Source organism: Pinus tabuliformis, chromosome 2_2 (assembly GCF_031772625.1).
Source record: "Pinus tabuliformis cultivar Carrire ecotype Pingquan chromosome 2_2, CPIR1, whole genome shotgun sequence".
NCBI classification, from domain to species: domain Eukaryota; kingdom Viridiplantae; phylum Streptophyta; class Pinopsida; order Pinales; family Pinaceae; genus Pinus; species Pinus tabuliformis.
Genome location: NC_142300.1, coordinates 966,931,581 through 967,075,759, shown reverse-complemented (window position 1 = coordinate 967,075,759; position 144,179 = coordinate 966,931,581). Strand labels below are relative to the sequence as shown.

At 37.9% G+C, this 144,179-nt stretch overlaps 1 protein-coding gene across 1 annotated transcript; it reads right to left on the bottom strand.

The window, feature by feature from the left end:
- Window positions 1-51,613: 51,613 nt before the first annotated feature.
- Window positions 51,614-126,504, bottom strand: LOC149196449 (cytochrome P450 CYP72A616-like). Its single transcript, XM_089405563.1, has 4 exons — window positions 125,945-126,504; window positions 120,943-121,230; window positions 53,059-53,309; window positions 51,614-52,530 (listed from the first exon to the last, which is right to left on the bottom strand). Exons 1-4 carry the CDS (start codon window positions 126,101-126,103, stop codon window positions 51,738-51,740), a joined length of 1,491 nt encoding a protein of 496 aa, XP_089261689.1. The 5' UTR covers window positions 126,104-126,504; the 3' UTR covers window positions 51,614-51,737.
- Between the last annotated feature and the right edge of the window lie 17,675 nt (window positions 126,505-144,179).

The window sequence follows — 144,179 nt, the reverse complement described above, 5'->3', positions numbered from 1 at the left end:
GAGGATCAGTGTGATGTTTCTATAGTGAAGCATTACTATAGCACATTCCTCGCTAAGAGGGAGTGTTTATTTTTGGTAGCATCGGATGTGCTCTAGCCATGAAAATTGGTAGAGAGGCTAAGGCACATGAGATCTTCAAGACCCAGAAATCGTTTGGGGAAATTCCACCCAGATGGAGAGATATTAAAATAATTAATATTTTTAGTGAGGCCTTAAGTCTAAATTAGGAATATTAAAATATTAATGTGTATTAATATAATATGGGTGAGAAAGTTCTAAATAACGAGGATCAGGCCAGATATAATATTAGTTGTTGATTGGGGACTTAATCTCGGTTGTTGAATCGTCAACGGGAAAAGTATAAGAGGAGGCTTGAGGGTCAGTTGGAGATACAACAAGTTGATCAAGAATTTGATTTCCTGGGGCAGGGTTTGTTGGGAAATCGAGTTAGTGATCTATTGCAGCAAGGGGCAGTTTGGCTGAAGGCCAAGAATACATATCAGAGAGGCAGCGTAGAGCCTAGGAAGGCTGACGCAGAGGCAGCCAAGACTAACGCAGATGTTGAGGAGGCCAACACAGAAGATGTAGAGGACCAAGAGGCTAACGCAGAGGTAGCAGAGGTATCATAGAGGCTAGCAGAGTTGACGCAAGATTGAGGAGGCAGCGCTGAGGAATTTTCGTTGAGCAGACTGGGAGCTGAGAGGCAGATGCATAGTTGTAGAGGGTGACGTAGTCCCTGGAGTGTGACGTAGTTCCAGAGAGAAGCTTGGAGCAACTTTCGATGTCCAGCTAAGGAACTGTATAAGTTGCTGTGGGATCAATCATCTGGTTGTTGATCAGCCGGAATATCTGTCTCTGAAGAGAGGTAGTTCTGCCAAGGAAAATATATCAAGGGTGAGACATTTCTAGTGCCCTAGTTGTATTCAGAAAACTGCATAATAATAAAACCCTCATGTTTGTTGCATCGGTTTTCCCGCATTGCATTTTTCCGAGGACGGTTGTCCAAAAATAATGATGTACCTTGTGTGATTGTCTCAGTTATTTCAGTTTTTGACCTGTATATGTGTGAAGGTTGCATTTGTGTTTATTTCGGTATTTATATTAATAAATAACTTGTTAATGGAATGAACAAGTAGGAGATAATAAACCAGATAATGCAGTAGGGATTTCTAATGTGTTAGACTTAGAAATTTTCACATAAACCAACTACTTCTGTATACAAATAAATTTACAAACTATCTTATCAAAGACATGGAAATACTTCCCTCCACATGTCTTTTCGACTTTCAATAAAATTCGTTTGCTCCTTATGATCTCGTGATATGTTTGCATTTTCCTTTATTGTGTTCTTGATATTTCAAAGATATATGTTATCTTTAAGGTCATGTCATTTGTATATGAGTTTAGAAATGTTGACAAAGTGTTACTTTCAATTAGGCTATTATAATTGCTTGGTTATATGTCCGATTTCATGATAGATGAGAACTACGGTATCTAATAGCATTTGGATGCATTAGAGGAGGCGTCCACCAGGATCCATGTAACCCCGGAAGGTATTCCCTGATAGTTGCAATAAGGGACTGCAATGGAACTCGCTATGATTTTACTCCCGGGGTCATGTGGCCATACAGGGACCTGCATCCTCGTACATTGCATATGATATATGTATTCGTTGGAATGGTTTTGTGACATGAATGGGTCAACAACAAAATAATAGATTCCACGTGGTAATGGTTCGACTATGAATTGGATTCCCACATGGGGACCACATAGGTGTTGTGTGGCAGGCTAGAATGACATGGCATTGTTTAATAAGCCAAGGCTTTAATCAACCATATCATTTGATTCAGAAACCCGATTGAGGAAAAAATTATATCGTTGGAAAGGTTTTGATGAGACGTGCACAGTGACGCTATCCATTTCTAAGTTTGAGGAAATTTAAAAGGTCAAAATTGTAGACCCCATTTCCATAACTATACCTTGGAGATTAGGTCAACATAGTAACTGCCCTCTTTCTACCCTTGTAGGAAAATGGGTGGTAAGAGGTTGTGTTACACTTCAATTTTCCATTTAAGATGTTAAAAAGACACAAGACTTCATGATTTAAACTACATGTTTTCCATTGTAAAGTACGTACATTTTTCAACTATCATAATGATTTTCTTACTTGGCACCTCCATCTTAATATGGTATTTATCTCATCAAATTGTTTCCTCTCATGTGCCTTAATAATTAATTAAAAAAGAGATTGTATAACCATTAGAACTACAAAGTTGATATTTAGTGAAAATATAGAAATGAACTAGGAATTTATAGATACATTTATCTTAATGTATGTCAACATAATATCTCTACATGTACTCACATTTTTTAGTGTTAACCAAACACAATTCTTATACTACAACCATCCAATAGTTTCCATCATGGAATGTTTGTTAGACTCAGTCAACTTTTAAATCTTCAATAATATAGATTTATTATTTCTTTCCAACTTCCCAACGAAACACTGGAAAAGATTCAACAAAATTTGATATTGAACTATTTTTCTTAGTAGTGATAGAGACTTTTTCTTCATATAACCTTTACAATGAGTAGCTTGTTGCTTGAAGCTAGTGAGGATGAACCAAATGACATTTATGTCACAACATAATCCATCACGATTGATTGGTTCCTAAATTGGGAGCAATAACATGGGCTATAGATTCATCTAAGATATTATACCATAACACTCCTAATTACTTATTTACCCACCAAATATGATTTTTCTCAACAAGAAAATCCATTTAGAATATCTGACTAAGTACAAGTCTACAATCTTTTTGAACTTTCAAGTGCAAGCATTTTTATAGTATACCTATGGGGATACTAAGGGAAGTACCCAAGGGAATAATTCCAACCCTTTTTTGGTCGAAGAATGTGATTTTTTCTTAGGGATATATTGTTCTTTGCTTTATATAATTGCATTTCATTATTTACACAATGAATTCACCCCACAACATCATAACATTATTTAGCAACATGTGTAATTATATAGAAAGGAAAATATCATCATCAATGTAGTGGAACATAAAGGAACAATAGAAGAAAATCATTCACACATAGAGACACCAGGATTGGTCAGAGACCAGGGAAAAACCCCACAAGGGGGAAAGCCCTTTCAATTTCTTCTTCTTATTAGATTTTCATTGAATGTCTCAATAAAGAGAGAGTATAATGATCCATGTCTTCAACCACAAAACTATCCAACAAAATCAACTAAATAACATCCAAGAGATGAACCCAACAATGATAATAATCAAAACCCTGATTGAGAAGCTTGTGGTCAACTGTCATCATCTGTCGGAATCTGTGGTCAATTGCAGTCAATTGTCAAAACCAAACCTTAGGTTCCAACTGCATGGAGAGAGAGATGTGCATGCGGCTAAAATCCTTCCTTTTCTGCAGTTGCAACTAAAAATATATTGTATCATTACTATGACTGAGAACAAAGAACCAAAATCACACGTGTGAGCTTCATACCCTGCAATTTCAGACCTATACGAACCAAACTCCACGAACCACTTCAAACTTGTGTGAGCCAAACCAAAGAAAGAAGAATGATGATTATCTCCACATGAGGGTCACTTGACTTGTATTTATAGCCGTCCATGGGTTTCCAATTTCCTTTTGGGTTGACCTATCCTTTTTGTGCACATGTGGGTTTCTATATTAAAATATTTTTTTTCCTAAACCAAATTAAATTCTTCTAAGAGCTATGAGGAGTCTTTCTCGATGAGGAAGATTTTCCAAAGGAGAGAATTTATGCCTGAGCTACCAAAAATTAACACTCCTTCTCAGCTAGGGAGAAATTACCGACTACAACATATCTCTCATCACAAATATCTCGTCATCATTAAATGTAGTCTTTGCTCATCTCTTATCGTCCCTGCTCATCTTTGTGCATTCCTTCTCATCTCTTCTCATCTTTTCCCTGCTCATATGTTGAGCAATCTTGAATCTAAAAGAAGAATAATTTGACATCGAGGGGGAGCCCAATCTACCACCCTCTATCCATCGGGGAGCCACTTCTACCACCCGAATCACTGCTAGTGGGAAGTCAACGTTGCTATGTTGGAATCTCTGCCAATGGTGAGCCAATGCTATGGCTCGGGAAACTCTGCCAGTGGGGAGCCAATGCTACCACCCAGGAAGCTATGTCAGTGGGGAGCCAATGCTACCACCCAAGAAACCATAGACAATAGAAGGGATTCCACTTACCTTATGAGGTAAGGGTCATTCCTATCCCACTTCTTGATAGTAATAGGAGGGATACCACTTACCATAAATGGTAAGGATCATGCCTATCCTATTATATGTTGATTTTCCCAACATGACCCTCAAAATTTAGTGGTATAACACCTGCATCTCTAGCTTGGGTGGGATGCCACTTACTATAAATGGTAAGGATCATGCATAACATAAGCAACCAACACCCATTGGCTAGATGGGTGGGAAAGACATGCCAATTGGGGTATGATCTACATAGACCAAGATAGGGGACCAACATCTTCCACACTATGGGTGACATATAGGGGTGATATTGTAATGCCTCACCCAACATTTACCCAATTTCACATGCTCGCTAGGGTAAACATGAGACCAGTGTCACTGTGACATGACCCAAACTCCACGTTCCAGTTATGGAAGTGGGGCCGACAAACCAATAACTTTACTGACATCCCTTAGAGACCACAAACCACTCATAAAGTTAAAATCCACCCTAGGTGGTCAATCCCTGAGCTAAAATCATTTTTCACTGACCTAACACCACAACCGCATGCACAACAAGGCAAGAGTGTGGTTATAGCTAGCCTCCAACCACACACATATGCTTGCATAAGATTGCTTCCATGCATTTATGACCTAAATTCCACTATTATGTGCCAATGGTATTGATATCTGAACCACTTTTCCAGGATAGCCTCCATACCACAGCCCAGAACTTCCTGAAACTTTCTAGAATCATATTTAAGATGACAACAATGCTAAACATCCAAGCTTTAACCAAAACTTGAACTAGACTACCTAGAACACACTAGACATTTCATTAAACATATGGTAAACATGTGAGTTATAGGTCATGAATGCATACCTAACCTTAAATCTCTGAACTTCATTTGAAAATCGCCGAGAAGGTCTAATGCCCACTCAAGTAGCTGCAACAACACTTGTTAGCCCATGCATTCATCGACCATTCAAATGCTTTTCAAATCATGAAAAAGCACCATAGTTAGAGCACATCATAGAAACGTGCTTATAACCAGCATATAACCATAATATTAACCATGATAAAAAAACCATCCAATCAACATAATAACAAGTACAAGTTATCATAAATCACAATAGGAAAATAACTCTTATTAACATATGTGCAATCCAACCAAGTCAGGGATTTCCACGTACCACCCGACCATAGATTGAGCTAAACCAAATCCTTCTTTCAACCAGTCACCCGCGTGGCATACTACAAGCATGAATGTGGGATCTCATGGGATAAACAAAGACGTAATTAACCAGGGATTCCAAAGTTTAAACCACTTCCAGCCTCAAACTACCGTGATCTCACCTAAACTGGTCCTAGGATCACAAAACCAAACCAAGCTTGGATGCCTCATAATTTCTTCACTAGACCTTGAGGAATTTTCCTGTATCCACCAACTAGTCAACTGCTTCCCAGAGAAAACCATCTCCACCCCCAACCCTTGGTATTTTTACTGAGGCCACCCCACTTGGTTCCAAAACCTTCCGGCAATCCAAAGCTCAACCAAGAATAAATCCCATAACATCATGTTTATCCAGGAAATGCAAAGCGAAGGTTGAAACCACTGCCAAACTAGGAAAAACTCATACCAATGATATCAAATGAACCAAATAAACAAATGTATGAACCATGCGTTCACACCTCAGCTAGGAAATCACACATGAAACATGTTAACTATAAAATCCTCATGTTGAAGTTGTTGATCCAACCTTCTCCTTGCTTTCTCTTTCTTGTCCTTTTCTTTCCTTTTCTTTCCTTTTCTTACCTTTTCTTGCTTTATTTCTTCCTCCTCTTGGAGCTCTCTCTCTCTCCAACATTATTCGCAAGCCAAAACTAACAAAAGCTATGAACTAGTTCTCTGAATCATTTTTATTATTGATATCTCCTTTTCTTCATTTTCCTTATAATTTCCCTTGCATGGAAATTTGTTTCTCTTCACCTTCCTGTTCTCCTATTTTCATTTATTTTCATAATTAAATGCCAATTATTACCACTTTGTCTTTGCCAATTTCCATAGCCATAAATAAACCAAAAGTGATGCTCGCTATAGTGCTTTCCCCATCTTGGAATACATGTCCCATTACCTTGGTCTTATTTTGCCTTTATTATCCTTTATTACATGAAATTTAACATGGGGTTGTTACAAACCCCTCCCCCCTTAGGGAAACACCGTCCTCGGTGTTCTATGACACCTATGATCAACAAACCACTAAAAAAAACATACTGCCTATGGAGCTTTATAACATAGCTCGATACAATATTTACAACGACATATTGTTAAAATCAAAACAAAGATACCGCTTATTGGAGATTTGTAAAATAGCTCATTGTAGTATACACAACCATACACACATACATATACCAAAAACTCATTTGCTTGAACCAACAAATAATAAAGAATACAAAGTCTGCATCTGATCATCCATCTCCCATGTAGCTTCATTGGGCCCAAAGTTCTTCCACTACACTTTAACTTGCTCGATTTCTCTGTTACGTACCATGAGCTATTTACTTTGCAATATGCATTGAGGTTCTAGTTGGAATTATCCCTCTTGTTCCACCTACAATATAGACCAATCAATCACATGATCAACATCTTACACATATCTCTTAAGCAGTGAAATATGGAAAACATCATGGACTTTCACTATCGGTGAAAGCGCAAGTCGGTAGGCCATTGGTCCAATCCTTTCAAGGATCTCAAAAGACTCGCAATACCGAGGTGCCAACTTGGCATGTGATCCATCCTTAAGGAACTCCTCTTGGCCTTGATGCCAAGTACACATGCTTCCCAACATAAAAGTCATTGAATGTCCTATGTCAATCTCCATAACTCTTATTTATGTCTTGTTCTACCTTCAAATTTCTCTTAATAAACTACATTTCATGTTCCATCTCCGCCAACATGTCCAGTCCAATCAACACCCTATTCACTAGATCACTCCAGCTGATAGGAGTATTACAACTCTGCCCATAGAAAGCCTCAAATGGACTCATCTTCAAGGATTCTTGATACCCATTATTATAAGAAAACTCTACTAGTGGAAGATACTCCTCCTACTTCCTATGTTGATGCATCACATACATCCTTAACATATCCTCAAGAATCATGTTGATCCTCTTTGTCTATCTATCTATCTACAAATTAAGTTGTACTAAAATCCAACTTTGTCCCCAAGCTTGCAAACAACTCCTTCCAAAACATGAAAGTGAAATTGGCATCTCTATCTGATATTATCTTCTTAGGAATACCATGCAATCTCACAATCTCCCGGATGTAGATATAAGCTACTCATTAGCTTAATTAGTAGACTTAACTGCCATGAAGTGAGCTACCTTACTTAACATATCAACCACAACCATGATGGAATCATGCTTATTCGATGTCCTCGACAAACATGTAATGAATTCCATGGAAATGACATCCCATTTCCATTCTGAAATCAGAATAGGTTGCAATAAACCAACTGGATGCTTACACTCGGCTTTCACCTGCTGACAGTCCAAGCATCTCACAAAAAAATCAGCCACCTATTTCTTCAAGTTCGACCAATGATAGAACTTTTTAACTATTGTCAATTTCTTATGATATCCCAGGTGACCTGAATATGGATTGACATGAAACTCCCTCAAGGTAAGACTCTTGAGCTCACTATTATCCAACAAATAAATCATGTTCCTGAATCTAACCAAGCTATCTTCCATGAGGTGATATTCCTCATCCCTATAACCTTCACCCCGTTACTATAACTTGTGCTTCAATTACTAGTACATGTCATCATACTTCCATGCATGTATGATCTGCTCATGTAAATATGTCCCATAAGAACTCACTATTGCAATATGATTCACCCACACTCTCCTACTAAGATCATCTGCAACCTTGTTCTCCTTTCCCTTAATGTACATGATCTCGATGTCAAACTCATTGAGGGTAGCCAACCATCTAGCTTGTCAGGGATTCATATTAGGTTGGTAAAACAAGTATCTCAACCCATTGTGACCACTTATTAGAATAAACCTCCTACCAAGAAGATAACTGCCAAGTCAAGATCACGAGAATACATACTCGTTTTGCGCGTGCTCATTCAACTTCCTTGACTCATAGCATACCACATGTCCTTCCTACATCGTGACTCCACAAAGTCCTCTTTTGCAAGCATCTGTACATACCACGAACTCCTTATCAGGATCTGCAATCTTAAACATTGGAGCATTTGTAAGCAAATCCCTCAACTGCTCAAAAATAGCTGCACACTCCTCAGTCCATTCAAACTTCTTCGCTCTTCGCTGAAAGGATGTAATAGGATAGCAAATATGTGAGAAGTTCCTAATGAACCTCCTATAATAACCTACTAATTCCATGAATGATCTGACATTCTCCACATTCGTAGGAGTTGGCCATTCCAAGAAAGTTTTAATCTCTTCCGGGTCCACAATTATGCCATCCTAGGAAACAACATGTCCCAAGTAATGAACTTCAGTCTGAGATAAACTGCACTTGCTAAGCTTGGCATACAATTGACGCTCTATCAACAATATGAATACTGCATGTTCTCCCTCATTCTTAGAATATATCAATATGTCATCAATGAATACTATCACAAACTTGTCCAAATAAGGATGCAACACATTGTTCATCAAACACATGAAAGTGGTTGGAGCATTAATAAGACCAAATGTAACCACCACAAAATCATAATGTCCATACCTAGTACAAAACGTGGTCTTGTAGATATCTTCTTCTTTGATGTGCACTTGATGATATATTTATCTCAAGTCAATATTTGAGAACATTTTTTCTCCCTTCAACTGATCAAACAATTCATCAATCCATGGCAAAGGAAACATGTTCTTGATACTCACCTTGTTCAACTACCTGTAATCAATGCACAATCTGAGAGTACCATCCTTCTTCTTCACAAAAAATACTAGTGCACCCCAAGGTGAAACACTTGGCCTTATGTATCCCTTATCAACCATTTCCTTAAGTTTCAACTTCATTTCCACCAACTCTAGATTGCTCATCTTGTAAGGTTCCTTTGATGTTGGTGCTACTCCTGGTACCAACTCAATAGATAAATTCACTTCCCTATGAGGTGGTAACTCTAAATATCTATTGTAAACACATCCTAAGACTACTGCAACACATGGTACCTCTTCAAGACTTCATCATCCTCAACATCCTTCCCCTTGTCACTAGAGATGTGCACTGCAAACAACACACACCCTTTCCTGCAACTATGCTTTACCTGCATAGTTGTAACCATTCTCATTGTTGCATGCTTCTTCTTTCCCTACATTATTCTCTTCTCTCCATCATCATCCAAACACTCAATATCTTTCTCATAGCATTCTACCTTGGTCCTGTGAGTAAATAACTAATCCATACCCAAAATCATGCTATATGAACCCAAAGGAAGCACATTTAGATGTGTTGATGTAGACATACCATTCAACTCAAATGCACGAATTCTCACCCATTGATGAACTCTTTTCTTGGTCCTTATATTCAATTGCACCAACCAATACTTTGCATGCACTTCTTTATTCAATCCACACTTATTCACCAAGTTAGGACTAACATAACTATAATTAGATCTATGATCAATCAAAATGGAAACAACTCAATTTCAAAGCTTACCTTCCATCTCAATAATGGATGCCTGATGATTTTCCTACATGTTATCAAGTGTTGCATAAATCTGAGGAATGCTCTGACCAACATTCCCAATTGTCTGTTCCTCCTAGGCACTATAGATCTAAGGTTTTCCACCCTGGTACAATGGAAAATCCTTCTTACGATTAACCTTGCCACATACATTTATTTTGTTGCTCGTTAGGATGAGATCCATTTCCCTTGTCATTTGCACTTAACTTCTTATAATGAGTCACATTTTCTTTCTCACCTATATCTCGAGGTCTTTCCCGCTCATGAGCCAATCTTCTTTTATTGTTCTCATTCCCTTTCCAATCACACTTAGGCTCAAACTTACACTTTAACTGCTCATAACAATGCTCCATCTTCCCAATGACTTCCTCCAATGACTGAGGCTCATCATAATATATTTGATCCTTGAATTCTAATGGAAGTCCACTAATGAACCTTTGAACCTTCGTATTCTCATCATTGAGGTAAGTAACATACCTAAAGAACTCAAGAAATTTGGTTGTGTACTCTTCATCTATCATGGAATCCATCTTCAACTCATAGAAATCCGTATCCTTTCCATCATAATATCTCTCGGACAAGTACTTCTTCCTAAAGAGTCTTTTGAACTCATGCCAACTCAACTCCTTTACCTTGATGTTTATGACATGCTTCACATCTTCCCATCATATATATGTTTTTCCCTTGAGACTAAAAATAGCTATCTTGGCTTTTATGTTCTCTGTATAATAATGTAACTCGAAGAAATTCTTCATCCCAAGTAGCCATGCTTCTGCATCTTTTAGTTTCTTCACCTCTCCATCAAAGGTAGGATGCTTTACTTTCTTGAACTCATCTGGAAATTATTGCTTCTTACTCCTCCTATAAGGATGATGGCGATGGTGACCATGCTATCTCTTTGAACCATAACTAGAATAGAACCCATAACCACTACCTCTCCTTTCAGTTCATCCATCTACCACCTATGACCCTGTCATCCTTGTCCAACATGTGCCTTGATTGAGACTTGATACCATATACCTCATTAATCCTTTCCTCCTATCCATAAATGATCCTTGGTTTTCCCTATCTTTGCAGATATGATAAGCTCTAAAGGATAACTACATGATCTCGACTTCCTTTTCCTTAGCTCTAGCAAGTCTTTCTTGTGACTGAATTATCTTGTTATTATCTTCCTTCAAGCTTCTCAGTGTATCTTTTATGTCGGGAGAGTACTCATCTCTTTGTTGCTCAGTTTATCTATAAGGAGAGTCATGTGAGCTGTAATCCACCATTTTTCTTGTCGTCTATGATCTTGTTCTTCCTCCAAGCATACCATGTTAGATAAACCAATTATAAACATGATCAAACATACCTTAATGAAGTTCAAGGGAGTTATCTCGTCTGCATAAATTAGTCCATATTAGCATGATACACACACACACACACACATATATATATATAATGACACCAACTGATCAACCTATCGGCATCACGCATGATAACTCAAATTGTAACACCGACTATTTAAATAACACTCATAGCAACTATAATGCATGCATACGATTGACATACATGCATAACAATCACATCTAGCCCATCCAATCCAAGTGTTTGAACCTAGAAGCTTTGATACCAATCTGTAACGCCTCACCCCACATTTACACAATTTCAAAAGCTCACGAGGGTAAACATGAGACGAGTGTCACTATGGCATGACCTGACCTCTAAGTTCCAGTCATGGAAGTGGGGCCGACAAACCAACAACTTTACTAACATCCCTCAAAGACCACAAAACACTCAGAAGGTTGCAATCCACCCCAGGTGGTAAATCCCTGAGCTGAAACCATTTTTCACTGACCTAACACCCCAAACACATGAAAACCAAGGTAATAGTGGTTCTAGGCTCCAACCATACACATAGGCTTGATTCCATGTAGTTATGACCTAAATTCCCCTGTTTTGTGCCATCGGTTCCAAGACCTAAGCCACTTTTCTAGGCTAGCCTCGAGACAACTACCCAGAATTTCCTATAACTTTCCAAAATAGTATTTAACATGACAACAATGCTAAAAATTCAATATTGAAACCATAACTTGACCTAGACTTCCTGGAACACACTATACATTTCATCAAACATATGGTAAACATGTGAGTTATATGTTATGAATGCATATCTGATCTTAAATCTCTGAACTTCATCTGAAAATCACCGAGAAGGTCTAATTCCATCTCAAGTAGTTGCAACAACACTTTTTATCCCATGCATTCATCAACCATTAAATTGATTTTGAAATCATGAACAAGAGCACATCATAGAACCATGCTTATAACTGGAATATTAACCATGATAAAATAGCCATCAAATCAACATAATAACAAGTACAAGTGCTCATAAATCACAATAGGAAAATAACTCTTATTAACATATGAAAAATTCAACCAAGGAAGGGAATTCCATGTACCACCTGAACATAGATTGAGATGAACCAAATCCTTATTTCAACCAATCACCCTTGTGCAATATTGCAAGCATGAATGTGGGATCTCATGGGATAAACCAAGACATAATCAACCAGGGACCCCATAGGTTAAACCACCTCCAACCTCAAACTATCGTGATCTCAACTAAACCATTCTTGAGACCAAAACCAAACCAATCTTGGATGCCTCGGAATTTCTTCACCATACCTTGAGGAATTTTCTTGTCTCCACCCACTTGTCGAGGGCTTCCCAGAGAAAACCATCTCCACCCCCAACCCTTGGGAATTTTACTAAGACCACCTCACCCAGTTCCAAAACCTTCTGGCAATCCAAATCTCAACCAAGAATAAATCCCATCACAATATGGTTATCCATGAAATGGCAAGGCAAAGTTGAAAGCATTGTCAAACTAGGAAAAACCCATGCCAGTGACAACAAATAAACCAAATAAACAAATGCATGAACCATGCATTCACACCTCATCTAAGAAATCACACATGCAACATGTTACCTGTAAAATCCTCTTGTTGAAGTTGTTGATCCAACCTTATCTTTGCTTTCCCTTGCTTGTCATTTTCCTTCCTTTGCTTTGATTTTCTTGTCTTTTCTTTCTTGCTTTCTTCCTCCTCTTGGATCTCTCTCTTTGTCTCTCTCTCTAACACTATTCTTAAGCCAAAACTGACAAAAGTTGTGAACTAGTTCTCTGAAGCCTTTTCATTATCGATGTCTCATTTTCTTCATTTTCCTTCTAATTTCCCATGCATGCAAATTCATGTCCCTTCACCTTCCTTTTCTCCTATTTCCATTTATTTTCATAATTAAATGCCAATTATTGCCTCTTTTCCTTTGCCAATTTCCATACCCATAAATAAACCAAAAGTGATGCCCACTATAGTGATTGCCAAACATTCAACCTCGACTACGTGTCTCGTGACCTTGGCCTTATTTTTCCTTTATTATCATTTATTACATTAAATTTAACCGAGGTTGTTACAAATACCCTATTGTACAAAGATCCCTCAACCCCGAGAGCCCTACATCTCAATTATTCACCCTAGGAGCTCGGATCGTGGGAAGAGATGGTTCAGTGTCCTCGATCAGCCCACACGTTTACTTCGTAGGATCACATCCATCGATCCATGTTGGTCTCTGTAGATCGGAAACATATCTATGATACCAACTTAACCAACTCATTGAAGAGTTCATTACATTGCCTCATGCATTACCAAGAGAAGCAGTCCCATGTCTTCCTATTCATCCAGGATATCAATTCAAATATTATGTTGGGAAAAATATATGTCACAAAGGATATTTTGTTCATCCTTCCTCTCATGGAGGCAGCAACCACAAGCGTAAGCTTGTCTCATACAACAACACCATCTCAATCTATGAAGATATATTTTTCCCAACTATATACAAGATTCTCTACCAATTGAATCCCACTCTTTTTATCACAATATATCATGGTCATATCCAAAATATTCTCAAACAACTCTCCAAAGAGCTTCCTCAACCAAACTTCCCCCATAGCTAGTCATGCTAGTAACCATGTACTCAATCTTGACCATGCTTATAGACTTATATTTCTTGCTCATAAAAAATATATCATTTTAAATCCCAAGCTAAAGAAGCACTCAAATGTGATTTTTTTTCCAAACCAATCATCAATCCATGCAGAATCATATCTCCAACAGTATATCTCACAATTTCATCTTTAACTCAAAGGCCAACTCCCTCTTATGCTTAATCATCAGAGGCTCGCTACCATTAAAGAATAGATCATCAACATATAAAATCAAAATCAAAGGTATACCGTGGACCAACTTAGAGGTTTGGATAATCTTCACCAGGTAACTTGTCAATGTGAACATGCCAAGCTTGGCGAGCTTGCTTCAAACCATACAATGCTTTATACTCATAGAAATCTCCATCATATGCTCCATATAGGTAGGTCTCTCATACTCCTAGTTTGCTTCTAGTCTCGAAAATAATATTTTAGATTTTGTATCCCACAAACTCAACCACACCCATATGCATTATTTTAGGTTGTTTGGAAGCTTATAACTGCACCCTCAAGCCTTTCTCCTAGTAGTTGTGGCTTGGACTAGGAGAAACCTTCTCTGCACAAATCATAACTTGACAAAACTTCTTCAACAACATCAAATGGTTATTCGTGTCTAGAAACCTTGCTTTAACAATCAAGAGTCATATTACAAATAATAATAGATGTTGAGATCTTATGGAGAGTTTCTCCCTCTAAATGGGAAGCCACTTCAGTCAAAATCATTAAAACTTCAATCTGTCTATCATAATATTGTCATGCATTGACAAAATTGTTAAATCACAAACTATATCAAGTTCTCATACATATATCATAACAAGTCAACGTCAGTTACTTCATCATCACATATGAACATGTTAACAAACATTCATCAAGGGTTTATGTCCTTTAAGTGTATCTGTAGAAATTTTGAATAATTTAACACATATTCAACAGAGATTATCCTGATCATGTACTATTGCGGAATACATACACAATACATAAGCTCCTCTACGTTGATCATCAATATAGCAGCATCAATAACAATAAAACATCAAGAGCATTCACACATTAACACAGTATGTAACCCGGGGAAAGCATCTCGCTAAAAACCCAAATTATTTGTATATTAATGATTGAGAACATGTAACATTACAAAGTACAATGCTTATCACAAGCAATCCAGTACCAACTCCACCTGTTACACACAATACAGCTCAGATCTGATCTCCAAATCTATTCCACTGCTTACCTGCCTCCACTGCTCAATACCTGCTCAAGAACTGATGAGAATGGCTTACCAAACTCGTATTTCACCTCAAAATAATCACTCACACTTTTTTGGACGTGAGCAAAGGCTACAATACTGGGCAAATACGTGAGAAAACTCATTGGCATACTCAATCCCTTGATTGTGCAAGATCTGGTGCACAACTATAGTCACAACTGATAGCAATCTGATTCTCTACCACCTGTCCCTGTTGAAATGAACATGCACTGACATGCAACTGAGTTAACTGATGTATTCATTAGTTGCATCATGAGTTAATAATTAGTTTAACAACTCATCATTAGTCTATTTGCAGTTAGACTAATTACAACTAGTTTAACTAAGTCAAACTGAACACAACTCCATCAACTCCACAATCAACTCCACCAAACTCAACTGATTGAGTTCTAACTGAAGTCATGCATGCAACAACTCAACTGACTCATAAGAAAAGTGTACTTCCTTCTGACAGTTGCATGTTCCACCTCTGTAGCTCAAACTAAAGTGCTCCAAGAGAATAAGATCAAGTTTATAGTCCAAATATTATTATGAGATAATAATATTTGACTTTTCTATTTTTGACAGCCAATCTAAAAATAGACTTTGATCACTCACACTTTGATCAAAAATAGAAGTCCATCTATTTTTCCCAACTTGACCAATCATCCATAAACAACAACCTTCAATCCATATACATGATCCATATGTCTAAAAATAGACATAGTCTAAAAATAGACTTGCGCCAAAAATAGCCTGCGGGCCCACTTAGTGAAGGCACTCTTTTCACTAAGCTCCATCATCTTGTTGCAATCTCAACAGTATCTTCATACTTCAAGGGTCACAACCACAACATAAAGTCAGGGCATCCAATTTTACTACTTGTCATATTTTCTAAGCTTAACAAAACCTTACAAAGATCAACAAGAGTATCAATCTTATTGCCACATTTTCATCATGCTTATCACAAGTATTAACAATAGTATCAAGTTTTCATATATCAAATCCATGTATATATCCTGCTTTGGGAATTTCATAATGTCTAAAATGTAAAATACTTGCCAAACATCAATATATCACATATGCCAATAATCAAACTTACTTTAATATGTATACATGAAGGTGATATTCTTTTCATACCTCAGGGCTTACATTTCCATCCAATATTGCAACTTACATATAGATCCAATATATTTTACTTACAGATGCATCGGAATTACATATAATAGAGTTAATTAACCATGGAACTTAAAAGCATGTAAACAATGCAGAAATAATCATAAGAACACAAAAACCATGACACAATGATTTGATTACGGAGTTCATCCAATTTGGACTACATCTCCGGGCCCTGCTCAATAGTGGGGAGGCCTTCATTCAATTAGTGGCATAAAAGAGATAAAAGTACAAGCAACAAGAAATTACAACCCTTATTCCTCCAAGCTGAAAGTTGGGCAGAGAATAGAGAGCCTGGCTTCAGAAACAGACAGTACCATTGAACTCCTGGCGAAAACAATGCGAAAACTCCTATCCAAACTCCTAATTTGGATAATCAGGCCTTCTCAACCTTTCGGAACCTCCCTTCTTCTCAAGGCGAGGTCCAGCCTACTGCCAGGGTTAGGGTCTGATGTGTTCAATAGATTGTGAGTATTTTTCCAGTCCTCTCTCCCTTGCTCCAACACAAACATTCATATATATAGCATGGTGGAAACTCCTCAAAACCTGGGTAGTTTTAACTTAATAACCCAAGTTAGCAGGAAGAATCGGGCCAGAAGAATACATGGAAATAACCTTACCATAATAGTGAAGCCCCGTTCCAACAAGGAAAACCCATTTCAACTGTGCATAAGGCTCGATGACATGTTTATCGGTGTTTCCAACTTATCGACGGATAGTCCAAATCCAAGACACGGGCACTCTGCAATAACCATGGACCTGATAGGAGGGTTAACCATATAACATAATATTTTGCATTTGACAATCCCATCGAAATCGCAATCGGTGAGGAACCATCGACATACTGTCCTAGCTCACACTTCAGCGCTCTACGATGTTTGCGGACCCGTCGGGTTTATTAAGCACAAAACATAAAATATTGCATACAACCGTCTATCGGGAAATCGCAATCGGCGCTTACTATCGGGGCCTTTTGTAACACCATCCCCATTTGTGCGACTAAGATATGTGATAAATCACATCACAATCGGGTCTTCGCTGGGAGACGATTCTTTACTATTCATTCTTCCTCTGGCCTTCGCTATGCGATATCGCAATCGCAACCGACAACGCCAAGGGCTGATTCTCCTTAATCCGCTTCTCATTTTAGCCGATATGTGATATATGGGATCCAATGGCAGGCTGCCACTTGGCCCTTCCCCATTCGCTGGGATCTTTTCCATGTCATCTCCTCCTGCCACCTGGACAAGTCAAACTCGAACTTTGACTTGCTCTAACTTCTTCATCTGGACACGGATTTGAGTGGCGTTTACACTGTTGGAATCAAGATGACGAACACTTCAATCTGATGCTAAGTTTATCAAGATTCTATCATTTTTATTTTTTATCCTATTACCATGCCACTGGTACTTTTCTAAAGATCCACCTGGATCAATCCTCCAAGATCCTCCTGGATCAATCCTCCCCATTAAGAGCTTTTGGTCCAGCAAAAGACTTTTCAGTCAATTGGCAAGTGAGGAAAATTCTCCCTCACTTTTTCCTTCTCCATCCATTCAGCTTTGCTTGGATGCATTCCTTTGAAGCTAACACGAATATACCCCACATCTCCCTGTTTTCAAGTTCTGGTTTTCCAATCGAGTATGATATCTTCGGGAAACTTATCTAGATACTCTGGCGCAAAATCATCCACTGTAGGAATTTGTGCAACCTCCCTGATATCCATAATCAATGGAGGTTCATAAAGCTTCAGGTTTTCAACATTTACTACAAAGTACCTTTGCATATAAGCAGGAAAGCCAAGATGAAAAACATTGTTTCCAATATTTGCCAATATGATGAAGGGACCATATCGGATGGGTCTCAACTTCTTCCCTTCTCCCTTCATCCTATCCTTGATTATGTGGAGCCACACCTTGTACCCAACTTGAAACTAATGGTCAACTCGATGCTTATCATGTTGAGCTTTATACCAATCTTGACTCTTCTCCAACTGCTCCTATACTGCCTGATGAATCACCTGTATCCGTTGAATGAAATTTCGTGCTTTGTCCCTATCATCTCATCCATTGCTATCCTCCTCTTTCCCAAAGACCATGTCCAAGGGATCTCTAGGTAGATAGCCAAAACATGTCTCAAATAGTGAGATCTATGTAGATGAATGTGTTGCTCGATTGTATGCATGTTGCACATAAGGAAGTTGTTCATCCCACAACTTGGGATGTTTCCCACAATAGCCTCGCAACAAGTGTACCACGGTGCGGTTGAAAACCTCTGTCTACCCATCAGTCTGTGGATGAAATGTCATACTTCTTTTTAGCTTAGTGTCCATCATTCTCCACAAGTTGGTCCAAAACTCCCCAAGAAAGCGAGAGTCTCAATCTAACACAATAGATGTGGGCAACCCAAAATGGACCCAAACATGCTGAAAGAAAAGATAAGCAGTCTGCTCAGTAGTGACCTGCTTTTTACAAGGCATTAAAATACACATTTTACTAAACCTATCCACAATGACATACAAATAGTCATGACCTTTCCTAGACATAGGAAAACCTCCTACAAAGTCCATGGACACACTTTCCCATGGTCAACTCAGAATAGGGAGTGGTGTGTAGAGCCCAAGTTTTCTATTAGAGGGATTTGAAACAAAACACAACACACAACCCTTTACAAAGTGAGTCATAGTGTTTTCATATGAGGCCAAAAACAAAACCTCTGCAAATGACATAAATTTTTCTCAATTCCAAAATGACCAGACACCATAGAGGTATGCACCTCTTTGATTACATGAATCCTTTCATCACTAGGCATACACAATTTTCCAAGGTGGTACAATAGATTTCCCTGCAAGTAATAATTGTCCACCTGCAATCCACTAGTAAGTTTTGCATAGATTTCTTTAAAAGCACTATCGTTAGCATATTTTTCAACATAACGTTCTAACGATAAAGAAACATTTTTCAAAACTAAAGATGCAGAAATAGGAAGGCGAGAAAGAATATATGCTACTTTGTTGTTGGAGCCCTTCTTGTATCTTATCACCAAATGAAACTTTTGGAGGAATCCCATCTATCTGAAGTGACAGGCTTGCTGAAGCTTGGTCTATGACTAAAGATACTGCAAGGGCTGATGATCCGTATGGATGATGGTCTCCTTGTCGATCAGATAATGTTTCCACTTCTTTACACTCTGGACCAAGGCATAAAACTCCCTGTCATACATGGGATAATTCACAACATCCCGGAAGAAAGTCTCTGAATGGTAACATACAATATTTCTTTTTTGCATCAATATAGTGCCCGTGGCATATCCGCTGGCATCTGTTTCAATTTCAAAAGGTTGTTGAAGGTCTTGTAAGGCTATCACTGGTGTTGTGTTGATCTTCTCTTTCAGTGTGTCAAAGGATTTTTGTTGTTTTCCTCCCCACTTAAAGGCTTGCTTCACACTAGTTAAGGCGTGCAACGAGGCTGCAATAACGAAGAAGTTTGCAATGAACCTTCTCAAATATTGTACCGCGCCTAGAAAACTTCAACCTCTGAAACATTTGTGGGCTCAGGCCAATTCATAATCGTCTCCACTTTAGAGGGATGTATCTTCAATTGTCCATTGCCGACAATGTGGCCTAAATAAATGAGAGAAGTCTTCCCAAAATCACACTTTGACAGTTTCAAATACAACTTTTCACTTTTCAAAACATCAAGCACTTTATTTATATGACACACATGTTCATCCCATGTCCTACTGTACACAAGAATATCATCCAATTATACAAGAACAAAATGATCAAGAAAAGGCCTAAATAATTCATTCATTACCCTCATAAACATGGTTGGATCATTGCAGAGTTTGAATGGCATCATCGTCCATTCGAATAGCCCCAGTTTGGTTTTGAATGCAATCTTCCAAACATCCTTCTCTGCAATTCTAACCTAGTGATAACCACTACACAAATCCAGCTTTGTAAAATAAACAACATTTTTCAATTGATCTAACAATTCATCAATGCGAGGGAGAGGGTATCGATTATTCACCGTGATCTTTTTCAGCGCCTTGTAATCTACGTGCATTCTCCATGTGTCGTCTTTCTTGGGCACCAACACGATCGGTGAGCCACAAGGAGAAGAAATCGGTTTGATGACTCCCTGATTTAACAGTTCCTGCACCTGTTTCTTGATCTCCTCCATCTCAATAGAAGTCATCCTGTACATGCCAACATTCGGTAAAGGAGCATCCTATTGTAAATGGATCTCAAGTTGTATTTCCCGTTTAGGGTGCAATCCTCTTGATTCCTAAAACAATCCATCATAATCAGAAACAATTTCAAATAATTATTTCTTATGATCAGGATTACAACCTTTGAAAGCGTCGGCCATCTCGGCCTTTTTTGCTCTCACTATCATGAGCATGCACCCTTTGCTAGAATTAACTAGTCATTTAATTTGTCATGTTCTTACAAGACTAGCATTAACTTTGTATGATGAGCTCTGACTATATACTCTACCCCATCCTTTTTGAGGTGGTATTTATTTTCATGCCGAAAGAAAATGACCTTTCTGTCATATAGATATGGGCTTCCCAAGATGATTCCATAGATGTCCAAAGGCACTACATCTAACTCTACCTCATCAACTAATTTAGAAGCAATAACAAATTTGGCCCTACACTGCTTGGTGACCTGCAATTTGGCTTTATCGCTTACCTAACCAAACAGGTATGGTCTCGGATGAGGCTTAGTTTCACAGCCTAAATTTTTCCCTAAGGAATCTGAGATTAATTTTTCTTGGGAACCTGAATCAAACAGAGTTTCCACCTTTGTATGTTTTATGACAACTCTAATGTGGAATAACTCAATTCTCTTTTGCTCATTACTTACAGGCTCATTCAAATAACTAGTACTTGCAACCGAATCAGAACTATCATTAATAGAAAGAGTACCTATTGTGCCCACGGCTGTGATCAATGTCTCATCGTCGAAATATGATCCAAGGTCCTGCATTGTTGCCACTGTCTTCTGCTTCCCCTTTCCACCAAATCTCTTCGGTCTCAACTCCGAATGCAGCTTCCAGCAGTGGTCCTCGTCATGACCATCTTTCTTGCAATGAGTGCAAGACGGTGTTGCTTTGTCCCCTTTCTTGGCTGCAACAATCTTCTTATCCTTCCCTTTTCCTTTCTTCTGGAATTTTCCATGCTGAGGTTTGAATGGTGCCTTTTTGGCTTGATCATCTCGATCATTCTTTCCTTGACTTTCAAGATGAATAGCCTTTACGTTGGCCGCATCAATTGTAGTAGGATCGAACAGTAATAATGAGTGTCTGATGTAACTATGTAGTGCACCTATATACTTAGTTACAGTCTTAGGCACATCTAATGAGATGCCCAGATTCAGTGCTTGTTTCTGAAATTCTTCAATGAAGCTTTGCACATTTTGGCCCTTACCTTGCCTTAGATATTTCCAGTCCATAAGTTCCCTTTGCTTATAACCCAGAGGGTAGAATTGGTCTTTCAATGCAGAAATAAAACTAGACCAAGAGGACAGAAGGTTACTTGACTTTGTGTTGCCTTTCTATAACTTTCTCTCCCACCAAACGAGAGCAGTGCCACTCAGCCGAAGAGATGCTAACTGGACTTTCGCCTCATCTTCTTCGATCTGTTGGATTCGGCAGTAAACCTCTATCTGTATGATCTAATTATTGATTTTTTCTGCACTACACTCTCCATTGTACATGGGCAGGTCAAACTTTACGTCTAACTTGAAGAACGGTTTCTTAGAGGTATGCTTGGAATTTCACTGAGAGTGATGAGAACTATCACTGGAAGAAGGAGAGGGAGGAGGATCTTCTCCACCACCTTCCTGATTTTCTGATCCATGATCATTGGCGTCCTTCTTCTCATGCCCAAGTGCCTTCTCATACTCTGCGAACAACTTGTCCACTTTTCCTTCCATATTGTAGAATAGCTTTCGAAAATTCTGTTCCTCTTCCCAACGAGCTTCTTCATTGTCCATGTTTTTTCCTCATTGTGCACATCCTGCTTCAAGATTAAAGGACTTAAGCATTCCTTCTCCTTTTCACAGCTTGTTCCGGGTAAGCATAAACTCATGCAATTCGAATCTACAAAGATCTGCTCTTATACCAAACTTGATCCAATATCTTTTACTTATATATGCATTGGAATTACATACAACAGAGTTAATTAACCATGGAACTAAAAAGCGCATAAACAATATGGAAATAATTAGAAGAACAAAAAAACCATGACACAATGATTTGATTACGGAGTTCGTCCAATTTGGACTACGTCTCCAAGCCTTGCTCAATAGTGGGGAGGCCTTCATTCAATTAGTGGCATAAAAGAGATAAAAGTACAAGAAACAAGAAATTACAACCCTTATTCCTCTAAGTTGAAAGATGGGTAGAGAATGGAGAGCTAGCTTCAAAAATAGACAGTACCACTAAACTCTTGGCAAAAACAGTGCAAAAACGCTTATCCAAACTCTCAATTTGGATAATCGGCCTTTTGCAACCTCTCAGAATCTCCCTGCTGCTCAAGGCGAGGTCCGTCATGCTGCCAAGGTCAGGGTCTGTTGTCTGCAATAGACTTTGAGTATTCGGCTAGTCCTCTCTCCCTTTCTCCGACACAAACAATCATATATATAGCATGGTGGCAACCCCTCAAAACCCAAGTAGTTTTAACTTAAGAACCCAGGTTAGTAGGCGGAATTGGGCCAGAAGGATACACGACAACTATCTTACCATAATAGTGAAGCCCCATTCCAACAAGGCAAACCCATTTCAACTGTGCATAAGGCTCGGCGACATGTTTATCAGCGTTTCCAACTTATCGACGGATGGTCCAAATCCAAGACACAAGCACTCTGTGATAATCATGGACTCGACAAGAGTGTTAACCATAGAACATAATATTTTTCATCTGTAAATCCCATAAAAATCACAATCGATGTGGAACCATCGGCATATTGTCCTAGCTCATACTTCAATGCTCTATGATGTCTGCGGACCTGTTGAGTTTATTAAGCATAGAACATAAAATATTGCATCTGGAAGTCTATCGAAAAATCAAAATAGGCGCTTATAGTCGAGGCCTTTTATAACACCATCCTCATTTCTGCGATTTTGATATGCGATAAATCGCATCGCAACCGAGTCTTCGCTAGGGGGCGATCCATTACTATTAATTCCTCCTCCAGCCTGTCGTATGTGATATCGCAATCACAACTGGCAATGCCAGGGGCTGATTCTCCTTTTCACCGATATGTGATATGTGGGACCCAATGGCAGGCTTCCACTTGGCGCTTCTCCATTCGTTGGGATCTTTGCCATGTCATCTCCTCCTGCCACCTGGACAAGTCAAACTCGAACTTTGAATTGCTCTAACTTCTTCATCTAGACTCAGATTTGAGTGTCGTTTGCACCGTTGGAATCAAGATGATGGGCACTTCGATCTGATGCTAAGTTTATCTAGATTCTGTCATTTTGAGTTTTGATCCTTTTACCAATACGCTGGTACTTTTCTGAAGATCCACCTAGATCAATCCTCCAGGATCCTCCTGGATCCTCTTGGATCAATCCTCCCAGATCCTCCTGGATCACATACCTTGCAATATTCATATATCTGTGCAACTTGTAACACTTATTTGTCTTTGGTAGTTGTAACACTTGCATATTGTAATTTTTGGATGCTACTTTGGAAACTTTCAAAAGCATTGCTTAGGTACTTCTTTCCTTTTCCAACACCAACTCTTCTCTTCCTGCACTAGCTCTCTTTTCTTGTACGTAAGATGATCCTCAAGAAGGATCTTCTTTTAATCTCTCATCTAGAGGTTAGAAGTATACATATACTCAAATATCCATGCAGGAAGCATAATGAATAATCAAAACAATAAGTCAAAACAAGAATAGTGTCACAAAGAAATAACATAAATCTAAAAGGTACTTATCTTTAATGATAGGTTATCATCTTCCTCTTGAACTAACCTTTCCTTCAATATTTTCATTTACTTCGTCAACAATTAGGCCTAATTGAGAGTATCCCATCTAGGGTTATACTGAACCTATCACAAGTGTTAGGACAACTTCTCATTGATCATGTTAGGGTTTCAAAACTACACAACTCAAGTCTTTATATTATCCCATGGTTTCTTTCAAACCCTAACCTCATGATATCCATCAAACCCTATTAACTAAATCGCCTAGAGTTTCCTTCAAACCCTAGCATTATTTTAGATCTCCTCCATCTTCTCTAGATTCCATCAGAGGTGTCTTATTAGGGGTGATCTCAATGAATTTTCTTCAGCCCAACTCTGATTCCATCTTAATTTTTCTTAAAGCTATATTTTTTTTTTCTTTAGATAATTTCTTTCATTATTTACCCATTGAATTCACCCCATGTCATCATAACATTATTTAGCAACATATGAAATTATATAGAAATAGCAATATCACCATCACTACAATGAAACATAAAGGAACAATAGAATAAAATCATTCACACATAGAGACACCAGGATTGGTCGAAGACCAGGGCAAAACCCCACAAGGGGGAAAACCCTTTCAAATTCTTCTTCTTATCAGATTGTCACTAAATTTTTATGAAAAGAGAGAGTACAATGATCCATATATTCAACCATAAAACTATACAGCAAAATCAAATAAATAAAATCCAAGAGATGAGCCCAACAATGCTAATAATCAAAACCATAATTTAGAAGCTTGTGGTGAGCTATCATCATCTGTCGAAATCTGTGGTCAATTGTCAAAATCAAACCCTAGGTTCTAACCGCATGGAGAAGGAGATGTGCGTGCAACTGAAATCCTCCAACCACACTTATAAGCTTGCGTGCCTCCGGTTGCAACTGAAAATATCATGTAGCATCCTTGTGACTGATAATCAAAAACCCTAATCACACGTGTGAGCTTCAGACCCTGCAATTTCGGACCTATACAAACCAATCTCTGCGAACCACTTCAGACTTGTCCGATCCAAACCAAAGAAAGAAGAATGATGATGATATCCACATGAGGCTCACTTGACCTATATTTATAGCCATTTGTGGGTGTCCAATTTCCTTTTGGGTCAACCTTTTCTTTTTGTGCACATGTGGCTTTCATATTAAAATATATTTGTCCTTAACCAAATTAAATTCTTCCAAGGGCTAGGATGGGCCTTTCTTGATGAGGTAGATTGTCCAAAGGAGGGAATTTATCCCTAAGCTGCCAAAAAATAACAAAGAAAGTGTTATGGTACTAACTATTAAGTACCTTAGATTTGAATATAATAAGAATATGATAAGAATTCTCCACACTTTATCAAAATCAAAACCCTCAAGGTAGGAAAACACCTTACAATTGATCATTTTATGGAAGTAATTCATTCCCATTCACTTTACTCTTCGAGGGGGAAACCTATAATGAACTAAGCTCTAATAAGTATACTCTTTTGTAGCACTCATAAGGATTTTTCCATCCATATTTTTAATTAGCAAGAAAACTCTAATCATAACAAACTTCTAGGCTACCTAGTGGACCTTCTTCAATGAGGCTTTGTTAGGTCCCTATAATACTAGTGTAACCCCTTATTGTTATTAGTACAACCCCCTTATTATACTGTTGTACCCATGTAGTCCCCATATTGTTATTATTGTGCCCCATAGAAGCCCACTATTGTTATTATTGTGTCCTTACATTATTATTGTTATGTCGGCTCTGATTATATTATGACCCCTTAGACTCCTATATATAGCAAGGAGGTTTTGTCATTTGTATCATCCAAGAATTGTTCATTTATGTAATGTAAGGGAGGTTGCCCCCTCCAAGAGGCTGAATTCTAAGGCGTTGATCTATCTTTTCTATCTTTTCTGAGTTGGTTTCATAACATTTGGTATCAGAGCTTTGGATTCTAGGGTTTCGTTGCTCCAAATAGGTCATCGTGGCATTTTTGCTATAACTTCTTTTTTGCGATGTTTCAGACATGAAAACAAAAACCCATTTTATAAGAAATCGCGTTGAACCTTGGGTTCTAATTTTAGAGCTTGTCTCCCTATATTTTCGGAGATATGATCTGAGGAAGTTAGGAATTTTGCAAGCTCCATAATTTAAGCTAAAACAGGTCATCATGGTATTTGTGCTATAACTCTTTCACTACAAAGTTTCAGAAGCTAAAACAAAAACCCATTTGAGAAGAGATCGATCTGAACCTCGGCTCCGAATTTCAGATCCTGTCTTGCTATAGTTGCGGATATATAGTCTGAGGAAATAAGGGTTTTTGCAAACCCGCGAATTACGTTCCAAACAGGTCACCTTGGGAAAATCGTCATAACTATCTCTTTGGGCATCAGATTGCAATTTTGTAAGAAGTTACAAAAAGAGGACAGATTTTAGTTTCATGTGTATATTTTTAAGACTTGAAGGTCAAAACAGTGACACGTGGAACTTCATACAAGTTCGCTCTTCTAAAAAGGTATATAATCAGGTTATCTTGGGAGATTGTGCATAACTCTTTCTTGGAGAATCTAAATTCGATCAAACTGGTGGCATTGGAAAGAGGACACAGAGGGCTACTGCAAGTCGCAATTTCAGAACTGGAAGAACCGAAATTACAGAGTTATAGTCATTTCAAGATCGAGCTCCTAAAATAAAGAAAAGGCGATATGAGGAAGTTTGATGGCAAGGATCCGGTAAATTGGATACTTCAGATGGAGCAATATTTTGATCTACATGGTGTACCACTGTTACAAAAGGTATGTATTGCATCTTCATATTTAGAACCGGATCAATTTTTATGGTATAAATGGCTTTGTTCTCGTAAACAACTTTTTACATGGTCAATTCTCACGAAGGAAATGATAGCACATTATGAGGATACAAAGAGCAACACCTTCTTTAGAGCAACACCACAACAATTGGAAAGAATAAAAGGGCTTTGTGACATAGTGGAAAGTAAAATTATGGCAACAAGCAAGTCTACCCCTCACAACTATAAAGATGGAAGTGTTGTTTCTCCTAGCCTTCCACCCTACAAGGGTTACACCACAACAATTGGAAGAAAAAAGAGAAAAAGGGCTTTGTTACAATTGTGATAGCAAATGCACTAAAGGTCATAAGTGTGCTGAGAAGAAATTATTTTACATAGAGTATGAAGAGGAGGAAGAAAAGGATCAAGAAACATCAAAATAAGAGGATATACGCCAGGAACAAACCCCATAGAAAGAAGAAATGAATCCGACCATATCTCGTAAAGCATTGACAACAATTACCACTCCTCAAGCTCTCAGGATAGAAGGACATATCAAGAAGAAAAAGGTTCAAGAAGTGAAAGATCATATCGAGAAAGTAGAAATGAATCCAACCATATCTTGTAATGCATTGACTGGAATCACCACTCCTCAAACTATCAATATAGAAGGACATATCCAGAAGAAAAATGTTCAAGAAGTGAAATATCACATCAAGCATCAAGAAATGAATTCGACCATATCTTGTAAAGCATTGGAAGAAATTATCACTCCTCAAACTCTTAAGATAGAAGGACATATCAAAAAGAAAAAGGTTCAAGCAGTGAAAGATCACATCGAGCATCAACAACAAGTTCTCCAACTTTTAAAGGATAATGCCACTTTGGTGCAGAATCGAATGAAACAACAGGTAGATCAACATCGCAGTGAAAAAAAAATTGATGTAGGTGATTGGGTATTTTTACGGCTACATCTCAAGCAAGTTATTTATGAGAAGGAAATGTTGGCAATACTACATGCACTTAAGAAATGGCGACCTTACCCAATGGGAAGACACTTCAAGGTAAAAATGGATCATGATAGTCTTAAATACTTTTTAGAACAAATATTATCTTTAGAAGAACAGAAAAAATGGGTCACAAATATGTTGGGTTATGACTTTGACATCATCTACAGAAAAGGGAAGAAAATTTTTGTTGCAGATGCACTCTCAAGAAAGAATGAGGATGTGGAAGCATTGTTTTATGCTATTTCTATTATCCAACCAGATTGGATAAATGAAGCAAGGGATGAATGGAAGAAAGACAAAGACGTGTGGCCACTCATTCAAAAGTTGCAGACTATCCCAATTCAAACAATATTGCCAGAACTTGAAGAGGAAGGAAAAATCATATTAGAACCTGGAGCAGTCATAGAAACAAGAACCCGACAGCGAGGAAATCGATCAATTTCAAAGTATCTCGTCAAGTGGAAGAACTTACCAGCTGAATATTCCACATGGGAGGACAAGGATTTTATATAGAAGCATCAAGAACTACTGAAGCGTTGAGGACAAGACTTTTTGAAGGAGAGGGGCATGTTAGGCCCCTATACTACTAGTGTAACCCCTTATTGTTATTAGTACAACCCCCTTATTATATTGTTGTACCCATGTAGTCCCCATATTGTTATTATTGTGCCCTTACATTATTAGTGTTATGTCGGCTCTGATTATATTATGACCCCTTAGACTCCTATATATAGAAAGGAGGTCTTGTCATTTGTATCATCCAAGAATTGTTCATTTATGTAATGTAAAGGAGGTTGCCCCCTTGAAGAGGCCTAATTCTAAGGCGTTGATCTATCTTTTCTATCTTTTGTGAGATGGTTTCATAACAGGCTTCAATATATTTATTCAACAATGGCTACCACAATGGGTTGTATTTAATGATATAGTAGACCTAGTCCACTTTACATTGATTGGCCTCCATTGGCTACTACAATGGGTTGTATTTAGTAATATAGTATACCTAGTCCCCCTTACACTGATTGACCTCCATTATGATTACTCTATTATGGCCCCTTGTCCCTACCATTACATCCCTAGGGAGGATCACAACACTTGTAAAGCCTTCATTGAGGGGAGAAAATAAATTACAATGGCGCTAATCCAAATTTTGTGCACTTCAACAAAGATCCAAACTTATTTATTTTTCTATATACTTGTGTGGAGAAATGTTTCTATGGATAGAGAGAAGAAGAGAAAAGACATTAGAAAAAAAGAAACTCTTCTTGGTTATCTTCTAATTTGATGACCTTATTGCTTAATTTCGTCTAACGTTTCACATAATAATAATAATAATAATAATAAAAGAGAATCTGCCAAAGATATCGCTATTTCCCCCCACATATCTCCATTATTTCCCCTTTTATCATTTCATTAATCTATTTTCCATTTTCATGACTAAGTATTTTTTTATGCAGAATTAACTTGCCTCCTATTCTCCCTTTTTACTTAGTCATCTTTATTCATTTTCTAAGTTATGAAAATTTCCCCATTTCATATCCCTCCACACACTCCTTTCTCTGCACATCCATACTTAACCATTCTCAAGGATGTGCGAAAGGTCTTTCATACCAAATCCTCTGCACAACCCTAAATTTCACACACCATTACCTCTTCACAAACCTTTTTTCTGCACACCTCTCGTATTCATGTTTTATTACTTAGTTATTTTACCTTCACTCATTTTCTCCACACACCTTTTATTATTTAGTCAATTTTACTCTTATTTATTTTTACTTTTCACACTTGTATTATTTTTCAGTTTGTTGCACCTCATTTTCACACTATTCATATTTCTCATATCACTTCTATCCTAAGTACCTTTGGCATATCTCTTTATGGAACATGGCAATGATTAGACACATATGACTAGGAAATGACCTAACACGATGACTAGGCAATGGGATGGCAATTAAAAACTACACCATGTTTGAGTTACACAGGGTCTCATGACTCTTTCTACTTCACACACAAGTAATATGAGTTGCCCATTTCTTTATTAATTATTTATTTATATTCTCTGATAACACACGTGGGATCAGTAGGATGGAGTTATAAATAAAGATAAATGGGAAAATATTTATGTGGATCAAATGAACGATTGTTGAGTCATTTCGTTCAGATGAACGATGGTTGAGTCATGAACTTCCAAAGGTCATAATTTGAGTTCCAGATGTCTATTTTCAACAAGCAAGAGCTCATTGGATATAAAAAAGAATGAGTAATTTGATGAGAGTGGTATTCAAGGTCGAAATTATAGTTATAATCTTGGAAAATTGAAAGAAAATTCGAGACCAATTTCGAGCCTCTCAACAAATTATTTTTAAAAATTTTATCAAAAGGGAACTCTGGGATATATGTAGCGGGACCAAGCTTTGAGAATGAATTCCTCACTGCATATTACGAAAAACGGATATTTATTTAGTTTAAATAAAAGGGAAAAACCTAACCATAAAGAAATTATGAAGACAAAGGGAAGACTATAAAGAAGATGCCAAGCACATTGAGGCAAGTAGACAAGAGGATGAGAGGCGAAGAGGCTCTAATATTTTGGCTCCTGAGTTTTATTGCAGAAGTTATTTTACTACTAGTGTTTTGTTGAAGGAAATATTTTCTTTTCAAAGAGTTTTGTGAATCAACCGACATGACTTTTCCTTTCATCTTTTCTTCTCATATTTCTTTCCAATAAGTTATTCTATGTATGTTGAGCAATTGGATTAATCTAGGACTAATTGTTTTTTCTTCATTCTTTTGAAAACTTTCATAACAAGGCAATAAGATCCATAGCTTGTAAAATTTTAATACACATTAATTAAAATTTATCTAATAGTCTCAAACAGTGTTAAACTTGTCGCATTGGGATTTTATTGAAAGAACTATTTGAATTTTATCTTTCACTTGTGAATTTATATGGTGATGGATTTTTGTGTACACTATATTTTTGAAATTTTATGGGTGTTCTATATTTTGTTCTTAGTTATTCCATTTCTTTCTTCTTGGTGATTGGTCATCCAACATTATGAATTATCTTCTATATCTATAAAGTCGATTCTTGACTACAATTTCTTCTCATTCTTCCAAGGTAAATTTCATATTTTGGTCCACAAGAGTCCAGTTCCAGTCCCTTAGGGACAAAGTTTGTACTATTAATTTAACTCTCACAGAGAGTTATTTCTGGGAGGACATGCCATTTTTGGTTCTGAAACTTTAATTTCCGAACAAGCAATTTGAATCTCATATTTTCTCATCGATTCTCTTAAGATTTTAGATTGCATGAAACTATTTTAGAGTTCTATGAAAATATGGAACATCACTTTATGTTTTGTCTATTGTTTTGTTTCATAAATATCTCCTCATAAATGTGTGAATGAATGCGTACCTTGAAATGGATCATTTAATTAACATTTATCTATGTTCTTTGATGACTTATCCATCTTCACTCTACTTTCATCTTGTAAAGTCATAGTTGATCTTGGATTTACATTATTATAAAAGGAGGGGAAAATATTTGTTGAAAGTAGATCCAATAGATGAAAATTCTTCACATTCATGTTGATATATATGTGTGTGTGTGTGCGCTTATAAATAAAATATGCTACAGGAGAACCTTGTTGGAAGAAATTTTAGGGTTTTCTATTTAGCACTCAACCATTGCATTCATAAAAAAATATTATGATAATCTTCTATACATTGAAAGAGGAGTATCACCTCTATAAAAACAAGTAGATAATTTCTTGTTCCCCATAATATTTTCTCTCAATGTTGGTCTCTTTTCCCTTGAGAAGGAAAATAATCAACATTTTTTGCGACTTTGTTGGGGATTGATTTATTTTCAAGAGATCCAACTTTCTTGAGAAACTGGAAGTTGTTTGGTTCAAGTTCTAATAGCTGAAGATGAAGCAAGTTCTTCTATCAAATAGCCTACAATATTTTGTACTTAGAATCTTGGACAAAAGCTAGTTATTGCAATTCAAGACTCTCAAGCATGGTTGGAGTAATAAGATGATTTGGTTATGCACAAGGCTACGTTAGAAGTCTACTTATACTTGGGAATATCCCTTCTCTTCATGTAAGTCCAAGTAGGAGATTTTGTTTTCTTTTGTTCTTTCAATAAATTTTTCTTGTTAAGAAATTTTTGGATGGAGATAGTGGTTTTGGATGACTCCATAGCGCAATGGAGTAGGAAACTAGTTAGGTTTTGGATTCTCAACAACCCACATGGGGTACTCATTATCCACAGTTGGAGCCAAATATTGACCCAAATTTTATGCACTTCAACAGAGCCACAGACTTAGTTATTTTTCTATATACTTGTGTGGAGAAATGTTTCTCCTCTGAATAGAGAGAAGAAAACAAACGACATTAGTAAGAAAGAAGCTACTCTTGTTTATCTTCTCATTTGGTGGCCCTCTTTCTAAGCTTCATCCAACATTTTGTAGAATAAAGAAAGGAAGATCATATGCCAAAGATATCACTATTTCCCCCCACATATCTCCATTATTTCCCATTATGTCATTTCATTTATTTGTTTTCCATTTTCATGATTAAGTATTTTTTTAATGTAGAATCATCTTACCTCCTCTTCTCCATTTTTACTTAGTCATTTTTAGTCTATATACTTGTGTGGAGAAATGTTTCTCCTTTTAATAAAGAGAATAAAATAAAAGGCATTAGTAAGAAATAAATTGTTCTTGTTTATCTTCTCATTTGATGACCCTCTTTTCAACCTCATCCAACATTTTGTAGAATCAAAAAAGGAATATCACATGCCAAAGATATCACTATCTCCCCCACATATCTCCATTATTTCCTATCTTGTCATTTCATTTATCTATTTTCCATTTTCATGACTAAGTATTATTTTATGAAAAATTACCTTACCTCCTCTTCTCCCTTTTTACTTAATCATTTTTAGTCATTTCCCAAGTTGTGTGGAAGTAGTCCCCCATTTCATATCTGTCTACACACTCCTTTCTCTGCACCTTTATACTTAAATATTCTTAAGGATGTGCGTAAGGTCTTGCATACCACATTGTCTACACAACCCTAACTTCCCCACATTGATTACCTCCACAAAACCCTAACTTCAACACAAACCTTTTCTCCACACACCTCTCATATTCATATTTTATTACTTGGTTATTTTACCTTCACTCCTTTTCTCCACAAACCTTTTATTATTTAGTCAAGCAATATTTCTCATATCACTTCTATCCTAATTACCTTTGGCATATATTTTTATGAAAAATGGCAGCGAGATGGACATATCATAGGGTGACACTTGGAAGACAATGATTGAACAAACATGAGTAGGAAATTACTCAACATGATTACTAGGCAATGAGATGGCAATCAAAACTATATCATGCATGTAGTTACACAAGGTCACGTGACTCTTTCTACTTCACTCAAAAATAATATGAGCCCATTTCTTTATAAATTATTTTTGATATTCTCCCATAGTGCACGTAGGATGATTAGGAAAGAGTTATTAAAAAAAAAACAAATATCTATTTGGATAAGATCAATTATTGCTAGTGCATTTCGTCCAAATCAACATTAAAGGTTGAGTTATGAAATTTCGAAAGTCTTAACTTGAGTTCCGAGCATTCGCTTTCAACAACAAAGAGCTCATTGGAAAGGTAAAAGAATGAAGAACACGATGGGAGTCGTCTTCAAGGAAAAAATTTAGATATAATCTTGGAAATTAAAAGAATAATAGTAGAGACAAACTTTTAGCTTCTCAACAAATTATATTTAAAAATAATTTATAAAAAGGGAACTCCGTGATTTCTAAAGTGGGATCTAGCTTTGATAATGAATTCCTAACTATATATTACTAAAAATGAATCTTTATTTAGTTGAAACGAAAGGGAAAAACTTAATTGTAAAATAGTTACAGAGAAAAATGGAAGACTATAAAGAAGATTCCAAGCATATTGAAGCAAATATAGAAGAGGACGAGAGGCAAAGAGGTTGTGACATTTTGGCTCTTAAATTTTATTGCAAAAGTTTTTATATGATGGGTTTTTACTGAAGGAAATTTTTGGCATTCAAAATGTTTTGTGAATTAGTCCAATTGAATTTTCCTTTCATATTTTCTCCTCATATCACTTTTCAATAGGTTATTTTAGGTATGTTGAACAATTAGATTAATCTATGACTGATTGTGTTTTCTTCGTTGTTTTACAAACTTTCATAACAGGGGAATACGATCCATAGGTTGTAAAAAGTGAATGCAATTTAAATAGTTTATATAATAGTCCTAGGCATTGTTAAACTTGTCATATTGGAATCTTATTGAAAGAATGATTTGAATTCTATCTTGCACTTATGAATTTATATGGTGATGGATTCTTGTGTACACTGTCCTTCTGCAATTTTGTGGGTGTTCCTTATTTATTTATTTTTTCTAAGCAATTCCCTTTCTTCTAGGTTATTGATAATCCAACTTTATGAATTATCTAGTATACTTGTAAATCCAATACTTGATTGCAATTTCTTCTCAAACTTACAAGATAAATTTTATCATTTGTTCCACGGGATTCCAGTTCTAGTCCCTTAGGGACGAAGTCTATACTATTATTTTGAATCTCGCAAAGAACTATTTCCGGGGGCACATGCCATTTGTGGTTCTGAAACTTTAATTTCCAAACAAGAAATAGGAATCTCAGGATTTTTCACCAGTTCTCTTAAGATCCTAGAATGTGTGAAACTATTTAGAGTTTTATGGCAATCTAGACCATCACTTTATGTTTTTTCTATTGTTTTGTTTTAGAAATATCTCCTCATAAACGTGTGAATGAATGTGTACCTTTAAATGAATAACTTAGTTAAAATTTATCATTGTCCTTTGATGACCTATCCATCTTTACTCTACTTTCATCTTGTAAAGTCATAATTGATCCTAGATTTACATTATTTTAAAAGGAGGTAAAAATATTTGTTGAAAGCAAACTCAATAGATGAAAATTCTTCACATTCATATGTATGTATGTATGTTCTTATAAAGAAAATTTACTACATGAGATCCTTGTTCGAATACTTGTTGGGTTTTACTATTTAGCACTCACTCAATTACATTCATCATAAAACATTTTAAACAAGAGTACCACCTCTATAAAAAAAAAAGGAGAGACTCTCTTGTTCCCCACAAGCTTTTCTCTCGATGTTGGTCTCTTTTCCCTCTAAAATAAAAATGATCAACAAAAGGGTCAATATATTTAAGTTAATTTCCTTTAACAAAACAATAAAATCCACCAAACCTCAAACTCCCTCCTTGTTATCACCAACAATGCTCCTATAGAATAAGCTAATGTAACAATTAATCTCAACAATTGTTAATAAAGATAGAACCATTGGCATTGACATGCATGTCTTATATCTTTTCATTAGACTCAAAATGAACAAATATATCTTTCATTATTCTATATAAATAAAACTATGTTAAAACAAAACGAAGCACACAATTCTAGTTGTATACATTAAAATTATATCTATGATAATTTTGAACTCTCATGCATCCTTGTTCCTAAGAAAAATGTTTATAATTTTGTTATTAAAGACAATATTAGAATGCATTAGATGTTATACTCATTCAAAAACACTCTTTCAACATTGTATATAGCTTTTGACCTCACATACCTCTTCACCCTACTCTGTATATAATGTTCAAAATTTGTTAGGGTTTTATGTCATCATCTAAAAAGGTACCAGAAATATTCATGTAGTAAGTTTTATCTACCTATGTTACTTCTCATAGTTGTATAAGAAACAAAAATATAAGTAAACATAATTATTTTCAAGATTTATATGATGTTAAAAGGTGTTCCCTTCCTATTGTACTAATATTATCCAATTTACCTATTCTAGCTTTGGAAAGTTCATCTACTATCATGTTCCTATCCCTATATATGTGAAAATAATATTTGTCAGAAAATTGAAAGGAATGATTGTACATCATTAAATAGGGTTTGTACTGTAAAGTTTCGCAAAATTATTTCCTTGTGCATCCATGAAATATAAAAAGAGAATCACCATAAAATCGAATATGAGAAGCCCTTGATTCTTGGGTTGATTTCAAGATAATTTTAATGGCAATCAATTCATAGAGTTATTTGATTACCACCCAATTCTAGCTTTGAATTTAATGTTATCGTTTTGCGATAAATACGATATTCCTCTTGGTCCACCCCTAGAAGGGGTCCCCTAAGAGGCACAATCAAAGTATGCCCATGGGAAGTTCATATATATTAATTATTCTATGTAACCCTGACTTGTTTACTTCCACTAAGATTTTGGGTATACAGTTAGGATGTTTATAGCCCACACCATAAATTTTAATGTTAGTTCCTCTTTTCCTTCAAACAATTTTAGATTTCTAGCTAGCCAAACTTCCCATGCAATGTTTGAGTGAAGATCGTATGTATCTATAGCATATCTTTTTAATGACTTCCAAAACTACTTTTGGGATCCATGTTCTTGACATCCAACATACAAAGATTGCTTCTAGCGCAAATTTCATCACTACTAAGCATCCTCCTAGGAAATTCACTTATTAAACCAAGTGTTTATATTCTTTTCCACCTTAATTGTTTACCATTCCCAATATCTTTTTTTATTTATTTTTTGGATTCAAGTGGGAGCCTCAGTACTTAATCCCATGCCAAGATCTGTTGGTTTGAAAGGAAGAATTTGTGAAAAATATTTCATTTCCTACTTAAGTACACCCCATGGTGAGAGATTTAATTTCATTCTTGTTTACTTCTAGAGTAGATCCATAGTTACCTTAAACTTCTCAACCACTATTTTAGTTCTGCCATAGAAAATAAGTATGCTATAAATATGTTTTATTGATAACATCATTTATATTAAATGAATCTTGAAAATGAAATTGAGTTAAAACATTGCATGTAAGAAAAAAAATGTGAGGTTCAAAGTGGACTTCATGAATTCAATTGATCATTTAATTGCTTGGCTAGCCCATTCTTATGTTTATACTATGATCCAAATTAAAACCATAATCTAAAACCCATGAATTGTTTGGGTTTTGAAAAAAAAAAAAAGATATAACATTTTGGAAGTATAATCATTGTTATTCCAAGAGAACAAGAGAAATCACAACCCAACAATGAGAGATGAGCCTTGACATATGGGGTAATGGAATGAAAGTGCAAGAATTTGAACTATAGTGGGGCACTTCTCTGATCAAACTATGTATCTTCACAAAGCTCATGGCCATAACTTAGGGAGGATTAACCTTGTATCATATGTGTGCTTAGTTATTTCAAGATGATTATTTTCATTACTTTTTTATTATATAGAAAACTATGAAAGAAATTCTATGTACTGGAAATCATTAGGAAAATTTGGGTCCAACCTCTTTTACAGGAACAAACTCAATTATGGTTGATCAACTCTATAAGAATCGAGAAATTTTGTAAAGTAGGCAACCCTTTCAAGTAGATCATGAACAAAATTAAAAGGTTTGAACCTAAAAATGTGAGATTACAATGACCATATTCAAGAAAATAACTTGATTATTATTAGTTTTTACCCACATCACTATATATAACCATTTTTTTGAGCAATACCCATTAGCTTGAAGGCATCATCAATATTTGCTTCTCTCTACAAAAAAGTTATGAGATAATATAAGACAAGTAAAAATATAAACAAAAACCATAGAAAATTTGCATAAACATTTGGATCAAAGAGTTGTTTTGAATGGCTATCTTTGAAATAAAATGCACCTTCACCTTATCGTGTTTGGAGTAATATTGTGACTAGTTTCTATAGATATTGTAGCTTTTGCAAGACGTGTTTTATCTTATTTGGTAGCATGGGTGAAAATGGCTCACATGATTATTCCATTTTATCCCATCTAAGCAACATTAATTTTTTTTTTGTACATGCTAAAATGTGAAAAATACCATCTCTAACTAGAAAGTAATTATTTGTATTCTTACATCCCCATAAAACCTCACAATTTCTTTGTAGTGTACAACCTACAAAATAATAGTACATGGAATCATCTTCTTGTGAGATTTAAGCCTCAAATTTGAAGAAATTTAAACCTATTGTTGTCCTCTTTCACAAGAAATAGATCTCATTAGATCCATAGCTAATAGTGACAAGTTTGAAATTTGACATGTCCGTATCCCATATCTTAGGTTCTCTGACTGAACCTTCAATGTTGTAAGCACATAAACTATAGAAAATACGACAATGTCCTATCCTATAGAAGACCATGGGAAATAACTAGATAAGCAACATAGAGATTCTCTATTCTAGGAATATTAGCAACTCTCTTCATTATTTCTTCCTATCGATATATATATATATATATATATATATATATATATAGTACATGGAATCATCTTCTTGTGAGATTTAAGCCTCAAATTTGAAGAAATTTAAACCTATTGTTGTCCTCTTTCACAAGAAATAGATCTCATTAGATCCATAGCTAATAGTGACAAGTTTGAAATTTGACATGTCGGTATCACATAACTTAGGTTCTCTGACTGAACCTTGAATGTTGTAAGCACATAAACTATAGAAAATACGACAATGTCCTATCCTATAGAAGACCATGGGAAATAACTAGATAAGCAACATAGAGATTCTCTATTCTAGGAATATTAGCAACTCTCTTCATTATTTCTTCCTATATATATATATATATATATATATATATATATATATATATATGTATATATTCCAACTTCTTGCAATGGATCATTGTCTTTCTCAACTCTAATATGAAACACCATATATTTTGGTTGAAACATGAATGGGATCACTTGTATTTTCTCATAATTAATTCAAGTAGTGCATATGAAGCTCTTAAACTAGATACAGATTTAGAGACTTGGGTAGACTTTTTTTTTCCAAGTTACAAAGCTTAAGGAAAACCCCCAATTACTTTGCTTCATTTAGAGGATGGTACACAAGGTAAACCTTAGATTCTTTAGGGCAAAAGACCAATCGAAAATAAGGCTCAAAACCATTACAACAACATACCCTTTATGAGCTCAACATGTCACTAGTAGGGAATGAACCTAGTTTGGAAGCATAACACTAATTCCTCCCAATAACACAATATATTTCCAATTGACAAAAGAGACTAGGGAAAACTTATCGACAAGAACTAGACATTCAAAGGCTTTATCATAATCCTAGATAGACTAATGGTCATGCCAAAGAAAATGGTTCTTTCCCTCCAACTTAATCTTAGGGTTCATCCACTCATCCAACAATGTCATATCCATTTCTACCTTCCACCACTACTTATTACCCTTCACCACAAGGAAAAAATTGAATGGATTGATGCATCTAAAGCATAAGAAGCCATGAAAGAGATAATTGGAACCATGGAGGGAGAAGCATTGCTTGAAACCTAAGGGCTCAAAAAGTTGTGGCAAAAATGATTGAAACTATGGAGGGAGAAGTGTTGATAGAAACCTAGGGGCTCTGAAAGGTTGATCTCTATTTAACATTTCCAAACATCACCTCTAAATGTATGTTATATTGTTGTACCATATATTGGGAAATTTCAAGATGACTAACACTATTCATTGTTAATTTTGGGTAGCATCGGATGTGCTCTAGCTTTGAAATTTGGTGGAGGGGCTAGAACACAGAAGATCTCCAGAACCCAAAAATCGTTTGAAGAAATTCCACCCAAATGAGAAGTTATTAAAATAATTAATATTTTTAGTGAGTTCCTAAGTCTAAACTTAGGAAAATAAAAACATTAATGTGTATTAATAAAAATATGGGTGAGAAGGTTCTAAGTGACGAGGATAAAGCATGTTTTAATCTTAGTCGTTGATTAGAGATTAGATCACGGTCATTGATTCATCAATAGGAAAAGTACAAGAGGAGTTTTGAAGGTAAGTTGGAGATACACCAAGAGATCAAAGAGTTCGTTTTTTCTAAGGTGTGGTTCACTGATAAATTCGGGCTAAGTGATCTGAGTTGCAATGAGAGAGGGGCAATTCGGTAGAGGGACTTCAATCCAAGGCCGAGAATATGTAGCAGAGAGGGAGCGCAGCAGTAGGAGAGACAACGCAGCTCCAGAGAGGGTGACGCAGAAGCCAGAGGGCCTGATGCGGGTCTTTAGAGGCAACGCTAGGGTTTTCTATGGCGCAGAGAGAGAGCAGTTCAACATATCAACTTTCTAAGCAAGGGAGGCTCATTGGGAGGGTGACGCAGCTCCTAGAGGAGGTGATGCAGTTCCAAGGCAGAGCCTGGAGCAGCGATCCCTACCCAGCACTAGGAACCATAGTTGTTATCTATGGGGTTTGATCATCCAGTTGCTGGATTTGTCAAAATATATGTCTCCGGATAGAGGTACTTCTGCCAGGTTTATTCTCTTTTGGGTGAGCTAGATTTGGCACCCTAGTTGTATTCAGAAATCTGCTTAATAATACAAACCCTCTATATGTTGCACCGGTTTTCCCGAATTGGGTTTTCTAGGTACGATTGTCCAAAAATAATGGTGTTCGTTGTGTGATTGTCTCAGTTTATTTCAATTCATGATATGTATGTATGTGTAGGCTGCAATATTGTTTCTCATCATTGTTTAAGTAATTAAATAACTTGTTAAATGTAAAGAACAAGTAGGATATGATTAATCAGTGATTGCATTAGGATTTCTGATGTGTAGATTCATAAATTTTCACATTCATTTCTATTTCTAAAGAAACAATTGTCAGTTTGACAAATATTACATGTTCCTTACACTTTATAAATCTATTTAATGTACTAGTTTTAAGTTTATGGATATTAATGTTTCTTTATTTCTTATATGTCACATATATAGTTGTTTGATCACTCATTGAATTGAACCCTAACCAATTAAATAGACACACCATGCCAAATAAGTGAGAGAATATATGTTATCTGCATAGCTAACATGTACATAAATTAATTTGGGAAAAAACGTTCAAGTGGCTTTAGACATGACAATCAACTTATAACGCACCATGTATAACCTTACATACATATTTTGGGCCATGTAGATACTTAGTTGTTAGTGTTGAAAAAATGTAGCAAGAAAGGCTTAATTTGACTTTAGCTTAGTCAAATTGAGTAAATCGAATTTCCACATCAACAGGACAACTTGGAGGCAATTAACTAGTGTAACATGGCTCTTGTCACTTAGTTAGCTCAGTAAATTCGAGTTAGAGGGCTTGGATTTCAGTTATGCATGTGTGATCACTAAATTTTAGTAATTCAGTGCAATTATTTTTAGTTGTATTTAGTTAACTGGGCTCTAACTATTGATAGAGTCGGTTGAAGGTCACTTGTGTAGTGGGACAACAATGTAACTCAGAGATCTATCAATTAACTGATCAATCAACCCAAATAGCTAGTGCATGAAACGAATTCAAGTTCATCAACTAAAGTGGAGATGACAAGTCAGTGTAACATCAATTGTAGACTAGTTTTGAGTGTACAAGCGTTGCATGAGTCCAGGAGATCCTTAGGAATTGCGCAATCAATTTGCAGAAAATTCTTATCTTTTAGGGGCTAATTTCCTCAAGATTTGGACAAGGAAAAAGGAGGTTTGGTGAGAAAATAATTGGCTAAGCGTTGGGCATAGTTTCTCATTGAGCAGAGAGAACAATTATTCTTTTGCAAGTTGAGCTCAGAGCTGAAGCTAACAATTGTAATAGTTTATTTATTCAATTGATGAATGCAAAGAGTCTTGAGGGGTTTTTCCCAGTTGGGTTCCCCTAGAAATCATTGTGTATTTGTGGTTTTGCTTATTGCATATCTATGCATGTTGTTCTAAATTGTGGTTTCCATTCCACAGATCAGTGGAGTAGAATTGTGTCTCTCATTTTTCAGTTTGAAATCTTGAGAAATTGAAATTCCTATCAAATTTCTACATGGTATCAGAGCACTTGAAATCACATTAGAACCAATATTTCAAACTTGTCTCTCAAGAATTTCAAGTTAGCAGCTTTAGTGCAACAATTTTTCTTCAAGATCGGGAGAATGTCTTTCAACAGACAGAGATTGGAGAATACCCTAGAGGGTAGCTCGAATTTCATAGCCTAGAAAGATCGAATGGAAGCAATTCTCAATGACAATGGTGTGTTAGAATATGTTAAAACCGAGATTGCAAAACCCTAACATTTTGATGCACAACAATTAGCCCAATGGAAGAAGAATGTTGTAAAGGCCATGAGCATTCTTCTGGAAGGTGTGAGAGACCATGTTGTCTCAAATATCCATGGCAAATAGATACCATTTTCTATATGAGAGACACTTACTGAGCTATTTGAAAATCGTTGTTATATACCTAGGGGGGATAATATGGGGTACCAAGGGAGGTACCCAAGGTAATAATGTAATAATGGGATGGGCCATAGTAATAAATAAGGTGGTTAACCCATATCATGTAAGGGACCACAAGTAGTTAGTAATAATGTAATGGGCCCATGGTATTAGTTTGATGGTATGAGGGAACCATGGTAATGACCCATGGTATTGTATGTATGAGGCCTATATAGAGGCTAGAGACTCCACGTCAAGGAATATAGTGAAGGAATATTGTATGAACAGGCATATGGCTTGTGGAGTGTTCTCCTTCCTTAAGGAGTGAATGTATGGTGTTGCCCTACCTTAAGGGTTTTGATCAATAAAGAATCATTTCATATTATTTCTGGGTTTCTTTGCATTATCTTATATTTTCATATCAGATCTATAATATTCTTGGGTTAGATCTATAACAAGTGGTATCAGAGCACTTTCTTGGGCAAACCGTGGAGAATTTTTTTTTTTTTTTTTTTGCAAGGTTTCGGGGGCGGCGAGTTTGCAGATCAGATCTGTACGTTTTAGTGCAATATCTGCTAAATCTAATTGCAGATCTGGATTATTTGTGAAAAAATAGCCGATTTGAAAAAAAAATCGGTTGAATCGGAGTCCGGATGAAGGAGATATCGCTGATCTAAAAATCAGTAGGGTTGTAGACAATTTTCAGGGCAGCGATTTTGCGGCGCAGATCTAGACGTCCTGGTACAAGATCTGAAAAATATAACTGCAGATCTGGATTCTATGTGAAAAAATACCCGAATTCAAAAAAAAAATCAGTCGAATCGGAGTCCAGATGAGGGAGATATCGCTAATTTAAAATCAACTCTTTTTTGCAGAAATTTTGGTGACGGCGGGAGAGTTGCAGCGCAGATTTGAAATTTCATTGCCTGGATCAAAATTTTTATCACATGGGCAGATGCAGAATGGTTGTTCCATTTCCAAAAACAGGTCATAATAGGGATTCTGAGCAATATTGACTAAACTGTGACAATTTCAAATTTTCGCCAAGTAAGTGTTTTTTTCAAAACTCTCTTCATGGCTCCTAGCAAGGTTCCTTATTTTACAGGAAAAGATAGTGGTCCTACTATTGAAGAATACATAAAACAACAGAAGTGGTTATGGAAAAACAATTGGAAAATGTGGGCAGTGGAGGATTTTAGAGATGAGGCGGCCACATGGTGGGGATTACTTAACCAAACGAAGTGTTACAACCTGCCTCATGAAGAATTTGAAAAATTCCTTTTAGACCGATGGTCTCATACTAGAAAACAAGATAAGGAGAAACATATGGGGTTATTTCCTACTGGTATATCTTTATTGCAGGTTCATGGATTGATTCAGAAGGAGAAAATCATTATTTCTATAAATCCTAGTTCCAAGCATAATTTCATCAATGTTAATTTGGCAAACAAACTGCAAGTTCCAGCAAAACAAATTGAAAATACACAGGTTGATGTTCAAATTTATAAGGATTTGAAGCTTTCTATGGATAAGTATGTGTTACATGGTGATTTTTATACTTCAGAGATGGATAATATGGATGTTGTTTTGGGATATCCTTGGATCTGCGGATACTATCAATATTAATGTGCAGAAGAAATTCCTGAAGCTCTGGTATAAAAAGAAAAAAATTACATTACAGGATATTTCCATCAATAAACAGGTAGAGTCCACAGAGGTTGACGCAGAAGATGTTCCAGGGACTGACATATCAGATGATAAACAGTTGATGGTTGACAATCAAACACAAACAGAGGCTGAGGCAGAAAAGGTTACAGGTGCTGATACATCAGAGGAGGGCTCAGTGGTTGAAGTCATATTGGAAAAGAAGACACCACAACAGGCACCACAACAGGTTGAATTAAAGAAAAATACATCGTGGGTTAAAACTTCAACATATTATCACCCACATCACCCCGCAAGAAAACAACCAACAAGATGGCAACCAATTAGCCACAAGGACAACAACCCCCGTATGACGGATAGCGAGGAGCAAAGATCCACCTACTACACATCAACACAGAAGAGCTGCCATGGTCAACTTCCATCTCAAGCGAGCGAGGCACCAATGAGATCGAGGGTTCACCTTTCTCTTGGATGGCTAGATGCACGTGCATGGTACCAGTGGACTACTCTTATGAGTAGATCTTATTATTTGTGTTCTTCCCATGTTTCGGGGACGAAACATGCTAAGGGGGGTGGAGTGCTATATACCTAGGGGGGATAATATGGGGTACCAAGGGAGGTACCCAAGGTAATAATGTAATAATGGGATGGGCCATAATAATAAATAAGGTGGTTAACCCATATCATGTAAGGGACCACAAGTAGTTAGTAATAATGTAATGGGCCCATGGTATTAGTTTGATGGTATGAGGGAACCATGGTAATGACCCATGGTATTGTATGTATGAGGCCTATATAGAGGCTAGAGACTCCACGTCAAGGAATATAGTGAAGGAATATTGTATGAACAGGCATATGGCTTGTGGAGTGTTCTCCTTCCTTAAAGAGTGAATGTATGGTGTTGCCCTACCTTAAGGGTTTTGATCAATAAAGAATCATTTCATATTATTTCTGGGTTTCTTTGCATTATCTTATATTTTCATATCAGATCTATAGAAGAAGGAGTGAATGTATGGTGTTGCCCTACCTTAAGGGTTTTGATCAATAAAGAATCATTTCATATTATTTCTGGGTTTCTTTGCATTATCTTATATTTTCATATCAGATCTATAGAGGAAGGAGTGAATGTATGGTGTTGCCCTACCTTAAGGGTTTTGATCAATAAAGAATCATTTCATATTATTTCTGGGTTTCTTTGCATTATCTTATATTTTCATATCAGATCTATAATATTCTTGGGTTAGATCTACAACAATCGCAGTGGCCATAGAAAATTGGCCCTAAAAAAGAAATGTTGAAACATAAGAATGCAGAAGAATGTTACTATTCCACAATATCTCTCTAGGTTTACACAAGTTCGAGATGGGCTTGGAGGGGTTGGGGTAAATGTTGCAGAAGATGACCTAGTGAGCCTAGCTCTTTTACGCCTTCCAAAATCCTGGCACAACTACTAGGATTCTATGAATGGAAGGGAAAAATTACCGAATTGGGAAAGGTTTTGGTTCGATTTGGTCCAAGACGAGTTCATGAGAAATAATAGAGATGGGACATCATCCAAATCTAATGTTGAAGATAATTTCACCTTGGTTGGAAAGGGAAAGAAGGGAAAAGGGAAGAAGACCGAGGGAAAACTTGAATCTACCCAAAATAATGGCGAGAAGAAAGACTTGAGCAAGATAAAATGCTTCCACTGCCATGAATACAGATATTATGAAACCAAATGTCCACACAAGAAGTCTACCAAGAAGCCTTGAGGAGGAGCAGGAGGTGAAGCACTGGCTTCATAATTCGAATTGGACTTCACCCTGATAACATGCATGGCTAGCACTATTATGGGGAGTGTGTGGTACCTTGATTCCAATGCCTCGTTCCATATGACATGATGCAAGGATTTTTTCAGTAGCATGGAGGAGAAGAATCTCCATATGCATATCGAAATGGGGGATGATGGTAGGTATAACGCTACAAGAATTGGTACTATCACCATTAAGAGGGAGAAAGCCTCTCCTCTTCACCTCAAAGATGTTCTGTTTGTACCCGGGTTGAAGAGGAACATGATCTTTGTAGCAATATTGGAGGATAGAGGTTATGATGTTATTTTCAGCAAAGGGAAAGCCTTTTTGAGACATATGGCTACAGAGAAAGTGAAGCAGATCGAGGTTCGCGTGAAAAACCTATACAAACTTGAGGTGGGAGATTGCACTGCATTGAGCAGTAAGGCTAAAAAAGTGCAGAGTTGAGATGTTGGAGAACTCTAGCATAGGAGAGTGGGTCATCTACAACATGGAGCCTTAAAAATCGTGCAACAAATTACCAATGGTCTCTCTAAAGGCTCCCTTGACTAGCAAGATGTCTGCAAGGGTTGCACATTGGGGAAATATGTCAAATCCACTTTCCATGAACGAGAGAGTAGAATAGATGCAATCTTGGAGCAAGTCCACTCTGATGTTTGTGGACACTTTTCTATAGCCTCCACTGCATAACATAATTACTGTGTTATTTTTATTGATGATTTCTCTAGAAAATGTTGGATCTTCTCCATGCAGAATAAGGATGAAGTTTTCTAAAAAAAATTGAATTTAAGGCATTGGTTGAGAAGGATACTAGGAAGAAGGTGAAGGCTCTCAGGAGCAACAATGGAGGTGAATTAGTTTCGCATGCCTTCAAGGATTTCTGTGTGAAAGAAGGTATTCGAAGAGAACTAATAACACTCCATAACTCATAACAGAATGGGGTCACTGAAAGGAAGAATAAAAGCATAGTGGGAGCAGCAAGGGCCATGTTGCATGATCAGGGGTTGTCATTGCATCTATGAGCAGAAGCATGCAACACAACAGTCTACTTGCAGAACCGGAGTCCTCATAGAATACTTGGCATGATCACACTGGAGGAAGATTTCTCTGGGAGAAAGACTATTGTGTCTCATTTAAGAATTTTTTGAGCTTTGTTTATTGTCATGTCTCCAAGGATTCAAGGAAGAAACTTGAGCCTACAACATAGTTGGGAGTTTTTATAGGATACACCAAAACTCCACACAATTACCGAGTATATTTACCTTCACTGAGGATGATAGTTGTGAGGAGAGATGTCAAGTTTGATGAGGAGAAGGCTATGATATGTTCTCTGGAATGACAGTTGAGTACCCCACCGGAGCAGGAGATTTTAGCTCTAAAGGAGGAGCCTCGGGATGAGCTTCAGGAGGTTGTGGAGTAGCCACATGCAGTAGAGCACAAAGGATGCAAAGTGCAAGCACCCACTCAACCAGAATCTTCTAGAGAAGGGAGAAAGAGAACCAAAGAAGCTGGTAGATTGTTGCAAGATAGAAAGGAGAATGCGGGAGCCCCCACATCACAGCACAAGCAAAGGAGGTCACCCGATAGGTACACTGGTTACATGGATCTCATGACAAAACTCATTGAGACAAAGCCTTCTTCATTTGAGGAAGCAATTTCAAACCCTGTTTGGGTTGATGTCATGGTAGAAGAATATGAATACATCATGAAAAATAGTGTATAGGAGGTGGTGTCTAGACCAGAAGGGAAATCAGTTGTTGGTTCAAGATGGATCTACAAAGTGAAGCATGCAACTGACGGGAGCATTGAGAAGTGCAAGGCCAAATTTGTGGCCAAAGGATTCTCATAGGTAGATGGAGTGGACTATGAGGAAACTTTTGCACCAGTTGCAAGATATTCCTCAATCAGATCGATTCTAGCTTTCACTGCACAGATGGGGTGGAAAATCCACCAGATGGATGTGAAGACCACCTTTCTCAAATGGTGTTGTTGAGGAGGAAATTTTCATAGAGCAGCCAAAAGGATTTGAGACATGATCAAAAGTCACATGTGTGTAGACTCAGGAAAGCATTATATGGTCTCAAACAGGTGCCTTGAGCATTGTACACTCGAATCAATAGTTATCTCAGTGGATTGGGCTTCACCAAAATTGAAGCAGATCCGAACCTCTATCATATTGTAGTAAATGATAAGTTGTTTATTCTTGTTTTGTATGTTGATGATCTAATATCGACAGGTGATGAGCAGTTGATCCGCTCTTGCAAAGAGGATCTTTCTAGGGAATTTGAGACGAAAGACATGGGCTTAATGCATTACTTCCTTGGGTTGGAAGTATGGCAAGGTGATGGTGAATTGTTTGTCTCAAGGAAAGTATGCCTCTGAAATACTTCAAATATTTCATATGTAGAAGTGTAAGCCCATGGACACACCTCTAGCTACAAATTGGAAGAAGGAGAATTCAACTTTAGGTGAAGAGGTTGATGTTACCATTTACAAGCAGCTTGTGGGGTCTTTGATGTATCTTGTGAACACAAGACCCGACATGTGCTATGCAGTAAACCATCTGAGTCAAACTATGGTGAGGCCTACCAAGATGTATTGGAAGGAAGTAAAGCATGTGTTATGGTACCTCAAAGGCACTACTGAGTATGGATTACAGGAGGACAGAGGGAGTGAAGTTTCAGGGCTTCACTGATGCAGATTGGGAAGGGAGTCCATCAAATAGGAAAAGTACTTCAAGTGCTCTCTTCAGTGTTGGGTCTGTAGTTATTTCCTGGTACAACATGAAGCAAAGGTCTGTGGCACTTAGCTCAATAAAGGTTAATTACACAACTGCAAGTCAAGAAACATGTGAGGCCATATGGGTGAGGAAAATACTTGTCGGTCTTTTCGATCAGGAGATGGATCCAACAGTGATATATTGCGATAATCATAGTTGCATTAGGCTCTCTAAAGATTTAGTATTTCATGACAGGTCCAAGCACATTGATATCTGGTATCATCATTTGTCGGATTGTGTGCAAAGGATAATTATGTTGCTACAATACATTCCAACTGAGAAGCAAGATGTTGACATCTTGATAAAGGCATTGTCAAGAGGCAAATTCGAACTCCACAGGTGCAAGATAGGGGTGGTGAAAAATCTCTTTCTTGCTAAGAGGGAGTGTCAATGAAAACATGTAACAAGAAAGACTCAATTTGACTTTAACCTTAGTCAAATTAGGTAAATCAAATTTCCACATCAACGGAACAACTTGGAGGCAATTAACTAGTGTGCCATGGCTCTTGTCACTTACTTAGTTCAATAAATTAAAGTTAGAGAGCTTTGAGTTCAATTATGCATGTGTGATTCCTAAATTTTAGTAATCCAGTTCAATTATTTTCAGTTGTATTCATTTAACTAACCTCTAACTATAAATAGAGTCAGTTAGAGGTTAGTTGTGCAGTGGGACAACAATCTAACTCAGAGATTTGTTAGTTAATTGATCCAACAACCTAAAATAGCTAGTGCATGCAAGGAATTTGAGATCCTCAGCTGAAGTGGAGATGACAAGGCAGTGTAACATCAGTTGTAGACTAGTTTTAAGTGTAGAAGTGTTGCATGAGTCAGAAGATCAATCCTTGGGAATTGCGCAATCAATTTGGAAGAAATTCCTATCTTTCAGTGGCTAGTTTCCTCAAGATTTGTGCAAGGAAATAAGAGGCTTGGTGAGCAAATAATTGGCTAAGTGTTGCCCAGAGTTTCTCATTGAGCAGAGAGAACAATTATCCTTTCGTAGTTTGAACTCAGAGACGGAGGTAGCAATTGTAATAGTTTCTCTATTCAACTAATCGACAAAATTTACCACATCAATAGACAAAATTAGTCGGTCCTCTTGAAAAGAGGAATCTCTTCCCATGGTTGAATTTGTCATTGAGCTGCCAAATTAACATAATCGACCCCATTTACCAAATAAATGAAGGCACTAATCTTGTTTTGTTGATCATTCTAAATTTTCTCTCTTTTCTTCCTTCATGGTGACTACGGTTACGGTTTGGTCTAAATTTGCATTTAATAGCATTTTTGTACCTATATATTATTGTCCTTTAAGTAGGAATTGCATTTATTAAGTTTAAAAAGCAAAATTTATCATTTATTGCATGTTTTACCATCCAATTTAGGGTTGACATCTAGGGTTTATGTTGTTATTTTGTTGATTTTCAACCATTAAAAACTTAAAGTTGCCTATCCCTTTCTTACCCAATTGATAACGTTCAATTGTTTGTTGATTTTATCATTTATAGGCTATTTCTTGGCCATTATATGGTTTTTCATGCTATAAATATGCCCATCTTTGAAACCCTAACTTGTAACAATGTTTCCTTAGTTTATTGGAGTTGGTGGGGTGTGTACTTGAATACTTGTATTTGAAATCCTATCTTGGCCTCTGAGGCCTTGTTGATACCTTCTTCCATAACCATTAAGTTCCTACCACCCTCGAGCCATCTTTTATTGAATATCTACCCAGGTGATAGTGTAAGCAAGATCTTTAGAGAGTCACTCATTTTAGTAACACTAGGTCATCTATCCTCTAAGCCTTGCCAGGGAAGCCTCCCTTGTGGGGATAATATCCAACCACAAAATAACAACAAATAAGCCATAGGTGATAATGGCGGTTGATCTCTTTGTTGCCCTATGACCTAGGTTGCCTAGTGAAGCTTTGCACTATATTGTTACATTTTGCAATGACAATTTGTACATCTTTACACATGTTTTCAGCAAAATCTAGAAATTATCTCACAACCTTGCTTATAAAATGTTTCTAAGTATCTCAATAACAAATTTATATGCATCACTAGAGAGCAAACATAAAGAAGAATAGTATATGTAATAGATGTTATGATAATTATAATACTATGGTTAAGTAAATAAGCACAAAGGCACAATGTTTTACTTTCGTGATTAGTCATACTTATAAATTATAGCATCACAAGATTCACTATACAACTCATTTATTCTTTATAAATTATATGTTTATTTATTAATATGAATTCTTTTATGTTATCCTCTTTAAATATATTTTCCTGTAACTAAATGTACTATTATTCATTACAATATGTGCATAGTGGCAGACACGCATCTTACAACAAAAATGAACCTGCCTATAAAAGAGAGTTTACCAGAGCTGAATTCACATGCCTTTGGGAGAGATGAAACCAAAAAGCATGCACAAGAAATTGGGATTGTATTGAACTGATATTTAGGCAGTGTCAAAAGGGACAAAGGCATGGTACTTAGACAATCGCATCGTTTAAAGTCTGATTCAACCTATAGGATGTGACAACTGCAATGGAGTTTTGGCCAACATAACAGTAAGGCCTTGCCAGTACTAAGGGCTACATCACTGAAAGGAGTGCCCAAAGGCATCTATGAACTAAATATACATGTAAAAAATCCATATATTGTATATAGGATACTATAGAAGTCTTTGCCATCTTTGCGCTCATATGTTTACAGATGTATCTTCAAGGGCCATTGCCTGCACTGCAGGCCTGAAGATATGGTTATGTACGTCTCTATTTTTAAGTTAATACAAATGATCTACTTGCCAAAAAAGAATAATGCTACAGATAAACAAATCTCTAGTACAGCTCTCGAACCCTTTACAACAAACTGAAACAATGAATCGATTTTCACTTTCCAGTTAAGTATGAAGAAAACAGGAACCGATGCGTTTGGATTTCAAAGCGGGGAGTTAACGTCACCGCCTACCTCAGTTTTTCCAAATGACCATTTTGTCATGAAGGGCTCAACCTTTTCAAAACAATAGGCATGCCAAAACTTGGATATAGAGTTAGGGTGACATCTGGGCAATGTTGATAACGAGGACTAAGCTTCCAAGAAAATTTACTTAGCATCATTGCCAGAACTACTCTTGCCTCTGTCAAGGCAAAAGCCTGACCAATACATGTTCTAGGACCTGAACCAAATGGCAAGAAGGCAAGTGGATTCTTAGACGCACCACTTAATCCATTTGCAAATCTTTCAGGTCTAAATTCGTCAGCATCATCACCCCAAAACTCCTTGGAATAATGGAGACTGACAATAGGAATAAATACCTCTAGTTTCTTTGGAATTACAAACTGACCCAGAGAATTTTCTCTAACACAGGTACGCCCCACCAAAGGTTGAGGAGGGAACATCCGTAATGACTCAGACAATATCATATTCAATGTGTTCAAATGGCTCAAATCTGACCATTGTAATGCATCCTTCTGGAATAATTCTGCAGCTTCAACTCGGGTTCTTTCTTGCCAATCTGGGTGGAGAGCTAAAAGATATGTGGTCCATGCAAGGAGGCTAGCAGTAGTTTCATGACCGACGAGTAGAAATGTAACACAATTATCAATGACCTGCTTCTCTGTCAGTTTTTCATCCCGGAGAAGACGAAGCATTAAGGCAAGCAAACTGTCTGCTTCATCTGGTTCAAAATTTTGATGGGCCATTTCCTTTTCCAAAAGGTCCATTGCAATCCTTCGAAGTTGATCCTCATCTTCCTTGATCGTCTGGTTGACACTTGTTGGCAATGACCTGCTCGGGCATGTAACACTCTTGTCAATTTTCTTCTAGATGTTGCACGTATTCCATACCACATGCTTGAAATTAAAACTTAGAATGCATAATACAACTGACATTTTATGTTCTTCACAGTACCGTATAATTAACTAATATTAAAATAAAATAGATGCATGCCGAATAAAAAACCCTTGTGCTACTTCTCAGCATCTTAGTAAATACTGGAGTGATGAAACTTGAAGCTAAAAGAATTGGGCAAAAGTAAAACTCTTACGCGAAGAAATATTTTCAATAGAGTGACTCTTATGAGACCCATTAAAGGAATATGGCATTTAATTAAGGTTAAAGTTGCTCAGTCAGAATGGCTACCCATTCAATCGAGCAAACTTTTAAACAAATTTGATTTCTATGACTACTTTCCTCAGCTACTTTTTCCTAAGAGATGATAAAATAGTTGCTGTCAGATAGAAGCAATGATTTGAAGTTTGAACACATTTGCTGGAAAATATCTTTTGTCAATAATCAGGTTCTTTGAAAACTTACAGCAACCCAGGTAATCGGGAAGCAAGTCCAAACATGCGTTCTCTGCTGTTATAAAGATAGCGATCAAAGCTACGAAAGATCTCATCCATAGGGCCTCTCAAATCACTACCAAAAGTGAACTTCCCAAAAATTTTGAATGTTAACTCTAGAAATTTTTTATAAATATCTATTTCTTTCTCGTTGAACTGTAAATTCTGTTCGCAGTCATACATAGCCTCAACTGCAACTTCCTTTATCAGCTCCAGCTTCCTCTGATGCAAAGAAAATAAAGTTAAGGTCTATCTATGGAAAACAAACTGGTCTGCATACAGTACATTTGGGAACTAAGCACAAACATTATGCATAGACCCTAGCATGCAAATAGTCAAGGACACAAAGAGATGCATGCATGTTCATAAAGCTGTAGTTCTAATGATAATTTACAATCCCCGAAGTGGAATGATATATCTTTACAGCTAAAATTATGAAGAGAATAAATTGACACTCTTGTCAGGCAATCTTGTTCAAACTTCAAAGTAATTAGACTTGGATTCGGCTCAGACTTGGCAAGGCCTTTGACTCGGATCAACTGGGCAAAATTTAAAATTACATAAATATTCAATATATGTGTGTGCGCACACATCAATATAAATTTGACCAAGTGAACTCCAAATACGTAATATTGTTGATCTATATTGCATGTATGGATACAATATCGAAAATATATAACATAAAATCCAAATCCTGAGTACATGAAGCTAAAATTTTGAAAGAGTAAATGATATTCCGGGACATAGCACATAAATATTGAGGCTCTAAATACATGAGTAAAAAGAAACCACAAATTTAACTTGTCCTCTTAATTTTTTCAAAATCAATGCCAAATCAGGTCCAACAATAGGTTGCCAGGAAGAGTATTCTTCAGCTCCAGGGAGCAAACAGTCCAAATGTAAATTTTGAGAAGTGAAATGAGGTAACAAAGGTCAGGGGGGCTTAAATGTAATTTTTGAGAAGTGAAATAAGGTAGGAAAGGGAAGGAGGGTTGTTAAGATGGTAGGTTAGTTTTTTATGTATTATTCTTTTTTTGGTTTTTTGGTGAAGGCCCCATTGGCAGGCTGACATGTCTGTTTGATAATGACTGGGCCAAGTCACTGTCTGATTCAACCAAATCAACGAATTAGGGTCTGACTCAAGTTTGATTCATATGTAGGCTTTTATGCATTCTTTACTTCATTCACATATTAAAATATATCTATAATATATCACAAGTAGGAGTTAATACCTCATACTCCCCTTTAGCGAATACCTGTGATTCAATCTAGATGTCTGAGTTGTCTTCATCTTCAGTCTTCCACACTCTGCATCATCTTCAGTCTCCTTAATTTGCATCTACATCTTCAATTGTCAATAGCTTTTTATATCGTGCATAAGTTGCACCATTCTGTTATAAGTCTAGATCTTGAATCAATCATCTGGCCTGTATCATCTTCTATAGGATTTCTTTGGCTTAACCATCCCATAGATTTTCTATGCGTTACCCTCAACCATTTCATCATATCCATGGTTTTCCTTGGTTTATCTTTAACCATGACAAGAGGTTTTTGAATTACTAAGGACCATTACAAGATGAAAATACTCGTGATTTGATTTACTCAAAGAATGACTCAAAAAATAAATTGACAACACTGACCTAACCATGGCGAGTTGACATTATTCTTTTGGCTTCCCCTTAATGACAACCAATTTTTGAAGACCAAATAACTCATGGATTTTTATTTTTATTTTTTCATATGGGAGACTTTGTTGTACATTGGAGAAATTTACCTTGTAGAATCTTTTCAACATGCAAGTAACTTTCTACCATTCGAGCACATATATCCAACCGCAGTGTACTTGATGTGAGGTTTGGATATTTGTCTTTGCCAACATGTGTGATGGTCATGATTGGTAAAGCCACAAACATTGCAAAGATGCAAGTTCCAACACTTGGCTTGTATCTGTCCTATTCTGCCACAATGACTGCAATATTGCTCCTGCTTTTTCACCTACCTCATTGCACTACCACCTGTATATAATTCACCTTCTATAGATGTTTTTGCTTTGACCAATTTTATGTCACCATTGTGTGCACAACCTTCATAACCAAGGCCTTCATTTCTTGGTCTTATATATCTATATGGGGTTCTAGATGCCTTTGTCCATTTTTGCCTAAAAATTTTCCATCAAAAACCCACTTTATTCATGAGTTTGGAGCCAATCACTTCGGTATGATTTTCCCAATTTCATCATCTTCAATATGAGGTTCACCTTCAAAAATATAATCAGGATCATCACTCTAAGTCACATAGCATGAGAGAGACACATGTATATCATTATTAGCATCAGCCAATTATAGGTTTCACAAGAACCATCAATCTTTTGAATCAAGTCACTTTTATCACAAATTGCATCAGACATTACTACTCATGTTTGCAGGTTGAATAAAGCTCTTTATGGGCTCAAGCAAGCACCATGAGCTTGGTGTTGAAAATTGGGGCAAACATGGGACAAATTTCCCATCTACCCCAAAGAAAAGCCTGCCCTGCCCCAAGGAAGAATTAATATTGGATAAAAGAAATATTATTTAATGTGACACAATTTTGGGCAAACATTTATTAAAGGAAATTTAAATTTCCATTCTTCTTCAAGTTACAAAGTTAGCCTCACCAAAAATAAGAGTTACGTTGGCATCAATCGGTACCCCATCAATTAACATAAATAAGGATTCATGAGAGCAAATTAAAAAGTCAAGTAGCATATATCTCTTTGTATTCTATGGCTTTGTTGGACACCTAATCCTCTAAGGGCTAGTGTGGAAGTTGAACAGTCAAAGGGAGTCCAAGGGACCACTTGGAATATGAAACCAAGGGTCACTCCTATGTATTATAAATACGTATCATTGTGAATAATATATGCAATTCAATGCTGATCATTCTGATTCTTGTCTTCACCATGGTTGTCTTTAACATGGTATCAAAGTGGGTACCTTCCTAACCTACTCAATCTTGTGTGAGCCACTAGTTTTGTGGCATTTGTGTGCATTTCAGCTTTGCCATCTATTATTTTGCTACCATTCTCAGCCTGGCGTGCAAAACTCTCCTCCTCATTATGCACCTACTCTAACACTCTAAAATCAGCCTGAAAACCTTGGTGCCCCTCAGAACTGTATTTTTTAGTATATCATTCCTTTGTATGCGCTGCTGCGTCACATTAGATAACAATTCTGGCCTTTGACGCAGTTTATCGACCAGCCCATGATTGACATATACAAGTGAAGGATAATGACAAAAAGGAGTAGTTTCTCTTTAGTCTACCATCCATCTCGGCTCACATTGAAAGGATAAAAGACAAGGTCAAACGTTGCTTGCACTATGGTGGATACCTGGATTTCCCTCCTGTTCAAAGAGAAATGCAGCGTTAAGGAGTCCTGCAACAACTCCTCACATGCCGTCCGGTCCATGATGCACTTTCTCTGCTCGGTGGACTGGTTAAGCATTGTTAAGCGTTTCTTCCTACGTTGGGTCGACATATGCACATAACTGGGGCGGTGAAAGAGGCATCATAAAAGTCTCTGGTCTGGCAAGTGCCCATGCTGGAGCAATCGAATTTGGAGGCCGATTCTTACTCGAAATCTTTGTTGTCTACAATCAGAGTTGCCGCATGCTCTCAGAGATAGTGTTGAAGGTGTCAAGAAAACCTTAGTTGTTCTAAAGGTTTTGAAGAAGGTGGGCGCCTTTTCTGTCATGGAAATGTGAAGCAAAGTCATAAAGTCTCGGAGGATTCAACTACAAAGCGCGCCATGACTATTCTTGTAACTATCTGTTCCAGATCCGAAGATATTCAGAGAGAGGCGGTTCAGGTCAGGGTTTTTACATGGTTATTGTTTGTACTTAAAAGCCACTGCAGTTGCAGAGCCAAGATGAAGGCCAGAACTCTCCTGAAGCTCTTGAAGCATATCTGGGGCGAGGATCCTTGCACCAATGTTGTTTTCTTATGATGTAAACGATCTTTGAATGGCGAGCATTGTATAAATGTTACATTAGAAGAGATTAACACAACGCAGTACAATTCTTCCATCTTCCCCCTTTTCTAATCACAAATCTTTCTGAATTTCTAGAATTCATGAAGAAAATTTTGGAAAATTTAGTATTAAGCTTATAGATTGTGAGCTTCTCTGCAATTATTGTAAAATTTTGGTAGTCCAAGGCAAGGTGAGATGGTGTTGATTTGGGGTAGCATCGGATGTGCTCTAGCCACGAAATTTGGTGGAGAGGTTGGGGCACATGAAATCTCCAATACCAGAAAGGGTTTGGGCAAATTCTAAACAAATAAGGAGATATTAAAATAATTAATATTTTTAATGGAGTCCCTAAGTCTAAACTTAGGGAAGATAAAATATTAATGTGTATTAATATGAATCTGTGTTAGAATGGTCCAAAAGACATGGATCAAGTCAGATCTAATCTTATCCGTTGATTAGGGACTTAATCTCGGCCGTTGAGATGTCAATAGGAAAAGTATAAGAGGAGGCTTGAGGATCACTTGGAGAGTACACCAGATGATCAGTGATTCTATTCTCTAGAGCGGGGTTTGCTAAGAGAGATAGAATCAGTGATCAGAGAGCAGCTGAGGGGCATTGAGTATAGAGAGACAGAGAGGCAGAGATAGTGCCGGGAGAGCAGCAGAGCAGCCAGAGAGAGTGACGCAGGAGCAGCCAGTGCTCACGCAGGGCCACGTAGAGGCAGCTAAGTGTTGCGTAGAGCACTAGAGAGGCCAACGTAGCTGACACAGAGGGTTAGAGAGCTGACACAGGGCCTCCTGGGGCTGACGCAGGCCTATATAAGCTGATGCAGGGCCAGCGCTGGGCAAGGAGAGGCTGACGCAGGGCAGATAGGCAGACGCTAGGGTTTCTGGGGTAGATTTGTGCTGAGTAGCTGCCGAAAGGATTCCCCAGGGTTTCAGCTAGTAGATTTGTTAGAAACTGAGAGGTATTACTGCCAAGGAAATTATCTGTAGGGTAGGCCAGTTTCGGCACCCAGATTGTACTCTGATATTGCTTAATAAGAAAACCCTCAGGCCAAAACCTCTCCCTCTTGGAGAGGAAAACCCGCACAAAATTCTTCTTATAGAGATTCAATTGACGAACACAAAGACCATGACCCTTGACCTACTAGGCCACTCCAAGATCAAGACACCAATCCTCACTTCATTGTTGCACCAGAGATCATCACTACTGCATCACTTCATTACTGCTGCAACATCTTTGTTGTCCCTTCACCGAAGTCTTCATCAAATAGATCTTCCATGTTGAGATATGTATTGGAGAGCTGTCCTTTGATCCACCAAGATCACGATTGTCTTCTTGTAGCCTTTACCAAGACCATGACCACATTAGGGTCATGATTGCAACTTGAATGAGAGTGTTGCTATGTATGTACAGCAGTCATCCTTATCCGCAACTATCAGAGTATGTGAGAGTGTACAACAGTTATCCTTATCCGACACGGTGAGGGTATATGAATGTATACAGCAGTCATCCTTATCTGAAACAGCGAGGGTATACGAGAGTATACAACAGTCATCCTTATTCGAAAAACCAGAGGGATCCGTCCCTAACCGAAACACTGTCCTGCACCTTTTTCAAGACATATGTAACCTTAACCTTGACCGAGATTTCAAAGAGGAGTGCGAGGATCTTCTTATCAAAAAATGCGAGGGTGCAAGCTCCTATATATAGTGGTTTATCCCTGTATTTGAGCCGACATGTCCAACCAAAGTGTTGTGTCTCCTTTGTGAGCCGACTTGTCATTTATATTTATCTTGAGGCCGACATGACTTCCTTTCTTCATCATTTTGCTGGCAAACATCTTCGTGCTTGTCTTTGGAGGATTGTGCTTGTCTTGGAGGACCTTTTAGACTAGTATATATATTTACACATATGCTCAAGAAGAGCTCTTTACATGTCTTTGACTTTCCTAGACTTATGGAATGAGCAAGAAACTCATTCTTATAATTTACAAAAAATAATATTTCTTTTTCTTGACAAGTACAAAGATCAAAGTTAAATTTGTAAATACCGAACCTAGTTACACTTTCTTCAACATGGGGAAGTGATGGTCATCTACAAGTTTCAAAGCCACATCAAGCGAGCCTAAGCCCCAACCTGCCATACCGGATTCAGAGTTGTAGCCAGAGACAAAGATGCCTTTGAGCATGCCTTCGATTGGTGGTCAGCCTTAAACCATCTATGCGGGGTTGAGACCTCCCTTCAAAGAATTGGGGACACTCTAGTAGAAGACTTCAGCTTCTTGCTAGTTTTGGAAGAGTTCCAAGAATTGCATTAAGCATTCCAGAGTTGGTGGTCATCCCTAAACCACCACAGGTTGTAGACCTCCCTTTTTCAGGTTGAAGGTCTCCTTCTCCAAAGCATTAGGGACACTTCCTCTAGCAGAAGATTTCAGTTTCTTGCGAGACTTGGAAGAGTTCCAGGAACTGCACTAAGCGTTCTAGTGTTGGTGGTCATCCTTAAACCACCCCCTCATACCAACTTTTCATAGAGCACATTCAGCCTAGTGTTGTCATGCATTTTTTGCACATTTTGTATTACAACTCTCTTCTTGGACTCATACATACCCCTTCGGATTAAGGGGGGAATGTTGGACACCTAATCCTCTAAGGGCTGGTGTGGAAGCTGAACATTCAAAGGGAGTCCAAGGGACCACTTGAAATATGAAACCAAGGGTCACTACTATGTATTATAAATATGTATCATTGTGAATAATATATGCAATTCAATGTTGATCATTTTGATTCTTGTCTTCACCATGGTTATCTTTAACAGGCTTGTTTTTCTGAGGCTCGCTAATGATGTTTTGTGTGGCTTGCATCAGTGGTTCAATATTGTGGCTCGCATACAATAGGCTTGCATTAGAAGCTCAGTTCAATGACACTTGGACCTACAGTGGCTCACGTTTGTGCAAATGTTATCACGATGTTCGCATTTAATTTTGAGGCTCCTATACTATATCCTGTGGCTTGCTCGTGTTCTCTGTGGTAGATCGTATTAGTACCATTTCAGTGGCATCGTATTACTGTAATGAAATTACAATGTGCCTTATATAATTTCATTGAATTGCGTTACTTCACAATGGCTTGTAATAATTACTCCAGCGGCTCGTCCATATTTCTCTGTAGCTTGACTTTTTTAGTGTATGGCTCGCGCAGGTTTACAGTGGCTCAAATTTACATCTTTATGACTCGATTACATTATAGTGGCCCATCATATTAGAGTGGAGGCTCGCTATCTCTATGACTCGTTTCCTATGGCTCGCTCAATCTGTAACTTGCTATCATTTATCTATGCCTCAATTATTACAGAGGTTTCATGTTCCATTTGTGGCATCATCTCTACAGTGAGGTCTGATACACATTACATTACAGCAACATTACATTACTCAGAGGACATTACAGCGGGCTATGGGGCAGCGCATTACCGTGACTCATCTACAGTGGTTTTATGACTTGCATTACATTACCTATGGTTCGTTTTATCTATGGTTGGCATCGACATCATTCATATTACAATGACATTGCCTTTGACTCGGATCCTATTCCTATGGCTTCACTTTTATGACTTGCATATCTAGGACAGTGACTTAGATTTATATATCTATGCCTTGGATTTGTATGACTATGAAGATAGTGAGTCGTGACCTGGTATGACTATAATCTTTGATATGGTAATGGTGGTAACCTTGTGTACATGACAGAGACTCTGAAATATGAATATGACAGAGTAACCCTGATATGGCATTAACCTAGTATGGGAGGGATGTATGTCCAGATAGTGAGGTACGATTTTGACAATGATGTAGCATAATGTATACTACTTGGCAACCATGATGACATACTCTTGTTGGCAGTAGCTTTTTTATAAGGCAGTAACCTCTATATGGCATACATGGTAGTTATCTTGATATGGCAAACTTAGCAGTAATCTTTCACACTCTCTGTCTTATCTGCGTGATGATGAATAACAGTGACCTTGACATGACAATATGGATGTGACAATGTCCTTGATAACAGTTATAGCATTGTGATAGCATGATGGATGGTAGATGTGATAGATGTGATATGGTGTCACTATGAAAAATGTGATATTCTATATGACAGTGATATGATAGTAGCTCTCTTGGACTTGTTTCGTTCAGTTCACAAAGAAAGTTGTGAACTGACCTGGGTTGGCCCTAGGAGGCCTGATGTGATTGTATTGCAGTCTCCCAGGTTGGGTTACTATGATTGAAGAGGCTTCCAATTCAGAGGGAGTAGATTGTCAAGTTGAATGCAACAGACTAATGAGATGATAAGAGCTATATGTCCTCCATGCAAGGACCATTCTAGATGACAAGATACAATAGTGTCAGATGCTTTTGTGATATCAACCTCAATAGTGATAAGAAAGATATTCTCAAAAGGAGAGAACTGTGATAAGATCCTAACACCTATTGTCGGATACACTATTATTAGCTATATGTGTGAAGATGGCTTCCTCTGTGATATTTAAGTAAGTAGCATACTTAAATCTACCTTAAGGTTTTGAGGCACATGAGATGATACTCACGATTACAGATTGAAGAAAGTCCTATATGGACTCAAGCAAGTCCCCTAGACATGGCATGCCCTAATTGATGGACATCTAATGCAGACTCCAACCTCTTTTTAAGGTTGCAGGTATGTCTTTGATATTTTGGTTTTAGATGCTGACAATTATTTCTAACAAGATCGGATCATCTTAGTGTTCAATAACAGATGGAGCTGACTTTTGAGCCTAGATGATAAACATATTGAGATGGATTGTGTAACAAAGATGTTGAGGAATTCACTATTAAAGAAAGTATGATGTCAGAGACTTGGAATGATGAGTTACACTGAAATAGTTGAGAGACACTCCTCTTCAAATTCATACTTGATGGATCCTTGCATTGCGACCTAGATGGAGCCTGGATATGTATATTGGGGTGTTGCTAAACTTTTGTTAAGATATCTGCATGAAGCTATTAATCATGGACTAAGACACATTGTCGGAAACTTAATGGATAAACCGATGCTGACTAAGACTGAAAATGTAATCTGCCATGATTTCCTGGATGAGCCAGAAAATAACTTTGTTGATTTGAGTTCAGCTGAGGCAGAGCAAATTATTGAGGCAGTGTGAATGAGAAAGCTCTTTGAAGAACTGTTTAAGCATGTGTTGGGCATGACTATGATATGTTGCTATATTAAGAATGACTGGTCCAAACATTTTTTAGATTAGATATCACTATATCCAGGAAATGGTGCAGAGGGAGCAGTGAGGCTTTGACATCAATGTGTTGTGGAATTGAAGCAATGAGGCTTCAGCTAATGACCTATTTGTTGACATTCTTGCCAAGCCTTTGCTGAAAATGAATTTCTTGGTCTTCAAAGAACAGTTAGGTTGATCGAGGACATTGAGCTATGCTCTTCCCCCCTGTTTGAGCTCCCGAGAGGAATGGAGCTGAAGAGCTCCTGGGATTAAGCAATCTCTGGACAATAGGATGGTTGTGATCTTTTACCCTTTGTAGTAAGTAGTATCTCGCCTATTGTCACTATAGGGTGTGTGTGATCCTAGTCATTTATGGCAAGTTGGGAATATCCCCCTAACATGTTTTGGACATGACAGAGTATACCCCAATATGCATCCTACCCACAAGCTAGGCTTGTGGGGAGTACCACTCATCTGGCCAATGAGTAGGGAAGAGTCTTAGGTTGGAGTAGCTTTACCCATGACAGATGCGTCTGGTAAACTGAGCTCCCTAAGTCTAGGATGCCTGGTGTTCTACCACTTGATTCTTGAGGATCAAGGTGGGAAGATCATAGACATTAGGATGGATGTGATCTTTACCTCTCGTGGCAAGTGGTATCCCACCTATTGTCATTAGACAATATAATGGTTGTGATCCTTACCTGGTAAGTTGTATTTTTCCCATTGTCATTGGACAATAGGATGGATGTGATCTTTACCTCTCATGGCAAGTGGTATTTTGCCTATTATTGTTAGACAGTAGGATGGTTGTGATTGCCTAGTAAGTTGTATCTCACCTATTGAAGATCAGATATATAGGGTGGCAGATTAATCTCCCCTATTGTCCATGGATATAGGGCAGTAGTTGGAGCTCCCCTATGATGATTCTTCTTCTTTAGATCAAGACATCATTGTTCAGTTGATGATCAGAGGAAACAAGTTGAGACGAGATGTGAAGAAATGGATATCTTTTTGATGCAGATAAGATGAGGGTCATGAAACATGACCTAAAGTCTAGTAGGGTTTGGAGGATCTAATCGATCTCCTGTACCATTGGTTGTGGATTGTTCTTCTTTTATGAGACGAGATGATATGAAATGAGTCGAGATGAGAAATGATGAGACATTTGAGACAAGACTTATAATGAGGATGGAAATTCCTCCCTAGTTGAGAGGGAATGTTGAAAATTGGGGCAGTTATGGGACAAATTTCCCATCTACCCCAAAGAAAAATCCACCCTGCCCCAAGGAGAAATTAATATTGGATAAAATAAATATTATTTAATGTGACACAATTTTGGGCAAACAATTATTAAAGGAAATATATTTAAAAGAAAAAATTAATTTGCATTCTCCCTCCAAGTTACAAAGTCAGCCTCACCAAAAATAAGAGTTGCGTTGGCATCAATCGGTACCCCATCAGTTAATATAAATAAGGATTCATGAGAGCACATTAAAAGTCACATAGCATATATCTCTTTGTATTCTATGGCTCATATTTTCTAAGGCTTGCTAATGATGTTCTGTGTGGCTCACATCATTGGTTCAATATTGTCGCTTGCATACAATAGGTGTGCATCAAAAGCTCGTTTCAATGACTCTCGCACCTACAATGGCTCACATCTATGCAATTGTTATCACGATGTTTGCATTTAAGTCTAAGGCTCGTATACTGTATCATGTGGCTCGCTCACGTTCTCTACAGTAGATCGTATTAGCACCATTTCAATGGCATCGTATAACTGTAATGAAATTACAAGGTGGCTCATATCATTTTAGTGAATTGCGTTACTTCACAATGGCTTGTAATAATTATTCCAACAACTCATTTATATTTCTTTGTAGCTCGACTTTTCTAGTGTATGACTCACACAGGATTACAGTGGCTCAAATTTACATCTTTGTGACGTGATTACATTATAGTGGCTCATCATATTAGAGTGGAGGCTCGCTATCTCTCTGACTCATTTCCTATGCCTTGCTCAATATGTAACTTGCCATCATTATATATGGCTCAATTATTACATGGGTTTCATGTTCCATGTGTGGCATCATCTCTACAGTGAGGTTCGATACACATTACATTACAGCGGAATTACATTACTCAAAGGACATTACAGTGGCTCTATAAAAACGCACAATAATGGCTATGGGGCAGTGCATTACCCTGACTCGTCTAGAATGGTTTTATGACTTGCATTACATTACCTATGGTACATTTTATCTATGGTTGGCATCGGCATTGTTCATATTACAGTGGCATTGCCTTCGACTCAGGTCGTATCCCTATGGCTTCGCTTTTATAACTTTCATATCTATGACAGTGACTTAGATTTATATATCTATGACTTGGATTTGTATGACTATGATGACATTGATGTTAGTTTTTGGTAGCATCATAAGTGCTCTAGCCTTGAAAATTGGTCGAGAGGCTAAAGCACGAGTTCTAAAGAACCCAAAAACCGTTTGGTGAAATTCCACCCGGATTGTATTTTATTAAAATAATTAATATTTTTAATGGAGTTCCTAGGTCTAAACTTAGGGAAATTAAAATATTAATGGGTATTAATCAAAATATGGGTGAGAATGATCTAGAAGGCGGATCAAGTCATATTTTAATCTTAGTCATTGATTAGAGACTTAATCTCGGCCGTTGAAGACTCAACAGGAAAAGTATAAAATGGAGGCTTGGGGTTCATTTGGAAACACACACGGAGAGAATGAATTGATCAAGAATTCGATTCCTAGGGCAGGGTTTGCTAAGGATTTCAAATTAAGTGATCATTCTGCAGCAGAGGGGCAGTGAGAATCTGGGAGAAGTACATTCCGAAGAATACAGATAGAGAGGCGAAGAGAGCCAGCAGAGCAGAAAAGTTGCCTGTCACGCAGAAGCCGGAACTATCGGGAACTGCTGAAACAGCCAGGAAAGTTGATGCAAAGGGCAGAAGTCGGAATTGTCGGGAACAGCCGAAACTGCCAAGAACTGCTGGGAACAACAGGGAAAGCCGATGTAGAGGGCAGAAGTCGGAACTGTCGGGAAGAGCCGAAACTGCCGAGAATTGCCGGAACAGTCGGGAAAGCTAATGCAGAGGGCAGAAGCTGGAACTGTTGAAAATTGCTAGAACTGTCGGGAAAGCTGACGCAGAGGGCAGAAGTCAGAACTGTCGGGAACAGCGGGAACAGCGGGGAACGCTGACATAGAGGGCAGAAGCCATAACTGTCGGGAATAGCCGAAATGTCGGGAACTGCAGGAACTCCCAAGAAAGATGACGCAGAGGGCAGATGAGGTGATGCAGAAATAGTCGAGGTTAGCCAGTCTTGTGCCGGATCAACCGGAATTCTGCCAGGTGAAGTGAGATAAAACTCACTCAGATTTTCTGCCAATATTTTCTCTATAAAGGATTGCTAGATGAGCATCCTTGATTTGTATTCAGATATTTCTCCCGCATAATAACAAGACCCTCAGAGTTGTTGCACTGTTTTTCCCGCATTGGGTTTTTGCGGGGGCTATTGTGTCCAAAAATAAGTGTGTCCTATGTATCTTGTTCTTTGCTCTATTTTTTGTTTCATGAGACCAAATATTTAATTAGTGTAGGTTGCAGAAGTAATTTGTTTCAGTATTCAGGAGAATAACTTGAATGTAATTTAAAAAAATCAAGTAGGTGAAGCAGATTCAGATTTGTTGCAGTAGGGGTTCCTTGGACTAGGAATTTTCACAATTGAGTGGTCATGGTCATGATTGGTAAAGCCACAAACAATGCAAAGATGCAATTTCCAACACTTACCTTGTATATGTCCTATTCTGCCACAATGACTACAATATTACTCATGTTTTTTCACCTACCTCATTGAACTACAACCTATAGATAATTCACCTTCTATAGATGTTTTTGATTTTACAAATTTTATGTCATCATTGCTTGCACGACCTTCATAACCAAGGCCTTCATTTCTTGGCCTTTTATATATCTATTAAAAGAATGTTCAATGAATTAATTTCGAATGAGCAAACAGCTCAATCATAATACAGAGATATTTACAATAATAGAAACATCAGGTTTCTATGTAGAATATAGAAACACTCAGTTTCATCAAAGAAACTGCTAAAAGAATACAAATAGCAACAGCTAAAAGGAATGAGCATTAAATGCTAAATAGGAATATTCTAATATATTCTAATACCCTCCCTTAATGCTCAATCTATTTACAACACCAATAGACCCTCTGAATTTTACAAATTTATCAGGACCAAGAGGCTTGGTGAAGATGTCGGCGGGCTGCTCTGTTGTGGGAACATATTGCAACTGAACTGAGTCGTCTTCAACAAGTTGGCGAATGTAGTGACAATGAGTTTCCACATGCTTTGTTCGTTCATGAAAGACAGGATTCTTGGCAAGTTTGAGCACTCCCTGATTATCACAAAACAAAGAAGTAGGCCCTGTCTGAGAAACATGCATATCTGCCAGCATACGTCGAAGCCAAACTGCCTCACAGGATGCCTTAACTGCTCCCCGATACTCGGCTTCTGTTGAGGAGAGAGCCACTGCCTGTTGCTTCTTACTAGTCCAAGTAACAGCACCGGATCCTAGATTAAACACATACCCAGCTGTAGATTTACGGTCATCAACCGAACCGGCCCAGTCAGAATCAGTGTAACCACTGAGAATAGGATTGGAACTTCGAGTGTATAGGAGGCCATAATCAGAAGTGCCACGCACATATCGTAGCACACGCTTTGCTGCTTGCCAATGATCAGCTTTAGGAGCGGACATGAAGCGAGAAATGTAGCTTACTGCAAAACTGATGTCAGGTCTGGTAGCAGTAAGATAGATGAGACTGCCCACTAATTGTCTGAATAAAGTTTCATCCACAAGGGGAGAGGATGACTGAGCTGAAAGTTTGAGCCCTGGTTCCATAGGAGTCGTGGCCGGTTTGCAATCCTGCATTCTGAATCTGTCCACAAGATTTTTGGCATACTTGGACTGAGAGAGAAAGATCTGATTTTCAGTCTGCCAAACTTCAACCCCCAGACAATAATGAAGAAGCCCCAAGTCTGTCATCTCAAAAGTTCTGCATAAATCTTGTTTGATCCCATGGATCAAATGTGCAGAGCTGCCAGTAATGATAAGATCATCCACATAGACAACCACAAACAAGATATCATCACCAGTATGCTTGATGTACAGGTTTGCATCAGAAGGGCTCCGCTGAAAACCCTGATCTGTCAGGTACTGATCAATTTTCATGTACCAAGCCCGAGGAGCTTGTTTCAATCCATAGATTGCTTTAGCTAACCGACACACTTTCTGTTCTTGACCAGCAACCTTAAATCCTGGAGGCTGCGTCATGTAGACTTCTTCTTGGAGATCACCATTTAGGAAAGCACTTTTTACATCCATCTGATGAACTTTCCAATTGAACTGAGCTGCTAAGGCAAGAACAAGCCTTATGGTACTCATCTTGGCTGTAGGAGCAAAAGTCTCCTCATAGTCGATGCCTTCCTTCTGTGAAAATCCTCGAGCCACAAGCCGAGCTTTATACTTGTCTATGGTTCCATCAGCTTTGTATTTCACTTTATACACCCATTTGCAGCCTATGGGTTTTTTATCTGCAGGAAGATCAGAAAGTGTCCATGTGTGATTCTTCTGAAGACTCTGGAATTCGGCTTCCATAGCCTGTTCCCACTCAGATGTACCCTTAGCCTCTGAATAGGTTTGAGGCTCAAAAGTACTGTGCAGGTTAGCCATAAGAGCAAAATTGACTGTAGACTGTTGTCTGCTCTTATGTCTAGAAGTTCTGCCTTCAAGGAGCTCATCATCCCGGAGATCACCAATGGTTTTAGCCCACCATTTTGGTCGAAGAGTAGAAGAAGTAATAGCAGAAGTAGAGGAACCAATATCAGGAGGAGGTGGAGGAGACTCAAGAACAATAGGGGCCGCAAGAGGAGGGTTATTTTCTGGAGGAAGCTCAGATAGAGTATGATCAAATACTGATGCTACATCATCCCTCCCATCAGGTGGACCGACCGGAAGAAGAACACTGTGAGACTGATCCTCAGAACACTGCTTAGAAGAAGAAGACTGAAAAAATCCTCTGTCTTCATCAAATACTACATCCCGACTGAAGCTAAGGCGACCAGTGGCTATATCTATCAGCCTATAGGCCTTGTGATGATCACTGTACCCTGTCATCATGAGTTTCTGGCTTTTGGAATCCAACTTAGATCGCTTAGCAGCTGGAATCCAAACATATGCAACTGAGCCAAAAACTTTGAGGTGACTGATCTTAGGCTTTCGGCCAGACCAAACCTCTTCAGGAGTCTTCCCTGTAACAGCCTGAGTGGGTGATCTGTTAAGAAGATAAACAGCAGTAAATACTGCTTCAGCCCAGAATTTGTTTGGAACACTCCTGTGTTGTAGCATGGAACGAGCCATTTCAACAACCGTGCGATTGCGACGCTCGACAACACTGTTTTGCTGAGGAGTGTAAGGAGTGGTTAATTGACGTTTGATGCCATGGATATCACAGAAGTTGGCAAACGCTGAAGAACAAAATTCCCCCCCATTGTCTGTCCTAAGGGTCATTATGTTACAACCAGATTCTTTCTCCACTAAAGTTTTAAACTTCTGAAAGGTACTAAGAACATCAGATTTATTTTTTAAAAAATATACCCACATCTTTCTACTGAAATCATCTACAATAAGTAAAAAATATTTGCAAGCAGTGATAGAAGCTGTATTCATAGGTCCGCAAATATCAGCATGAAGTAACTGAAGTACCTTAGATGCGCGCCAAGATTCCCCATTTTTGAATGAAGACCGATGTTGCTTTCCCGCTTGACAGGCGCTGCATACCCCCAACTGCTGAGTCTGAATATCAGGTAATCCAGACACAAGTCCCTCCCTAGAGAGCTGAGAGAGATACTGCATATTGAGATGCCCATATCGCTGATGCCATAGAGTGCTGATAGGAGAAATACGTGCTGCTAGAGCCACTTCTGAAGAGTCACCGGTGTCAAGTAGCCTGTATAAACCATGATCTTCTAGGCCAACAGCAACTGTTAACCTAGACTCCCTGTCAATAATGGAGCACTTGTGGGTACTGAACACTACATCAAGTTGAGGCGAATTTCTCATAATCTGGCTGACAGATAGCAGATTAATTTCCATACCAGGAACATAGTATACATTCAGAAATATAAGTGTGCGCCCACCAGACTGAATTTGAACTGTACCTCTGCCAGCTACTGTGTACTTTTCACCTCCGCCAAATACCACGGAATCACTGAAAGGTGAGAAGTCAATAAACCAGTCACGCCTGTGAGAAAAATGACGTGATGCGCCAGAATCAATGTACCATGCAGAGGAAGGAACATGATCTGAAGACCTTTTAGCCATAAAGGCGTAAAAGGCAGACTCTGTCTGCTCGGAATGTTCTGCAACATTTGCTGTCTGATGTGGCCCGCCCTGTTTCCTCTGTTCAGAAGCAATCCTCTGCCGGCAATCTTTCTTCGTGTGACCGAACTTGTGACAGTAATTACACTGCACACTTTTCTTCCTAGCAGGATCAAAAGGCTGAGAGGAGCCTTTCTGCTGAAAGGACTGAGAGGACTGATATTTTGCAGAAAATGCATTTTCCGAGGACACTGATGAAGCACTACTACCAAACTGTTGTTTCCACCGATCCTGCTGCAGAAGTTTGGTACATAAATCTGGAAACTTCAGATCAACATTTGTGGTGGTAATGTTGAGCGTTTCAATGAAGTGTTCATAAGATTTCGGTAGACTCTTCAGAGTAATGACTACCATATCTTCTTCCTCCATGGTCCGACCAATGGCTTCGAGCTGATCTCGAATGTCTTTAATTTTGTTGAGATGTTCTTGTAAAGACATATGTTCATCCATCAAGATGGAGAACAACTGATTTTTGAGAAAAAAAGCTCTGCTTTTATCAGATGTCTCATGCAATTCTTTCAACTGTTGCCAGATTTCAGCAGCTGTCTTGCCAGAAGGGATCTGTGGTAACTGATCATCAGCGACAGAGAGCTTGAGAAGCATAACAGCCTCTCGATTTCGATCATCAAATTTATCTTGATCGGTCCCGACTGTACCTGGACGAAGCTCTTTGCCCAAAATGAGTTGATCAAGACGCCTGTACTCAAAAATGGTCAACATTCTTTGTTTCCAAATGTTATAGTTGCTGCCATTAAAGCGTTGATTTCCTTCTAACATCAGATTGGTAAGTGTGGCCATTTTCACAAAGAAAATACAGAAGTATGACACACAAGAACAATGTAGCTGACTGTTTATCCTGGTGAAAATTTAAAGAACAGACTTTGACCTGCTAAAGAATATCTCTGCTGTCTAAAACAATAGTAATACTGCTAGCACAGAGTACAGTTCTGAAAATACAGTTTTCCACAAGATAATACCGGTCTACCATAAGAGTATACTGATGCAATAACCAAATGTCACAGGTCTGAGTTTGTAATGAAGAATGTGCTGTCTTAGTTTCACACTTCTGCTGAATGGTAACCTACTGCCGGCAAACACCACGGATATATATATTTCTCAGGTATCAAATTGGCCCACAGAAAATACACAAAGATGTAAACAATGGCCCACGTGAGCTATCCAAGCATCACGTTACTTCACGCTCAGCTACAGGTCATATGCTTGAAATAGAACCACGTGAGTTATCAAACCTGCACGTCCCGTCTCAGCTATGTTTATAGACGTGTATATAAAGGCCACAGGTGAATACGCTTGATATTGAAGTGATCACACACGTATACAATGAACCACGGGTTACGTAACAGCGTTTGCAACAATACAGCGTTTGCAAAATACACCGGTTACGTGAAATATAATGAGCCACGGGCGTATAACAGAGATATAATGAACCACAGGCGTATGACAGAGATACACTGAACCACGGGTTACGTAACGGTGTTTGCAAAATACAGCGTTTGCAAAATACACAGTTTACGTGAAATACAATGAACCACGGGTTTTTAAATATACTTCCAAGGGTTTAACGCACACGGGTTTGACGCACGTCACTTGACTTATAAATCCACGGGCGTTTCAAAATCACGGGTTTGACTTATAAATCACGGGTTTCAAAATATATATCCTCAGGTACATAATCCACGAGTTTGACAGCGTTTTAGCAGTAGTTAAAAAATGACAGATGCCCGCAGATCGACTTTTCAAAACACAACTCCGATTTTCAAACAGACAAATGAGATTTGAGAGAAAAACACCTGGATCACGAATGCTGGGAAATTCCACGGTGTGGTCGAGTAGCCGCCCGGTGAAGAAGAAGATAGCCGGATCCGCGATTCCAAGCAAAACTGGCCAGCCAAAAAAAATCCCGCTCCCACGAAAACATTCACCGCCACAGAGTTATTTCTTTAATAAAATGATCATGCAAGAGAAGAATCCATTTCTGTATCGAGATGGACGACTGTAAGCTTTTATCACAGCGAGCAAAGCCGAGGCTAAGACTCAGTGAAGGCTGCCTGGCTTACAGAGGGCTCGACCTTAGAAAGGACTCAAGAGATTACGATGCAAAGAGAATTACTGTTCAAGAAGAATCTCTTAACCTTGCTCTGATACCATAAAAGAATGTTCAATGAATTAATTTCGAATGAGCAAACAGCTCAATCATAATACAGAGATATTTACAATAATAGAAACATCAGGTTTCTATGTAGAATATAGAAACACTTAGTTTCATCAAAGAAACTGCTAAAAGAATACAAATAGCAACAGCTAAAAGGAATGAGCATTAAATGCTAAATAGGAATATTCTAATATATTCTAATATCTATATGGGGTTCTAAATGCCTTGTTCATTTTTGCCTAAAAATTTTCCATAAAAAACCCACTTTATTCATGAGTTTGGAGCCAATCACTTCGGTATGATTTTCCTAATTTCATCATCTTGAATATGAGGTTCACCCATTAAAATATCGTCAAGATCATCACTCTAAGTCACATAGCATGAGAGAGACACTATATCATTATTAGCATCAGCCAACTTATAGTTTTCACAAGAACCATCAATATTTTGAATCAAGTCACTTTTGTCACAAATTGCATCACACATTACTACTCATGTTTGCAAGTTGAATAAAGCTCTTTATGGGCTCAAGCAAGCCCCATGAACTTGGTACTCTAGAAATGATGAGTTCCTACTAAACTTTGGGTTAACCAAGACTTTTGATGGTCCAAATCTTTATTATATGTATGTTGATATTGATTTGGTTGTCTTGGTTCTATAAGTGGATGACTTAATCATGACAGGTAGTTTGGAGAAGCTCATTGTATGGTGCAAAGAAAAGTTGTCAAGTGAATTTGACAGGAATGACATTGGTCTACCAAACTATTTCCTTGGCATGAAGGCTAGGTAGGGTATGGGAGAAGTTTTCCCCGGGAAAGGGAAGTGTTGATTTTTGTGTAGCATTGGGAGGTATTCCCACATGCCAAGAGTCCTCCTAAGTCATCCTAGCAAATTTATGGAAATTAAAATAAAATAAATTTTATTTTTGGGTTTCATGTATCCTCAAAAGGGACAAGTCAACCCCACCATTAAAGGATTTGTCCCTTGGAATAAATGCACCCATTCAACTTGTATATATACACATGATGTGACACTTCAATTGCCTCACTCACTCATCATCTCTCTTATATAGATAATAGAAGACACTCATTGGAGCAGAAAAAGGACGAAATGGCTAAAGTTTTAACTTGGTTTTTGGCACAGATTTCTAGATATTTTATTGTAAACCTTGCTGAAGAAGAATTCATCTTAGAGGAAGAGTCATTGGGTTTTCTCCCAAGTTTGGGTTTCCCAGGGAAAATTTGTTGTCTCTATTGTGCATGGTTGTCTCTTTATGATCTTATTTGTTTCTATTGTTTTCGCTGCATTATTGTTGAGATTTTTTGTGTATAATTGCTTAATGATATATGTGGCACAAGATAAATTAATTGAAGATCATTAGAAGTAATTATCAGATCAGAAAATTGGTTTCTACTGTGTTTATTGTAGAAAAATCAACATGGTATCAAAGCCAAATTGATAAGAGCAGCGATTGAAGAGACAAGCTAGAAGAGTTTGTACGCTAGTCCAAGCCGCAGCAAGAAGAGTAACAGCGTAAGGCTAAAAGAGGCTTGGTCTGAGGCTAAAGCAGAGGTAGTTGAGACCATTTTTAGCAGACTGAAGACATTTTTTTGCAGGCCGAGTTAGGCCACAGGTGGTTGTAGGCCTACCACAGTCAATGGAGGACGCTTGAACAGAAAGAAAGAAGGAACACAAGTTTTGGGCATATCAAATATTGGACTACAGCATTGTTATGTTTGAAGATCCTCTGCGACATCATTATGACATGGTCTGAGGCTTATCTATGGTTCAGTTGCAACAAAAGTCACAAGTTTGACTCTATTCTTGGCAAAGGTAGATTGATATAGCAAAGGTGAAACGTTTGGTTTGACAACATCACAAAGATTGCTAAGATCAAGGACAAGTCAGACCAATTGTAGGGTTATATCCCCACAGAATTCACTATGTGATTAGTCTCCATGCGCTACGAAGGATGAGTCATGCCAAGAGTGTTGACTCATATGACTGACACTTAGTTTTATCTATTGCACAATGGAAAACGATGATAAATCAGAAGGCTCTCTTCATTGTCATTAAATCAATAGGTGTGTATCATCTTTGCAACTCTCTATATCATGTCCGCATATGAAATTTGCAACTCGGTAAGATGATCTGCGCAAATTGCATGTTGTGGTCTCTTTTCCTTCCCTCTAGTTCTTGCATGGACTTTGCAAGATTGTATTGCGCCACTTCTACGCAACAAAATTCCCTGGATTGTTTCTCATATCGGTACGTGATGGTTTGAGGTAGATTCTCTTGTCCTCCATGTAAGTTTAGCCACCCTTCTCTTTTTTGTGCAATACCTGATGTGCTCATTGTTGAGAAACCAAGATGCTAGTAGATTAGGATTGATTTCTCTTAACTTGATAATTACTTGTGAATGTTTGTTGGTTTCTTATAAAATTTATATCCTCTTCATCAAGCAATTACAAAAATGTACAAAACATGAAGACCACAAAGAGACAAAGGACACAAAAATTAGGCTCTAAGCCAGGGCAAAACCCCACAAGGGGGAAAACCCAAGAAATCATCTTCTTATAGAATCAGATCAAAGTGAGATATCCAAGACCCAAGACCAAGACCAAGACTACCACAAAGACCCCAAGTCATCCCTCCTCCAAGTCTCCTCAACAAGTCAAATTCAACATTCGTCAAACCTTTGAAATTTTGGTGAAACTGCAGAAAATTTTGGACCTGCAGTGAAGGCAGAATTTCAGCCCTGTAATAGCCTTAGAAAACTTCATAAAATCTCACACATGCGGACAGAATTAGGGCAGAAAACTCAGATTTATCTCTCCTTTGACTTCGCTCTCTCTCTCCTTTGACTTTCGTTGATTTTCTTCATTTTCTTGCACAAAAATTGATGTGTATGGATGAGTGAATGAATTGCTCCTCAAGTGGTCGAGTTGACTCATATTTATAGTTATCCAGGATGTCAAATAGCTTCCTCTTTAGGCCGACTTGGTCTTGTGGGTGACATTTTGACTCTGACTCAAAATAAAATAATTTTTCCTTTTCTTACAAGTCCCAATGGGACTTTGACTTAATTACATTTCTTTGATTCGTAATAAATTTTCTTTTTGACTCAATTGACCCTATAAGCATGAAGAACATGCTTTGACTAAAAATAAAATAATAATGAATATAATAATACATTGGAATTACATTATCAAGACAGACACTAGTTACATTTCCAACAATCCCTCTTAACTAGGGAGGTATTCATAATGACACAATAGGATACTCTCAAGTTGAATTATTCTCATAAGAAGGGATTTGGATTGATAAGCATCATCATAACTAGCATTGTCAAAAACAGCAAGGCCTTGACTAACAAACTCTATATCTCCACTACATTAGAGCACAATGTTGGGAGGCATAAATTTGGACACCACCGCCTCTCTAGGCACATACCCCATCCAGATGTTCACCAGGTATGTCCTCACAGGACTATTCTTATCTTGGATACAAATCCTCAGAGAATATCGGTCCTCAAGACTATTCTTATCTAGGATACAAATCCTCAAAGAATATCAGTCCCAGATACTTATCCAATCCACCATTCTCCTTCGTGCCTTTACTAGGCTTACGGTCGTTAGTCTTGTCCATAGTACATGACACAAGGAAAATATGGTGTACATCATCACTCCCCCTTTACCAGAAGGAGCCATTCACAAGCCTAAGCTTGTCCCATTCCTTTTCATAGAAAGGAATATCATCAATACATCGGCTTCCTACTTCATTAATGGAGACATACTGCTACTATACGACTTCATCCTGGATCATGCCACGAAACATTTTGACCTTCCTAGTTCTCTCACAATCTTCATGCATCAAGTAGTTCATCAAACCCCTTATGGAGCCAAACTTGCACAAGCCTTTACATCTTCTTACTTCGTATAGAATTCTTCTTTCATGTTCTTCCAAGAAATTATATCAGCTCCCAAACATTAGTAGTATCTTTATCGACATTAGTATTATCAACCAATCAGTTGTTGGTACAATATCAGAGTTCTTCAATTTCTTGCTAAAGGGTATTGTCATCGATCTGTCATCTTCTCCTTTTTATCATAAGCTTGTCTTTTTCTGCCTCCATAGTGTTCACACTTCTACTATATATATTCTTCCGGGAAGCCATACCATATCCCAAACATTATTGATATCATTCCTAGAGTTGCCAAAACAATCAATATATAATCTTCAATCAAGTTGTAGGATTCTTCATCTCAATTCTTGTTGCTAGTTCCCTCTGAGGCTAATCATTACTTCCTTTGCATTATCTATCTTCACATTGCAAAACAACCAATAGTAGTGTCAACATGAGTTCTGCCAATAATGTACTTTGTTATTAGACCAAGGTTTATGATGTTTATCATATGTCAAACAACCATCTAGCAAAGTCTTAATGATTTTGACTTTCCTTTCAACTATCTAATCAAGATATAGCATGCCTTTGCTATTGACTTTCTGCCAAAGTATATTTCTAATCTATATGCATTGTGTTCTTCCTTTAACTCCCTCTGAAGATATAAGTCTCCTTTTGAGATAGTTGATTGCAAGGAATTTATGAAAACTTGCTCTAGAGTAAGTGTACTTCTTCCTTCCACGTTATTTAATTGACTTCTTTGATCAAGTTACTTCGTTAGACTTCTTTGAAGATGATGTCCATGAAATGTAGAATGATGCATTAGAGAAATTTTGAGGTCTAAAATGGGCCTCAAAACAAAAATGTACAACCAAACCAATAGGATTCAAGATGATGATGTCAACCATGGGAGATGATTCACCATTTTTGGAGCAAAAAAAAAAAACTACTTTTTCAACTCGTATTTTCAACTTATCTCCCTACAGTTTTACTCGAATTTCAAGTGGAAGCACTCGTTGGATGCAAAATTTAGTTCATCATCTAAGGAGTACCCATGTTTCATACTTCTGATGGACCTTGCTACACAAAAAATGAAAAAAACGTGATTGCAATCACGTTTTTTCATGTATTTCTCATTTTTCATGTAGCAGGGTCCATAGAAAGTCTGCAACATGGGTACTTTTTGGGTGTGGAATTAAATTTTGCATCCAACAAGTTCTCCCTCTTGAAATTTGAGTAAAATTGTAGGGAGATAAGTTGAAAATACGAGTTCAAAAATTAGTCCTTTCTTTTTTCCCTCTAAAATTTGATGATGTAATCTAATATTATTTTATTATTTCCACTATTATTTTATAATATTCCTTAGGAGGCCCAATCTAGACCTCAAAATTTCTCTAATGAGATTCCTCCTTTATGCTTCCATGTTTCTTCTAGATTGCTCTTCAATGTATATCGATAATTTGCCTACTCTTCGTGTAGAATAGACTTATGTTTGTTAGAAAATCAAAACGCAGAAAGATTTTCTTATCTTGATAATTACTTGTGATTTCTTAGTATTCTTATTATCTTCTTTTATCTTCTTACTATCAAGCAACTATCAAAACATAAATGCATCAAGATCAAAACAACAAAGAGACGGGATGTAGGCTCTCAGCCAGGGCAAAACCCCTCTTTTAGAGAAAAACCCAAAAAAAATCTTCTCTTCTTCAAGAGTCAAATCAAAAGAGACAACCAAGACTCTTTGACCAAGACAAAGACTTCCTCCAAACCACCAAGTCAGCCTTCCAAGAAAGCTAGTCAAACTTTAGTCAATTTCTGAAAAGTCAACACAAGTCAACCTTCTTCAAGTTCAGACAAACTTCAAATTTTGGACTCCTGCATCAGAATTTCGGCCTCTACTGCAAACCTACAATTCTCGGCCATCCTACCACTCAGAATTCTCGCACAAGTGAGCCAAAAAAAGAGAAAATCAACCTTCCTTTCTTCACTAGGGCTCCTCCTTTCTTCGCTAGGGATTTCCTTCCTTCTACAAGTCTTCTCTCTCCCTTTTCCTTGCCTTCTAATTCCTAGCAATTGCAAATAGAACTTCCTTACTTGAATGTCTCACAATAGCTCGAATGCACTGCTATGTATAGTAGTTGAAGCTCCCTAATGAGGCTGACTTGGTGGAGGAGGTTCACATGACCAAATTACATGAAAATAATTTTTCTTCTTTGATACAAAATGCCCAATAAGGGTTTAGTACATGATGACAATGACAATGACTTTGTTGTTGCTGCGACAAATAACCTCCAAAATTTTGCATATACTTGAAGTTTGGAGCCTACTATGGATCTTGCGAATGACCTTTCGGTAGTCACTTCTAGCTCTGTTAAGTCTTTGAGCTCCCTTTTGGATTGTAAGTGTCGCAGTCACCTGCTAGCACATGCTCAGTCCGTAATGAATTCATGGGCGCACTCCTACACGCAAGCTTGAACAAGCCTAACACACTCTATCAAGACAGTGCTTGTGCTATGTTCAATCCATGTTGACAGTCAGTGCGCACTGACATTGGCAGTTTCTCACTTCTAGCTGCGTTTGTACTTCTATTTCGGTGAGTTTTGAAAATTGTTGCTTATGCGCACCCTTGCTTTTGCAAGTATTGTTTTCATGTTTTTTAGTGTTGCTTTTGCTTCTCTCACTCTAATTAGTGTCGTTTTCATGTTATCTTCACTCTGGCATGTGTTGCTTTCACTATTGTTCGCATTTCGCAAGTGTCGTTCGCACTTTTCTTGTCATATCGCAAGTGTCGTCTTTAGGCATGGGAACTGTCGCTTATCGTATAAAGTGGAGTTTTGGATTGTTTCAAGTGGAAATCTTGGTGATAATGAGTTGTTCCTATCAAGTAGATAAGTCTTGCACTCATTTCCAAAGTTTCAAGAACTGTCGCACAACGTCGCTTTCGTCACAAAGTGTATCTTTTGTGTCGCATTTGGTAGGAGCAGCCGCAAAGTTGTAGGATTGAGGAATGTATGTGTTCATATGTTCTGAGTGTTCCTTGTTGTGTAGTCAAGTGATCTAAGTGTGTGATCATGCCCAAAGTCTCTCTCGCTCATCTTTATCTCACTAATCCAACACTTAGTCTCACTGGGAAAACTCCCCGACCGGGCCACTCAGCCTCATCTTGCCGAGCCTAAACTGCGCATTGCGTAATTTCAGGCCTCGAGCAGCACCCTTGTCCCTTGGCACTGCACAATGCGCAGTCTTTACCTTCCAAGATTGTGCACTACGCAATCACAGTGCTCAAACTCAGCCTCTAACCTCCAAAACTGCGTAATCTCTCTCTCCTTCCCAGCTAAAACTGTGCATTGCACAGTCTCAAAGCTCAAGCCTCATCCTTGAGCTCTTAAACTGCACAATTGTGCAATCATCCAGCCTCCTAGTCCTTCCAGAACTGTGCAGTTGGTTGAATCAATGCTTAACCCCTCAGCCTGGCTCACTGAGCTCCCAACCTATGCAATCTTCTTCCTCCTTCCAACCTAAATTGCGCATTGTGTAGTCTCAAGGCTCAAGCCTAACCCTTGACTGCCTGAGCTACGCAATTGCACAGTTACTAAGCCTCTCGCTTAGCCTATCACTCTGTTCCAACTCAGTCCGCAGATCATCATGCAACATCTTAGAGTAAGGGTTTATTAAACTGATATCGTCTTTTCATGAGTGAATTGCAGATGCAGGTTTTTTGTCATACCATGACAAGATGATGATGAAGGAGATGGAGAAGGAGGCCATGCCAGAAGACACTTTATTAGCTGCAAAGACAAGTTGATCAATCAAGAGGAAGCAAAGGGACATCAAATTGAGACAGCAGTTGGAGATCAAGTTCCACTGAATACTCCCAATATTTAAGCCATTTGGAGGACAAAGAAGATCATGATCCATCTTTTAGAAGACACAAAGCAAGCAGCAGCAAAGAATGGCTTGACATTGCCATGTCATCAGTGTCATGTCATGTCATGAGTCATCATGTGCCACATCATTTTGTGGAATATGTAATTCAATATTGGAGAAATATAATGTAAAGTGGAAGTCCAAGAGTCATTCATGTAATGTGAAAAGTCATGTAGGAAGTCAAAAGGTCATAGAGAAGTCGAATAGTCATGAGGGTAGCCCAAGAGTCACAAGGGAGGTGAAGGATCACCCCATTTGTTATATATACACCCTCATGGTACAAGAAAAGGACTTTTCACCTTGGCTTCTCCCATAAGGCATCAGAGAGACAGAGTTAGTACTTTTGGGGAGCAAGTCATGGCTCCAATGCTCCACTATTGGAGCTAGTGATGCTCGTTGTATTCATGTATCTTGGGACTTTTACTTAATACTTGAAGCCTGATGGTTGACACGTTTTCATGCATGGATTGTGAATATTTGTAACATTGTTCTATGAATATTTATGGTTCATGTTTGTTCTCACCTATACTAAAGTAGTTGATCTATTTCAATTATTTTAGTGCTTATCTAATTGAAGATGTGTTGTAATGGTTGTAACAATCGTCGCATCTATGTGGACTATTCTACTTGATGTTAGGCGGTTATCTTTCGCTTGTGTGCGCCTCTACTAGGGTGGTACTATTACCTCTCTCTTAGAGGCTCACCTTTCCTCCCTCCGCAGTAGAAGAACCTTGATACACCTACAACCAAACATTCAGCATGCACACTTACCTGCTTTTTGCGAAGGCAAATATATGTTTCTCTCTTGCCAACAGTTAAAGCCAAGGAAAATCTATAAGAAAATATGGCAACCGGCCGATACTCTGGATGGGGCTCCTATTCCAAATGATGTGAGGTCTAATTGGAACTTGAATCGAGAAGACCCCCTGGATTAACGGATTTCCAACGCCCGTCAACAAATTCATGGCTCAACCCTAGAAGCACACAATGGGTGCTTTGACCTATAAACATAATAGAATGAACATGAAACACATGTTATATAAAAATAATTTTCTTTATCTTTACAGTAATTTTTCTTTTCTTCTTTTTACAAATACAAATGAATTACATCATGTCATGAGCTAGACAACAATTACGAAGATCGACACTAGTTACATTTTCAACACTCCCTCTTAACTAGGGAGGTATTCATTATTGTTCAATCGGTACAAGGATGACCTCAATTTGAAGTGTTCCAAGAAGAGTACAACACCATATCCAATGTTAGATACCATCAAGGCCAAAAAATGCCAAGGTAATATCAAGTGTCATCAAAGGCTTATTTGCCAATATACTAACTCAACAGGGACTAAGGTGTCATCAAGGCAACTTGCCACCATAGATACCATCTAGGCCTCCATGCCAAGACACCAACCCTCACAAGGATCTAGGTATCATCAAGGTCAAGATATCACTAAAACGGAGCTCCATGTCCTTAAGACCAAAATACCCTCCCAAACTGGGATCTAGACATCATTAAGGTCAAACTATAACAAAGATCTTAATACCAACTTGGCCAAGATGTCCTCCCAAGTACCATCATACAGGCACGCAACCTAAGGTACTCATCTCTCCCTTGCAATTAAATCAAAGTTGTTCACTACTCCAAGCATGCTTTATCAAATATTCAAACTGCTCGGGGAGAGATCAACGCATTTGCTACTTGTTGACCCATTAGAACAAATTGTAGCTCCACGACCCCAACCAATATCAAACTTTCAATATATTGGTTTTTACTATCAATATGCTAGCATAAAATTTGGGGTCCTCAACCATTCTGATGTTGCTTAGGTCATCATATAATCCAAACAAATCTCATCAAGAAGCTTCCTTTTCTCACTTCTCAAGCAGTACCAAACTCAACCTTGACACTTCTTAAAACAATCAAGTCTTTGTTCACTAATCAAACAAAAATAACCATGAGTAGCTTTAGCTATTCTCCGATCTCATCCTTTCTTCATGGTCTTTACTATACATCATGTCCTTCAACTATGGAGGATATACTTTCCTTTATCCAAGCTCCTTCTCAACTAGGGGGATAAGTCCATCATCAACAACTTTATTCTTTCAACTACACAAGCTCTTTCCTTTTTGCATCATCATATCAATGGAGAACTTCAACCTTCAAGAGCATCATTCTTTATCTTTCGTTATCGTTGCAAAAAACACCCTCTAAAATTTGGTATACACTTGAATTTTGGAGCCTATTGTGGTTCTTGTGATCGTTCATTCCATAGTCACTATATGGTCGGTTGATGCTTTGTTAATTATTCTAGTCTTCTTCTCAGTTTATAAGTGTCTAAGGCACCTGCTCACACATGCTCAATCCATAACAAGTTCATGAGCACACTCTTCTATGCAAGCTTGAACAAGCATAGCACAAGTCCATCAAGACAGTGCCAGTGCAATGTTCAACCTATGTTGACAATCAGTGTGCACTTTCATTGACAATAACTCACTTTTGGTTGCAATTGTACTTCTATTTTGGTGAGTTTTCCAAGCTGTCACTTTTGCGCACCCTCACTTTCGAAAGTGTCACTTTCATGTTACGACTATCTCTTTCGCTTTTTTTTCACTTTAATAAGTGTCGTTTCCATGCTATCTTGTTTTGGCATGTGTCGCTTTCAATTGTGTTTGCATTTTGCAAGTGTCGTTTGCACTCCTCTTACTATCGCAAGTGTCGTCTTTTGGGCATGGAAGTGTCGCGCATCGCATAAGCAAAGTTATGGTTTGATTCAAGGGGAAATTTTGGTGTTAATGAGTCCTATTTATCAGATAGACATGTATTAGACTCATTCCCAAAGCTTTATGCACTATCGCACAAGTGTCGTCGCAAAGTGTACCTCTAGTGTCGTACTTAGGGATAGTTGTTGAACATCGTCGCATTGGGGATATTATGCTGTTCATGTGTTTTAAGTGATCAATGTTGTGTCGTCAATTGTTCTGAATGTGTGATCATGCTTAAGTCTTGTCCTTGTTCACTTTGGCCTTACTGATCCCACACTTAGTTAGATCCGGAAAAGTTCCTTCTCGAGCAACTTGACCTCACTCAGCCTTTCTAAACTGCGCATTGCGCAGTCTCAACCCCCAAGATCAAACCTTGCCTCTTGGAACAGCGCAATGCGTAGTCTCAATGCTCAACCCTGGCCCCTTGAGCTCCAGAATTGCGTAGCTCTACCTCTCAGTCACCTTCTTCTACGCACTGCGCAGTCTCAAGCATCAAGCCTCTTGCCTAACCTCTTGAATTGTGCAACTACGCAAGCCCTAGGTCTCTGTCCCTCCAGAACTGCGCAGTGGGCAACCTCAATCCTGCCTCCTTGAGCTCCCCAACTGTGCAGTCACCTTGCCCTAGCATGCTTGAACTACACATTGCGCAGTCTCAAGCCTCAATCCTAGCTCCTGACCCCTTGAGTTGTGCAACTGCGTAATCCTTGAGCCAGTCTCTTAGCCCAGCACCTGATTCCAGCTTAATCAGTGGTTGTTATGAAGCATGTTAGACTAGGGATTTATCGGACTAACGTCATCTTGTCATGAGTGGATTTCAATTGCAGGTATTATATCATGTTATGGCAGGATGATGATGAAGGAGATGAAGAAGGAGACCCTACTAGAAGACGCCTTCGTAGCTGCAAAGACAATGTTGATCATTGAACAAGAAGAAGGAACACCAGCTGAATAACAAAATCATAGTGAAGACTCCCTACTTCCAAGCCTAATGGAGGGGGAAGAAGGACATGCGCCATCTTTCAAGAAGACACAAAGATAGCAGTAGAAACAATGGAATGACATTGCCATATCTACATGTAGTCTAATTCATCAATGTGATGTCATGTCTTGTCAAGGTGTCATGTCAAGATGTTATATGATTCATTTTTTGCCGCATCATTTGCGGAAATGATTATGTAATTTTCATATATGAGAAATGCAATGTAAAGTGGAAGTCCAAGAATCATCTATAGAATGTGAAGAGTCATGAAGGAGTCAAAAGGTCATATGGAATTCAAAGAGTCATGAAGGTAGTCCAAGAGTCACAAGGGAGGTGAAGAGTCACCCCATTTGTTATATATACCCCCTCATATCTCATGCAAAGGACTTTTCACCTTGGCTCCTCCTACCAAGCATTAGAGAGGAAGATAGTTCTTTTAGAGGAGCAAGTGGTTTCTCTAATGCTCCACTATTGGAGCTAGTGGTGTTCATTGTACTGATGTATCTTGGAACTTTTGCTTAATACTCGAAGCTCATTGAGGCAGCACACTTTCATGTGTATGTCGTAAAAATTATAAGACCATTCTTTGAATGTTTGCGATATATGTTGTTTTCATCTGTACTAAAGAAATTGAACTATTCAGTGGCTTTGGTACTTATCTTGTTGAAGGTGTGTTGTATGTGTTTTAACAATTGTTGCTTCTATGTGAACTATTTCGCTAGTTGATCAACAATTCATTCATATGTATATGCTCGTGTGTCTTTACTAGATTAGTACTATTACTCTTCTTTTAAAGGCTCACTTTTATCTCCCCTTCAATAGAAGAACCTTGATACATTCTGCAGTTGAACATTCCACAAGGCATACTCACTTGTTCATCCAAAAGTACATGTACATTACTCTCTTGTGTTGACCATCGTAGCCAAGGCAAATCTCTAAGAACATATGGCAGTCGAGCCTTATTTCCGAAAGGGCTCCCACACCAAACGGTGTGAAGTCTGATTGGGATTTTTCATCAGGGAGACCCCCTTGGTTGACAGATTTCCAACACCGTCAACATCTTCATATAGCAACAAGGTCATCTTTCAATCAACAATGTAAATTTCAATGTCATCAGGGTTCTTGCAACTCCCTCTTTCATGCTCAACAGTATTATAAGGTTGTCATCAAGTATGAGGTAGGCATACATTTTTATAACCGTTTGAAAACTATGTACTTGTAAATTTCATCAACAAGTACAACCAAGCACAAATATATATGTAAAAGAACATGAAGTTAACTTTATCAATATAGGGTTATCATGTCATCACAAAGAGAGCATCTAGGGTTGTCAAAACTTTAAAAAAGAAATTAAACCTTAGATATCCAACAATTAAACCATATAGCGGAAGCATTTACACCTAGGGTTACACTTTCATGCCCTAGACTTTTACATCAACCTTTGCTAGGCTTTTGTCACAAACCCTAGATATTATCATCAAACCCTAAAAAGCAAAAGGTTAGGGTTTTTACCAAAGTGAACAAATAGGAAAAGATAGTTATTACAAGGGTTGATTTAATCTAGAGATCAAACATGCTAACAATATAAGAATCTTCATGATTATATAGCAAAACCCTAGACATGAGAGAGTTATTAATATAAAGCAATTTTGAAGACAAGATGATCGTACTTTCTTATATGATGAAGACCTGCTACAAATCTTATAATCTTAAACATACCTTGAGTTGATTCCTTTACAAACCTTGTAGGGCTTCCTATTGAAGGGCTCCCTCTGCAACAAGGCTTTTTTCAGGTTTCTAGTCTTCCTTTGGAGTCTTCCTCTAAATCTAGCCATAATCCTTTTTACAAGCATTCTTTCGAATATACTTGCAAACTTTCCTTCCAAGGAAAACACAAGGGAAAGGATTATAATCAAGCAAAAATATAAAGCTAGATATATAGAGGAAATCAACAATGAAAAAGAAATAAAGAATAGAATACTTATCTTTTTTGAAAAGGTGGAAGCTCCCTCTTGATCTTGCATCAATCTAGACATTGTGAGGGATTTCTTCAACTTATCTAAACAACTCAAGAACTTCCCATCAAAGCATATTAAATCCATTAGGCCTAGGAATCAAAAGAAAGAATAATCCTAGAGTCAATTATAAGAGAAAATTCTACAAAGCCTAAAAACAATGACCAATACTATAGATAAAGGATATACAAGGGATAACATCCCTAAAGACTTAATAGAATAAGTATTTGACTTCAGAATCCTCAATTTTGGCCTTCTTTGGAGGATTATCAGTAGTGGCAATTGTAGCTTAGTCTTTTTCTCTCTTATTGTTCTTAGGATTACTGGGGCATTGATTCTTATAATGTCCCATCTTGTGACAATGATAGCATTCTATTTTTCTTTGACCCTTTAAATTTCTTATTTACTCCTTTCTTCTTGAAATGGGAAAAATAGGCATTTGAGGTGGTATTCTCTTCATCTTCTTGCTTTGTTATGAAACCAACTCACAAAAAGATAAAAAAGATAGATCAACGCCTTAGAATTCAGCCTCTTCGAGGGGGCAACCTCCTTTACATTACATAAATGAACAATTCTTGGATGATACAAATGACAAAACCTCCTTTCTATATATAGGAGTCTATGGGGTCACAATATAACCAAGCCAACCTAACAATAATAATATAAAGGCACAAAAATAACAATAGAGGGATTCTATGGGGCACAGTAATAACAATATGGGGACAATAAGGGCACAACAATATTAATAAGGGATACAACTACAATAGTAATGGGGGAATCACTAGTATTATAAGGACCTAACATGCCCCTCTCCTTCAAAAAAGTGTTGTCCTCAACGCTTGAGTAGTTCTGGATGCTTCTGTATAAAATTCTCATCCTCCCATGTGGAATCTTCAGCGGATAAGTTCTTCTACTTGATGAGATACTCCGAAATTGATCGATTTTGTAGCCGTCGAGTTCTTGTTTCTATGACTGCTTCCGGTTCCAATATAGTTTTTCCTTCCTCGTCAAGTTCTGCCAATATTGTTTGAACTAGGAGCTTGTCGCCTATAACCTTCTTTAAACATGAAACATGGAAAACTGGGTGCACTCGAGAAGCAGCAGGAAGCTCCAATTTGTATGCCATAGTACCAATCTTTTGCAACACCTTGTACGGACCATAATACTTTGGTGATAATTTATTATCCTTCTTAGCTTGCTTGAAGGACATTTGTTTAGCCGTAGGAATACCCAACCACCTACATCAAAACTTCTTTCGCTGCGATGTTGATCTGCCTGTTGTTTCATTCTATTATGTGCCAACACGAGGTTATCCTTTAAGAGTTGGAGAACTTGTTGTTGATGCTCGATGTGATGTTCCACTGCTTGAACCTTAGAATTTTATCTTAAATATGATGTGATGGATGGTGGCTGATATCCATAAAGTGCCATAAATGGGGTCATTTTTGTTGCAGTATGGAATGAAGTGTTATACCACCATTCAGCCAAAGGCAACCATTTGACCCATTGTGTTTGTTTATCAGATACAAAGCAACGAAGATATCCTTCCAAACATTTGTTTACTATCTCAGTTTGCCCATCAAATTGAGGATGATAAGATGAGCTATGAGCTAACTGAGTACCAAGACAAGAAAATAATTTTGTCCAAAAGTTTCCAGTGAAAATGGGATCTCTGTCACTTACAATAATCTTTGGGTTTCCATGTAGCTTCTAAATAGTTTCCATAAATGCAGTAGAAATTGTACTGGCTTTAAATGGATGTGATAATGCACAAAAGTGTGCATACTTGATAAGTCTGTCAACTACCACCATGATGACACTCTTTCCCTTAGACTTGGGTAAACCTGTGATAAAATCCATTGAAACCTCCTCCCAACGTTGGCTTGGAATGGATAAAAGTTGTAATAGACTTGGGGTCTTAATTGTTTCAATTTTTTTTTGTTGGCAAACCAAACATTCCACCACAAACTTTTGAATATCCGATTTAAGGCCATCCCAAAAAAATTCCTTCTTAACCCTGTGGTAAATTTTTAAAAATCCTGAGTGCCCTCCAAAGGGAGAAGTGTGCAATTCCATAAGAATCTTTTGTTTGAGTTGGGAATTCTTACAGAGGTATAAGCGATCTTTGTACCACAACGAATCATTTTTCCCGCTAAATGTATCAGATGTACTGGAATCTTGTTGTAACTTTCGAATAAGTGCCCACACTTCTTCGTCGTTCTTTCATTCCTCCCTTGCTTCGTTTATCCAATCTGGTTGGATAATAGAAATAGCGCACAACAATGCTTCCACATCCTCATCCTTTCTTGAGAGTGCATCTGCCACAACATTTTGCTTCCCTTTTTTGTAAATGATTTCAAAGTCATAACCCAACATCTTTGTGACCCATTTTTGTTGCTCTTCAGAGGATAATCTTTGTTCTAAAAAGTATTTAAGGCTATCATGATCCATTTTTACCTTGAAGTGTCTTCCCATTAGGTAGGGTCGCCATTTATCAAGTGCATGTAGTATTGCCTACATTTCCTTCTCATAAATGGCTTTGTGTAAATACTTTCCTTTGATTGGACGACTTTCGAAAACAATGAGTCTTTCATCTTGCATTAAAACAACACCAATTCCATTTCTTGAAGCATCACATTCCACAATAAAGGCTTTTGTGAAGTCCGATGTAGCTAAGACCGGTGCTTGAAACATTACCTCTTTGAGATGTTCGAAGACCTTTGTTGCGTCTAGTGTCCTTGAAAATGCATCTTTCTTCAATAATGTTGTTAGAGGTGTTGTTATTCTCCCATAATTCTTAACAAACTTGTGATAATACCCTGTCAACCCGAGAAATCCTCGCAGATGCTTTATGGATGAGGGGATTTTCCATTCCTTAATGGCTTTAATTTTGCTAGGATCTACCTTAACTCCTTCATGAGATATAATATGACTCAGATATTCCACCTCTTGTACTCCAAAGAAACATTTGGATCTTTTTGCATATAATTGTTTCTCCTCCAATAGTTGTAGCACCCTGTCAACATGTTCAACATGATCCTTCCAAGACTTGCTGTAGATTAGTATATCATCAAAAAATACTAACACAATTTTTCTAAGGAAGGGTTTGAAAATGGAATTCATCAAACCTTGAAATGTAGAAGGTGCATTGGTAAGGCCAAAAGGCATGACCAAAAATTCATAATGACCCTCATGAGTTCTAAATGTTGTTTTCGGAATGTCTTCAGTCTTCATTCTGATTTGATGATATCATGAATGAAGATCCAACTTGGTGAAGTAAATTGATCCATGCAATTCATCCAAAAATTCATCAATAACAGGAATGGGAGACTTATCTTTAATAGTGAGCTTGTTGAGCTCCCTATAATCCGGACACATGCGCCATGATCCATCCTTCTTATGCACCAATATTACTGGAGCAGAGAAAGAACTTTGACTTGGTTGAATTATACCAGCCTCTAACATTTATGCAACCATACATTCAATTCACTCTTTTGGGCATAGGGGTATTTGTACGGCCTGATGTTTGGAGGAACACTTCCTGGAATCAAATGAATAGCATGATCATGATCACGAATAGGTGGGAGACCTTTGGGAGTCTCAAATACCTTGGAATGATTGTCCAAGACTTTTTGGAGATATGGAGAAATAGATGATTTCGATGTGGAAACATCTAGCGAACATCATTGTGAAATTACACCTCGTTGTTCCTTTTTTAGAAGCTTTGTCATACCATTAGAGCTGATTATCTTCCCTGGTTTCCCTGCAATACCCTTTAATTCAACTTCCTTTCCTTCCATAGAAAATTTCATGAAAAGTTCTTGAAAATTAAAAGCTATTGTACCCAAGGATTGTAGCCATTGGACTCTTAGTACAACATCAGCACCTCCTATTGGAATGGAAAGCATTGAGCTATTCAATACATATTCTCCCATGGATAGCTTGATATTATGGCACTTTCCAGAGCAATTTATGGTTCCTCCACTTGCAACCATCACTTGACACTCTGGTGCTGGATATAGGAAGCAATTCAATTCTTTTGCTATCTTACAATGAATAACATTGTGGGTACTTCCTGAATCAATCAACACTATTACCTTTTTCTTCTTGATATGTCCTTCTATCTTGATAGTTTGAGGAGTGGTAATTCCAGCCAATGCATTACAAGATATAGTCGGATTCATTACTTCTTTATCTAGGGTTTGTTCCTGGAATATATTCTCTTCTTTTGAAATTTCTTGTTCCTTTTCTTCCTCCTCTTCACAATCTATGTAGAATAATTTCTTCTCAGCGCACTTATGACCTTTAGTGTATTTGCTATCACAACTGTAACAAAACCCTTTTGCTCTTTTTTCTTCCAATTGTTGTGGTGTCAACCTTATAGGTTGTGGAGGGCTAGGGGCAACAACACTTCCATCTTTATAGTTGTGAGTGGTGGGCTTCCTGGTTGCCATAATTTTTCTTTCCATTTTTCTTGCTAACATGAATGCCTTCTCCAATGAATCAAGTTCCCAAAAGCGAACCTCATGTTGAATATTATCCTTTAAAGTCCCTATAAACACATCAATCCTATGCTCCTCTGGAATATCTTTTACCCTTATGTTCAATTTTTGGAAGTCCTCAATGTGCTCCATCATTGAACCATTTTATTTGAGACTTATCAATTGGCTAAAAAAGGTGTTGCTTTTTGTATCCTCATAATGTGTTGTCATTTCTTCCATAAAAATTGCCCAAGTGACAATTTGTTTACGAGAGCAAAGCCATCGATACCATACAAACTGATTTGGTTCCAAATATAAAGTTGTAATACGTACCTTTTGTGTGTTTTGCACATTATGGAGATCGAAAAATTGTTCCATCTGTAGTATCCATGTTGCGGGATCTTTGCCATCAAACTTCCTCATATCGATTTTTCGAATATGGTGGTTCTTCGATCCAACGTTAGAGTATGAAATCATGATTAACATTTATTTTGTTCTCATTATGAGTTTCCTTTACTACCCTTTCACCATTAGTAAGCATTTCTTGTAGGAACTTTGTCAAATATGTCTTCAAATCTTCCATGCTTGTCTTCAAATCTATCTTCAAATCGTCCATCTTAGCTTCCACGTCAATCATCTTAGCTTCTACATCTTTCTTTAAACCATCCATCCTAGATCCTGTTACTTTTTGTGCAAGTGACATTTGTTGCACTTGGTCTCGTAATTTTGATATATCATGTTGCATTTCTTCCTCTTCTTCATGAGTCATGTTAGAGCTTTCAGGTTGCTTACTAGGTGTTTGCATTTTCTTTCCTTGGGGCATCAATTACCCATAATAATGCTTTACTATGCCCTTTGAATTCCTTCAAACTAATTTTTCAAACCAAACCTATGCAAAAAATAAAAATAAAAACTACACACCTTTTTTCACTTTGTAGGAGCTCAATATTGAATTTGATGTATCTCTGTTATTTCGGGTCATGCAGTTCTAAAATTGCGACCTGCAGTAGCCCTCTGCGTCCTCTTTCTAATGCCACCAGTCTAATCAAATTTAGATTCTCCAAGAAAGAGTTATGCACAATCTCCCAAGATGACCTGATTATATACCTTTTCAAAAGAGCGAACTTGTATGAAGTGCCACGTGTCATTGTTTTGACCTTCGGATCTAAAAAATATACACAGGAAACTACAGTCTGTCCTCTTTCTGTAACTTCTTACGAAATTTTAATCTGATGCTCAAAACAAAAGTTATGAGGATTTTCCCCAGGTCACCTGTTTGGAATGTAATTCGGGAGTCTGCAAAAAGGCCAACTTCCTCAGATCATATCTCCGCAAATATAGCGCGAAAAGCTCTGAAATTCGGACCCGAGGTTTAGAACGATTTCAACCCAAATGGGTTTCTTTTTTAGCATCTAAAACGTCGCAAAAAAAAAGTTATAGCGCAAATGCCACGATGACCTGTTTGGAGCAGTGAAACCTTAGAATCCAAAGCTCTGATACCAAACCAGCTCACAAAAAGATAGAAAAAATAGATCAACGCCTTAGAATTCAGCCTCTTCGAGGGGGCAACCTCCTTTACATTACATAAACAAACAATTCTTGGATGATACAAATGACAAAACATCCTTTCTATATATAGGAGTCTAGGGGGTCACAATATAACCAAGCCGACCTAACAATAATAATATAAAGGCACAAAAATAACAATAGAGGGATTCTATGGGGCATAGTAATAACAATATGGGGACAATAGGGGCACAACAATATTAATAAGGGATACAACTACAATAGTAATGGGGGAATCACTAGTATTATAGGGACCTAACATGCTCACCTCCTATCAAGGCAAGATGAGTTTCTTCTTGAGTACAGGCAGACCACATCTCCTCAAAGGAAGAAGAATTTTTCCAACTACTTATTCCTGCTGCAAAAGTATTCCAAGACTTTGGTAGGGCATCAATCACAAGTTCCTTATCTGGGATTATTTCATCAATTGCTTGTAGTTCATCTCTTATACGAGAAATCCTTACAAAGTAGGAGGACATTGTATCATCCTTGGTCATTTTGACAGTTCGAAGTTCATTCTTTAGACTTGCCACTTGTCCAATATTCTTGATTGTAAATAACTTGGAGAGAGCATCATACATTTTCTTTGAAGTATCTAGCGTGGATATGTAGGGAATCAAGTTGTCTTTAACTCCATCCACAATTAGGCTCATGGCTATAATGTCATTTTCCTTGTACTTCTCCTTTCCAACATCATCAGTTGGTTCTTTGACTTTTCCTTATACTAAATCCAATACTTTATTTCTTGCAAGGATAAGATCCATCCTTGTTTTCCATGCTCTAAAGTTAGAAGCTCCTTGAAGTTTATTCTCGGATTTCATTTATAATGCCATAGATGTATTTGATGATGTTACTTTTGATGAGGTCTACTATTGAACTTCCAAGAGGTTGCTTACTATTTCAATATCTTCTTCAAGGGAGGTCCCAAGACTTTCTTCTTTCTCCTCAAATCCTTTCTTAAACCCTAACTAGAGAGCAAATGATCTTCAAGCTACCTTTTTCCTTTCTTCACCTTAGCTCTAATACCATGTTAGAAAATCAAAAAATCAGAAAGATTTTATGTTCTTGATAATTACTTGTGATTCCTTAGTATTCTTATTATCTTCCTTTATGTCTTCTTTATCTTCTTATTATCAAGCAACTATCAAAACATAAATGCATGAAGATCAAAACAACAAGGAGACAAGATGTAGGCTCTCAACTGTTGGACATTGGATAAACCAATGCTCCCCGTGTGTTTCGCGACATGGAGTAACCGCCTTTCGTGGATCCTTATCTTTGGCGATATGATCGTTGACTAACACTTGCGGGTTTTGGTGTAACGGAAATCGTGAACCCAACAAGTGGTATCAGAGCGTAGGTTACGAGTTCGATACACACCCGGCTCGTGTTGGGGGAAGATTGTTGGACATTGGATAAACCAACGCTCATCGTGTGTTTCCCGACATGGACTAATCGCCTGCTGTGGATCCTTATCTTTGGTGATGTGATCATTGACTAACACCTACAGGTTTTGGTGTAACAGAAATCGTGATTCCAACATCAACCCGGGAAAAACCCCTCTTCTAGGGGGAAACCCAAAAATTTTCTTCTTCAACAACCAAATCAAATGAGACCACCAAAACTCTTTGACCAAGACAAAGACTTCCTCCAAACCACCAAGTCAGCCTTCCAAGAAAGCTAGTCAAACTCTAGTCAAGTTCTCAAAAGTCAACACCAGTCAACCTACTTTGAGTTTAGTCAAACTTCATATTTCGGCCTCCTGCATCATAATTTTAGCCTCTACTGCAAACCTGCAACTCTCAATCCTCCTACAACTCATAATTCTCGCACGTGTGAGCCAAAACAAGAGAAAATCAACCTTCCTTTCTTCATTAGGGTTCCTCCTTTCTTCGCTAGGGTTTTCCTTCCTTCTACAAGTCTTTTCTCTCCCTTTTCCTTGCCTTCGCACTCTTTGCAATTGCAAATCGAACTTCCTTGCTTGAATGTCTCACAAAAGGTCGAATGCACTGCTATATATAGTGGTTGAAGCTCCCTAATGAGGTCGACTTGACAGTTCTTGAGGCCGACTTGGTGGAGGAGGTTTACATGACCAAATTACATGAAAATATTTTTTCTTCTTTGATACAAAATGCCCAATAAGGGTTTAGGACATGATGACAATGACAATGACTCATGACTCAACCCTAGAAGCACACAATGGGTTCTTTGACCTATAAACATAATAGAATGAACATGAAACCCATGCTATATAAAAATAATTTTCTTTATCTTTACAATATTTTTTCTTTTCTTCTTTTTACATATACAAATGAATTACATCCTTTCATGAGCTAGACAATAATTATGAAGACTGACACTAGTTACATTTTCAACAATATTATGTTCCTTTGATTCTTCCATTCAAATGTTAAACTTTGGTAGTATCGCTAGGTTGATGCTTGAAACAAAATATCATGTTGGAGAGACTTCTATAATGCTGCATAATGACCTTGGCTCTGCTATTGTTCAGCTTCTATTGTAAATCTTGTAGTCCTTGCTTGCTAAATGACTGCTTCTAAATATTCATGATGAAATTAACATCTTTAACAGCTATGGTGATTGTAGAATACTTGTGGCTACGGAATAATGTGTAGACAACTTTTGATGACCCAAACTCTTCTAAACTATATGCTTCCTTTATGACTTCAGACTTGTGAATTTCAAGAGAAACTTCCATCCTTCTCATGTAACTGCAACTATGTGTTCCTTCTAGATTTTTATGTAGACTCTATTTCTTCCAATGCTATATGCTTCTTCAATGACTCCCAAGAATCTTCTATACTTCAAATGTAACTGCAACTGCTATCTTCTAATAAGAAATGAAAACAAATTGCTTGCAAACCTGGTATTCGCCAATTTCTTCAATAGTAAAGGTGCTTGTTGTCTTCCACCTTACGTTTCTTTTCAGCTTCATTTTCTGCAATATGTGCTTCACTTCTCTCTTTCCTCTTGTTGTTTTTCTTGTTCTTAGGATCCTTGGGACAATCCCTTTTATAATGTCCATATTCATTGCAACCAAAGCATTGCACTTTAGACATGTCTCGATTTCCATGTGGCTTATTGTTGTTGTTGTTATTATTATGATGAGGTCTAAATCTTCCAAATCTTCCAAACCTCTTCCTTGATCTAGCAGCAAAATCTTGAGCATTTTCATTATTGGGTTCGGTGTCGTCCTTAGTTTTCAACCTTGCTTCTTCTAGAACACATAGAGCCCAAAGTTCTTCAAATGTTGGAGTATATTTTCTTGAATAAATGCTACTTACAAAACCATTCCAATCTGGAGGTAGAGCATTGAGTACGGAAGTGATTAATTCAAAATCTAATATGATTTCTCCAAGCCCTTGAAGTTGATCCTTTAATTTTGAGACTTTCATAAGGTATGAGGCCACATCTTCATCTTTTGATATCCTTGTTCTATAAAGTTGATTCCTTAGAGAGATTTTATGACTTGTAGTATTAACGGAATATAGTTTGACCAATTTGTCATAGACTTCTTTGGATGTGGACAAATCTGAAACAAAAGAGATGAGGTGATCCTTGATAGACTCAGAGGATCCTTTGAGCCCTAATTTCTCCCTCATTGTACTTGGCCACTTCTTGAGCATTGTTCTTGTATGCTTCTTGAACTTTGCTTAGAACAAAATCCATGACTTCATTCTATGAGAACCAAATCAATTCTCTTTTTCCAAACCTTGAAATTAGCGGCTCCATCAAGTTTGTTGCCTTCCTTACAAATATATGCCATTTGACCGGGAGGTTGAGACATAGAGTATAGTAAAGTACTTACTTGTCAAAGGGGAAGAATTTGTTATAAGAGTGCTTCCAAGAATGTTGATGATGCTTCCAAGAGTCTCAAAGATGTTCTCGAATGGTGGTTGCTACAATAATGTCTTCAAGTTGCTATAATGACTTCTTCAATGATGGGTGATGAATGAGCAAGAGCTTGACAATGTTTCAAAAGCCTTCAATAATGTCAAAAGAGAGAGATTGCTGCTACAATGGTCTTCTTCAAAAGTGAGTGATGATTGCTACAAAGATGATGATCTTTGAATCTTCTTATTTTTGCCCTTGATAAAAATAATATCTTCAAGTATAACTACTACAAAAAGTGTCCTCAAATGTAGTTGCTGCAAATGTGTCTTGAGAGTGAGATAATTGTTGTAGAAGTATCTTCAAATATGCCAACAAAAAGTGATCTTCAAGCTGCCCTCCCTTCACCTTAGCTCTGATACCATGTTGAGAAACCAAGATGCTAGTAGATTAGGATTGATTTCTCTTAACTTGATAATTACTTGTGAATGTTTGTTGGCTTCTTATTAAATTTATATTCTCTTCATCAAGCAATTACCAAAATGTACAAAACATGAAGATCACAAAGAGACAAAGGACACAAAAATCAGGCTCGAAGTAAGGGCAAAACCCCACGTGGCAAAATCCAAGAAATCCTCTTCTTATAGAATCAGAACAAAGTGAGATATCCAAGACCCAACACTACCACAAAGACCACAAATCAGCCCTCCTACATGTCTCCTCAACAAGTCAAAGTCAACACTAGTCAAACCTTTTAAATTTTGGTCAAACTGCAAAAAATTTCGAACTTGCAGTGAAGGCCAAATTTTGACCCTATAATAGCCTCATAAGACTTCAAAAAATCTCGCACATGTGGAAAGAATTATGGCAGAAAACTCGGATTTCTCTCTCCTTTGACTTTGCTCTCTCTCTCTCTCCCCTGACTTTTGTTGATTTTCTTCCTTTTCTTGCACAAAAATCGATGTGTATGGATGAGTGAATGAATTGCTCCTCAAGTATTCAAGTTGTCTCATATTTATAGTTGTCCAAGAGGTCGAATAGCTACTTCTTTAGGCCGACTTGACCAAGGAGGGTTGAATTGGTCTTATGGATGACATTTTGACTCTTCAACTCAAAATAAAATAATTTTTCCTTTTATTACAACAAGTCCAAATGGGGAATCGAAGGAGAGGAGATGGAGTCTGTAAGGTTTGTTAGGGTTTCTACCGATTGCAGATGCTCACTCATCGTCGTCACCAAATGCAGGATAGCCTCTGGTCGTTTTGTCACACTAGGACATGAGCTACGAAGTAAGCGAGGAGGAATCTATGGTGAGAAGGTTGCTTTCTGCATAGAGAGTTGGAGACTCGAGATTTGGGTGGCTGCAGATGTGCGAGTGCGGATCATTTTATATCTCCATGGAAAAGTTTTATATGGGATGGAAGGGCAGATCGGGCTCCTAGTGGTAGAATACAACATGGCATATACAATCCCCAGCGACTCTACGAATCAGATTTTTGTACACTGGAAGTGTCATTTCTATCCAGCCCTTCTTCCATACCTCACGGAAAATGAATCTGCGGCTCACAAACATATTCTACTAGTCGCACTTGTGAATGTGTCCGGGGATAGATTAGATTAGTGGCTATTGAATGACGTTGTTGTTAGTCGTCAAGCTAGGTGATCCGTCTTTTTCCAAGATCAGATCATTGAATGGATACCGTGTTGAAAAATGTGTAACTAGGTTCGGTCTTCAGAAGTATGAATGTATTCTTATAAATATAAAATGAAAAAGAAATTATTATTAGTATTGAAGCATGGGTTTCATGCTCAAGTTCTTTTATTTTATAGATCAAGCACCCATTGAGTGCTTCTAGGGTTTGTCCTAGGTATAAGAGTCATTGTCATATATTGAAGACCTTATGGGCACATTGTAAATTGTAAAGAAAATTTTATTTTGTCTTTAAAGTGTCAAAATACCTCCAAGATCAAGTCGACCTACATGAAGAGCCACGTCCACCCTTGAAGAAGCCTATATATAAAACTATGTTGCAGGAAACGTGGGGTAGGAGGGCGTTTCTGTACGGAAACGAGTACGAAACGCTGAAACGCGTTTGGTACAGCCCTTAAAAGCGTTTCAGGCCGTACTGCCACGTTTCACGAAACTGAAACGTGGCCAGTACGACCTGAAACGCGTTTTAGGGCCGTACGACCCACGTTTCAGCATTTACTTATGTTTTTTTTTTTTAATTATTTGTTTTCTAATCTATTCTTACGTTAGCCTAGTGACTTCTAGTTGCTTCCAGATGCCTGTCTAAAGTTATAAAAGTGAACTTTTGCCCTAGTGTTGATATGCAGTTCATGGTAATGTTAAATTAATGTTAAATTCTTAAAGTAAAAGTGATATTCTCCTTTATTTTTCATTTTCATCCTTTTACTTAAATTTTTAACATTACCATGAAATGACTCAGGATGTTTGAGAGTGGTTTCGCCCTCATTGGATTTCATATGGAGAAATTAGAATTTTAGATCTCACTCAAAATCCAGCAGACTTATTTGTTTTTCAGGATTTCAGGATTGGGGGGATTGCAATGTTTCCATTGGATTTTATCATGTACTAGGGTATGGAACTTGTATTTAAACGAGAGAACCAAGCCCTCTATGCAGGGGAGACTCCCAATAATCAAGAGAATGTAGGGTACTAGGGTATGAAACTTGTATTTAATCAAGAGCACTAAGGTCATTCGACTATGTAGGAGGAGACTCCCAATCAAGAACGAGACAAAAAATTAGAAATTTCTCGTGGCTGATTTTGGATATTTCTATTTTCATTATGTGATTATTCATGAGTAAATGTGATGTAAATTTAGATACTTATAGTTTATGCATTGACATTTGACAATTTTATCATAATGTAATAAATTAGAATGTATCATATATGCTTTATTATTGCACATATTTCTTAAATGTCCTAATATATATATATATATATATATATATATATATATATATATATATATTCGCGTTTCCCTGTTTCCAAAATTTGGGGAGGTCGCATTTCGTATCGCTTCCCGTTTCAGAAACTCGTACCCGTTTCCCCGTTTCGTGCAACCTTGATATAAAAGGAACTTGTCCTCCATTTGGATCAGTCACTCATCTCTTATGCGAAGAAGAGGAAGTCGAAGAAGAATTACGAAGAAGAGGAAGTCGAAGAAGTCGAAGTGTTTCTGGGCCTTATCTATTCTTCTGGGAAGATCGAAGTTAGGGTTTTCTACGCTGGATCTTCTGGGGTTCGATTTTGAAGCAGAAGAGAAGGGAAGGCAAGCGAAGGTCTCTTAGGGCATCTTACTAGCCCTAGGACTCAATTCAAGGCAAGTGAAGTCAAGAGGAAGGCTATTAGAGGGAGATCGAAGTCTCCTAGAGAAGCAGCAGCAGTTGTTGGGGAGCAAAATTTTGGATCCATTGGGAGGAAGGGAAGGCAAGCAAAGGTTTCTTAGGGCATCTTACTAGCCCTAGGACTCAATTCAAGGCAAGCGAAGTCAAGAGGAAGGCTATTAGAGGGAGATCGAAGTCTCCTAGAGAAGCAGCAGCAGTTGCTGGGGAGCAAAATTTTGGATCTACTGGGAGGTCGAAGATATTGCAGCAGGAGGTCGTGGTAGACTTGATCTTGGAGGGTATTTGTCTAAGTCTAGGTCATGGTATTCGTCAATTGAAAGATCTGAAAGATAAAGAAGAGATTTACGGGTTTTCCCCTCAAGAGGAGGGGTTTTGGCCCTGGCTTGCAGCCTATATACTGTGTCATTGTTCTTACTGTTTTGGTAGTTGTTTGATGTATTGCACATTGGAATAATAACAAACAAAGCTAATAAGTAAAAGGTAACACAAACAGTTATCAAGTTAAGATAATTAACATATTCATTGCCCTATTGAGTTCTCAACATGGTATCAGAGCTTTGGTTCTCTAAGGGCATCATGAAGATCTCCTCTACAATGAAGAAGTTCATCAAGAAACTTGCAAGCCATCTCAAGAAAGCATGGAGTTTCTTATTCTCTTCAAAGAAGGCATCAATCAATGAAAGGGATGAAGGTCTCTTTTTGGCTCTCTCTGGTACATTCCAAGATGAAGACATCTAGGTAATTGACAGTGGTGCATCAAGGCACATGAATAGTCACTCCAAACAATTGAAGACCTTATCAAAAGGAAAATCCGCTTACTCTGTGGAACTTGGAGACAACAAAAGCTATCAGGTGAAGGGCATTGGATCAACTTCCATAAAACTAAAGGATGGAAGCAACATCCACCTCAACAACATTCTATTTGTTCTAGGTTTGCACAAAAATTTACTTTCTATTTCAAGTTTAGATGATAAAGGAGATAGAGTAGCCTCCATTGATGGAAAAGTAGTTGTTTGGGGAAAGGACTCAAGCATAGATCAAGCTAAAGTTATTGGTATCCGAGAAGGAGGGTTTTACAGATTAATATCTCCTGTAAGCCAAGCCCTAGTTCACACTGAGATTAGTCCATGTGAACTTTGGCATCGAAGGTTTGGTCATATACAGTTCAAAATTCTTCCAACTTTAAGTTCCATAGTAGATGGAATCATGAATCTAAAGGAAAATCATGAAGGTGTCTACAAGGGATGTGCATTAAGCAAGAATACCAAGAGGCCATTTGGAAGCAGTGCTTCACGGTCGGAAGAAATCTTAAATCGCATTCACTTTGATGTATGTGGCCCTATGACTCCTAAATCACTTGGAGGTCATCTATATTATGTCACATTTATAGATGATCATTCAAGAAATACATGGGTTTACTTAATGAAAACCAAGGACGAAGTATTTACAAAATTTCAAGAATTCAAAGCTGAAGTGGAGAACCTTACAAAAAGAAGAATCAAGATACTAAGATCTGATAATGGAGGAGAATATACATCCAAAGAGATTATAGCATTCTGTAAGGATTTTGGGATTAAGAGGGAGCTGATAGTCCCATACAATCCCAAACAAAATGGAGTCGCAGAAAGAAAGAACAAATCCATTGAGGAAAGTGTAAAAGCAATGTTACACGATTAAGATCTACCTAAGTTTCTGTGGGGAGAGGCAACAAAGACAACGGTCTACATTCAAAATCAATGTCCTCATAGATCTCTAGATAACAAAACTCTAGAAGAAGTGTTCACTGGGAAGAAGCCATCTGTAGATCATCTCTAAATCTTTGGGTGTCCTGTGTATATTCATATACCAAAGGACAAAAGAAAGAAGTTAGATCCTTCCAGTATGAAGGGGATATTTGTTGGGTATAGTAACTCATCAAAGGCCTATAGAATCTATATGAAAGATAGACATCACATTGAAGTTAGTCGTGATGTCATATTTGATAAGAGTATAGCATTCAAGAAGTCAAAACAACTTTCCATAGATTCTGATGACGAAGAACTTTCGATATTTGAGGAAGAAGTCAACAAGGAAGGAAAAGGATCACATCATGAAGAAGGACCAAGTGAACCTATTCAACCCATGGTCATTCCTGAAACAAGGAAAAGACCTAATTGATTGAAATCCACACTACCTGATGCAGAAGGTCATGGGGCAACACAAGGATCATTCAGAGAAAGTAAGAGGCCCAAGAAATATTTTGGGTATCTTGCATACATGAAAAAATTAATAGAAGCAGAACCATCCACCTTTGAAGAGGCTATAGAACATCGACAATGGAAGGATGCCATGAATGAAGAGTATCAATCTATAATGAGGAATGGAGTCTGGGAGATCATACCTAGGCCCGAAGACAAATCTGTGGTTGCTTCCAAGTGGATCTATAAGATCAAGCATGCAGCTGATGGAGTATAGATAAGTATAAAGCAAGATTTGTGGCTGGAGGGTTCTCTCAACTTAAAGGCATCGACTATGAAGAAACATTTGCTCCAACAGCAAGATGTACAACAATTCGATCATTAGTCTCTCTGGCAGCATCGATAGGATGGAACATCCACCAAATGGATGATCCAGGAGGATCTTGTCAGATCATTGCACAAGTGTTCAAGTGTCGTCGTCAGTGTTCAGTGTCGTCGTCAATTCAGTCCAGCTTCAACAGTATTGGTTATGGATCAGGTTGTTCAGGTAATGTTATGGTTTCATGGCGTTCAGTTGATATGGGTTTGTACCTGGCTGTCGACTTAAGTTCATTGACAGTTCTGCCATGATTGGTCGATGACATGTGTTGTCGTTCGCCTCCCAGGATTTGGGTTGTGTCGTCCGTTGCAGAAGTTCGATAAGGTTCATCGTCAGGAATTATCGTCACAAATGTCGCTTGTGTCAACAATATGCATGTGGTTTATTGTCGCATTGTGACAAATGTGATATAAAAAACCTACACTATGTATTGTGAAACCTAAACCTAGAACCTAAATGCAACATTCAAAATGTAATCCAAATGCATTAATACCTATGCTAAATACCTAAGAACTAAGTGTTAAGCCTAATGCTAGTTCTAAAACCTAAGTATTGTGAAACCTAAACCTAGAACCTAAATGCAACATTCAAAATGTAATCCAAATGCATTAATACCTATGCTAAATACCTAAGAACAAAGTGTTAAGCCTAATGCTAGTTCTAAAACCTAAGTCCTATTACATATAAACCTAAGCCTAAGTCCAAAACATAACATGTTTTAACTCTCGACATATTTTAAACATTATAAAAACAATACAAATAACATAAACAGGCCCTAACCGTCACCCTAACCGCAGTGGAACCACGCAGGGGACAGGGTGCATGTGAACAGGTATATATAGATTGTCGGGGTCTTCAAAACTGTGAAGCTTACCTCTAACTGCGCGGGATATAAACCGGTCATATCAACAGTCAAGGTTAACCGCGGAGAGTTCACCGCCGGAGTGTTCACCGCAACGGATATAGTTTCATGTGACAGGGTAATGAATAACCACCGAAGTTATAGCTGTCACCATAGCGCTAACGGACATTGTTTCCATGTGAACAGGCAGATTACGAAGCCGTCGCTGAAACCGCTGAAGAAGACCGCTAGGTGGCATCTGGTGGTTAGACCGCCGGCGCTCACATGCAATAGTTTCAACCTCCGCCCGGTTAACCTGACCGCCGACGGGTTCAGTTATATTATAATGTTTATTTTGGGTTTTTATCACTTTTTGTTAAAACAAACTTGTAATGTCACTAAGTGACACACCTAAAACCCTAAATCGTACCCTTCAAGTCAGCTGATGCATTCCCAAGTTAGCCACAGTGGTTATGATGCATCTAATCACTGTATAAATGTACATTTGCAGACTTTTGAAGAGTTAGTGAGGATTTTGAGTGTTTTTGGAGCTTGTCATTCAGAGGCTGAGACAGAGAGGCGGTTGGTGTTTTGATCATATCTTGGGCATCCGAAGTCGGATTTGGAATCCGTAAGAAGCGTTGGAAAGCTGGTTCAAAGAGCTTCCTAGTTACAGAGGTCAGAATTGCCTATGTGCAAGTTTAGTCTGACAAAATCACTGTGTAATCAACTCCTTTTCATTCCTAATAAAAACGGTCGCCCATCTTGAAAGGGGACCCGAAGACGTAGTCCATCAGGGACAAACTCCATCATCAATCTCGTTGTCTGGTATAACTGTGTTTTTACAGTATATTGCTTCATTTCTTATGCATCCTAATTGTGTTTAATCAGTTGTCGTAAAGTCTTCCTTTCAAGCAGTTTTCCTCGATTTCCGTGCTTTGAGCTAACATTCAATTCATTAATGGTTAATCGATTCTACATCAGTTTAAGTCTATGATCATTTCAGATCATATAATTTGGTATCAGAGCAGGTTGCATTTGTAGAATTTGCCATTGAATGTTAACCAGGTCAAAGTCGCAACGAGGAGAAGGAATCCTTGAGCAGATCGATCCAGAGATTGGAAAGTGACGAGTCGTTCATAAATCGACCATGTCAGGACCTGATGCAGGTGAAAACACTGAAACTAAGATGAGTGAAGAACAGTTTCAGCAAGCATTCTTGACTATGCAGCAGATGTTGGGAGAATTGTACGAAGACAAGAAGGCGAGAGATGCAGCTTCTTCTTCAAAGGCATCGAAGAAGGACAAAGGTAAAGGGAAGACTGATAAACCACCTTCACCTCCATCATCTCCATCATCATCATCTTCTTCTTCTTCTTCTTCTTCCAGTGCAGAATCTGAAACAGAAAAGAAACCTAAGAAAACATCTCTTTTGAAACTTGATGTGAAATTTGAGTTACCTGTTTATGATGGCGAAATGAATCCTGAAAAGCTAGATAACTGGATTAAGCAATTAGAAGTGTATTGTCGCATTCAAAACATTTCTAGCGATAAAACTAAAATTCAGTTAGCTACACTTAGAATGGGGGAAACAGCTTTAATCTGGTGGGAAAGTAAAACTCAAATAGATGTAAAGCATAAAGGAAAAGTCATCTCGTCATGGTCTAAGTTTTTAAAAGCTCTTAGGAAACAATTCTATCCTTTAGGATACATGCAGCAAGTTGTTATTGATTGGCAGCATCTGAGGCAAGGTAAAGGGCAGAGTGTTCAGGAGTTTACTCAGGAGTTCAGAAAGAAAGCATTGGCGCTTGGTATTTCATTGGATACACGTGAAACTTTGTTAAAATACATCAACAGTTTACATTCATATTTGCAACATACTTTATTGATGTTTAATCCTGATGATTTTGATGAGGTGTGTGTTCAGGCCATACATATTGAATCAGGTGGCAGACCATTCAAGTTTTCATTGCAGTCATCCAAAGAGTTGGAAACCAAAGATTCCAGTGACAGTAAGGGGAAGAACATTTCGAAGAGAAAGAAATCAGCGATCGTTCAGAAGGAAAGACCTACTTGTTCTCATTGCTAGAGAATCGGTCATGATGAATCTAAGTGTTGGAAACGTCATCCAAAACTTGAGCCCAAAAAGTTCCTTAAGGAGAAGGAGGCCATTGCAGTAGTCCAGCAAGATCTAGGTTCAGATTCAAGTGATGAAAGGAGGATAACCACCATGGTTACGACAGGTAAAACTTCTAATACTGGTTCAAGTTCGAAAACTATTGCATCTTCATCAAACATAAATCCTTCACATGAGGATAAAAGAGTTGAATTGTTTAACATAAGGATAACTTCTAAGCATACAAAGATAGATACAATGTTTGACAGTGGATCACAGGCGAATTTAATCTCTGAATATTTAGTTAAAAGTTTGGGTTTGGAAACACGGAATCATCCAAGACCTTACCCATTAGGATGGCTAAATAAATCAACTCAGATAAAAGTCACAAAACAATGTCGATTAAGATTTGCCATAACAGCTAATTACATTGATGAAGTGGAATTAGATGTGGTTCTAGTAGACATATGTGGAGTTGTCTTAGGAAGTCCTTATCTTTATGATCGTGATGCAGTATTTTACAAGAGAGAACATAAATATCACCTTAAGAAAGATGGGGTTGAATTTATTGTCAAGGCACATCAAAACAAAAATCACTTGAATTCAGTTAATGTTAATCAGATGAAGCGATTAATAAGTTCAAACAAGAGATTTGTAATCATGTGTGTAAAAGGACAACATAACAATCAACATGATGTTTGTTTAAGTTATGAGACTCAGCTTAAAGATGGTTTGTTTAAAGAGATAGAAACAATTCCAGTTCTATGTAAAACCAAACATCTTATTCATAAGTAGGGATTACAACATGAATTACAGTGTGTGCCTAAAGCTCCTCTTCCTAATGTCAGAATGAATCAATTCAGTTTAAGTTTGGAACTTAACAGTTGCAGGGATACAGGTCAATATTGGGGAAAGTCAGTGTTCAATTTCTCTTGTATTGTGTCGCCATGTCATGTTTCAAACAGTTTGGAAACCTCTTTTCAAGTGGAGAGGAAATCTATTTGTTTTCATATCAAAGCCTTTTCTAAAGCAGTGTCAAAGTGTCTAATGGGAACTTATGCATCAGAGGAAAGTGTTAATCAATGGAAACATCATTTAAATGAAGGAAAAGTGATTCAAACAAATCAACAGCTAAATCAATACTTTCAAAGACAAACTAAGTTGCAGCAGACTTCACCCTACAGCTTGATGGGTTCATTGCAGTGAGTTCACTTAGTAATCAGGGAGTAGGAAAGTATGTCAATTCAAGTAGTTGGTTTGATGTCAAGAATATCTTTGATTGTCTCTGTCATTCCGCAAAATAGATTGTTTATACATGTTGATGGTATTAAACAATGTCCAGTAGAGACTATTTTCAAAGATTATGAATCACTAACTCATGGTTCTTCATGGAAAGAATTCAATTGCCATGTTCATAACAAGCTGTTTTCCCATCGTCGCAAGTTGTTCATACTACAGATGGATGGAACAGGTCACCGACTCAGAATGTGCCATGGTCAGCATTATCAGGGTAATCACTTGCAAGTGATTGATTGAATGTATTGGTACATCGTCAGGTCAAGGTGGAAAGAGAGGGAGTTATACCCTCATCGACTATTTGATTAGTCAAACTTTTGTGGTCCAAAAAGCTTTCAAGTGGAAAGGAATGATCCAGGAGGATCTCGTCAGATCATTGCAAAGGTGTTCAAGTGTCGTCGTCAGTGTTCAGTCTAGCTTCAACAGTATTGATTATGGATCAGGTTGTTCAGGTAATGTTATGGTTTCATGGCGTTCAGTTGATATGGGTTTGTACCTGGCTGTCGACTTAAGTTCATCAACAGTTCCGCCAGGATTGGTCGATGACATGTGTTGTCGTTCGCCTCGCAGGATTTGGGTTGTGTCGTCCATTACAGAAGTTCGATAAGGTTCGTTGTCAGAATTGTCATCACAAATGTCGCTTGTGTCGACGATATGCATGTGGTTTATCGTCGCATTGTGACAAATGTGATATAAAAAAACCTACACTATGTATTGTGAAACCTAAACCGAGAACCTAAATGCAACATTCAAAATGTAATCCAAATGCATTAATACCTATGCTAAATACCTAAGAACTAAGTGTTAAGCTTAATGCTAGTTCTAAAATCCAAGTCCTATTACATATAAACCTAAGCGTAAGTCCAAAACATAACATGTTTTAAGTTTTAACTCTCGGCATATTTTAAACATTATAAAAACAATATAAATAACATAAACAGGCCCTAACCGTCACCCTAACTGCAGCGGAACCGCGAAGGGGATAGGGCGCATGAGAACATGTATATATAGACTGTCGGGGTCTTCAGAACTGCAGAGCTTACCTCTAATCGCGCGGGATATAAACCGGTCATATCAACAGTCAAGGTTAGCCGCAGAGAGTTCACCGCAGCGGATACAGTTTCATGTGAGAGGGTAATGAAGAATCGTCGGAGTTATAGCCGTCACCGCAATGCTAACAGAGATTGTTTGATCAGATATTGATCCCGGACTTTAATGATAGCTCAAATTTCAAAGTGTTCGAAAGAGTGTCGAACCTAAACGACCGTATAGATCTCGTCTTCCTAATTCGGGCACCGCGAACAGTTCAAAAACTGACACCGTATGAAGAAGTTATCGCCATTTGAAAAAGTCCAGTAAACTGCAATTTCCAAGGATAAATTGATTTTTGGAAAATATTAAAAAAAAAAAAGAATATTCCCTAAAATATTCCTTTTGGGTGACCAATCAGGAGCCGACATGTGGCAAGCCCAAAGGCCGCCACGTGGCCCTAGAATGGTGTTGTAAAATTATGTTGGGTCCGACGGAATCGAACCCGTGACCTCCGGCTGGCTAAACATGCACACTACCAACTCCGCTAACCATTGTTTCTTAACAGTTATGGTTCCCGAGTTATATTTGTGTTGTAACGGTCGAAAGTTTGGGGGTTAGGACCGCCAGCGGTCCCATAAGCACCATTCACATGCCACTGTTTGCCAACCACATGCAGTTTGCGTGTTGACTGCCAACAAACCGCCAGTTTAACCGTTTATCCCTAACCGCTGGCGGATTAACCGGTCACATGCGCGCCAGAGGTAACAATAACTGCCAGCTCCGACGGTTAACTTGGCGAAGCACTAAAAAGGGGCAGTTATGCCAAATTTAACTGCAGTTAAGTGCAGTCTGCCAGATTTAGTGGAGGATCACTAGGAGATAATGAATAAATGCACTCCATAAGTGATTTTCGACCTAAGAGAGTGAAACAAGAGGCTAGCTAGGCTAATTGAGGCCTTCTGAAGCCAATGGAACAATCCAGAGAAGCTGAAGAAGCCATCTTCAAGGAGATTTTGGAGCTCAGGGCCACCAGGGGTTGGAGGCAGTTGCAAGAGCTACCAGTATCCATTCTCAGCGAACCAACAGTCATTCCTGACTGTAATGAGCCTTCTGAATCCATTGCAAGGGTTTACAGAAGCATTTGAAGACTTCTAAAGGTCGAGATGCTATAGGGAAGTTTGAGGCAGCCCAGTGCCAACCGTGGAGGAAGGCTTAGATCAGGGATGCAGTGCTCATTTTGAGCAAATGAACAATCTATTGTTGATGTTTGATATGTGCTAGAGACAATAGAAGAGGTTTCAGAGACAGTTGAAGAATTCTGAAGGAGTTTGTGCCATCAAGAAGCTCAGGGAATCTCAGTGCACCGATTGAAGGAATCAAGTCTAAGGGATCTCAGATCTGTTTGCAGAATGATGACAGCCATGACAGGGATATAGATGGTTTTCTAAGCCCATTGGTTCAGTAAATAACCATTGGAGTTGAGTGTGGAACTTGTAAAATAATTGAAGCCATAATCCCAAAGAGCCAAGTCAAATTGACAGAAGCTCAAGGAGACATAGCCCACGATATTCGGGTGAACTCCTAGATTAAATTTGTTGTTATGTGTTGATGTTTATTTGTTGCATTATATGGCTGTTATGTGTGTCTAATATCAGCAGAAACAAATCAACTTAAAGCACTTAAACAGTTAAAAATAAACAAAGACATACACCTGTTTCAAGTACTTAATTCCGCAATTGTCAACATAAGCTAGATCAAATAATTGTTAAGCTTTGGAGTGAGAGGTTCTTGTAAGTATAACAAGATGTTAAACCCTCATTTCAGATCAGGTGGTATCAGAGCAAGATGCTTGATTGACAAAGCAATCTATTTGCTTGTTTGACTTGATAGGTGTTTAAACAGTACAAAGGATTCTACTGTTTGATTGTTTGTAAACTGACTATTGTTTGAGTTTGCAAAGGTGAAGGGAAAGCTATTGATAAGCTAAGTCCAGGAGAGGACAAGAAGGAAGAAGGGTTGAAGGCATTCTCCTTACCCAAAGGACCTCAAGACAATCCTTGAAGCATAAGAGGGTTTGTTTGCAAAAGGCTGCTTGAATAAGAATTTGATTCTACTGCCATTTAGTTCAAAAATTTGTCATTAGTTCTTTGAAAGCTTTGTGAATTTTGTTGAAGTGCTTTTGTTCATTTTGATAATGACAACTTCTACAAGTGAGTTTTCCAAATCCTCCTCTTTCACAAGATTCTTTGATGAAGACTTGAAGCGAGACTTGTTCATCATGATGGATATGGTGAGAGAAATGAGTACCGAACTTCGAGAGCAGTTGAATTCCATGAAGGAAGAGAAGCAGTTGCTTTCTGACAAATTGTAGGAAATGGAGAGACAACTTCATATTGCAAATATGGATCTAGAAAAGATGCATGAGTTGGAGACACAACTCCTTGCTGCCAAAGAAGCCTTAGTCAAGTATCAGCTTGAAGAAGAGGTAAACAATTCTAGTTTGTCTTCAATTTCCTCTAAGAATGTTTATGTTGGTTCTTTTGAAAAACATACAAGAGGCATAGGGTCCAAGTTAATGTCCAAAATGGGCTATGAAGGAAAAGGATTGGGCAAACATGCACAAAGTATTGTTGAGCCAATAATGGTTGAGGAAAGGCCTAAGTATTTGGGGCTTGGCTATGGACAATCTTATGGAGAAAGTTCCAAAGTAGTCATGAAGGCAATTGAAACAATTCCTAGAAGGAGTTTCATTTCAGGTTCTCTACCTCAAATCTGTAAAGAATGTATTCTTGGGGAATGCAATTGTTTGAAATATCATTTGCAGGAAGAAGGTGTACATAAGCATGCACTTGAACCAAGAAGTTGTGAAAGCTCTAAAATCATTGAAGGGATTGATGGTGTTCCAAAGGGAGCTACTTCTTCATTTGATTCACCTCCTCATGAAGGTAATGAAGGTGAAAGAGAAAGGTATAAATCTGATTTCCATCATACTTCTTTTGATTGTGTTGAGCATGGTAAATTTCCACATAAGCATTCGAAAAGAATTGCATGTTCCTTTTGTGGTTTGGTTACCCATAGTGTTTCTAGATGTTGGAAGAGAATGGCCACATACCGGAAATTTTTGAAGGAAAGAAGGCAAGAAGCCAAAGGTCCATTGGAGAAGGCAAATTATGCTATCAAGAAGATGAACATGTGTTGTACTTATTGTCACAAGCAAGGACATATTGCTGAAAGTTGTTGGACTTTGAATCCAACAATGCTTCCACGAAATTTGAATAAAGTGGAGAAAGAGTATGGTAAAAATGGAAAGGAAGTTTCCATAATCAATGTGTTTCAAGATGATCCACATGTTGATGTCAATGTGCAGTTAAAGGAAGCACCTTTGGTGTGGATTGGTAAGAAATGGTTAGAGTTCTTATCTAATTAAAGTTACATGTCTTTTGATGTGAAAAGAAATGTGTTACATCTATTTGCATTTCTTTGCTAATGGAATGCAAGTTGCAGGATGGAAAAGTTGAGTATGTAGATTCACTTTATTGCAGCAAAATTATATTCATTTCAGCTTTGAAATTACATGTACATGTGATCGAGGTTCTTGTACTTATGATTGTGCTTAAGAGGAAGTTGAAGAATCAAATACTTGCATGAGAATGGAATGTATGAACACAGGGGTGTTAATGATTTCCTTGTATTTGAACATGTATGTAATTGACTTGATGGAAAACTATCGACCATCATTTTGCTTTGTTTAAACATGCATGTAATGTCATGTCGACCTGGAAGAGTTGATTTGGTCTCCAAGATTGTAAAAGGGAGATAATAATGAAGTGTTTCATCTTTGTAAAAGAATCGTTAAAATTATTTTTGTGCATGTTTGACTTGAAGGGTCAAATGTTTGAAAAGGCATGTTTTAGTCGGCTTGTGATTTAGTTGATCATCTATACACAAGGTGTAAAGACATGATGATGATTCACATGATGTGAAATTTGTTTCTTTTGATGGAGCAAGAATTTATGTCGTCAAGTTGTTTTCTTGTATTTTGACATCGTCTGCTAAAGGAGATTTGCAGCAGCAAAGGTCACCATGGAAGTGGCTTGGAAGCAATGTTCAGCTACCTTCTGTAAATTCTGAATGAGTTCAAGGAAGACAGTTCTTAACAAGAGGACAAGCGCATCCAGGAAGGGAAGTGTCAACTACCTTCGAGATTTGGTTCAAAGGCACCCGCCATGCAGGAAAGTGTATGAAGGCTGAAAGAAGAGGGTACTGTACTCTCATCTACTGTTTAGATCAGTATATCAGTCTTTTGGGGTCCAAAAGATTCCCAATGGGGAGGAGTGATCAGATATTGATCCAAGACTTTAATGATAGCTCAAATTTCAAAGTGTTCGAAAGAGTGTCGAACCTGAACGACCGGATAGATCTCGTCTTCCTGATTCCGGCGCCGTGAACGGTTCGAAAAATTGACACTGTATGAAGAAGTTATCGCCATTTGAAAAATTCCAGTAAACCGCAATTTCCAAGGAGCCGACACATGGCAAGCCCGGAGGCCGCCACGTGGCCCTGGAATGGTGTTGTAAAATTATGATGGGTCCGACGGAATTGAACCTGTGACCTCCGACTGGCTAAACATGCGCACTACCAACTCCGCTAACCATTGTTTCTTAACAGTTATGGTTCCCGAGTTATATTTGTGTTGTAACAGTCGGCGGTTTGGGGTTAGGACCGCCAGCGGTCCCATAAGCACCATTCACATGCTGGCGTTTGCCAACCACAAGCGGTTTGTGTGTTGACTACCAACCACAAGCGGTTTATCCCTAACCGCCGGTGGATTAACCGGTCACATGCGCACCAGAGGTAAGAGTAACCGTCAACTCTGACGATTAGCTTGGCAGAGCAGTAAAAAAGGGCGGTTATGCCAAATTTAACTGCAGTTAAGTGCAGTCTGCCAAATTTAGTGGAGGATCACTAGGAGATAATGAATAAATGCACTCCATAAGTGATTTTCGACCTAAGAGAGTGAAACAAGAGGCTAGCTAGGCTAATTGAGGCCTTCTGAAGCCAATGGAATAGTCCAGAGAAGCTGAAGAAGCCATCTTCAAGGAGATTTTCATCCAGGGAGATTTTGGAGCTCAAGGCCACCAGGGGTTGGAGGCAGTTGTAGGAGCTACCAGTATCCGTTCTCAGCGAACCAACAGTCATTCCTGACTGTAATGAGCCTTTTGAATCCATTGCAAGGGTTTACAAAAGCATCTGAAGACTTCTAAAGGCCGAGATGCTACAGGGAAGTTTGAGGCAGCCCAGTGCCAACTGTGGAGGAAGGCTTAGATCGGGGATGCAGTGCTCATTTTGAGCAAATGAACAGTCTATTGTTGATGTCTGATATGTGCTGGAGACAGTAGAAGAGGTTTCAAAGACAGTTGAAGAATTTTGAAGGAGTTTTTGCCATCAAGAAGCTCAGGGAAGCTCAGTGCACCGATTGAAGGAATCAAGTCTAAGGGATCTCAGATCTATTTACAGAATGATGACAGCCATGACAGGGATATAGATGGTTTTCTAAGCCCATTGGTTCAATAAATAACCATTGGAGTTGAGTGTGGAACTTGTAAAAGAATTGAAGCCATAATCCCAAAGAGCCAAGTCAAATTGACAGAAGCTCAAGGAGACGTAGCCCACGATATTCGGGTGAACTCCTAGATTAAATTTGTTGTTATGTGTTGATGTTTATTTGCTGCATTATATGGCTGTTATGTGTGTCTAATATCAACAGAAACAAATCAACTTAAAGCACTTAAACAGTTAAAAATAAACAAAGACATACACCTGTTTCAAGTACTTAATTCTGCAATTGTCAACATAAGCTAGATCAAATAATTGTTAAGCTTTGGAGTGAGAGGTTCTTGTAAGTATAACAAGATGTTAAACCCTCATTTCAGATCACTGTTTCCATGTGAACAGGCAGATTACGAAGCCGTCGCCGGAACCGCCGGAGAAGACCACTAGGTGGCATCTGGTGGTTAGACCGTCGGCGCTCACATGCAACAATTTCAACCTCCACCCGGTTAACCTGACCGCCAGTGGGTTCGGTTATATTATAATGTTCATTTTGTGTTTTTGACAAGTTTTGTTAAAACAAACTTGTAATGTCACTAAGTGACACACCTAATACCCTAAATCATACCCTTCAAGTCAATTGATGCATTCCCAAGTTAGCCACAGTGGTTATGATGCATCTAAATACTGTATAAATCTACATTTGCAGACCTTTGAAGAGTTAGTGAGGATTTTGAGTGTTTTTGGAGCTTGTCATTTAGAGGCTGAGACAGAGAGGCGGTCGGTGTTTTGATCATATCTTGGGCATCTGAAGTCGGATTTGGAATCCGTAAGAAGCGTTGGAAAGCTAGTTCAGAGAGATTCCTAGTTACAAAGGTCAAAGTTGACTATGAGCAAGTTCAGTCTGACAGAATCACTGTGTAATCAACTCCTTCTTTTCATTCCTAATAAAAACAGTCGCCCATCTTGAAAGCGGACCCGGAGACGTAGTCCATCAGGGACAAACTCCGTCATCAATCACGCTGTCTAGTATAACTGTGTTTTTACAGTAGATTGCTTCATTTCTTATGCATCCTAATTTTGTCTAATCAGTTGTCGTAAAGTCTTCCTTTCAAGCAGTTTTCCTCGATTTTCGTGCTTTGAGCTAACATTCAATTCATTAATGGTTAATTGATTCTATATCAGTTTAATTCTATGATCATTTCAGATCAATGGATGTCAAGATAGAGAGGCAGTTGGCGTTTTGATCATATCTTGGGCATCCGGAGTCGGATTTGGAATCCGTAAGAAGCGTTGGAAAGCTAGTTCAGAGAGATTCCTGGTTACAGCGATCAGAATTGACTGTGAGCAAATTCAGTCTGACAGAATCACTGTGTAATCAACTCCTTCTTTTCATTCCTAATAAAAATAGTTGCCCATCTTGAAAGCGGACCTGGAGACGTAGTCCATCAGGGACGAACTCCGTCATCAATCACGCTATCTAGTATAACTGTGTTTTTACAGTAGATTGCTTCATTTCTTATGCATCCTAATTGTGTCTAATCAGTTGTCGTAAAGTCTTCCTTTCAAGCAGTTTTCCTCGATTTTCGTGCTTTGAGCTAACATTTGATTCATTAATGGTTAATTGATTTTATATCAATTTAATTCTATGATCATTTCAGATCAATGATTGTCAAGACTGCGTTCTGAATGGCACTATAGATGAAGAAGTCTATATAGAACAACCCTTGGGATCCGAAGTCAAAGATAGGAAGGTATATGTTTGAAGATTGAAGAAAGCATTATATGGCCTCAAACAAGCACCAAGGGCATGGTATGCTAGAATGGATGCATACATACAAAGAATAAGCTTCACAAAAAGTTTTGCTGACTCGAACCTTTATATTAAGGTTGTAAACAATGAACCTGTAATTATTCTTCTATATGTAGATGATCTTCTTTTGACAGGTGTAGAAGGTTGAATTGAAGAATGTAAGAAGCAATTGGCAGCAAAATTTGACATGAAGGATCTTGGGCTAATGCATTACTATTTGGGACTAGAAGTCTAGCAAGGACCAAATGAAATCTATTTGGGTCAAGGAAAGTATGTGATCAAGATTCTAAAGAAGTTCGACATGATGGATTGCAAACCTATGACCACTCCAATGATCACAAACTTGAAGAGACTAAGGAGTTTCGAATCAAACCCTGTGGATCCCTCCAGGTATAGACAGCTCGTTGGCTCATTGATGTACTTGGTGAATACTCGACCAGACATATGTTTTGCAGTAAATGTACTCAGTCAATTCCAAGTAGAGCCGAAGCATGATCATTGGATAGCAGCAAAGCATATTCTGATATATCTGCAAGGAACCATCAACTATTGTCTAAAATATGATAGAAGGAATGATGTCCAATTGATTGGTTATACAGATTTTGACTAGGGAGGTAGTGAACAGGATGGAAGAAGCACTACGGGAGGATGTTTCAATTTAGGATCCTCCATGGTCTCATGGATGAGCAGAAAGCAAGACATTGTTGCTTTGAGTAGTGTTGAGGTTGAATATGTTGCAGCATGTGAAGTAAGCAGAGAAGCAGTATGGTTAAGGAAGTTGCTATCCGACTTGTTTGAAGGACCGATGAACCCTACAGTGATACTTTGTGATAACACCAGTTGTATTCGTTTGTCTGAGGATCCAGTGTTTCATGGAAAGACAAAGCACATCAACAACAAGTATCACTATATTCGAGAGCTAGTACAAAATGGTGTGTTGCAGCTACGGTATATCTCCATTGATGAACAAGTAGCTGACATATTGACGAAATCACTTCCAAACAAGAAGCTTGTATACTTAAGGGACAAGCTTGGTTTGGTGGATTTGTCCTCCCTAATTGAGAGGGAGAGATAGACACTACATTCTTGTCTTCACTTGGGAAGAAAGAATAGAGGATTGGGTAACCATCTAGCATTCGATACTCTTTGAGAATGTTGTAGGGCATTCAAGACAAGAGTGGTCGTGGACCGATATTCTTTGAGGACTAGCTACCCGAGATAGGAATAGTCCAATGGGAGGTCATACTCTGTGAACACCCGGGTGAGGTATGTACCTTGGGAGACAATGATGATGGTGTCTATACATCATTGGTCTTGTCAGAATTGTGCTCTGATCTTGTGGAGAGATAGAGTTTTTAGTCAAGGCCTTGCTATGTAACAATGTTGGTTAATATGATGCTAGACAGATGGGTTACCAATCTGACTCTTCATATGAGATCTCTTCAGATTGAGAATGACCATGTACCTCTTATGAATACCTCCCTAGTTAAGAGGGAGTGTTGAAAAATGTGTAACTAGGTTCGGCCTTCAGAAGTATGAAATGTATTCTTGTAAATATAAAATGAAAAAGAAATTATTGTTGGAGCATGGGTTCCATGCTCAAGTTCCTTTATTTTATAGGTCAAGCACCCATTGAGTGCTTCTAGGGTTTGTCCTAGGTATAAGAGTCATTGTCATATATTGAAGACCCTGTGGGCACATTATAAATTGTAAAGAAAATTTTATTTTGTCTTTAAAGTTTAAAGTGTCAAAATACCTCCAAGATCAAGTCGACCTACATGAAGAACCACGTCCACCCTTGAAGAAGCCTATATATAGAAGGAACTCGTCCTCCATTTGGATCACTCACTCACTCATCTCTTATGCGAAGAAGAGGAAGTCGAAGAAGAAGTGCGAAGAAGAGGAAGTCGAAGAAGTCGAAGTGTTTCTGGGCCTTATCTATTCTTCTGGGAAGATCGAAGTTAGGGTTTTCTGTGCTGGATCTTCTGGGGTTCGATTTTGAAGCAGATGAGAAGGGAAGGCAAGCGAAGGTTTCTTAAAGCATCTTACTAGCCCTAGGACTCAAGTCAAGGAAAGTGAAGTTAAGAGGAAGGCTATTAGAGGGAGATCGAAGTCTCCTAGAGAAGCAGCAGCAGTTGCTAGGGAGCAGAATTTCGGATCTACTGGGAGGTCGAAGATATTGCAGCAGGAGGTCATGGTAGACTTGATCTTGAAGGGTATTTTTCTGAGTCTAGGTCATGGTATTCATTAATTGAAAGATCTTAATGATAAAGAAGAGATTTACGGGTTTTCCCCTCAAGAGGAGGGGTTTTGGCCCTGGCTTGCAGCCTATATACTGTGTCACTGTTCTTACTGTTTTGGTAGTTGTTTGATGTATTACACATTGGAATAATAACGAACAAAGTTAATAAGTAAAAGGTAACACAAACAGTTATCAAGTTAAGAGAATTAACATATTGCCCTATTGAATTCTCAACATACCAGGGTGTTTATCAAAGAGGGAATGTTTAGTAGATCTAAGTTCTACTAGAGTCACCCTAGATCTGGATCGTTCAAGGGACGCAGAGCAGTTGGTCAACCTAGATATGGACCGATCTATACTAGATCTAGTTATTTATGCGGATCGGAGCCACAATATTGGGGTTTCAGATTTGGATCTAAATCATAAGGAAGAATCTCAAATTTTTCTGAAGAATTTAAGCGGAAAATCTCTCACTATGGAAAGACAAAGGGAGAAGAGACCACATTATCCAGATCTAGATCCAGAGTAATTGTTCCAGGTTTTTGTCAAAACCATTAATGGAAAATTGATCTAGTGAAAGATCTAAAGCAGACTACTCAAAATATTTCAGGTATACCAGCATCTTTACAAAGTCTGATTTTTGCAGGTAAGGTGTTGTCGGATGTGCTTCAGCTGAATGATTATGGTATACAAAGGAACTACACCATTATCCTAAATTTAAGGTTGCAAGGTGAAGCCCTAGGAGCGAGCATTCCACCTAGATCATCTTCTATTGGCAAGGGTCCGATTTAGTTTGAGTACGCTTTGAGAGGGAAAGTTGTTAGGATATTCCAAACATAGGAAATAGTTAAGTATAATTTGGTCTAGTGTAGAGTTAGGTAAAGTGTGTTTCTTTACAATGTACTTTTGTAACTTACAATCCGACAGTCACGATATATTCTAGACATGAAGTGATTCGACAGTTCATTCTCTCATCAGTATTACCGACACTTGATCTGTGGCTTAACACCCGATTGGTCCATGATCTCTATTTAAAGAGCATGGAGGGTCATTTGTAAGGTGACCATTCATGAGAGAAGCTTATGTAAATTTTCTTTCTTTTACATTAATAAATTGCCTGAAGTGGCCGCGTTGGCTCAGGCCGTGGACTGTTTCCCTCTTTGAGGATTTTAACCACGTCAAGAATATTGGTGTATTGATCTGTGATCTATTTGTAAGCGGTGCCCTTTGGTGTTCTATCTAAAGAACTTACTCTGTAAATTCCTACAAAAGCGGCCACGTTAGACAAACAAGCTCCAAATCTGACATTTCCAGGTCCGTACCTACTAGAGAAGATGGAGAAAGCTCCAGATTTGTCCATAAACTTACCAAAAGTGAGTGGTCTTTTCATTGTTTTACAAGCCAAAGCTATCATATGTCGATTTAATGGTTTCTAGCCCAAATCTGAAGATCTACATCAGTGGATCTTCCTCAATTGGACTAAAGATTGTGATATTTATCTATGCGCGAAGGGATTTTTTGTGGTCCAATTCGATAATCAGAAAGACTTGGAATATGTCATAAATGAAGGACCATGGTTTTGGGGAAGAGCAGGTCTCTTTGTAACTCCATGGTTTCCCGGATTCGATGCCAATACAATGGTGGTTACGAAAATGCCAGTATGGGTAAGGTTACATAATCTTCCGCTTCCTTTTTGGCACCACCAAGTCCTAGAAGGCATTCGAAATTATTTGGGGAGATTCTTAAAAATGGATCGCGAAAGAATGGACAAATGTATCTTCACTTTTGCACGCATATGTGTGAAGATGGACTTAAGCAAATGCCTTCGAGATCGTGTTCATCTGACTTCAAGTGGACACAATGGTTAGATTTTTAAAATACAGCTTTCAGGTGCCAAATCTGCCATCAGACAGGGCATTTTGCAGAATTCATGCCCACAAGCGAAGAAAAGGACAAAGAGCAGAAGCAAAAAAGATGGTAATTTCCAAACCCGCATTCTTCTGATGATGAAGATGAAGAAATGGACGAGGGCCAGCAACATCCAAAGGCACAAGATCAACAAGTTTCCCAAAAGGAGGGAGAAGAGAAGCAGAAGGATCAGGCTAAACAAATAGAGAAACCCAATGACTTAGCGGTGATCCAGACTCATGGAAATCAGCATGAGGAAAAGAGCAACAATCAAGGGCCAGGTGGAACAAAGCGATCCCACGTCTCTGAGAGCTCGAACTCAAATAAAGAAGTGCCAGCAATATCAAAAAGTGATGAGTTGGCAATTGTTATGGCTACTCCATCTCTTGGGGTTTGGCAAAAAGTTCAAAAGAAAAAAGGTAAAAAAGAGAAACCCAGTTTATCTAGGTAAATGTAAATACTGGTAGCCTAGCTATGATGAGTGCTTGAAGCACATACACATGGTCCTCAGTGACAATATATGAATGCACTTGTGCATCTGCTTATGTAATTTTTTATTTTTATTAATAGAAAGTTGTGATTTTTCCTCGGAAAAAAACAAGTCTAAATGGGACTTTGACTCAATTACATTTCTTTGACTCGCAATAAATTTTCTTTCTGACTCAATTGACCCTATAAGCATGAAGAACATGCTTTGACTAAAAATAAAATAATAATAATGAATATAAAAAATTAATTAATAGTACGTTTGAATTACATTATGAAGACCGACACTAGTTACATTTCCAACACTCATGATCGGAGTATAGGAAAGAGAGAGATTTTCGGGATAGTGGCACCATGGTGCATGGATGGCAAAGGTCATGGCTTGGTTCACTCTGCTTCTGATGTCCATGTTTTTTGTTTCAAATGATGTTATTGGTGTTTATGAGAAACTATGCAAATTTGGTTCAGAATTGTTTTTGCTTATTCAAGTGGTTTTATTGCTGGGATTCACTCATGCATGAAATGATGCTTGAGCTTCAAAGGATCATTAAATCTGGTTCTTGCGTGGACAAGTAGGCAGAACGGGATCTACTAACTCGTGACTGGTTCAAAATGGAAGTTAGCCCCTGGAATATACAATGTAATGTGTCGCGGAAGCATGATGCTACAGGAGTGACAGTAATGTGTATACCTGTGCGCTGAGCCTTCCACGAGTTACGTGCTGTGTAATTAACAAGTGCGTGGATGCAGAGTGAATGGGGTCCAAGTGTAATGTATGTGATCTGAAATTGTTTCGGCAGAGATCTGAATGGTGTGTGTTTGTTGTGCGATCTGGCAAAATGTTTGTCACTTAAAGATGCCAGCTTAAACCTTGCAACGACTGTCAGTAGCATTGCTGATATGTTATTATTTTCTGAGCTGTCTACTTGCAAATTATCATATTAATCACAGAGATTTCCAGGGGTGTCATCAACTTTTGAATATGGCTTCACCGTTTCTCTTGACAGAACCCAACAAAATGGCCTCGTATACTGAGAGCAATCTTTTTTTCTCAAATGTCATACCTTGACCATCACTCTCTTGCAGACATCAGCTTTGAGACCCCGAACTGTTATCTTCCCCACACAGGTACAAATCCCACTTATGACGTGTTCGCTCATTGTGAACCAATTGTTGATTGAGGCTCTCTGTGAGCCATGAGGAATATCTCACCCTTGCCTACAGTCTAGAGGGCAGGAAGTGTTGTTACATGTTAAAAAACAATATATATCATCTACGTATTATGTACTTGTACATTGTGTCATCATTTGACATTCATGCATTATTTTCCTGCTTTTAAATTCCATATGCAGAGCTTTCAAGTTTTCATCAAATGGATCCAATTAACAAACAATTCTTGCAATTCATCACAAAACATGACAAAAGAATGTCAAAATACTCCTGCAGCTTATATGGACTCATATTTAGGAGCCACTAGAAGAGTATAGGTGCCCATTTAATAGGAACCATTGAGCAGGAAATTCAAGGATGTTGTTCGAAAGAGCGACACCATGAAATATTGAGAATTGCAAATCAACATCAAGCAAACAATGCCTAATGAAATTGTCATACTTCGGTATTATTTTGATGTTTGAAATTTTACCCATTTTGCCTAATTTGTTAAATGTAACAGCTATCTTTACAATTAAATAAATAAATGTTGACACATTTAACTGTCAAATTCAAATTCCCATTTCCATAATATTATCATCATTTCATAGAACGATAAATGGTATTAAAATTAAACTTTAGTTAGTATTATGGTTACATTCTTTTTCAATTTCTAAGGTTTTTCCACAGTTTTCCCCCTTTTCTTTAATATATATTATTGCCACTACCAACCCATCATTTTCTGCAAATTTGGAGGAAGTTTCTAGCTTTTATAGACACCTGCACCCACATTCACAACGTTTCTGCGCTCTAGAGACTCGTGCAACATAGTTATTTAGTAAATTTTCCAATAATTAGTACACAATATGATCAGGAAGATGGATGTCAATATGTTGCCAAGTAATGACATTAAAACAATGATCATATAAACCTATAATGTCCCATTGTATCATGAACTTTTCATTACACCTGTTTTTCTCTTCAGAGATGTAGAGTCTAGACAGCAACATTGCATGATCAAAACGAGCACAAACAAAATAGAAATCAAGAGTAGGATACCATACCTTGATTTCCTTAGAAAGGAAACGAGGTTGAAATATTTGTCGTTGATGAAACCAATCTTTCCCAGCAGTCGAAAATATGCCATCACCAATAGCTGACAATGAACGAATAAATGATGGTTTCTCATAACAAACTGCATTATCAGTTAGGATTTGGCGAACAAAAACAGGATCTGCAATGCATAACGTGACAAACTTCCCAACCCTAGTGTAGAAGATCATTCCATGATTTCTTAGACTATTCAAGACAGTCCAACTTTGTCCAGCATCCACAGTTCTCAATTGCAAGACCTGCAAAGAAAGTGAAATCATTTCTATAACTACTTAGTGCAGAAACCCCTTTATAAAATTTAAAATTTAAATGTGCAAAGCTCACTCTTTAACTCCACTGGAAATGCAATCCATTTAAATATATCTAACCATTTAGCACCAGCCAAACATTTCTTCAAATCTTGAAATATAAAAATCTGATTGCAGTTTTTGAGCCGTTTTTGACTGAGCTCCTAAAATAAGGCTTACATCGCAATCAAGCTGACAATGATGTTATAGAATTGAGGATTGTATGAAAATGTGATGTTTACAGTGCATTTCATAAATATGCTATGACCCTCTCACCAAAGACTTTAATCAAATCCAATGAAACCGTAAATGACTCAAACAAGTAAAACAGAAATAATCACTATCAAGGAAAAGAAAAAGAAAAATCTCAATCACAAACTACAGTAGGAGAATTATTGGGCTCTATTGCTGCAAAATCTAGCACCTTGGTGCAAAGCCTCACTAAGCAATCTAGATTGAGAACAACCATGGGAGAGTTACCACTGTCACCTCAACAACTACTCCCCTACTTTCTGTAGTTGGATACAATCCCCACAAGGGAGGCTTCCTCGGCAGATGTTAGGGATTAAGTAACCCAATTTGTCTTCAAATGAATACCCCCTAAGGGTTTTGTTACCCACCAAAATGGGTAACCCCATAGGAGAAATTTTTTCTCCTGCGTTTGACAGTCAATTGGTTAGCGGCTAGCCAAATAGCCAATAGCCCCCTGATAGCCACCATTAGCCGATGATATGCCATGTGTCTCCACCATTTGCATCAGCCATGTGCCTCTCACCATCTAGCATTAACACTTGAATGAAGGTGGGCTACTACTCAAAAGGTACTTTGATCATTTTGCAATCAGGTGCTTATACTTGTTTGTTTTGGGCATTTAGTATGGATAATGGAGCGATCTGGAAGACTGATAGACCTTGACCGTATTCTTGTTCTCTCACCTTACCAAGGGATTAATCTTTGATCCTATTCCAGTGGGACCTCCCTTAAAGCCCTTTAGGTTATATGAGGGGCACTACTTAGAAAGCCATGATCGAGATAGGGTAGTTAAGTCTTTCCATATGCCATACTTAACACCTTCCATCTCACATTACAAGCCCTATGTCTCACCCCCATTCTTCGGGTACAACTTGTCAATGATTCTTGGGGATTAGGGGATGTGCTCCGAAAGCTTTGATCAAATCTCCAATTTTTTGTACACTTTTTCCAAAGTTAAAGATTGATTATTAGCTTCAATTAAATTCAGTTTTGAGGAAATTCTTGATCCAGATAAGTATGTGGTTTCTTGAGTTTTGCATAACTGTAAATTCATTTAATTATATACTTGTTTAAATCATTGGAAAGCTATCTTTTTTAGGATGGATCAGATTTCAATCAAAATTGATCAATGAATTCAAATAAATGGACATGTTATCATTGTTAACTATTTAGCATATTGATGGCAAGTCTGTCTTTGTTTTAATCATGATTGTTTTATGACTATTTCCTTGATGCGGCCATGTCATTGATTTTGAATTCATTTTATTTGAATTTGGATATTTGTAAAATGGATATCTGATAACTATTTATCATATGGTTGAGCGCACATATTTGCTTGAATGAGCAGCAAGTTCTGGAACTTTTTCCTTGGCTTGTTTGTGTCTCTTTTGCTCCAAATTCAAGCTGGTCCAAATCTCCTTTTGCCTTGCTCTTGGTTGAGAGGGGGGCTAACCTTCTTTCAATCGAGATATATTTAGGATATATTTTCTGTCACTTGAATTCTAGCGTAAATTTGCATTTAAATTTATTCACTGCATTCTTAGAAGTCTCCTTTCGCATGAGCAAACTTTAGTGTGGCTTGGCTGAGCCATTAAATCAGCTTAAGGACTGTTTTCTTGCATGTGCACTGCAGGAAGGTAAGTTTGATTTCCTCTTCTTGTTGATTGTAAATTAGAAACATCACAAGTCAGCAGGGAGAGTGAGGGGCTATACCCAATAGAACCAGTCAAAACCGCCAAATCAAATGGAAAAGAGCTTAGTTTGGGGCTTTGATTAGGTGGTCTTTTCAAATGTTGATGAGGTCATTTTTGCTCATCAACACACTCATATGTTCACATACCTTGACTAGGGCCTGGAAACTTTGCCCTAAGAGGTTGATGCAGCTAAAAGAAAAGAAAAAAGCATATCATGACCACAATGAAACAAAAGAAAGAAAATAAAAAATTCAAAAGATGGTTGGGGCATAAAGATTAGCATGTGGGCAAAAGCCTAACATGAGCTCTACCTACCTCATATGGCCATCACCCAATTCCTAAGCACATGATGCTCCATTACATCAAAAAGGAACCCTTGCATGTCCCAACCCCAATGAGCAATAAACTAACTCATCTTAAAGGGTTAATAAAACTACTATATCATACAAAGCAAGCTCTAACCCTTGAGCTATATGCGGTAATACAAGGAATAATCAAGAAGTAAAAGGTGCACAAGAGGGGTGGAAAAATCAGGTTGAGCTAGTAACTCATGGATCCACGAATGCTCCCTCCTTGCATCTATACACTCAGGATGTGGACCCCCCATCAATTGGTCCCTTTTATCCATGGCACTTACCAAGAAGTCTTCTCCCCTCCATTGCCACATTGCTACTCACTAACACCTATCAATTGAAGCATGGACCAAGGAGCTATTACTTCCCCTTAGGGGCTGGAAACACCTAATAAGGTTGATTGTTAGCCACCCCTACCTAGGGAGAAAACACTTTTGAGAGATCTTGGTCCTGATTTTGGAAGGGGTTCTCTGTTTGAAGTATTAATATGCCCTTACCATTCAAGTTTGGTTCAGCTCCCATTGGTGAAAGTCCGTAAAGAGCAAGGAGCCTTAGCTGAGGTGACAGTGGGCTATCGCCCCATTGTTGCCCCTTGGCCTTGTAGTTGCTCTATAGGATCCCCTCCTAGGACCCTTGATAATTTGAGTGGTAACAAGAACTATTGTCATTTTCCATTTTATTAGAATTTTCACTCACCTCAGCCATGCTTTTGCAATTTCTGGACTAGGTTTCACAAAGTTAAAGCATCCACTGCATGGTGTGGAAAAGATAAATCAGCCTAATAACTAGTAGATTGTATTTATCAAATATTGGTGGTAAGCTCAATCCCTGCAGAACTAGTGGATTAATGATTCAATAACTCAATTTTCTATAAGTTCTGTTCAAAGTTCTATTTATTTTATTATAATAAAGAGTCCACAGTATATAAGATTGAAGTACAGAAGGACTAGGAAAGACAGAAAGACGCTGCAAAAGCAGTACCTGCCAACCAATTTAAATAGCAAACAAACAAAAGAGCAGATAGCTAGGGGATACTCTATGGAATGTTGCGAACATCGCGATCGGAATTAAATCTGCAAGAGTCTGAAATAAAAAAAAATTGGTAAAAATTGGCAGAAACCAAAAATAAATAAATAAATAAATCCCAAAAAATCACTATTTTTTCGAAAAAATGGGGATTAAATCGCAATTTTTTCAAAATGAAAAAAACTCGATTCAATCGCGATTTTCACAACACTACTGGACCGTGAGAACATAGCAAAACTGAGAGTAGAGAAAGTCTGAGATTAACTAGATTAATCCATACGAAAGTGAACCTGCATTGACTGCTGTATACAATATGCTGGAACCCTAGATGCGTCTGCAGATATGGCCATTCTTCCTAAACTTGAACACCTACTTCCCTTCCCATAATCCAAATATCACTTTCTCAAAGAGCATGTGGATCTAATGATTAATGGTGGATCACACATAGAAAAATTGTCAAGTCTGCACCACTGTATTTATTTAACCGTTAACTGGTGGACTTTTGGGAAGGTGAGGGCCATTTCCCACTACTCATGAAATTAAGATAAGTTTGTTTTGAGTTGTTACCATTTCACATGGTGTAAGGAGCCGTTTCAGAGTTCTTCCTAAGCCATGGTGAGAACATTGTGCCTAATAAACATGAAGTCATGTTTGATCCCAAAATTATTGTACGGAGCAACTTGTTAGCATAATTCAAATTGTAAGTCAAACATATTTGACTGAAATCTACTCTTTTTGCCCTCTTCTAAACTACCCTGGATTATACTTTAATAATTTCACAGGTGATGCGTTTAGTATATCTGGCATTCTATGAGATAACTTATTTGAAGATGTACTGTCTGTTGGAAATTGCCCCAAGTCTATTGATTAGCAGACCATATTGCCAAAACCTAGTCACAAGTTCAAACTCTATTGAATTATCGAATCCCATGCAATAGAGACCTCGACATCAAATCTATCACAGTTGGTGAAAATGAGTTCCTCAATCACCAAGGATGCTGGTTCGCATTGGCTCCTTTTGTTATTCTCGGGCAATTGAAGTCTATGGCAGACAATTAATTCCTTCGGTGTTCTAAGTACAGAGAAGTTTGTAGGAACTAAATTTATGGACTTCAAGATCAATTTCTTTACTTCTTCAAAGCTCAACATCAATCAATGAAAACACACTAAATACTCATAAGAGAACAGATAGAATCTGTCAGAAATCTGTTTTTAGTATCAATCTAATGCAGCTTGAAAAATATATAATTTTCACCTTAAAGAATGGCATGCCAACCACAAAAACCAAGACTCTAGCAATCCAATGATCATTACCCAAACCATGATTTGTTGGAAACTTACCTTGAGAATTTCATGGTGAGAAAAACCAGGAATCCCTTGTCTCTTACAGGACTGGACTAAACAATTCGGTGTCCAAATCCAATCAACCCACAATTGCTTAGCTCTTGGTGCCACTAGATATCCCGCTGCGATTGCTAATCCTACCCATATTATCTTCATGATAAAAATCCAACTCACAGTGGCCTTTCAAACAGCTGGTCTGCACGATGGATCAAGCATCCTCTGCATATTGCAAAATGTACTAACAATTCAAATACATGTAACTTATATAACGCCAATTCTCCATTGGAACATAATTCGGTTTTTTCCAGAAATAATATTGCGTAGAATGAGTCTATGGTGACAAGTTATAGCCATTGTTCGCCTGGTTCATTCGTATGCTACTGTAAAATACGTGCTAATTTTTGGATGGGAAGCAATTGAATTCGGGGACAGGATAAGATTGAGGGAAGGTGGGGCGCGCTCAGAATCAAATTTCATTATATCATGCAATTATCAAAATAGAATTAGGTTATTAAAAGACCTATAGCCAAACGCAGCGCAGTTAGTGCCCTTCTCTGTACAGTACAGGTGGCCCAGTAAAAGGAAAGAAAGAAGAAAGAAATTATTTTAACGTTCACGAGGCTAAAGATAGCCTATGAGACAGATTGCTTCTTCATTTGATTGGATCTTTTTTTTTGTGAAGCTTCACAATAAATGCTCCCGTCTTCTCGACAAACCCCTCGTTAAATACATTATCCCAAGAGCTAGCTGCCAGCGTATCTGCATAACTTTCCCTGTTGTCTTTGAAGGCCTCACGTTCTAAAATGAAATGTTTTTCTGTTTCCACTTTTCCGGAAGAACAAAAAATGCATACCCTTTCCTCCCACACTTCCTTTGCCCTTTTCCAGCGCCCTGTTTTACAACGGCGTTGATGAGAATTAGTCCTTAACCGAGCAATAAGAATTTTGGCTCTCCAAGAAATGTTGGCCTCTATGTATGCTTTTGGTTGATGATTATGAGTGGGATTAAACACTTCAATATAGTAATTTTTCTTTCTTCCTAGCTCCTTCTCCCAAGTACGTTTGTGGAACTTTTCTATAACAAAAGTTTTTATCTCTTTGCTGTTTATGGGCACGTTCAAACAAATATCCCATTTACTAAACCATTTGTTATTTTGTTGCATCCAAGTTTTTTTGCTCTTGCACAATCTATCATTAAAGACAACCTTAGGCCATCTACCCTCTTCCATTTGCTCAATTTTTTTTAAATAACTTATGACTCGCACCATAGCAATTGCTTCAATAGGAGCAGCCCCTGTTTCACTTAACAAGATATCATAAGGCACTGCACTTTTAATTTTAAATTTGTTTGTAATTAAACGCTTTTGAATTTTCTCAATTTGTCTCCACTGCATGTCGGAAGTACTGCTAGCCCACAGTTCACAACCATATAGAATCACTGGAATCACTAGAAGCCCAAAAAGAGTTTGAGTGGTCTTCCAGTCCCATAACTCTGCCTCTCTACACCTATTTTGAAAAGCATAAAATGTTTTCCAACCCCCCAAAGTTATTTTCTTTCTACAACCATTCCAGCTTAGATTTTTGTTGAAGTCAACTCCGAGGTATTTGTAATCCGCAACTTCTTCCAGAATGTTGCCTTCAAAGTAGAACTTATGTTGGTTATGTTTTCTTTTCTTAGAGAAGACCACTACTTTCGTTTTGCTGATATTGACTTGCATCCCCACACTTCTACAAAAATGCTCAAGGGATAGTAAGTACACTCCAAACACAAGTACACTTTTCTTATGTTGTACACTCCCATATTTAATACTGGTACATAATTATTGTTATTGTATTTTCGAATATTTTATCGTATTTATTTGGATTAATAATAGTTTTGAATGTAATATTTATTTTTTAATAGACATCCCTAATCCATAATAATTATAATAGTATTTGTTTTTGGTAAAAATTACATAAGAGATAATCTAGTCTCCTTCCTCATCTTGTCCTGAAAATGACCCACACTACCCGTGGACTAGATTATCTCTCATATGATTTTTACCGAAAGATGTTATTATAGTTATATTTATTGTTAAAATAGATGTCTAAATTTATGTGATGACATAAATCAAACCTCCGCGATTTAATTTTTCTTTAATAAAAACAAAAGAATCCAATTTATTATTCATGTTCCAAAATATAAAATTGATTAACAAATTGTATAAAGTTATAGTATGTTTTAGTCCTAAATATGTAAGAGTGACCTATACTAAAGTTTTTCATTATTCTTTAAAAAAAATTAGTTTCAAAGTTATATTCGTTTGGTTAGGTTTTTTTAAATAGATATCAAGCCTGAAAACCAATTTTGATAAATTTATTAAAACTTGAAATCATAAGACAATTTATCTGTCAAACACAATGATAAATCCTATAGACATGTCACCAAAGTAAATGAAAATGCTTATTTGGATCATTTCTACATGTTGTCGCGTGTTGTGAGTGCTCTCCATTGCATTATGTGGTCAATCTTGTTTAGATACAAGAATCAGCCCAATTAATTTTATTTATAGTATTTTCCACATAACTATCAACATGGATTATTAAGTGGGAAGCACCCTATCAACTAAGTGGTTGTAGCCGAGATTTCCTTGAACCAACCCTACGGCTCCAGATTAATTTCTTCCTCTAACACGTGTGAGCTTAGACGCTGCAACTTTCGGACCTGTACGAACCAATCTCAGACATGTACGAACCAATCTAAAGAAGAGAGGGAGAAGAAGATGCTTGATGTGATGTCCAAATGAGGTTGACTTGCCTTGTATTTATATGCTTCCAAGGGTGCCCAATTTCTCTTTAAAGTCGACTTGTACTTTTGTGTTTAAAATAATTTTTTATTTGACCAAATTAAATTATTTCAAATGCTAGGAAAGGTCTTTCTTGATGAGGAAGGTTGTCCAAAGGAGGGAATTTGTCCCTCATCTACCAAATTAACACTCCCTCTCAGCTAGGGAGAAATTGTCAACTGCAACATATGTCCCATCTCAAATATCTCATAATCATCAAATCAAATGTCGTCACTGCTCATCTTTGTTAAACACTCTCAAATCTAAAAGAAGAAGAGTTTGACATCATAGGGGAGCTCAACCTACCACCCTCTATCTAAGGCCAATAAGCAGGATACCACTTACTGTGAGGTAAAGATCACACTCTATCCTATTGACTTGTGACAATAGGAAGGATACCACTTACCATGAAGTTATGATTACAGATTATCATATTGTTTGTTGAACTTCCCAACTTGACCCTCAAGAATCAGTGGTAGAACACCTACATCCTGTAACTTGAGTAGGATACTACTTACCATAAATGGCAAGGATCGTGCCTAACTCAAGTAGCTAGCACCCATTGGCCATATGGGTGGGAAAACAATCCCAACAAGACCAGCTTGTGGGTAGAATGTCAATTGGGGTATACTCTATCAACACCAAAGAGAGACAATAGGCAGGATTTGACTTACCATAGAAGGTAAGGATCGCAGACTATCCTATTGCTTGACAATAGGTAGGATATGACTTACCAAGAGGTAAGGATTACAAACTATCCTATTTTCCAGAGTTCCAGCAACCCCAAGAGATCTAAGGCTCAATTCCTCACCTTGGGAGCTTAGACAAGGGGGAAGAGCATAGCTCAGTGTCCTTGATTAGTCGGGACCCTTACCCGTAAGGGTCACATCCATCAATCCAAGTTGTTATCTTATGACCAAGTACTTCCCTTTCAGCAAAGCTTTGGTGAGTATATCCGCTATCTTCTCATCGGTCGAAATGTGATGGAGTCTCACGGCTCCTCTCTGCACCATGTCTCAAATGTAGTGATACCTAATCTCAATATGCTTGGACTTGTCATGAAATACAGGATTCTATGCCAATTAGATCCCACTCTTGTTGTCACAATATATGACAGTCGTATCCAGAACTTGTTCAAATAACTCTCCAAAGAGCTTTCTCAACCAAACTGCCTTACAACTAGCCATGTTGGCAGCAATATACTTTTCCTCTGGCATACTCAAAGTTACGGACTTATGCAGCTACTCATCCAATATACCATGTCAAAACCCAAAACAAAGCAGCACCCTAATGTGATTTTCCTGTCCATAACATTTCCAGCCTAGTCAGCATCAGTGTACCCATGAAGTTGTACATCTCCGATAGCATATCTCAAACCAAGGTTAATCATCGCATGCAAATATCGTATTAGGTGCTTAACCACAACCCATTGTACATGAAGGGGCTCAGCCATGGATTGACTCAAAGTGTTTACTGCAAAGCATATATTCAGACGGGTGTTCACAATGAACATCAACACCCCAATCAATTGTCAGTGCTCAGAGGGGTTCACCAAGTTAGGTCTAACATCTCCACATAACTTCTTGAAGTTCATCTCCATTGGGGTGTCCAAGAATTTCCATTTTGTCATTCTAAATCTTTCCAATAGCTTCACAACATATTTTCCTTGAGAAAGGAAAATCACGTTGGGCCTCTGTTAAACCTCTAATCCCAAGAAGTAATGCATCATACCAAGATCCTTCATTTCGAACTCAAAGGCCAGCTCCCTCTTACACTTGAGCATTAGGGGCTCACTACTTGTCAAGAATAGATCATCAACATATAAAACCAAAATCAAAGGCATACCTTGGACCACTTTGAAGTAGAGGTTCAGATCAACACTGCTTCTCATGAATCCAAGCTTCACCAGATAATTGTCAATGCGAGCATACCAGGATCTGGGGACTTGCTTCAAACCATATAATGCTTTCTTTAACCTGCAAACGTGAGTCTTCTTGTCCTTCACTTCAAATCCCCAAGGTTGCTCAACATATACTTCTTCCTGTAGTATGCCATGAAGAAATGTTGTCTTTACATCCATTTGGTGAAGAGTCCATCCTTGACTAGTAGCAAGGGCAACAATCAATCTAATAGTGGTGTAGCAGGCAATGGGAGAAAATATATCATCATAGTCTTCTCCCTCTTTTTGGGAGAAACCTCGGGCCACAAACCTTGCTTTGTACTTCTCAATGCTTCCATCAGCTCCATGCTTGATCTTGTATAGCCATTTTGAAGTTACGACAAATTTTCCTTTTGGTCTCAGAACGACATCCCATACATCATTCTTCATAATCAATTCATATTCTCCAATCATGGCATCCTTCCAAACTTGTTCTTTCACAACTTCTTCAAAGGTAGAAGGCTCAGCCTAGATCATAGTGCTCATAGCTACAACGTATCCCTAGTATCAACATGGCTTCTTACTTTCTCTAAAGGTCCTTTTGGTAGGAACATATCTCTTAGCATCTTGTAATGTGTCATGAAGCCATAATGGTCTCTTCCTAGCAGGGGGATCACTTGGAGGAGCATCTAAGGGGTCCATAGGCTCCATGGGGTCATCAATAATATCCTTCTCAGATTCTGGCACAGGACTTTCTAATATGTCATCATCACTCTTCTCAACATGAGGAGGCGGAGGAAGGTCCCTTGCTTTCCCAAGGGCAACATCTTCATCGAAAGTTACATCCCTACTAAACCCAATATTTCTTTGACCATCTATATATATATATATATATATATATATATATATATATATATATATGCTTTAGAATTCTCACAATAACCAACAAACGTACCTTTCTTTCTAGTGGCTTCCATCTTGTTCCTCTTATCCTTCAGCACATGGAAACATACAAGGAAACCAACTATCCTAAGATGTCGAATTTCGGGCTTCACACTAATGAATACTTCTTTAAGAGTCTTTTTATCCAAGGCTTGATGAGAAACCCTATTTTGTACATAAACCATTGTATTTGTTGCTTCTCCCAAAAGGAATTAGGGAATTTTTTATCATGCAACATAGCTCAGGCAACTTCCACGATGGAACTATACTTTCTCTCAACCACTCCATTATGCTCGAGATTATAAGGTATGATAATTGCTTTCTTGATTCTATCCTGCTTTCAAAATTCAATGAACTCATTTGACATATATTCTCCTCCATTGTTGGACCCGAAAAATTGGATTTTTTATTTTTATTTTTTTTATCAGTGACTTAAATTCCTTGAACATATCAAAAGCCTCATCCTTATGCTTCAAGTAGTATATCCATGTCTTCTTAGAGAAATCGTCAATAAAGATTATGTAGTAGACGTGTCCACCAATAGAGTGCACAGGCATGGGTCCACATAGGTTAGAATGAATGAGTTGAAAAATATCATCAATCTTGTTCTTGCTAGAGGGGAATGGTCCCCTTGTCTTCTTTCCACTGGCACACCCTGGATATACTCCATCATGACTAGCTTGAACATTAAGCATCCTAGAGACTAACTTCTTCAATTTCGGTAGGGCTTCATAATGTAGATGTGTCAACCTTCGCTTCCATAGCTCACTTTGATTATTGATGTCATGGACCATTTCTAGCAGAGGTCTTCCATTGACTCTGTAGAGTCCTTCAACTCTAGGTCCAAGGTAAAAACATCCCTCATGCGAGATTCCATAGGCCAGGTGAGGACTTTTCCTCTTATGAAAGCTACTCTCATACCCTTGTCTTCCAGGGTAGAAATAGATACCAAGTTATTCTTTAATCCTGGAACATACATCACATTATGAACAAGAACAAATCTACGAGAGTTTAAATGAAATTTGACAAAACCATACCCCTTCATAGGATGAGTTGTGTTGTCTCCAAGAATGATTTTCAAATTTGTCTCCATCTCAACCAAGTTAGAGAGGACTTCCTTGTACCCAAAGAAATGTCCAGAAGCCTCACTATCTACCAGCCAAATATTGTACGAATCAAGAGGGGAAGAACTAGAAAGAGCATAAATAAGAATGTATTTAGATTGACTAAAAACTATATTATTTTCATTCTTGGAGTTCCTTGACCTCCCTTCTTCGTGATCATCTAGAGTATATCTTCTTCTTCTATCATCCCTTATTCTTCTATAGTATCATCATCTTTGATCACCACTTCTTCTACCATTTTTGAACCTATTGTTGTTGAAGCCACGATTGTTGTTGTCATTGGACCTTGGAGCATCTCTCTTTTTCAAGCAGTCCCATGCATAGTGGCCATGTTTGTGGCAATTGAAGCATTCAATATCCCTTAATCTTCTATTAGAGTCCTTTGAGTCACGGGGGTGCCTACTTCAACCAGATGGTCTTCCTCTTCCTTTCCTCTTCTTGTCGTGGGCAACATATGCAAAGGGATCTCCTTCTTTGTGCTTTTGAATCCTACCTTTGGCAATCATCCTCGCTTCCTCTTGAGTGCATTTACCAACAAGTTCATCAAATTTCAGAAGAACATTATCGTTGCTTAGAGTAGTACAGAAGGTTTCCCATATAGGAGGAAGACCTTGAAGAGTCAGCAACACGAGATCCTTGTCAGATATTTATTCACCAACATATTGCAATTGATCCCTTAGGTGGGATACTCTCATGATATAGGATCGCATGGATTCCCCTTTGTTCATCTTCATTTCTTTGAGTTGATTTTTCAAGGAGAGGATATGATTTAGGTTGTTGACTTCATACATCCTGACCAATTTGTCATATATATCCTTAGACTTCTTCAAGCTACCAACATAAACAAGTAAATGATCTTGCAAACCATCAATGAGAATTTTCTTGGCTTTGAGTTCACCTTTCTTGTACTTGGATTTGATAGTAGCAAAAGCATTGGTCAAAGACTCAGGTACCTTTCTTTGCACATATTCCAAGACATCATTTTCATCCAATATTACTTCCAACTTGATCTTCCAAGCAACATAGTTTAATGGGTCACCCAACTTCTCAAAATCCTTAAAGTAATAGGTAGACATCTTGACCAAATCAAATAGGCTCCTTCAACTTCTTTCAAAGATAATTTCTCGTCTCTTTGGGCTTGTCTTCACCTTAGCTTTGATACCATGTTAATTTTCCACTATTCTATGATGTAACAATTACTTTAGCCCAATTCTTTTCTTTAATTAGCAATCTTTCAAAACAATTTAATCTTCCAATGATCAATAGAAATTGTAAATACAACAATAAATGCAATATACAGTAGAAGACAATCAAGAGCAATAACAAGAGACACTAGGATTGGTCAAAGACCAGGGGAAAACCCACAATGGGGAAAACCCTTTCAATTTCTTCTTCTTGTTAGATTGTCATAAAATGTTCATTAAAAAGAGAGTACATTGTTCCAATTCACCAATCAAAAGTCAAAGACTATCCAGCAAACCAACCAAACAATATCCAAGCAATGAGCCCAAAAGACAAACTCAAAGTCTCCAAGCCTGCGATCAATGGTAAAAAATTATCTTAAGTCACATTTGTAGGGAGCTAGTGGCCATCATTGTGGTTGTAGCTCTCCAGCCTTAGGGAGCACCCTATCAACTAAGCGACTGTAGACGAGATTTCCTTGAACCAACCTGTGGCTCCAGATTAATTTCTTCCTCTCGCATGTGTGAGCTCAGACCCTGCAATTTTCGGACCTGTACAAATCAATCTCAAACCTGTACGAACCAATCCAATAAAGAGAGAGAGAAGAAGATGCTTGACGTGATGTCTAAATGAGGTTGATTTGTCTTGTATTTATATGCTTCCAAGGGTGCTCAATATCTCTTTAAAGTTTACCTGTATATTTGTAAACATGTGGGTTTTCACCTTAAAAATACATTTTTCCTTAACCAAATTAAATCATTCCCAGGACTAAGATGGGTCTTTCTTAATGAGGAGGGTTGTCCAAAAAAAAGAATTTGTCCCTGAGCTACCACATTGACATATATAGATGACAAAGGGTACAATTATAATGAAATAACACAATAAAAAGGTAAATTGTAATATTATTAACATTAATATACTTTACATATCCCCTCTCATTGCCTTTGACTTTATAACTAATTCTAACTTAATTAAATAATTTATAATATTACTATTATTACATTATTATAGTATTATTTATTAATCTACTCTTCTTCTTTTTTTGCCTCCCCTTATCTCCTCTAACTCAATTAGTAATTAAATCATTTACAAAATGTTTATAATAATATTATCACTACATTATTATTCCTTTTGAATCTATTCTTATTTACTCAAATTTAATTATTAATTAATAATATATTGTATTGTGATAATTATTATTTAGGCCCATTCTCTCTACCTTAACAATCTTCTTTTTATTTTGGTCAAATTTAACCATTTTAGATACATTTACTTATTAATTTTTTGAATATTAATTTAAGTCAAATTGCCCGATTCTTAATGCATGCCTTCTCTTTTCTGTTAACCTTTCACTCTATTTATGTTAGTCTTAAACCCATAACTATCAAAGAAAATTTTATGTGTTTTTGATGATGGATGAAGCATCCACTCAAATGTCAACTATTTTCTGTAATCTACACAATTGTTTCGAGAAGAAATTTGTCAACAATACAATGAAAGGTTTTGGCCTGTATAACAATATAATAATATAAGTTTAATAACTCGATATATAGGACTTAATAAAGGGTTTTAGGGTTAACATGGGGTGTGTCTAGTGATTCACAATTTGAAATACTTGATTTTAATGTCATTGGAAAAAGTTATATTCAATACAATGATTGCTTGTCCTCATAATTGCATTGTTAAAAACCTACATTCTAGGTTATTCCTTAACACAATTGACAAAACAAATCAAAGTGCCTTCAAACCACACACACACGCATATATAGTTTCATCTCCCTTTCAATGAATGTCATTTAGAAATTTGATAATGGATGTAACAACCCCGAGCTATATTTCCATGTAAAAAGGGAAAAATCAACCAAGGTCATGGGACACATTCCAAGATAAATGGAGGGAAAAACATTATAGTGGGCATTCCTTATGGTTTATTATTGTCTATGGAAATTGGCAATGACATTGGCGGACGAAAAAGGAAATAAATGACAAGTTAATATGAGAAACAAAGGAAAATAGGAGAAAAGGGAGATGAAGAGACACAAATATGCATGCAAGGGAAAATGAAGGAAAAATGAAAGGAAAAGGAGAGGGAGAACATTCGATGCCTCTCTTGGTTACTCTTAGCACTCTTGACTACTCTTACACACTTAAAGCATTCTTGGAGCATTCTAGAATTCACTTGGACATTGAGGCATTCTTACTTAGACTTAAGAGAGAGAACACTTGGACAAAAGCAAGCAAGAAGGAAAAGGAATTCCTAGGCAACGAAAGAGAAGGTTGGACAATCAGCTACAACAGGAGAAAATTGTAGGTAACAAGTTGCATGTGTGATTTCATTGCTGATATTTGAATGCATGGTACATGTGTTTGGCTATTTGGCTGCTTTGTTGTCATTGACATGGGATTTGCTTGGATTGACAGTGGTTTCAATCTTGCATTGTCATTCCCTAGATAGTCATTATGTTGTGGGTTCCCTATTTTGATTAAAATTTGGATGGTCGGAAGACTTTGGATCTTGGTGAGGTGGTCTCAGGAAAATTCCCAAGGGTCAAGGGTGGAGATGAGCTTTCTCTTGGAACTCTTGATGAATGGGTGGAGACAGGAAAATTCCTCTAGGTGTGGTGAAGAAAGTTGGAGGCATCCAAGCTTGTTCGATGTTAGTGATTTTTGGATCGGTTTAAGTGAAATCATTGTGGTTGATGGTTGAGATGGTTTGGCCTCTAGAAGCCCTGGTTGGTTCTATTTTGGTTTAACCCAAAATGATCCCACATTCATGCATGGAATATGGAACAAGGGTGATTGGCTGAAGAGAGATTTGGTTCAGCCCAATCTATGGTCAGGTGGTACGTGGAAGTCCCTGACTTGGTTGGATTTATCGATATGTTATTATGTGTTATTTATTTTTTAGATCAATGAGCACTTGCATGGGTTATTGTGTTGATTTTATGACTAGTTTGTCATGGATTTATTTTGGTTAAATGTTGGTTATAGGCATGGTACATTCTTGTTGTATAATGTGCTCTTGTTATGGATCTTTCTTATGGCTTGATAAGTTATTGAATGGTATATGAATGCATGGGCTAACAAGTGTTGTTGCAGCTAGTTTGAGAGGGCATTGAGCCTTCTTGATGGTTCTCTAATGAAGTTAAGAAGACAATGAACATATATGCATTCATGACCTATAGTTACTATTATTACCATGTGTTTGACGAAATTTTTAGCTTGTGTTTGGAAAATTTTGAGCAAGACCTAGGCTTAGTATTCATATTACTGTCTTATTATCATCTTAGATCGAATACTGGAAAGTTTTGGGCTGTTCTGGGTAGTTTTCATGTAGCTAGCCCTTATAATCCAAATTTGGGTTGCTAGTTGCACCCTCTGAGCTAAGATATTTTGGTTGCAACTGCACGGAGGAAGGCATGTGCCTGCAACTGGAGGTTTCCAACTAGATGCACAACTTTCCATATGTGCGACTGGGATGTAGGGTCAGGGAAAAGCTAGTTCCAGCCCAGGGCAAGATCATCAACATATGTTGTTTGGTATCTAGGTGATGTGGTGCTCCTGGGAGGTTGCAGTATGTTTATGGTTTGTAGACCCCACTTCCATCACTAGAACTTGGATGTTGGGTCATGTCATAGTAACTCTCAACTCATGTTTACCCTAGAGAGCTTGTAAAAGCGAGTAAATGTGGGGGGTTGGTGTTACAATGGAGTTTTTCCAGATGAAAAAAAATGTAATTGCATTCATTTTTAAAAATGATGTAATTACATACTATAGATGCACGCTGACTATGCATTCAAAAAGGGAGAGGTTGATTTGGGCATGTATCTATACCGGGCCTTATTTACAAAAATATGCATCTATCAGCATTAAATATAGGATTTGACCATAGTTACAAAAATATTGAGACAACCACAAGTAGCTATAGAGAGAGCGAGAAAAAAGTGGTTGGATAAACAATAAAGCAAAAGAAAATTGATAATAAGCCAAAAATATTCTAATGCGGGAGATTATGTTCTTGTTGCCCTTGTAAATAAATCCTTGCATGGCTTGTGGTAGAAGGCATAGCTGGTAGAACCATCACAATTTTTTGAGATCTCCCATGGACCTTCATCCATCAACAAACCTTCTTTAGAGAGACAATATGCTTCTATATTCCATTCTCTATAAATGTGAGAGCATGAGAAAAAATTAAAAGAGTTTTAAGCAGGATTATTTCCTCCACTATAAGTATGAGTCATATGTTTTTGCATACTTGGGTGTTATTGAGCCAGTTGATGATAAGCGTGGAATCACCATAGAAATGGATTTAAGAGCAACCTTTTGCTAAGGTGAAAAGAAGCAGGTTTTTACATGCTATAATTTCAACCATGTTGTTTGACCCTATGCCAAAACCCATTTTGACCTGGAAGGAATGTGAATATGAGATATGCAGAATGAATCCCCCTAAATTGTTTTGCCTTGATTTATTATATGCTTTGTCCAAAGTTCCCAAGGTTTGGAATGCTCGGGATTCTCTGTGATGATTTCCCTAATACAAGCTACTTATTTTTCCTGAGGGAAGTGTGCCAATATAGCTACGAATTCCACAACAATGTGCTCAGGAATAGAAGGTTTTTCTTGAAAGATGGCTCTATTATGAACCATCCAAACCCCCCAACTTATGATCATGGGCAGAGCTTTAAATGCCTAACCGGTTGGGTTGGACAACCAATCCCTCCAGCCCCCCTCTAAATCCTTTGTTGTTCATGCCCCTAAATGACCCATGTTGATCCAAGAGGCTCCAAGAAACCTCACAAACCAAAGTGCTAAAAATTTGATGGAAGATGCACCATGACAATGATCTCAACAAGAGATTTCCAACAGTGTGAATGAGACCTCAAATGGATTCTGTATGACGAAGTTATCACAATTTTAATATTTGGACCAAATAGTAAAAAAGTCAAAGTTAAAGCAAAGGGACACGTGACATGTTCATACAACACCAAATGGTAGGCCGTATGAGGGTGATGTGGTAGATGCAGGATGATGTGGCATGACGTGGTAGCATTGGCATGCAACAAGTGGGATATGTAGAAACAAGTGGCATTGAACGTGGGAAGGCTAGAATTCCACACATGGAAAGGGCCGATTGACTAGGCATCCAATGGCAGCAAGAAGTGGCAACAAGTGACCTAGTGGGTTTCCGCCACATAGCCCAATCAGGTAGTGCCATGTGGCACCCCGCTGGAAACCTAGAAAGTGCGCGATCCAATTGAAAGTCATTTGATGGTTAGATAAGCCACATTTTATATTAATATTTGGTATGGTTCGATATATGTTTGTTGGGCATGGCTAATAACCAGAACACCATATACAACATATGGTTATAACCATATTAAAACAAACCAAAAGGTGGAGGTCCATAGGTTTGATGGGCAATTCATGTGAATCCCATTCAAGTGGTAGAACTATCTCAATATGTAGGACTAGGCTATGGTAAAAATGAAGATGGAACATTCTTCAAGGCCACCGATGAAAGAAACTCCAAAGCCACAGAGGCAAGGGAGTCTTCAATAACGATTATGAAACAGTGCAGGCTGAGAGCACATTACACCATACCAGCAACCATTATTGCAAGTCACCTCCAAATGGAAGTGAGCATCCTAGAGGACGAGTTAAGTCAAGTTATCCTCACGAGATATTAACCAATGACAACCATTCAAGGTATAACTATTCCAACATTCATTTTGATTATAAGAAAATTGGCAATGTAAATCAAAGTTTATGGCATAAAAAGCCATTACATTTTGTAGTTTGATTAACCATGCTTCTACCAAGTGTTGGAAAAGAATGGCATTGTACAAGAATGTTGTGCCTACTAGGAAGGAAATATGACATAAAGACCTCTCTCCACATTAGTAGAAAAATAAGGGCAAGAAAGCTTGGATGAAGAAAAACCATTGTAACAAGGGTGGATATCAGAAAGCCACATGTTGGGAACTCCATCCGGAGTTGAGTCCAAAGAAGGGCAAGAAAGTTTGGATGAAGAAAAACCATGGAAACAATTGCAACAAGGGTGGACATCAGAAATCCACATGTTGGGAACTCCATCTAGAGTTGTGTCCAAAGAATGGAAAGGAGGTTGGGCAAGCACCTATAAAGGAACCAACTGATGAAGCAAGTGAGCTATAGGAAGAAGGTTAGTTACAGAAACAACTTGAGAGGGAAAGCTTATTTTTCTTGATGATTGAAATGTTGGGTAGCCTAGTTGAGTTAATTGAGAATGGCCATCATTGTAAATCACTTGTTGGTTCTAAGACCCTATAGATGGGAAAAATATTGGAAAAATAATGAAATGTATAACATCACTTATGAATGCAACAAAGTGATATTTTAGGACTTTTACTAGTAGCGAAGGGTATGGGTTCTATTGTAAATTGGAGAGACATGTTTGATCTCATGATATAAACTTTTTGGTCCAAAAGTCCTTCAGTTTGGAGGAATGATTCAAGAGGCTCTAGGAAACCTCAAAAATAAAAGTTCTCAAAAATTGATGGAAGTTGTACCATGTTGAAGATCTCAATGAGACATTTCCAACATCGCAAACTATACCTCAAACTTAGTCTGTGTGACAAAGTTATCGCAGTTTGAAGATTTTGACCAAACAACAAAAAAGTCAAAGCCAGATTCAAGGGACATTTGGAATGTCGATACAACGCCATGTGGCAAGACATACAAGGGTGATATGACAGATGCAAGATGATGTGGCAACATCAATGTATAACATGTGGCATCCGTACAACTGGGTGGCATCCGACGTGATAGGGTTAGAATGTGACACGTGGCAAGGGTAGGTTGACTGGGCTTCTAATGGTGGCAACAAATTACCCAACAGGTTTCAGCGACATGGCCCAAACAAGGAGTGTCATGTGACATGCCGCTGGAAACCCAAAAAGGGCACGATCCAGTTGAAAGTTGCTTGGCAATTGGATAGGCCACATTTTATATTAATATTTTGTATGGTTCGATATATGTTTGTTGGGCATGGTTAATAACCGATTCACCATATACAACATCCAATTATAGCCATATTTAAAACACACGAAATGGGGGAGGTTGGTGGGTTTGACCTTGGTACCTACCACCCAAACAAATCTTCAATAGAACCTCTGCTAACCAAGACCGCCAACATATTTGCATTAGTAACTTTGACTACGAGGTTCATTTAAACTAAAATTTATTTTTTTGCCAATGGGGGGAGATCAGTGGGCCCATACATGGGCACAATTTTCGAAGCAGTTTTCATTAATTGTAGAAAGTATACTCTATGTGGCACAAATCTCAAGGTAGTGGAGCCCATTGGTGATAGTGACAGAAACCTATGATGTTTGTAGTTATTCTTCATGATTTCTGAGATGATCCCAATGATGCAGACATAATTTGGATTTGAGTAACGTATCTGAGAGCTCATGTTTAAAATATCACACATGTCATTAATGTTTGGCACAAATTTTGAGACAAAGATGCACTTTTCAGAAGTTGGTCATGTTTATAGTCAAAAGTAGCAAAATGACAAGACAAACCTTTTGGTGTTGTGTTTTGAGCAACGAATCTATGGGTTCGTGGTTAAATCCCACATGATTCATTAATGCATGGCACAAATTTTGAGACAAAGATGCACTTTTCACAAATTGGTCATATTTATAGTCAAAAGTTGCAAAATGATGAGACAGGGCTATTGGTATTGTATTTTTTATGTTTTGAACAACAAATCTGAAGGCTCATGGTCATTAATGCATGGCATGAATTTCGAGAGAGAGGTGCACTTTTCAAAAGTTGGTCATTTTTATAGTCAAAAGTTGTAGAATGACGTGACAAGCCTACTTGTGTTGTGTTTGCAGAGATTTTAGTATCTGATTGAAAGTTTTGGCTCAGAAACCAATATAAGTCTCATTTAGTGTGTATATATATATATATGCTACAACAAGGTGACGAGATATGGATTATTGCACGAAGTTCTTTGTTTGAGCCTATACATGCAAACTGAGACAGGGCAATACTAAAAAGGCCATGTTTCCACTTGAAGTTATGTAATTGCAAATTATGTATGATCTTTTTAAGTTGTAGCAACGCAATGAGATCTGAATTATTGTAGGGAATTCTTTGTTTAAACTTGTACATGCAAACCAAGATTGCAGTATTGAAAGGGCCATTTTGAGACTTGAAGTGAGCTTGTACATGCAAAGCAAGATGGTGCGATAGTGAAAGGGCCATTTTTCCACTTGAAGTGAGAGTTTAATCAAAGGAGAACATCTGTTTATCAGAGAGACATTGCCACTTGAAGTGAGAGTTTTGTCCTTTTGTGCTAACAAACAAAAGCATCCTTATTGAAGAGTAGCTAGTGAAGCGGCTATGAATTTGAGCAGACCCCAAAAATGTAGCCCACAATAGGTGAACTCCGTTACCAAATCGGTGATCTCTTACCTTATGTGATTGATCTTTTGTCTCATGTGTTTCTTATGCATGTTATTTCCACATTAGGACCATTAAATGCATTAAGTAATGAATTTGTAGACTATCAGCACATCCACAATTATAATATTTAATAATATTCAATATTGTTAACGCAATGAAGTCAGAAGATCATTATTAAGAATTTGGGTCCTGTTTAAGGGGTATTTAGTTATATCAACTTTGGGATCGGTTTCCACTTATATAATAATCAGGTTTGGGATTAGAGCAGGTCTAGCAAGGAATACAACTATTGAATCAAAGATGGGAAAAGCGTCGAAGAATGGATGGCTCAAAGAACTTGAGGAAATCAACCAGAGCATTCAAGTAGAGAATTTTGAGTTGAGGATATTACTTCAAGAAGAAAAATAGGAGAAGCAGAGATTTCAACTTCAGTTACAGGCCATAAAGGAGGCCTTGGTAAAGTTGTAGTGTAAAGAAGGCTTAGTGAATCCATCCTCACCTGATCCAGAATCGAAAATTGAGGTAAACACTGTCATTTATTCTTTAGTTTCATGTTCCCATTATGAGGATGATTTTGGCATTGGCTTGAAGCTAAGGAAGAAAATGAGATATGAAGGAAAAAGCCTTAGAATTAATGGGTGAGGCATTGTGAATCCCATCTTAGTGGTAGAATTACCTCGATATGCGGGACTAGGCTATCTCATAAAAGAATATGGAACATTCTCCAAGACCATTGATGAAAGAAACTTTGAAGCCATAGAAGAAAGAGAGTATTCAAGTAACGAGTCTGAATCGGTGCAGGCTGAGAGCACATCACACCATTCTAGCAACCATGGTTGCAAGTCATATCCAATGGAGGTCAGTATTTCAAAGGATGAGATAAGTCAAGTTATCCACACCATATCTGCACCAAATACAACCATTCAAGGTATAACTATATGACGTTCATTTTGATTATAAAAAAAATTGGCAATGTAAAGCAAACTTTATGGCATAGAAAACCATGTACATTTTGTGGTTTGAATAACCATGTTGCTCGAAAGTGTTAGAAAATAATGCGTTGTAGAGAAAAGTTGTTTTGACTAGGAAAGAGACACAACATAAAGATCTCTCTCCACATCAGGAGAAAAAGAAGGGCAAAAAATATTGAATGAAGAAAAAACATTGCAACCATTACAACAAGGGTGGACATAAGAAAGCCACATGTTGGGAACTCCAACTAGAGCTATGTGCAAAGAAGGGCAAGAAATATTAGATGAAGTAAATCCATTGAAACCATTGCAACAAGGGTGGAGATCAGAAAGTCGTGTGTTGGGAACTCCATCCAAAGCTACGTCCAAAGAAGGACAAGGAGTTTGGGTAAGTACTTGTGAAGGAACCAACTCATGAAGCAAGCTAGCTACAAGAAGAAGGTCAATGATAGAAATAGCTTGAGAGGGAAAAACTATTTGCATTGATGACTGAAAGGGTGGGAATCTTACTTGAATTATTTGAGAATGGAAATCATTGTAAATCACTTGTTGCTTCTAAGATCCCATAGGTGGGAAAAAGCTTGTAAAAGTGATGAAATGTGTAATATCACTTATGAATGCAACATAGTGATATTTTAGGCCTTTTGTTAGCTAGTGAAGAGTATGGGTTTTATCATAAATCAAAAAGACATGTCTATTCTCGTGATATGAAATTTTGGGGGTCTAAAATTCCTTTAGTTGGAAGAAATGATTCAGGAGGCTCCAAGAAACCTCACTAATAAAATTTCTCAAAATTTTATGGAAGTTGTGCCATGTTGGAGAGCTCGACGAGAGATTTCTATTGACATGAACA

Coding starts and splice junctions, on each gene's coding strand:
- LOC149196449 (XM_089405563.1), bottom strand. CDS start 126,103: ATGAAGATAATATGGGTAGGATTAGCAATCGCAGCGGGATATCTAGTG. Junction 121,231..125,944: donor CTCACCATGAAATTCTCAAG/GTAAGTTTCCAA, acceptor CTTTCTTTGCAG/GTCTTGCAATTGAGAACTGT. Junction 53,310..120,942: donor TCCTTTCTAAGGAAATCAAG/GTATGGTATCCT, acceptor TCTTTGCATCAG/AGGAAGCTGGAGCTGATAAA.